Source organism: Sinohyriopsis cumingii, chromosome 15 (genome assembly GCF_028554795.1).
Source record: "Sinohyriopsis cumingii isolate HCF-2022 chromosome 15, ASM2855479v2, whole genome shotgun sequence".
NCBI lineage: Eukaryota > Metazoa > Mollusca > Bivalvia > Unionida > Unionidae > Sinohyriopsis > Sinohyriopsis cumingii.
Window position 1 is genome coordinate 53,735,760 of NC_142975.1, and position 129,335 is coordinate 53,865,094.

Here is a 129,335-nt window from a genome sequence, read left to right on the forward strand (position 1 = left end):
ACATGATAATCCTCGCTCGGTACACCCACGTGATATGTTCCTGTAAAGTTTTATTTGTTGGCTGTTGTTTTTAAATTTAATAACGATTTTATCGCCCGGGTTAAAATTAAAATTATCATTGATGTATTCGATTAGTTCTTCCATGTTGAATATATTTATTCAAGCGTTTAACAGTTGAACATTATTTATATATGTCTCTGCGGGATCTCAACGAGGAAATTAAATACTTGCGAGATGATCTACAGTCGCTGTGAGACCTCAAGCATAAATGTGGCAGTTTGGAATTCACCGTGCGGAAACTAATAAAGTTTATCAAACACAGATCAGACAAACCGGTCAGTCAAAATTTCAATCAGAGATCTCAACGAGTATAATGTTACCCGGCATGACTCTGCACGACAAAATAGCGCGGCAAAAACTTCATCGCGGTTACTTCCGTGATGTACCAATCGAAGATGGTGATCGTAAGTATTATATGTTGCCGTTAGATCTCATGATGATCTTTAAGTATCAACACGGTCGGATTATTCCGATCATCGGTACGGATTCATCTGGTTTGACGTATTATTCGCTGATTCCGATCGTGGTAGAATTTCGAAGAGAATTTCAACGCAGAATTGCTAAATCGGGAATCCCCGATGCAGCAAATCATATCAGTTGTGCATTTAAGATATTTAACAATCTTCATCGGGGAAATTTATACGTGAACGATAACAGCAGTGCGCGATAGCTAAAGATACTTATCTAATTCGGATATATTGATTGCGCTCAGTCGGAATTTTTGGGGGATTTTTAACAGTCTCGGATTGACAAATTTTACCCTCAGAATAACAATCTGAGACTTGTATTATTATCATAGAAACCTTCAGATCAGCAATCTGAGAGGAAAAAGTAGGGTAAGTAGCAGAATCATTAATAAAAATAAAATTATTAATGATTCACTTACCCCAAACAGATACAGGGTTTGAAATAACAATCTAAGACCTTTATTATTATTATTATTATTATAGGAACCTTCAGAATAACAATCTGAGAGAAAAAAGTGTGACAAGTGTCAAAATTGTTAATAAAAATATACAATTATGACAGTTGTCACAAACTGTACTCTCAAATTAACATTCTGAGATCTGTATTATTATTATTATTATTATAGGAACCTTCAGAATAACAATCTGAGACCTGTATTATTATTATCATAGAAAGTTTCAGAATAACAATCTGAGACCTGTATTATTATTATCATAGAAGGCCTTGGATCAACAATCTGAGAGAAAAAGTGTAACAAGTGTCAAAATTGTTAATAAAAATATACAATTATGACAGTTGTCACAAACTTTACCCTCAGAATAACAATCTGAGACCTGTATTATTATTATCATAGAAGGCCTTGGATCAACAATCTGAGAGAAAAAGTGTAACAAGTGTCAAAATTGTTAATAAAAATATACAATTATGACAGTTGTCACAAACTTTACCCTCAGAATAACAATCTGAGACCTGTATTATTATTATCATAAAAAGTCTTGGATCAACAGTCTGAGAGAGAAAAGTGTGACAGTTGTCACAACTCAGGATCTGACGATCCGATAATGACCCAGCGCGAGTGTGTTTATACCGTCAACACAATATCGTTTGTCATCAAAATTATTCAGCCCGGATTTGTAAATTTCGTCCGTGACCACTTTATGTCGATACGATCTAAAACCGAGTGTGATCACCGTGGGTAACTTCATTCCTGGTGTTCTGGACAGCGCTGTTAAATAATCCTTGAATTTCAGTTTATTTTTTACGTATCCGTTATTGATCCCTTTTGCTTTTTTAGTCTCTGTTGTTTTAGTTATCAACGAATACATCTTAGATCGAAGCCCAACAAATTCCTTCACGTGAACATAGGCGAATTCGTCTTTCATTTTTCCGATCACTTTCTTGTTAGTGTTGTCGTTGAATTTCCCTTTCACGTCGGATAAATCAAATAAATCTCTGTGGTCGTAAATGTCCTGGTAAAGATCATCTTGACAATCGCTACCAGGAATCTTATAAACGAGCGAATCCGTATCCGTAAATAACAATCTCGCATGAGACCATTTCGTTGCGGCAAACCCGTAATGAAACTGAAACATCATCCACTTTGATAAATCCAGCACAGACGCACCGATATCGATTGGCTTGCACAAATACAAGTTGGATTGTTTCATTGTTATTAACACGAGATTATCCGTGATTCTTTGGCCTCGCTCAAAACAATTTGATTTGATTAGTTTATTTCGTCTGCGTAGATCATTTACAATTCTCACATCAACGCGTTTTCGGATATTTCCCATGGTCTTGCCAAATACTGAATTGTTCATCAGCTTAAAAAAGTCTTTTTCGAAATCTGATTTTGCTGCTGCTCTTCTTGTTGTATTAGCGTCGACGTAGGGTTTCATCCACGTGGAGTGATTAAACTGTAACACTTTATGAACCCTAACCAAAACCAGTCCAGCATCAAGAGCTTGTTTTAGTATCGCGTAATGACATACATATCGTCGTTTGTTATAAAGATTCGGAACGAGTTTCTCAGCCGTGCAAGGATTAGTTGTTCGTAACGCTAATTGTTCCCGCGATAACATGTCGTCGTTGATGCGTATTCGCTCGGACAAAAATGGATAGTCGTTATGAAGATCGTGCAAATGGCTCGGATAATCAACATCTACCTCAACGAAGTAACTAACATTTAGATCCATTTCGTTAAATTTAACCCCGGACAGATCACCATTCCAATCTGATGTTGTTGTCAAAAACCCATCTACGGAGATCCATTTGAATCCGCTGTGAGGCATCAGCATACACATTGCGCCATCATAGAGATTATTCATGTCGAGGTAGGCAATATAATTGCTAGGTTGTGTTGAATCATAGTCGTTGAGGTATTTGTTATTCGCACGGGCGTATTTTTTCGTGATCACACTAATACCACCCCGTATTCCTTTCTCGATAAACAAATACATATCAGTATCGGTTAACAGTTCTAACTTGATTTTTGTTGTCTTCAGTAACGCATCCCATGATAATCCCGGTGCAGAAAAATAGTGTGCGGGATCTAAACCATAATACCCCACTGAAGTTTTTCGGAATTGTTCGAATACATTTGAAAGCAACAACACATGGACGCGCAAATAAAGATCGTGATAGTCTCCAAAATCCTTACAGTTAAATTTCTTCCAAACTTCAGTCGCGTGCTGATATTCTTTATCCGATATGTGTTTTTGTCGTGCAACGATGAGTAAAATTTATCTTTGCTGGGAAGTGTTGTCTCAGTAAACCTGTTAGTGTTATCAAAGTACTCGTAAGGAGAGATGCCTTTGGTTGTTAAATATTTCATCTGACTGTCATCGTAATATTTACTCATACAGGGAAAACTAGCACAATTTCGAGCCAGCGCATCCAGTGATGTATTCATGAACTGAATACTATCTATGAAACGAAGTCGACCGATGGAGATTGACATCAATCGCTCTGAGTTGTTTGGAATACAGATGATTTTTAGTTTATGCTCGTTGATGTATTTAACGATTTCAGGATGACTTAACGCGCGAATAATAAAATGACCGTCATACCCACGAAGGTTGTGGAAAACCACTGGAATAAACCTTTGAATCTGACAGCATTTTTTGTGTGCGGCACCTTTATATGTTTTTGTAATGAAATCATAAAATGGAGTTTTATCGTCCTTGAGAGCTTTTTTACAAACACAACATTTTACTGCTCGTTTAAAACAATCTAAATCAGCAAAGGTATCTCCAATATCTAATAGTTTTTGTATTCGAGTTTGTTCCTCATAGAGATACTTCAACATGATCCTCTGGTGGAAGATCGTTAATACCACTGACGCGATAAGCAGGTGATAACTTCGAATATTTATCGATGGTACAAACCGTGTTAAGACAATATGATGCTGGTTCATGTTTCTGAACTCGGATTGTTTTAAAACCACATTTGCAAGGTTGTTGTCTACATATACATTTCAAGTTCTCAGTCGGAACAATAAATGATTCAAAGTCTCTGTAAATCACAAAAGACATCTTAATGGTTCTTTCCCATTTCTTAAAAAATAGGATTTTTTTCCCTGCTCGGGTGTTGTTTGTTTTTTAGTTTCATAACAATAGTGATTGTGCTCAATAAGTTTTTCTTGTGTACGGAAGCCGCATAAACAACTATAACAGAAATACATTTTGTTTTTATGCGCTACTATACTTGATTTCGCAAACCTGCTAAAATCTTTTATCCAAGCGTAATGATTGTCAAACCAAAGTAGATTTATCACAGAGTTGTCTGTGACGTGCTTAGATGCTGGTGAGATTCTTATTGGAAAAAGCCTCAACGAATCATCTAACGAAAATATGTTAATACCGCTTGGAAACAATGTTGGATTTTGTTTTTCGATTTGTGACACTTGTTTTACCGGAGTTGGATAATCAATCCCGGTCATGTTGATGCGACTTTGATACGGTAAATAGTTACTAATACGATCTATGTGATCGCTCGCGGGAAACAACGCCGACAGCAGCGCCCAGAGCACACATTTTTCATCAGAGTTTTTCACGTTAATGCAGGATTTCGTGTTGATGATTTTTTGTGGTAGTTTTTTGTAAGATCCACCTTTTGATATTTCAAACGCGTGTGCGGATATCAAAAGTTGATTAATCTTATCTATGACCCAGCCAGATCCATACGATGTAAATTTATCAACGGTTGATGAAATGTCTTGATAAGCGCTATTAGCGATTTCATTCAAGTCTGTATCGCGATATACAATTTTAGTGTGTGATCTAAGATCAGTCATTTGTCTATCCGCGGGATTAGTCGCTTTGTACATATCGATGTTGTAGGCGACAGTTACTTTTATCGCTGGATGAACCAATAACACTTCCGGAATCGATTTATTTATTAATTTTGTTAAATCATGAAGCCTAAAATAGTTGTATTTGTTTGACCGCGGAATAAATTTTATAAACCTATCAAGGCCGCTAAATGATTCATCGATGGTGAATCCACTTTCTCTATCCTGCAGTTGTTTCATAACACTCTGATGTTTTTTAATCGTTTCGATTCTCGCGGATAGCTCAGCCAGTTGCTCGTTGGTTCGTGGCCACGGTGCATCTGACTTCGTTAGTTCACGGTATTCGTCCACTAGTTTGCGCGCGAATTGCTGTCTAGTCATTTTAGACTGCGTTAACATTTCTTGAACCTTAGATAAGTTCATTTTTAACAGTGACATTTAAATATATTTTAGTCATATGTTTAATTCATATTCAATTATATCTTTAAAGCAAAATACCACATTAGATTAAAAAGGAATTAAAAATAAGCATAAAACCTACTTATATAATGTATAATCTGACTTCATGTCGATGGTTGATCGCAGGAACCACAGATCGATGTGGCAAAAACTGCTTCGGAGAGTACTGCGGCGTTCATGCTTTCTTATTGCGAAAAAGTCCTAACGCGGGTACTCATCCCTGCATTAAATGTGGAGTTGGTATTCGCGGTAAAATGCCAATTTGTAATAATTGCGTGGAAAAGCTTACCGGTGCATTTTAACCTATTACCAAAACAGAAAAAATAAGCATCATTGTTTTTCGATAAATCCGCCGACTATCGAGGAGTTTCTTTCCAGGTATAAACCCTCAGTTGCCCAATCTGAGCCCTCCCAGGATACCTCCAAAAAAATTTCGTAGAGCTGTCCCCGGGACAAATCTCCAGTTAACTCAAATTTTCCTCCAAATTTAGTTTTTTAGTTTGATTGCGTGGAAAAGCTTACCGGTGCATTTTAACCTATTACCAAAACAGAAAAAATAAGCATCATTGTTTTTCGATAAATCCGCCGACTATCGAGGAGTTTCTTTCCAGGTATAAACCCTCAGTTGCCCAATCTGAGCCCTCCCAGGATACCTCCAAAAAAATTTCGTAGAGCTGTCCCCGGGACAAATCTCCAGTTAACTCAAATTTTCCTCCAAATTTAGTTTTTTAGTTTGATTGCCACGAATTAGCCTCTGTATAAAGTTGTTTTACTGATGCAGCTGGTTTTTTTTTCATTTTAGTACACTTTAGGTACCCCAAAATGTAAAATTGTATAGCCTTCCGTTTGGTTAACCAAGCCTTATAAAAAATGACAGCTGGTCCAGCTTTTTAACATTGGAATTTCTCATAGGGATTTTAGGCCCCGTTGTCGCAACGGAGGTTTTTATCAGGGTTTAAGGCCTGTAGTGGTAATAAAAATAAGAAAAAAGCCTTCTACGGGTTGGTGGTCCAGAAACTCCATTTTACTATACTACTCATGGTGGCCAGTATAACTGGTGGAGGAATAACCCGAGAAAACCCCCGTAAGAACCACTGATTCATGGAACGCTACTGCAGCTCTCTCATATACCCAAATTGGCCAAGTCCGAGACTCGAACGTGTGCGGACAGAGGTGAGATGACGAGCGCGCATGTGTGTGTGATTTGGACTTTTAATGTAGCTTTAACAATTTTATTCATATCACTTTGATGTCTGCGGTGTGGCAGTTTATAGCGACGTCTAGCACTGGGGCATCATGCCGCAGATATGTAGCATCATGTCCCACTCAATCACATTATTAAGCCGACAAGTCCTAAACACTAACCTCTTAATGCCGTGCGCCAGGCGAGGCAACAGCTAATATCATTCATATAAGTATTTGGTATGACTCTGCCGGGGTCTAACCCGAGACCTCCCCGCATTCGAGGCGGATGCTCTAACCACTTAGGCCATCAGAGGGGTGGTGAGATGGCAGTGATCGGTAAAGGCGAGCGCTTTAGACAACTCGGCAACCCGAGCAGTTGTTCTTGTAGCTAATTATTAAATTAACGTTATCGAAGACAAAATTTGACGAAACGTTCCTATCATGGTTGTATTTAACGGTGTTAAGTTATTAATTTAAGTAGTAGTCTTAATTCTCAAGATGTAAATATTCACAGAGAATATCTGTCAGTCAGTCCTTCCAACCATCCATCCGTCTGTCCATTTATTTATATACCTTTCTATTAGACAAATATTATCCAGTGTCTGGTATTATTTCACTTATAAATAACGATTTATAGTTTCTACCACATTGTCCAAAATTTGATAGAATTTTAAAATGTTGCGTTCATACTGTCGTACAGTGAATTAATATATGCAAATGAATATCAATTTACATGCACCTTTATAATGCCAAAATCTGAAATGAACTGCTAGTCTTTCTGAACTAACCAAGCGAGCTACCATGTCTACCACGGCGTTAAATGCTCTTATCGTTGGGGTCCTAGGCTATATTTTCTACAAAATCGTTGCTTTCATCGTCTGGTATAAAAACTTAAGACGTATATTTAAAGATTGTCCTGGACCAAAAGATGGACACTGGTTTCTGGGAAATATGAACAAGGTACTCTCTCTCTCTCTCTCTCATGCTCTTTTTCTAGTTCTTTAGTGCGGATAGGTTGTTCTGTCCTTGATCTTGAGTTGATATCCGGTAAGGGACCGATAATTCTTTTTGGTTTAGGGGTGAGGGCGTGAGGAAGGGCCTGGGATCATTCTTTCTGACAAGGATACATTTTTTTTTCTTTTACCCGAAGAAAATTAATTTGTTTTTTAATAAAAAATATAATGGGCATAATAAACCCCAAACTCCCCCATAAATAGAATATGGTCGGTCTCTTTCCTAAATGATTCACAGTGTTTTGTTTTCTTATTGTTATGTCCTGATAAGTAGTCACAACGAGTGTATACGGGTTTTTGAAGGTATCGTCTACCGTCCTCGCTTTGTGCCAGTCCTTGATTCACTGGGGCCCCGAGTGGCCGAGTGGTCTAAAGCGCTCTCTGTTACGGATCATTGCCATCTCACCTCTGTCTGCGCCGGTTTGAGTCTCTGATTCAGCCCATGTGGCTATGTGAGAAAGCTTGCCAGTAGCTTCTCGTGGGTCAGTGGTTCTTTCCGGGGTTTTCCCGGGTTCTTCCTCCACCATTATTACTGGCCGCCATGTATAGCCTATCGTGTGCTGAAAAATGGCGTTAAACCCTACAACAACAACATCCTTGATTCACTTCACGCGCTTTTTTGGGTCAGTACCTTTCGTTGACAATGAGAGTAAGTGTTGATTAAAAAAAATGTTTGATGAAATAAAATTTAAATAAATACTACGATCCAAATGAGAGAAAACAATGGAAATGTCCAGTTTTACTATATCCATATTTGCCACAAGTTTGTGGCCCTGGAGTGAGTGTTTACTTTTCAGTACAGGGCCGCTATTCACATCGTTGATTTTCTTAACCTACTTATTAGCGGGAAAACCCCACGACAGAAAGTTGAATGACCGCAAAGGCGATGCAAAATCTGGTTGCTGTACCATTCACTTCTTATATTTGAAATAATGAATATAATTAAAAACTATACATAATGAAATGTTTTATTAATATATTTTAATATCAGAGAAAATATCTCTGTAATTAAATAAACATGAAAAAGATATTACAAATTCACTACATCTTTTACTATTATAATTATTTCGAAGGTTTGAAAGAGAAAGTATTAAAAAATTAATAATATTTTTTCTTTGATATATTTGTCATCATTACTACAAATGTTTTATTGCGAATAAGCTAATATGCGTCTGAAAGAAATAAAGTATATTACAGATGCGACTATTAATGTTCCAGGGACATCATAAACGATTGCGTTATATACCTTGGCCTGATTGTCGCGTTCCCAATCTTAAGACCCTTGGTATTTATTTCAGGGGCACGAACCATGGACGTACATCCGGAATTAAACAAACTGACACGCTTGGAAGACATTTTTTTTTTTAAGCTGGCAAAGAATTTGGAGAGTTTTTAAACCGTTTTAAAATTTGGATCAATTAAACAGATATAGTTTAACACTTTCTTTGGCGTTAAAGGTACGAGCCATGGTAGGTCCACAGGGGCCCGTATCGTTGCTTACAGTTGACTTGTCATACATGTACTCTCCAATAGTATATATATGACAGGTCAATTGTAAGCAACGATACGAGCCCCTCTGGGCAGGTCGAGGATACTGCACAGAAATAAATAATTTTTTTTTAAAAAATGGACGAAAAGAATAAGAAAGAAAACATGAAAGAAATAGATGAAAAACGAATTCAGGAAGAAAGAAGAGATGCATAATTTTTTTTATCTCCGTCTATTTGTTATGTTTTTCATTTTTGTTTGTTTATTTTTCTTTTTATGAACGCATAATAAACCACGAAAAGGCAAGCAATAGCTGTTATGAGACTGGGGATCTTATAGTAATGTCCCAGCCCCCCCCCTTCTTTTTTTTTTACGCCTCCTTTTATTCTACACAACAAGAGTCGTAGCAGCAAGTCCCGATGTTCGAGCCGAGAAATAGGACGGACGGCACAAAGAAAACAGACGGTTTTTGAGGCACGAAAGGGACTAAGGAAAACAAATAAACAAACTTAAAGTACCGTAGAGGATTTACTGTATTAATTTTAAACGAAAAGCTGTCATTTAATGGTGATAATGCTGCTGCTGATGTTGTCTAGTGGCATCACTAGGGTTGGTGGCACCCGCATTAACCTCCTTCCTGTACAAAAATTCAAAAAATTGTATAGACAGTTATTTTGGTTTCACCGCCTCTGATGATGTCACCCGGTACGGCACGCACACCCCGCAACCCCCCCCCCCCCCCCGCAGTGACGCTACTGAATGTTGTCTTCATTTTAAGAGGCAGTTATACCTAAATCGTCCCAATAGCAATGTATGCAAACCATATATGTTCGTGTCTGTGTGTGTGTGTGATAGTGATAGGGGATATCATTAATTTAAAAGAAGAAGAAAATACGAGTGCACAGTAGAACTGGAAGATACATCTTTTAATATCATTAGTGGTGAGCCATTAAGTTAGTAATTATGTTAGGACCTGAATTTACAGTAATTAGTTGAATTTGTACTAAATAATTGAATTGACACTAAGTAGTTCAGTTTACACGAAAAAGTTGAATTTACACTAAGAAATTTACACAGAGTGGTTGAATTTTCATTAAGTAGATTTATTTACACTAACTTTCAAAATTTACACTAAGTAGTCGAGTTTACACTAAGCAGTTGAATTGACATTAAGTGGTTGTGTTTACGCTGAGTAGTTGAGTTTACAATCAGTAGTTGAGTTTACAATCAGTAGTTAAAGACACACTAAGTTGTTGAATTTACAGCATTAGTTGATTATACACTAAGTAGTTGAGTTTACACGATGTAACTGAGTTTATTTTAAGTAGTTGAATTTACACTTAGTAGTTGAATTTACATTAAGTAGTTGAATTTACACTTGGTAGTTGAATTTACACTTGGTAGTTGAATTTACACTTGATAGTTGAATTTACACTTAGTAGTTGAATTTACACTTGGTAGTTGAATTTACACTTGGTAATTTACACTTGGTAGTTGAATTTACACTTAGTAGTTGAATTTACATTAAGTAGTTGAATTTACATTAAGTAGTTGAATTTACACTTGGTAGTTGAATTGACACTTAGTAGTTGAATTTACACTTGGTAGTTGAATTGACACTTAGTAGTTGAATTTACACTTGGTAGTTGAATTTACACTTAGTAGTTGAATTTACACTTGGTAGTTGAATTGACACTTAGTAGTTGAATTTACACTTGGTAGTTGAATTGACACTTAGTAGTTGAATTTACACTTGGTAGTTGAATTTACACTTAGTAGTTGAATTTACACTTAGTAGTTGAATTTACATTAAGTAGTTGAATTTACACTTGGTAGTTGAATTGACACTTAGTAGTTGAATTTACACTTGGTAGTTGAATTGACACTTAGTAGTTGAATTTACACTTGGTAGTTGAATTGACACTTAGTAGTTGAATTTACAATAAGAATCTTAGTTTATGCTAAGTAGTTGAATTGATACTAATAGCTGAATCTACAATAAGTAGTCGAATTTTTAATTTCAATAGCAATAGTATTCCATAATTTTTAACCCGATACAACAAGACCTCTATTAAAAGAGGACGAGCGAGAACATGGAATAAAAATATACTCTTTGGAAAAAGAATGAAGGTCACGGTCATATATATTAGCCCTTTAGTGATATTAAATAGATAATCAGATAAAATGCAATTGTAAGCTTTGTACATCTTGCAACCTTCCTGCAATGCAACGCATTTGCAAAATGGCAGTCATTTTAATGACAGTTTTTGTAATTATTCGGGCTGTTCATTTTTGCTATTTAGTAATCTTATAACTTTTGTCCTGTTTGTTATATAAGATTCTAGCAAGGATTGTGTAGTAGTTGAAAATTGATAGACTGCTAATTTCTTCAAAGAACATCGTGATCAGCAATAGCTCAAGACTTTCTGAAATCTAGTAATACAACCCCAATGATCTTTCAATGATGTTATCTCTTACATTCATTGGTAAGGGATGATATACTCTTTCGCTAAGTGTTATAATTCTGCCACTCTTTGTTTTAATGATGAAAGTAACGCACAATACTAGGTGATGTTATCTGGGCAGTGTGCTATTCCGGTTAATATTATATGTGTGTGTGTGTGTGTGTGTGTGTGTGTGTGTGTGTGTGTAGCTTAATACTTTTGGCTTTTAATTGGAGCATATTTATTAAGCAAGAATACAATCCTATTAAACCCAACTTTCCACGCATTGTCCTAATATAGTCATACAAATGATGCGTTCTTGCACAATGAGGATAGTTCATAAAGAACAAATCGTTGTCCAAATGATTTAATGATCTGTGTACAAGATTTTTATGAGTATTTCCTTATAGTTTGATGAATTGATTTCGCGACACGCAAACGGGATAATGGTGAATTTGAACTAAGCAGGGCACATTGGTTTCGGATATGGACTGTTGGTGAGTAGGGTATAGGTGATGCTGACTCGTTACTTAAGCTGGTTTACTACCAAGCTGGGGAAGGTTACGAGAGAGATTGGTTTCGACCCATGTTGTATGATTTTGATTCCAAAGTCTATTTTAAAAACGTATACTATGATACATTGCATATTATGAGTGGAGAGAATGACATGTTCCTATTCGTAACAAAAATGTGGAGGCATTGTATATATTTCTGATAAGCTGTATTGCAAATGTCTGAATGATTCGAACTTTTTTATGACATTGAACTAATATAGACTGAGACTACGTTACACTCATATAAAGCATCCTAAGGGGTGGTGTATAGATCAAAGTACTCTCCTACCAATTTCTGGGACAGTTTTTGAATTTTAATTAATACCGTTAGTGACACGTATAAACATATTAATTATGGGCGACTATAACACTGATTTACTTAGACCTTCCAGTAGTGAATGGGGCCACCCTAGCGTCAAGGGGAATTAGCATTACAGAACCCCTTGGGCCACTCTAGCGTCAAGGGAAATTTAACATGGGGAAAACTCATGGGCCACTCTAGCGTCAAGGGAAATTGAACATGGGGAAAACTCATGGGCCACTCTAGCGTTAAGGGAAATTAACATGGGAATAAATCGTGGGTCTGTTGAGCGACAAGGGAAATTGAACATGGGAATAAATCGTGGGCTTGTTTAGCGACAAGGGGAATTGAACATGGGAATAGAGTTTGGGCTTGTCTAGGGACAAGGGGAATTGAACAAGGGAATAGAGTTTGGGCCTGTCTAGGGACAAGGGAAATTTAACATGGGGAATAGATCGTGGGACTGTCTAGGGACAATGGGAAATTTAACATTACGGAAACCCCTGGGGGATATAGCCTCAAGGGAATTTAACATGGGAAAAAGTCTTGGGCAACTCTAGCCTCAAGGGGAATTTAACATATGGAAATTGAACATGGTGGGTCTGTATAGCGTCAAGGGGAATTGAACATGGTGGGACTGTCTAGGGACAATGATGGTCGAGGGTCAAACACAACAGAGACAGAGACATACATACACTAGTACAAGCGTGAGATTTATATATAAAGCATTACCAAGACCTGAAATCTTGCTGGGATGTTCAAAAATTTGCATAATTGTAATGATGCTATAAATAGCTATAATCAAGGAAATGCTCAACGACAAAATGGATGTGACTAAAAGTAACTCTAAAATGACGAAATTGTCCCAGAATTTAAAGGAAAATAAACATAACCCTGAAAATTAAGTTACAATGGTTTAGACCAAAATGGATAAAATTAGTAACTACTTACAATATCAACTTGTGTGACGATCGTGGATAAACACCCATGTATCTATTTATAGCTATAATCAGCTAAAATTCCTATGAAATCCCACTATCTATTTATACTACAACTTGTGGGTTATTCCTTTGGAAAACCCCACTATCTTTTTATAGCCTCAGCTTGAGTGACGTTCCTGTTTATGAACTCTAGTACATATGTATAGCTACAACCTGTGGAAATCCCCAAGTCCATATTTATAGTCTCGAAATTTCCAGTGTCAGTGACGTCACTGTATTGAACACTAGGGGATAAATGTGAACAGTGTTGCAAGTGGCTGACCTGAATACACGCTACTGCAGGTAGGTAGGTAGAGTGTGTCTGATAGGAATAAAGTGAGTTTTATAGGGACAAACAGAGACCAATACACACACACACACACACACAACGTACGAGCGCAGACATACGCACACACACACACACACACACACACACACACACACAGAGGGAAGAGGAAAAAAACAAACCCCAAATATACTATTAACACAGAAGGGAGATAATACAAACCCCAAATAAACTATCCACACAAACCTACGCGAACGCATACAAACCCCAAATATACTATCCACACAAATGTACGCAAACGCATACAAACCCCAAATATACTATCCACACAAAGGTACGCGAACGCATACAAACCCCAAATATACTATCCATACAAACGTACGCGAACGCATACAAACCCCAAATATACTATCCACACAAACGTACGCGAAGGCATACAAACCCCAAATATACCATCCATACAAACGTACGCGAACGCAATACAAACCCCAAATATACTATCAACACAGAAGGGAGATAATAAAAACCACAAATATACTATCCACACAAACGTACGCAAACGCATACAAACCCCAAAATATACTATCCATACAAACGTACGCGAACGCATACAAACCCCAAATATACTATCCATACAAACGTACGCGAACGCATACAAACCCCAACTATACTATCGATACAAACGTACGCGAACGCATACAAGCCCCAAATATACTATCCATACAAACGTACGCGAACGCATACAAACCCCAAATATACTTTCCATACAAACGTACCCGAACTCATACAAACCCCAATTATACTTTCCATACAAACGTACCCGAATGCATACAATTCCCAAATATACTATCCACACAACGTCGCTAACGCATACAAACCCCAAATATACTATCCACACAACGTCGCTAACACGTACAAACCCGAAATATACTATCCACACAAACGTTCGCGAACGCATAAAAACCCCAAATATACTATCCACACAACGTCGCTAACGCATACAAGCCCCAAATGTACTATCCACACAACGTCGCTAACTCATACAAACCCCAAATATACTATCCACACTCAGGAGGAAGAAGAAAAAAAAAACAACCAAATATACGATCTACACAACGTACGCGAACACACACACACACACACACACACACACACACGCATACCACAGAGGGAAGAAGAAGAAAACCATTATACACTATCCACACGGAGTGAAGAAATAACCCTTTATATATACTATCAACAGAGAGTGAAGAAAATAACCCATTATATTCCATCAACACAGAGTGAAGAAGAAAAAGTTTTTTGAAATGACCTAAGCCCTCACCTGCAATGACCAACTCTGCCAAACACCTACACCCCCCCACTCCCAACACTACAAAACCCATTTAGCCCGTTATTTTATGGCATCAGTGTGTGATTTAGGAAACATCAAGACACAAAATGATGGATGAATAGACTGACTATTGTTTACCGACTTGCATGCCTAAAGAGCGTGCGTGAAGGAAAACATCCTTCCATTTCAATTCTAACTAAAACATGATCCAGAGGGATAGAGAGAGGTGAAAGAGCACAATTTCATAAAGTGTGAGTAAAAACAAAACACGCCATCCTTATTATACAATGTCAAGACCAAGAGACACTTACGTTTTCTTTCTGGTCTATTCTCTTTTAGAAGGTAGTATGAAATTTCACATCAGGGCCAGCGCATCGGCTCACATTGTCAATTTTTCCATTTCCATGTCTTTACTGGCACAAGTTCTTCCTCATCTTCAATTTCTTCTTCTTCTGAATCCCTCTTCTCTGTTTCGTCTTGTTTCTGTTTCTTCTCTTTTCTCGTAGGGCACTTTGAATTCCAGTGTCCTTTCTCCTGACAACGATATTAGGTATCTTGACTTTTGTCTCTCTTTCTTAGACGAAGCAGGTATTCTGGAGACAAATACCCATTTACCTTTGCAGATATAGCAAACTTCATTAGCACTTACACACTTTCGTATGACTCTCATCAAATTAACGACCAAAAGAGTAAGTTTTGTTGCCACTTTCGCATGTGAATTATGCTTTCGTATGACTTTTAGCAAATATTGGACCAGCAGGTCGATCTGTGCTGACTCTTCCATCTTCTTGATCGTTTGAGAGTGGAATGAATACTCTGACGCTAAGACACTCTCCTTATATACAGGGACCTGCTGCGTATGAAACCTAGTCAAATGTAATTTTGCAATAAGATGAAACGATTTCATTGAGGAAGTAAAAGGCAATGATGTACCGTATCGCCTCACACAAAACCTGAAGTGTTAGTTCAAATCCGTGTCAGCGATTTCGAAGACGGCATAACTGAGCTTTAATCAATGCTCTCCATTTATGCCACAAAACCACGAGTCCTGATTCACGCCAAAAGAAATTTCGTTCGGTCCATAAAAAATAGTATCACATCTGAGAGACGCTAAAACGAACTTCCAGAAAACTGAGAACGACGGCTTACACCTACAACGTAAATGTATGAGTTCAAGTAGTGCGTAAAACTTAGTCAAATTAAATTTTTATAGTCAAGACGAAACGATCTCTTTTCGAACAAGAAAGCAGACACCAAGCGACAATGGCGATCCGTGTCACACAACACTTTTCAAAATGTATATTATCAGAGGTTTGTTCTAGCGATCTGCACGGTTAAATTAAATGTTGATGTATTTTGCAATAAGACGGACACAATTTCCATGGGATCGCCCATGGTACGATTGTTCGTGCATTAGTTTAATTTTTAAAAATATTCCTTATATAAATCGCCTATAGGATAGACCCAGTAAAGCATGGCCATTCTCGTCACTGTCTGAATAGCTACTCAAGTCAATTCGAAGCGAACGCGGTAAGAAAATAAGTATAGCCAATGAAATGGCTTACAATGGGTGATGCATTGTTTTGTTCTAGGACTGCGTGGCATAATAATCCCTACGCTCTTGCGTTGTTACCATTACAGTGCAGACAGACTGGAATGTGAACTTACAAGCCCTCTTTGTGTATTGTACCATTTCTTCTTACCACATCAAAATACTGAGCGTCACAGTATTGGTTCGCGTTTTCAAGCTGACCATTTTTTTATATCTTACTTAAACATTTTAACATAAACACTCACACTCACATCGGTAGAGTCAGAACAGACGTGTTACAGTATTGAGGGGCATGTTATCTTTTTTTTCTTCAGACTAATAAATTTGGGGTTTGTATGAAGTAAAGAACCGAAAGTACAGTGAACCTCAAGGATGATGACCCAATCTGTCTGTCTATTGATGCGTGTATTTACTTAAGAAGAAATATGACCTCTAAAACACAAAGAGATACGGCAAGCAGAATTAGAATGAACACAACGATGTTTTCCTTCACGCCCGTGTAATTTAGAGTTTCAATCCTCTTTCAAGACAAACTTGGTCTCCTTTTGTAGGGCTTGAAATAAAAAAAAAAAACTGAAAAATCTTAAGCACTTTGCTACAGATAATTTCATCAACAGACTAAACAACATAAATACCGTTCCAACACCAGAAAGCCTGAAATCTTCTATCAAAAAGAAATGCATCAAAAAATTAAAGATTAACGATAACTAACCAATGAAACCGAATTTAACAAAGACAATGACATGTGAAGAAATGTCTCTCACTTTGGAAAGGTAGGCGAATGTAATCTGTCATGCACCATCAACTTGAAAAAATTATAAACAGAGAGAAATCTGAATTCAAAATTCATTTTTTTTAAAACAATTGTTTCGTTTCTTTTTTCTTTTTTGGAACAAATCTAAGCACTAATATAGAGTGGAAAAGGGAAAATGCACATACAAGCTTTGATATTTCTGAAAAAAAAGAGGGGATATTCCTAACGTTCATAATCACCTATATATGCTTGGACTTGTCTGTAACTTATCCACAAAACAAGATGTACATATTTCTGGTCAAGCTGCAAGTGTGTGCGTGTTTTGGAAAATGGTACAAATTGGATATACAATTTTCTCGTGACACTTATAAAGTGAAGAGTCTGTGCAAGTGTCAAAAGCCAAAGTCATATAAGTTTTGTATTTTGTACGGCTTGTAAAGATTTCCACTTTAGAAAATGTGAAGTATCACAAGTTATTATCACAAACAGAAGTGGAACATAGGGCTTGCAAGAAAGAAAATAACCCAGACAGTTGGTGTCATGAAGAGTGCTAGAGACGGTACCCGAACTTGCTTGCTTGCTTACTTGAATTAAAGTGATTTTCGCTCCAATGGAGCATGTATCACTGGTTTAATCACGCACCGCGTGATTTTTAATTACTGCTGGGGAAGGAAAGAGAGCCTCATCTCCCCCCCCCCCCAGGCTTTTATGTACTCACAGACTACTTTTAAATTTAGCCACTCAAGGTGTAGGACTAACTAGTTCTTAACAACCTGACGGAAAGGCTTTAAACATGAGTGGGAATAGTCTCACCACACACTCATTTTTCTTAGTTGGTTTGAAATGCCTCAGGTGTCAACCCAAGCAGTATGTAAAGCCCGCTACGATTGGTCGGTAGCGATGACGTCACATTAGGACACATGGGCGTGTGGCAGGTGGAAATCGTTCCACATTCTGCCACGTGTACGATGTCCGAGCGTGGTAAAGGAGGAAAAAAGGTGCTCAGCAAGCCAGCGATGGATGTTAAGTACTCCCCAAAACGCCAGCCCGTACTTATTTCAAATCAAGTCCCGTTTTTGCTAATGGACAATAAAAAGTACCAATAATGTGTTTTCCACCTATGCAATTACTTCAAATCTAACGAGTCTGTTAAACTTCCTACTTCCTAACGTATCTATCTAATATTAGTACTTAGTATACATAAAAATAACCATACTGGTCTTATTTAAATTAATATGTCTAAGCGACATATACAAGTTTTGTCACTGTTAGGTTTAACAAGTTAAATTTGTTGTGGTGTTCCAATGGGTCAAGTTTGTTTCGAGAATAGTTTAGTCAAGGAGGGATACCAAGCCAAATATGGTTCCCTATTTAATAAAAGGCAATCTTTTGGAGCCCTAAAAAGGGCTGTTTTTTTCTGCTAGAAGGTACCACGTCTCTCTTTCGCCTTTCCAGCACTCCTAGTCTCATGATTCTTGATATCAGGAAATGCATAGCCATGGTGGGCGACAATGTAAGCAGCGGCTTCTACAAGTTGACTGAGGGGGTATCCAGTGTAGGCTTGTCTGTAGAATTGGGGGAGAACTCTGACCCCAAATCCCCATTGAGAAGGTCTTGGTTTAAAGGTGTCTAGAGATTTGTAGGCAACGTATTGTATGGCTCTTATACACTGTCTTGCTTTGTTGACGTCATACAATGCTTGATCTAGCCCCATTTCGGTGTACTTCTCAACGAGGGTCAGTGTCCCCCTCCTCCTCCTCAACCGCCTCTATTTCCTCTTCTGGTTCTGATTCTAATTCTTCAGTTGAGGTAGATAGTTTCAAATCCGCTGCTATGGTGTCTGTCGCTGTTATTGTTGTTGTGGTTGTTATTTCAGCTGGGATTGCCTGTAGTATCGGAGTGAGAGAAGAACGTAGTGCCTCCGATAATTGAGTCTGAGTTTGCCATACCGTTTGTCTAACATAATTGACCCTTTGTTCTGCCACCACTCTTTCCGGGGTGGGTTGTTTGTTAGGTATAGTCGGCTGTTGACTAGATGTTATTTGTGGTCTCGAGGTGGGTGGAGTGCTAACTGGCTGGGTCTGCATTTCTTGCTCCCCCTGCTGTTGCGTATATTTCTTCCCTCCACACCGAGTTCTGGGTCTAATTATTTTAATTTCGTTGTACCCGAACTTACATTATTCATATTATCACCAAACAAAAAAAAAAAAACAAACAAAAAAAAAAACAAAAGCACAGACCTAAAAGAAACACTCACTCACTTTTTACTGACTATCACTATTTTAAACATTTTGATAGGCGACGGAAACGAAGGGCTTAGAGTCACACTTTCTAACCAAGATAAAGAAATCACGTGCTTATAGACTCACTTCTGTTTTTTTTTTCTAACTGACTAACATATCATAGGCAATGGAATGTTATTTCTTTTCGAGAGTATGGGGTAGCCCTGAAATTTTTTTTTTTGTTTTTATTTATTCATTTTTTTTTTTTGTGAACTTGAAGCTATGGCGATCTTTCAGGTTATAAGATGGCGGCCTCCTCTGACGACAGGCTTTCTCACAGGATAAGGTCTGCTTCTTCAGAAAGAGAAGAAGAACTCTTTGGTATCGATACGACAGTCGACAAAGCCTCTGTCAGGTTCATGCTGTTGCTGCTGTTGCTGCTCTCTCTGCTGTTTATGAAGTCTGTACTGCTCCGTCCATTCTTCTTTCTCCTTCTTGATTTCCTCCTTGAAGAGCTCTTCTTTTAGGTCTTCAGTGACTTTCAACATCCTCACATTGTCTATCTCTTCAGGTCGTGATATCAGACTTGTCATGACCCTATGCAAATTCACATAGGCTTCGTTCAACTTAGATAGTCTTGAGCACATCTTCGTAGGAAGATGAGTCGACAATGGATGGGCAGACTGGAGGCTATTCCGTTTTTATTGTCAAAGCGCGGACGCGAAGGAAAACATCACTACACGGTTTTCGAGTCGGAACGTTCAATGAGTGTCATGAGAGGGATAGTAAGAAGTCAAAGAGCATGAATCAGGATACCTATAGCCAAACAAATCACAAAGGCATTTTTTCTTTCTTCAAAAATATTGTGTAAAAACGTGATAGTCTCCAGTCTGCCCATCCATTGTCGACTCATCTTCCTACGAAGATGTGCACCAGCCTACACTTGACCCATTGGAACACCACAACAAATTTAACTTGTTAAACCTAACAGTGACAAAACTTGTATATGTCGCTTAGACATATTAATTTAAATAAGACCAGTATGGTTATTTTTATGTATACTAAGTACTAATATTAGATAGATACGTTAGGAAGTAGGAAGTTTAACAGACTCGTTAGATTTGAAGTAATTGCATAGGTGGAAAACACATTATTGGTACTTTTTATTGTCCATTAGCAAAAACGGGACTTGATTTGAAATAAGTACGGGCTGGCGTTTTGGGGAGTACTTAACATCCATCGCTGGCTTGCTGAGCACCTTTTTTCCTCCTTTACCACGCTCGGACATCGTACACGTGGCAGAATGTGGAACGATTTCCACCTGCCACACGCCCATGTGTCCTAATGTGACGTCATCGCTACCGACCAATCGTAGCGGGCTTTACATACTGCTTGGGTTGACACCTGAGGCATTTCAAACCAACTAAGAAAAATGAGTGTGTGGTGAGACTATTCCCACTCATGTTTAAAGCCTTTCCGTCAGGTTGTTAAGAACTAGTTAGTCCTACACCTTGAGTGGCTAAATTTAAAAGTAGTCTGTGAGTACATAAAAGCCTGGGGGGGGGGGAGATGAGGCTCTCTTTCCTTCCCCAGCAGTAATTAAAAATCACGCGGTGCGTGATTAAACCAGTGATACATGCTCCATTGGAGCGAAAATCACTTTAATTCAAGTAAGCAAGCAAGCAAGTTCGGGTACCGTCTCTAGCACTCTTCATGACACCAACTGTCTGGGTTATTTTCTTTCTTGCAAGCCCTATGTTCCACTTCTGTTTGTGATAATAACTTGTGATACTTCACATTTTCTAAAGTGGAAATCTTTACAAGCCGTACAAAATACAAAACTTATATGACTTTGGCTTTTGACACTTGCACAGACTCTTCACTTTATAAGTGTCACGAGAAAATTGTATATCCAATTTGTACCATTTTCCAAAACACGCACACACTTGCAGCTTGACCAGAAATATGTACATCTTGTTTTGTGGATAAGTTACAGACAAGTCCAAGCATATATAGGTGATTATGAACGTTAGGAATATCCCCTCTTTTTTTTCAGAAATATCAAAGCTTTTATGTGCATTTTCCCTTTTCCACTCTATATTAGTGCTTAGATTTGTTCCAAAAAAGAAAAAAGAAACGAAACAATTGTTTTAAAAAAATGAATTTTGAATTCAGATTTCTCTCTGTTTATAATTTTTTCAAGTTGATGGTGCATGACAGATTACATTCGCCTACCTTTCCAAAGTGAGAGACATTTCTTCACATGTCATTGTCTTTGTTAAATTCGGTTTCATTGGTTAGTTATCGTTAATCTTTAATTTTTTGATGCATTTCTTTTTGAAAGAAGATTTCAGGCTTTCTGGTGTTGGAACGGTATTTATGTTGTTTAGTCTGTTGATGAAATTATCTGTAGCAAAGTGCTTAAGACTTTTCATTTTTTTTTTTTTTATTTCAAGCCCTACAAAAGGAGACCAAGTTTGTCTTGAAAGAGGATTGAAACTCTAAATTACACGGGCGTGAAGGAAAACATCGTTGTGTTCATTCTAATTCTGCTTGCCGTATCTCTTTGTGTTTTAGAGGTCATATTTCTTCTTAAGTAAATACACGCATCAATAGACAGACAGATTGGGTCATCATCCTTGAGGTTCACTGTACTTTCGGTTCTTTACTTCATACAAACCCCAAATTTATTAGTTTGAAGAAAAAAAAGATAACATGCCCCTCAATACTGTAACACGTTTGTTCTGACTCTACCGATGTGAGTGTGAGTGTTTATGTTAAAATGTTTAAGTAAGATATAAAAAAATGGTCAGCTTGAAAACGCGAACCAATACTGTGACGCTCAGTATTTTGATGTGGTAAGAAGAAATGGTACAATACACAAAGAGGGCTTGTAAGTTCACATTCCAGTCTGTCTGCACTGTAATGGTAACAACGCAAGAGCGTAGGGATTATTATGCCACGCAGTCCTAGAACAAAACAATGCATCACCCGTTGTAAGCCATTTCATTGGCTATACTTATTTTCTTACCGCGTTCGCTTCGAATTGACTTGAGTAGCTATTCAGACAGTGACGAGAATGGCCATGCTTTACTGGGTCTATCCTATAGGCGATTTATATAAGAAATATTTTTAAAAATTAAACTAATGCACGAACAATCGTACCATGGGCGATCCCATGGAAATTGTGTCCGTCTTATTGCAAAATACATCAACATTTAATTTAACCGTGCAGATCGCTAGAACAAACCTCTGATAATATACATTTTGAAAAGTGTTGTGTGACACGGATCGCCATTGTCGCTTGGTGTCTGCTTTCTTGTTCGAAAAGAGATCGTTTCGTCTTGACTATAAAAATTTAATTTGACTAAGTTTTACGCACTACTTGAACTCATACATTTACGTTGTAGGTGTAAGCCGTCGTTCTCAGTTTTCTGGAAGTTCGTTTTAGCGTCTCTCAGATGTGATACTATTTTTTATGGACCGAACGAAATTTCTTTTGGCGTGAATCAGGACTCGTGGTTTTGTGGCATAAATGGAGAGCATTGATTAAAGCTCAGTTATGCCGTCTTCGAAATCGCTGACACGGATTTGAACTAACACTTCAGGTTTTGTGTGAGGCGATACGGTACATCATTGCCTTTTACTTCCTCAATGAAATCGTTTCATCTTATTGCAAAATTACATTTGACTAGGTTTCATACGCAGCAGGTCCCTGTATATAAGGAGAGTGTCTTAGCGTCAGAGTATTCATTCCACTCTCAAACGATCAAGAAGATGGAAGAGTCAGCACAGATCGACCTGCTGGTCCAATATTTGCTAAAAGTCATACGAAAGCATAATTCACATGCGAAAGTGGCAACAAAACTTACTCTTTTGGTCGTTAATTTGATGAGAGTCATACGAAAGTGTGTAAGTGCTAATGAAGTTTGCTATATCTGCAAAGGTAAATGGGTATTTGTCTCCAGAATACCTGCTTCGTCTAAGAAAGAGAGACAAAAGTCAAGATACCTAATATCGTTGTCAGGAGAAAGGACACTGGAATTCAAAGTGCCCTACGAGAAAAGAGAAGAAACAGAAACAAGACGAAACAGAGAAGAGGGATTCAGAAGAAGAAGAAATTGAAGATGAGGAAGAACTTGTGCCAGTAAAGACATGGAAATGGAAAAATTGACAATGTGAGCCGATGCGCTGGCCCTGATGTGAAATTTCATACTACCTTCTAAAAGAGAATAGACCAGAAAGAAAACGTAAGTGTCTCTTGGTCTTGACATTGTATAATAAGGATGGCGTGTTTTGTTTTTACTCACACTTTATGAAATTGTGCTCTTTCACCTCTCTCTATCCCTCTGGATCATGTTTTAGTTAGAATTGAAATGGAAGGATGTTTTCCTTCACGCACGCTCTTTAGGCATGCAAGTCGGTAAACAATAGTCAGTCTATTCATCCATCATTTTGTGTCTTGATGTTTCCTAAATCACACACTGATGCCATAAAATAACGGGCTAAATGGGTTTTGTAGTGTTGGGAGTGGGGGGGTGTAGGTGTTTGGCAGAGTTGGTCATTGCAGGTGAGGGCTTAGGTCATTTCAAAAAACTTTTTCTTCTTCACTCTGTGTTGATGGAATATAATGGGTTATTTTCTTCACTCTCTGTTGATAGTATATATAAAGGGTTATTTCTTCACTCCGTGTGGATAGTGTATAATGGTTTTCTTCTTCTTCCCTCTGTGGTATGCGTGTGTGTGTGTGTGTGTGTGTGTGTGTGTTCGCGTACGTTGTGTAGATCGTATATTTGGTTGTTTTTTTTTTCTTCTTCCTCCTGAGTGTGGATAGTATATTTGGGGTTTGTATGAGTTAGCGACGTTGTGTGGATAGTACATTTGGGGCTTGTATGCGTTAGCGACGTTGTGTGGATAGTATATTTGGGGTTTTTATGCGTTCGCGAACGTTTGTGTGGATAGTATATTTCGGGTTTGTACGTGTTAGCGACGTTGTGTGGATAATATATTTGGGGTTTGTATGCGTTAGCGACGTTGTGTGGATAGTATATTTGGGAATTGTATGCATTCGGGTACGTTTGTATGGAAAGTATAATTGGGGTTTGTATGCGTTCGGGTACGTTTGTATGGAAGGTATATTTGGGGCTTGTATGCGTTCGCGTAGGTTTGTATGGATAGTATATTTGGGGTTTGTATGCGTTCGCGTACGTTTGTATGGATAGTATATTTGGGGTTTGTATGCGTTCGCGTACGTTTGTATGGATAGTATATTTGGGGTTTGTATGCGTTCGCGTACGTTTGTATGGATAGTATATTTTGGGGTTTGTATGCGTTTGCGTACGTTTGTGTGGATAGTATATTTGTGGTTTTTATTATCTCCCTTCTGTGTTGATAGTATATTTGGGGTTTGTATTGCGTTCGCGTACGTTTGTATGGATGGTATATTTGGGGTTTGTATGCCTTCGCGTACGTTTGTGTGGATAGTATATTTGGGGTTTGTATGCGTTCGCGTACGTTTGTATGGATAGTATATTTGGGGTTTGTATGCGTTCGCGTACCTTTGTGTGGATAGTATATTTGGGGTTTGTATGCGTTTGCGTACATTTGTGTGGATAGTATATTTGGGGTTTGTATGCGTTCGCGTAGGTTTGTGTGGATAGTTTATTTGGGGTTTGTATTATCTCCCTTCTGTGTTAATAGTATATTTGGGGTTTGTTTTTTCCTCTTCCCTCTGTGTGTGTGTGTGTGTGTGTGTGTGTGTGCGCGCGTATGTCTGCGCGCGTACGTTGTGTGTGTGTGTGTGTATTGGTCTCTGTTTGTCCCTATAAAACTCACTTTATTCCTATCAGACACACTCTACCTACCTATCTGCAGTAGCGTGTATTCAGGTCAGCCACTTGCAACACTGTTGACATTTATCCCCTAGTGTTCAATACAGTGACGTCACTGACACTGGAAATTTCGAGACTATAAATATGGACTTGGGGATTTCCACAGGTTGTAGCTATACATATGTACTAGAGTTCATAAACAGGAACGTCACTCAAGCTGAGGCTATAAAAAGATAGTGGGGTTTTCCAAAGGAATAACCCACAAGTTGTAGTATAAATAGATAGTGGGATTTCATAGGAATTTTAGCTGATTATAGCTATAAATAGATACATGGGTGTTTATCCACGATCGTCACACAAGTTGATATTGTAAGTAGTTACTAATTTTATCCATTTTGGTCTAAACCATTTTAACTTAATTTTCGGGGTTATGTTCATTTTCCTTTAAATTCTGGGACAATTTCGTCATTTTAGAGTTACTTTTAGTCACATCCATTTTGTCGTTGAGCATTTCCTTGATTATAGCTATTTATAGCATCATTACAATTATGCAAATTTTTGAACATCCCAGCAAGATTTCAGGTCTTGGTAATGCTTTATATATAAATCTCACGCTTGTACTAGTGTATGTATGTCTCTGTCTCTGTTGTATTTGACCCTCGACCATCATTGTCCCTAGACAGTCCCATCATGTTCAATTCCCCTTGACGCTATACAGACCCACCATGTTCAATTTCCATATGTTAAATTCCCCTTGAGGTTAGAGTTGCCCAAGACTTTTTCCCATGTTAAATTCCCTTGAGGCTATATCCCCCAGGGGTTTCCGTAATGTTAAATTTCCCATTGTCCCTAGACAGTCCCACGATCTATTCCCCATGTTAAATTTCCCTTGTCCCTAGACAGGCCCAAACTCTATTCCCTTGTTCAATTCCCCTTGTCCCTAGACAAGCCCAAACTCTATTCCCATGTTCAATTCCCCTTGTCGCTAAACAAGCCCACGATTTATTCCCATGTTCAATTTCCCTTGTCGCTCAACAGACCCACGATTTATTCCCATGTTAATTTCCCTTAACGCTAGAGTGGCCCATGAGTTTTCCCCATGTTCAATTTCCCTTGACGCTAGAGTGGCCCATGAGTTTTCCCCATGTTAAATTTCCCTTGACGCTAGAGTGGCCCAAGGGGTTCTGTAATGCTAATTCCCCTTGACGCTAGGGTGGCCCCATTCACTACTCCTTCCATTACTGCGAAAATTTTCGATGTTATGTCAAGATACAGCCTGGGAAATGTAATAACAAATCCGACACGAATTACTTCTACAACCAAAACTTTGCTTGATCCAGTCTTTGTAAATTGTCTTACAACCATACTGCACACTGACATTTTAAAAATGATAGAGGATTTAGTGACCATGATGCTCCTTACATAGCAATCAGTGAAAAACTGTTAAAGCTACGTTAAAAATTCAAATCACACACACACACACACACACACACACACACACACACACACGCACACACTGTTAACGTGCACCTCCGTGCGTCCTGTAAGCGCTATGTCTGGACTTGCAGCAAGGATGATTTCAACAAATTCAACGCTCTGATAACAGGAACTATCTGGGCAGATCTTTTGCTCATACCGAGAGATGCTGATGTTGCAAATGCTATATTCAGAACTAGATTATTAGAAGTTTCAACTTTGTGTATTCCTTGTAAAACTATAACTGTTCGCCCAACTGATTAACCGTGGTTTGATTCTCTATTAAGAAAAATGATAAGGAAAAGGGACAGAACACGCCAGTTTGTCCTCAAATGTGGTATGCCAGTTGACTGGAATAATTTCAAACAAGTCAGGAATTAAGCAAACAACATGAAAAAATATGCTAAGGAGCAATATATGAATACTATTGATGCATATTTTTCAGATTCGAAGAAATATGCTCCGACAACGCTCAAATTTAATACAATCAATTGCAGTTATAAAAAATAATGCTTCGTTTGGCATTGATAATGACAAGAAAAAGCCAACTTATTAAATGCTCATTTTACTTCTATTTCAGCTATTGATGATACTAATTTTTCCCTCCATAGCTTATAAAACACAATCCGATACCCTAGACTAAATTATTATCTATGAAAAATGTATTAAAGCTATTATTAATTCCATTTCTGTCTATAAAGACACTGGGCTCGATGGCCTAAGTCATGGAATGTTTCAAGACGTCAAAAGGAGCACCACTAACAATTCCAGATAATTGGAAATTTTCGCACACTCTTCCCATTCATAAAAGGTGATCCACACAGGATTGCCAATTATAGACCAATGTCTCTACTTAACTGTGTCGCAAAAATCTTTGAAAAATGCATTTTTAAAGATATATATACTTATTGTCACAAAAACTGTCTTTTACATACGTATGGATATGGATTCCTACCTGGTCACGCTACTGTATTTCAATTTAACGAAATCATTGTATATGCAATTCACTTGATCAATCTCGAGATTTACACAGCACTGGTGTCACTACAGGACTTATATTGAAAACTGACGAGTCAAACTCGCGTGAGCTGACAATGTCGTGTTTGGATCAGGACAGAAAAGGTTTAGCATCCTTGGAAAGTTAAAGTGTCACATAAAATTAAGGCGTATGTGTACAATAAAAAATCTCAGGCAATCGCCGTTCAGAAGACCAGCAATAGAGATAGGAATAGCCACCATGGGTGTTGATGCCAGCAATAAGACCATAAATGCAAAAGAATGTACCCGAGTTATTCAGTGGATTGGAGAAAACTGAAAGGGAGTTGATTATAAGACTTAAACCTGTTGCAGTTCCGTTTGCATTTACTGTATCTAGAAAGGTTTTTATTCCGTTTGTGGATAAAGAGAAATCTGAATTACAAAGAATGGAGAAATTAGCCATTCATGCTCGTGTGGATCACCCAAATGAGTGGTGGACAGGTGTGGACCACGTGCTAAAAGATAATGGAAATGTTTGCATTTGCGTAGATCGAGCACTGATAAAAGCGTGTAGGCATAATAATAGTGCGGGTGTGTGTGATTTTGACTTTAAGTAAACTTCTCAAAATGTTCTCATAATAAACTCATTTTTAATAAGGAAGTCATCATCCCGTAAGTATAAGTGACGAATTTCTTCGTGAACAATTAGTCTGTTTCCCTGCTACGTATGCTCTCTGCATCGCACTCCACTATACGAAGCCAGGCGAACGCTGACGCCATATTGTCACGTGACCAAACCAAGTGGCCTCATTATATGGAGAGATCTAGATAATCTAACAGCGACACATTTATTCCTGTAATACTCTGTTTCTTTGTGACACAATTTGAACTTTGCTAATACTTTCAGTTTGAACTATAGCAGTCATTAACTTGTGTTCAAGCTTAAACATCAATTCGTCGTATAATTATTTTTACAAATATATTTACTAGTAGGCGAAGATGAAGGAAAAGGATACACACAACGATAGTTTGTTAATATCGCAGCATCAGCTCAAGCATTTCTTCTCCAATCAATTCCCTGATAAATTTTACGTCGAAATTGATGTGAAGTGATGTAAGACAGCCTAAATATAGCAAATATCACCCCTTTTTCCGAGGGGGTGAGGGAACCGATTGTTTTGCAAACTTCACACCACGTCATGTAAAATATTCTAATTGCAATAAATTTCTTGATAAATTTTACATCGATATAGATATCTCGTTGTACATGACGCGTCAGACTTTGTCAAATATTAGGATCGAAATAGCAACCCTATTCCACGAGGGGTGAATGTGATGATCTTTGATCAAATATTGTACATTCCGACTGCATCGTGTAATTTGTAAAAGATTCCATTTGCAATCAGTACCTTAAGTTCGCAATCATTTTCTGAAATTCATTCGAGTAGTTTGCATATTCTCTGTTGATCTCTAAGATCTACTCGAACTCCTCTGAATCTAGCTTGTCCGAACTTCATTTCTCCGGACTTTTGGTTTATCCGATATTTACCATGTTCTTTATTATAATTTTAGTAATAAGTCTCATCTTGCTGACATCTTAGAATGTTCTAGAAATGAAACGTTGACCCTCATCCTGGTTCTATTTTTTGTGTCTTAGTTTTAAAAATAATATAATATTGTTTACTTGAAAACTTACTCATTCTTGAAGCTGAATCAGCTTATTGTTGTTTTCCCTTTTTCGTTTTGGTGGAATTTTTTATTCAGAATATTATTCACTGGAAATACAGAGTGCTCATAAATAATATTCTTGGACTAGAACATTAGTTTGGAATTATAGTGATTTCAGACCAAAATAATTAAATTGTATTATTGTGATATACCAAAAGAATCTTAGTACATCATCACCCTTAAGGCCATTGACACATTACCACGTTCGAGACTACAGGTACATCAACACATTCAATATTGGAACTTATTGGAATAACAGTGGAGTTCAATTGTAACTTTGTACATTTGGTCTTGTAATAAACTTCTAGGACTACTTGTGATTTAATGAACAATACTATAATATTTTTTATAAAAAGTTTCACTTTGTATTATAGGGAAATAAATTATATGTTGAATTTTACAAAACTGATGGTTTTCAATTTTATTCTGTTACCTAGTTTAAGACCGTAGAGTCGTAACATATGAGTGAATATGAAGCTAGTCAATTAATTCAATGAAATGTGCACTCGCCAATGTGACCTTCATTTTTCAACGTCAGTTGTAAACATTTCGCTCTATCGTTTCTTGTTCTCTTTTGTTTCCTAAACCTCTTGATGGCTTTTCTTCACTCCTGAAATGAATCAGTTTGAAGATTAGACGATGCAGTATGTGGCACGCATGCTGCTCCTTTGACCTTGGGATCAAGGTTACAGTCATGGAAATTTTGCGTACAGGTTTTGGGTTTAAAAAAATTCGTTAGCTGTTATTTCCTAAACTCCTTGATGAATTTTCTTCCAACTTCGGACCTATAATTATGAAGCTAAGACAATTCCTTTTGCACAACTTCAGTATCGCCCATTTGACTTAGGGGTCAGTATCATAGTTATAGAAAATTTGCAACAATGGACTATTTCTTCATGGACAACTTTCAGTTTTGAGTATTTGTTGTGATTTTTAACTATTCAGTTTCCAAATGATGGACAGAAACTGGTAAATCGAATGCAAGAGCTTGGACGGCTGTATCGTCGATACTACGTGCTATGGTTTGGAGCTTTTCGGCCCGTTATCTTCGTCTGCCATCCCACGACCGTGAAAGAAGTTCTGAAGACATCAGGTGAGATTATGACCAATGCATATTTCTTTCTTCTATCTTTCTTTCCTTTTTCCTTTCTCTTTAGGGAGTTCATCGTCTTCTATCTGCCCCAATCGTAAACGATTGTATTTTCTTAATTTTCTTGTTTCATTTTGTCTCTTTTCGTATGGACCAGCCCTCTGCAATTCTCATATCTTCATGTTCTCATCCTTACCCTCCATGCTAAAACGTTTTTCTTTTCTTTTGTGTGCTTGTTATTCCTTCTTTTCTTGCCCAGTTTAGCACAGACTTGAAGATCATTCATTCCTCAGGCGGCATCGGCGGCGTTAAGAATGGTTAAATGTTCGTTGTTGTTTTTCTTAATAAATGACCTGTCACTGAATGGTCACAAGTATAAAACCCTGGAATGGATAGCTATCGTACTTACACTGTAGAAACTGAAAGCGCTGTCACATCATGTCATGTGCTATTAGACTAGAAACTGAAGCGCTGTCTCGCCATGTCATGTGCGATTAGACTGCAAAAACTGAAAGCGCTTGTCTCATCATGTCATGTGCTATTAGACTAGAAACTGAAGCGCTGTCTCGTCATGTCATGTACTATTAGACTGTATAAACTGAAAGCGCCTTATCATCATGCTATGTGCTGTTTGACTGTAGAAACTGAAAGCGCGGTCTCATCATCTCATGTGATATTAGACTGTAGAAACTGAAAGCGCTGTCACATCATGTCATGTGCTATTAGATTGTAGAAACTAAAAGCGCGGTCTCATCATCCCATGTGATATTAGACTGTAAAAACTGAAAGCGCTGTCTCATCATGTCATGTCCCATTAGACCGTAGAAACTGAAAGCGCAGTCTCGTCGTGTCATGTGATATTAGACTGTAGAAACTGAAAGCGCTGTCTCGTCATGTCATGTACTATTAGACTGTAGACACTGAAAGCGCTGTCTCATCATGTCATGTGCCATTAGACTGTAGAAACTGAAAGCGCTGTCTCATCATGTCACGTGCCATTAGACTGTAAAACCTGAAAGCTCTGTCTCATCATGACATGTGCTATTAGATTGACGAAACTGAAAGCGCTGTCTAATCATGTCATGTGCTGTTATCCTCCGTCAGATCCTCGGTAAGCTTAAAGCCAGTTTCCGAACCTCATTAAGAAGAGTTATCGCCAGTGGTCTGTAGTGTCTATTAGCAGTGCCTTTTGATACGGATCTACATATAACCTACATCTGGCCTTCAGGGACGGTCAAGGTAATTTTAAATTGAGAACATCTATGTCAGACTGGGGAGCGGCGAGACATACAATTCCTTGGAATTCTTGCTTCCTTCAGTATTCGTTGTAGCTTAACATTTGCATATTGAGAGGGTAGGTACGGGTAGACACAAATCAGTAAAAAAAAATATTATTTTAATTGTTTCTAGTTTTCTTTTCCTGTACTTTGTGTTACATGTTTTAAAGTTTCTACTTAACATCCACTATAACTGATCTATACGGAACACACCTCTTTATTTGATTACGGAGAGTGATAACAGAAATTTGGGTATCATCTGTAGAACTTAATGAAATGAAGCAATTTTATTCTTTTTTTATATAAATATTATTCTTCGTTTAAAGCAGGTGACAATTTTAGCAGCGAATGTAAAAATACTTAATGATATCTTTCAATTTTTGCAACAAAAAATAAAAAACCCACATACGTTGTCTTAGCGAACTTGGAACTCATCATTTCCTTGTCTAAAAGATCAGCTTGATTTCCTCCTCTCCGACTTTTAGGTTGTTTGAATTATTCATGTATGTTTCAAGTGGCACTACAGCACTCCCCGGCCGAGTCATACCAAGGACATATAAAAAATGGTACTAACAGCTGCCTCGCTTGGCGCTCAGAATTAAGAGGTTAGTATTAGGACTGGTCGGCCTTGTGTCAGGATAATGTGACTGGGTGGGATATCATGCTTCATGTCTGCGGCATGATGCCAGAGTGTTAGACATCACTATAAAGCTGTGACACTGCAGACATCGTAGCGATATGACTGAAAAATTGTTAAAGCTACGTTAAAAATCCAAAATCACACACACACCGCACTGTTTTGATATCAAAAGGAAAACGCCTATGTGATTACATAGCGATCATTTGACAAATTTATTTGAAATTAACATCTTGTAAGATGGTAATTTATTTCATTTTATTAATGAGATCACGCCTAACTAGTATGAAAAGGTGCACAAAACCAAAAGTGAGATGGTAAATCTGACACGTGATGATGAAATGCACAAAACCAAAAGCGAGATGCTAAAGCTGCCACTTGATGACGAAAATCCTTGAAATTTTGTATCAAAGAACCACAAAATTATCTTCGTTTCTTTGACGAAACCCAAAATATAATTTTAAAATAGTGACTTTCCACGAACTTCAATCAGATAACCTGGCAAAACCAAAACCTGCACAAAACCAAAAGTGTGATGGTAAAACTGACACGTGATGATGAAATGCACAAAAACCAAAAGTGAGATGGTAAATCTGACACGTGATGATGAAAATCCTTGAATTTTTTTTATGAAAGAACCACAAAATTATCTTCGTTTCTTTGACGAAACTCAAAATATAGTTTTCAAATAGTGACTTTCCATAAACTTTAATCTGATAACCTGGCAAATTACTTTTTGTCACCTCTCTGTTAACACCCATGTATTGACGCGATAAAGTGAACAAGAAACAAATTATCCAGTCTGGATGAAAGTGATTGTAGGTATTATTCAGCAAACACTAAATGTAAAATACACCGGCATTTAGTGCTATCTTTCTGCACGGAATTCAACACAATATTAAACCGGAAGCATGTCAAATACTGCGTATACTATTGGTATTTCAAATTGTGGTGGCGTAAGAATACTCGTATATAAATATTGTTTCAACACAAGGTTATGCTTCAACAGTGGGCAATTGCTACAGGTACTTGATTCACGGAGAAACCAATGATTACAAACTCACAGGTACATGGGACTTCGTAACGGTTAGTTGTACACGTTTAATGTGATTTCAATACAGTGTTCTCAATATTAATGATACAAAAGTTGCAATAGGCTGTCAAAATTATACGGTACATTTTGGGTTAGGAAGAAGAAATAAACTGTAATCTATATAATGTTGCTGTGTTTGCTTTTTACTTATTTATTCCTATTTTATAAAACCTATTAGTAAGGGTCTGAAACATTATTTAATATTAAAATGTCGGAAGGCCGCTTTACACCCCACCCACCCCAGCATTTTTCTCTCTATATGAGTTAGCTGGTAAGGCAGTAGACTAATTGAACAATAGACATATGAATGAGCTATGAATACATGCCTTCATGGTAAGACGTCCCAACTCCACTACCACATTTCTTTCTCTCTCTCTCTCTCTCTCTCTCTGCATCATCAGAGAAGGATACCAGCTAAAATCCGTGAAAAATAGTGCTTGGCGGATTTTTGCCTGTCATGTGATGATGCCTCTGGACCTATGAACGATGCTAAAACCAACGGAAAGGGGAAAGACAGAAATGGAGGATAGAAACGTCTGTATGTTCGGTTGTAATGTTAATTAAATCATAATAATGGCTTATATAAACTGTAATAAGCGTCATTTACTTTTAATGAAAATGTTATACATCTCGTTGTATACCAACATACATATACATGTATTAGACGATCTTTATTTCCAGATTACATAGAGTTGTCAGCATCAGGAAATCTGTATCATTACGAGATGTATAGCGTCTGAGACAGGATCGCAATTTTCTGATGCTGCCAACGAGACATTTTCTAGCAGTCAAAGTTTTGTTACTGTGATAATGACATATTTCCTATATACCTATCAATTTTCTTGTATTCTTATAATTGGTTTAGTGATGATGATTATCTTGAGAATTAGCCTGGTAATTCAATGCATCATTCTTTATAGTACGTGTCCTTTTCAGTACGAATAAAATCTCTTTTTCAACTTCTTTTCGGTAAAAAAAATGTTGTTCTTTGTACATAACTCACATTGCAGTACTGACGGGAGATAATTATCGCGTTAGTCACATAATTAAACAATTTGGATAGTTGCTAGTTCAACAATAACAACAGCAAACACATAACTACCTTAAGAGCGTTACAGTATATTAAAACGACTGCAAGAAAAATGATAATAATAGCAACAACAACAACAAAAAATTATGATAATAATAACAATAACAGCAACAGCAATATTATTATTAATAATAACAGCAACAACAACGGCAATAATAATAATAATAATAATGATAACCTGAAGGTTGAGGAAGACTACGCATGCATTTCTTTACCGAAAATTCACAGACCAATAATATATAGTGTATTCTATGTACATACACGACTCTCCTGGTTCGATATTTTTTCCCACAACGTAATGATGACTTATCACGCAGAAGGTGGTGAAAGAAAGATTACATTGCAACTGCCAAATTGGCTACACATCTCTCTATCTCTAAAAGTTTAGATTTTGCAACGTTACAGTCACCATCGCATGTAGTCGGAACATGTGGAATGGAAAGATTTTGTTGATTTTATTGTTAATATCAGTCGAAAGTATCTGTAAAAAATTGAACATCTTTCGCTTCTTGACCGAGGTTTTCCAAATAGAATCATAGTTCATAACTGTTGGAAAGCAAGTAAATAAAGCCAGTGAAAAATATTTTTCTTTTTCTCATGCCAACCATGCGGTAGTGCCTCTTGTTAAAGGCTTCCTAGTTGTATTTTTAAACTGACTCGAAGAGTAAAAAATCACTGATATTTATGAACATGTCTTGAATAAACACACTATTGTATTATTTCAACTGGATTGTGCAAAAGTTATATATAAATCTACCTGTGTATTTGTATAATTATCTTCGTAAGTATGTCACTGGATTCTCTCACTTTACTCCAGGTCCCTTCATTCGACTGAGTTTTACTCTATGCTTTTAGCGTTACTGCTTTTACCAAAATAAATGTCGTCTTTTATCGTCCCGAATAACTGAAAGCAATAAAGAAAATAAATAGAATTGTTACAGAGTGTAAAGTAATAACAAAAGAATGAGTGATAGATAAAGAAGTAGATTCTAAACTGAGTTAATTTTTATCTTTTTTTAAGGTGAATTAACTTAAATACTTGACATTACTCTGTCTGGAGTACCTAATTTAGAGTAAACTGATTCGATCAATCTGTCTGTCTAGCTATGTATGTAGATATATAGGTATGAATGTAGGTACATATGTATGTATGTATGTATGTACTATATACATGCAGTTCGATCTTTCTGTTTGTTTGACCATATCTGCTTTTGTTAATCTTTTAGGCTTTATTTTGGTAGGCATTAAAGCATGAAGGTAGATTGTTTGGTAAGTTGATGAGATATGATAACATCACTAAAAGCATTCTATTAGTAATCGTTGTTATTATAATTTAGTCCTTAAAATATAATTTTATTAGATCCCTTTGAACTCTACAGAACCCAAGCCAACTGGATTTGGCGGTGCATACAGACATGGAATACCTTGGTTAGGACGTGGTTTGCTGATAGCAGATGGCGCCCGCTGGGCTCGGGCAAGACGATTGCTCACTCCTGCCTTCCATTTTGACATCTTGAAACCATATGTGGCCATTTCGAATGAAGCAGCAAATATTTTGATTGTAAGTAGGTTTTGTCTTGCATGTGAATGACGAGACATAGATTATCACTCCATCGGCAAGATCTATGCAGTTTTGAGGTAATCATTAGAATAACTGAGCTTGTTACATCTCTGGCGACCAAATTCCGATTAAAATTTGATCAAGGTTGGTAAATACATTAATATCATAATTGCATGATCTTAGAGGCGGGTTCTGTATTAAGTGAGATCTGCGCTTAGTAATGAGGTAATCTGACATCTGAATGGCTGAGTTGCATCTATAGAGATAATGTTTCTAATCCGATTTTGAGGAAACTTGGTAAAAATAATTTAGATCTTGGTTTAGTTCGATTATGACTGAGACCTGAGCAGTAGTAATTATGTTTTTCATCTTTTCAAAGAATTTTTTTAATTGATAAAAGTGACACGATATCAGTGATGGAAGATAGTTTGCATAGGCTTGCGTTCTTACATTACTTCAAGGCCGCGGACAGGCTAGAACAGCTAGGTTAATATTCCGGGGGCCTACAACGATCAAGGGGCCCACGGCTGTCACAATTTATAATTCATAGGGGCCGACTGGAGAACTTTTCCTAGGGCCCATAAATCCTGTCCGCGGCCTTGCAGTACACAAGCCTGCTTTGCGAAATGGCCAGATTGTGATGCCATGCAGGACAGGTGAGTGATATAATGGTCCACTTTGGCCTCTTGTTAAAGGTGGAATAAAGAATATTCTCTATTTTGCTTATGAAGTTCATGATGTGCATCTGATGAACTAAATTACAACCAAAATCAGTGTTTAACTTTTTTCTGAAAGTAATCTATGTTCTGTGTGTTTGTTATAGTTTTTCACACTAACGCAAAACACTTTTATCTTGTAGGAAAAGCTGGAACCTTTTGTAAACACACCAAAATATTTTGAAGTTTTTGAGGTAATAAGTCTCTGTACCCTTGATATCATTTTAAGATGTGCATTCTCCTACCACACAAATTGCCAGAGAGGCCTGTAAGTATCCTGCGTGACTGGTATGTTTATACGATATATTTAATGGTAAAAATGTCATGTTTAAACTCTTCAATGGGCAAAGGTCGTTCAAAATATTTTATGAATCCATCCATGATTTAACCTCCACCAAACTTCAAAGGAGCATATCTTATACATCAGTTGTTGTTCTATGGTTTAACGCCATTTTTCAGCACAAGATAGGCTATACATGGCCGCCAGTATAACTGGTGGAGGAAGAACCCTGGAAAACCCAGGGAAAAACCACCGACCCACGAGAAGCTACTGGCGGGCTTTCCCACGTACCCACGCTAGCCGAGCCTTGGACTCGAACCCACGCAGACAGAGGTGAGATGGCAGTGATCCGGAACGGTGAGCGCTTTAGAACACTCGGCCACTCGGGCCCCTTATACATCAGTAAAATCTATCAATCTAACACGTCCTTCAGAATTCTTCCACTACTTATTGAAAAGCCCTTAACCATCATAGTATAATGTTCGTTACCACATGCTCAACCAGAACTGTGTCCAGGGTGGCTTCCTTAGCACTGATGTGGTTACTATAGCAACCAGGTATAAAAACAAAACAATTTCCTTTCCTTTCCAGGGAGAGAACGTTTCCTTGGATATGCTATACAAATATTCTGACTTGGGTAGTTTAATGACAATAGTCAAATTTTATTTAATATCAACATTTTCATTAATGTCCCTACCCCCTACCCCACCCTTAAAATTAAAAAAAAACAACAAAAAAAACAAAACAAAAAGCCATTAGCTTCTCAGAGGTAATCACTGATTACTACAATTAAAATAACAATAACTGTTAAAATATGTTGTTTGTAATCAAATTTTTTGTTCAGTTTATTGTTGAAAGTGACATAAAAATATAATTTTTATTCTCAATATACATGCAGAGGATATAAATGTACAAGAAAAAAATATAATCTAAAATTACATAGCATATGTAAGGTTTAAGGGTTTTGTAAACACAATATACATTATATACAGAGAAAACAAGATACTCTTATATAGGTCACATAAATGATGAGATTTTAATGACAGAAGTGCGTGTACATGAAAACACACTATAGAGACATAGGCTGATAATGACAGAAGTGCATGTACATGAAAACACACTATAGTGGCATAGGCTGATAATGACATAAGTGCATGTACATGAAAACACACTATAGTGACATAGGCTGATAATGACAGAAGTGCATGTACATGAAAACACACTATAGTGACAAAGGCTGATAATGACAGAAGTGCATGTACATGAAAACACACTATAGTGACATAGGCTGATAATGACAGAAGTGCATGTACATGAAAACACACGATAGTGACATATGCTGATATAATAAAAGTTAATGAAAACAAGTTATTTAAGGCAAGAAAAACTAATAGATGTAAATACCTGTATCCATACTCAAGACTCACATAAATAAACATAAGGTGCTGGGATTTAAAGAGAGTCAAAAGCACTAAGCATGCAGTGAAACTAAAAGCAGCTCATGTACACCTAAAACAATATGCATGCCAAAACTACAATTCAAGCAAGCTTAAATGCTAAATGCTGAAAATATGTTATAACGATAGAAGCAACAAGATCATTATTTGGGATTATAAATGAACAAAATTATCATCAGAAGATCCTTAAAATACATGGTAAAATCAGCTTACATTAAGAAATGAGATCCAGAGTTTTGTTGTTACATACTTACCACACCTAGTCGTTATTACACTTATCTCCAATGTGTTTACATACTCAAAAGCGAACCATACCTGGTTGTTCTTACATTTGTTATCTCCAGTGTATTTACATACCTGATTAAATAAGAAAAGATTCAAAATAAAAAATAATTTAAGTAGACGTGACATTGCTCATACAGAATCTTAAAAAACATCAAGGTTTTCAGCCTTCATATATAAAGATTTTAAACATTAGCTGAATCCATTAATTCAGACCATCACTTTTTGTTTTCACTGAAGATGAATCTTGGAGCGCTTTTAAGCAGTTTGTTCTGGTTTCCATAACAACAATGTGGGAAGCCTACTTTTCAATTTATCATCAGACTGGACAGGTCAATTTTGATCAAACCTCTGCAGGACTGCTACTTTGGAAGCAGCTAAATTGCTCTTGATATCAAGGTCATTGCAGTTCATGCAAACAGAGCTAATACCTAATATGGTTTCCATAACAACAAAGTGGTTGCCTTTAGTAAAAGAAGCTGAACTTTTTTGATTCATCATTAACTGCTTTTCAAATATAGATCAATGTTTGACCCTTGAAATGTGTGTTAATATTACCTCTGTTATTAAAGTGAAGAAGAAAAATATGCTTGACAAATTTTGTAAAATAATTTAAAATAATTTCAGAGGCAATATCTTTGGATTATGTTTTGGACCTTGGTCTACTAGATGACCAATGTTAGGCCTCTTGATTTATTTGTACCATATTTCTTCTTAAACAAAGTCATTATTATTATTATTATTATTATTATTATTGTCATGTTTATTTCTTCACATATTCCTGTATATATGTTCCAGGCTTGATACTTTGATTTTTTTAATCACTTAATTACTTAATGTCAAGCCAGATTTATCAAAGTATGTTTTACATACTGCATATATTGTACATAACAGCTTGAAGGCCTCAAGGTAGATTAGTTCTGTAACTTCTCTAAATAAAGTCATTATTATTATAACATGACTATTTGTGTTTGATGGACACATTTTTAAAAATATGTGATTGTATTTCCAGAACAACGCATCCATATATCACAGCCGTCCATGAAATCAGTGAGACCTGGGGTATTAGAAACAGGTGTGTACACTTAACACTGATTTTACTAAATTAGCAACGCTATTATGATTTATTACTAATTTATTTATCCTTCAATGAGAGACTACACAGGGTCAAAATATATATCTTACTTGCGCACCTTCAATTTCTACAATTAGAGGTGAAAAAATTATAGATAATACAGTAGAATAAGTCATAAAAAAAACATTACACCTTATAAGTTACAGCTGACTTGAAAAGTTTCAGTACACTAATTGAGCCAATGAGCTGTCATGTCACTTCACTGCAGTCCCTAATTAAATATTCCAGTTTTTCACTCATGTTTCCTGAGATTTGCTAACAGTAAAGAACATCACTTGCACTCAATAAAAAACAGCATTTAGAGTTAAAACAAAATTAAATATTTATTGAGTTGAAACTTGTGGCTTTTACATAGGTTGATAAAGCAAACAGCTTTGATTCATCCAATTTGGGAAAAAATATAGAAAATTCAAGTCATTTCTATCAAATTCAAATATTTCCATAAATGCAACATAATCTAGACTTGATTTTTGAGATGTTATTTCCAGTTAGTGCCTAACATTATGTATGATATACCGTATTTACCGCATATGTTGGGACACTATAAAATAATTATTTTTTTTCCTGTCCCAGAACTTATGGTGAAACATTTTGTCACTTTGGTCATATGTCTCAAGACTTAAGAAACGAAATAAACTTGTATTGCTATTGTGCTTCTACCCCCCCCCACTACACGTCGCAATAAAATAAATAAATTAAACGCTTAATTGATAATAAAAAGAAAGAAACTAACCTTGTGTTGTTATCATTTATTCCTTTTTTCAACATGAGCATTAAAGAATAAAATATTTCCACGAAATCCGTATAAGTAGCGTAGGCTTCCATACTGTAGCGTGTATCAATTATGTCCTTTTTTATATTTTATTTTGTGGGGGATTCTCTCTCCTTTTTGATCTTTCCAAACCGGTTAGGGAGGCCCTCCTGCCCTGCATGTTTTGGATTGCTATTTTGTATGTTTTGCTATCGTTTTAATGTTTTCATGAATAATAGTTTTATTGTTTAATATTTTGTATTTTTTTCGTTTTGTTAAATTTGTTTAATTTCATTTTTTTATATATATTTTTTTTCATTCTAAGTATTCATCTTTGTTAAACCAGCTTTCAACTTCCATCCTTCGTTCTTCATCCTCTTTTAATCTTCTTTTTTCCTTCCTTCTTTCCTTGTCTATTTCTTTGAGTGCTTTACGTGTTGGGCTTGTTGTTTTTATTTGACTTTTCTCCGCATTTGTTGGCGCTTCTTTGTTCTCTTTTTTTTATTGTTGTTGCAGTCTCATTTTTTCTTTTTCCTCTTCTTGTCGTATTCTCCTCAAATATGGGTGTATCTCGTCTGGTTTCGGTGACGGTTCTTGTTGGTCTTGCTGTTTTAATTTGGGGTCTGTACTTTCTTGCTGTATTGGCTTGGTGCCCTGCTGTTGTTGTAGTTGTATAGGTTCTTGTTGTTGCTGTTGTCTAATCCCTAGTGGTTGTTGTTGTTGTTGCTTTTGGTCCATTATTTGTGTCTGTATTTGTTGTCTTACTGGAATCTGTACTTGCATTTGTTGTGGTTGTTGTTGTTTTGGATCTTGTCGTTGTTGTAGAGTTTTCTGCAGTCGTTCAGGATTTGTGATTTCTTGTTGCTGTTGTAGTTTTATTTGTCTTTTTGGATTTTGTTGTTGTCGGTTCTATGCATCTTGTGGTTGTTGTTGTTGTATCTTACTGTTTTCTAATTCAGTCTGGACTTGTGATTGTTGCTGTTGCTGTTGTTGTTTTTGTTGTCCTGGTGGTTCATGTTGTTGTCGTTTTGGGTCCATCATTTGTGTCTGTACTTGTTGTCTGATTTCTACTGGGATCTGTACTTACATCTGGTGTGGATGTTGTTGCTTTAGGACTTCTTGTTGTTGTTGAGTTTCCTTTAATTGCTTTGAATTTGTAATTTCTTTTTGCTGTTGTTGTTGTATTTGTCCTTGTTGTCCTTGTGGGTTTTGTTGTTTTTGTTGGTTCTGTGGTTGTTGTTGCTTATGTTCTTGTTGTATATTCTCTGCTTCCATGCTTCCTAAGTTTATCTGCGGACTTTTTTCTTGTGATTGTTGTTGCCTATTTACTTCAGTCTGGACTTGTGACTGTTAATGTTGTTGTTTTGACTGAGTTTTCTGTAGTTGAAATCTTTTTTCAAACTTTTTAACTCTTTCCTTTATTGGAATTTCTAAAGGGATATCTGTCACATGCAGGTCTCCTGTCTGTTATTTTATTTTCCGTAGGATAGGTGTTGGTTTCTTTACTATGACTTTCTCTTTTCCAATGTACATTTCTCCTAATGGTAAAATCGGTGTTTTTCCGTTCGGTCATATGATGTAACCTTGATATCCGTTGGGGTTAATGGAGTATACTCTGTTTATGCACTCGGGATTTGATATCTTCATTGCAATCATTACACTTGTTATGGTTGGTATTTTCTCTCTTGGAATGTTTGTCATGTCTAGTTCTTGTGTCCCTTCTCTGTATTTGCATTCTATGTAACTCCCGTCGTGCGTATCAATTCTTCTTAGCTTGAAAAATTTACTCAGTTGATTCATTTTTCTCCTGTTTCCTCATGCTCTGGTTTCACCTAGTTGACCTTCAATTTCTTGATTTTCCATGGTATGTACATACCGTTTCTTTTTGTAGTTATTTGTGTGATTCTTATTCCTTCTCTTCGTTGCTGGCAGTCTGTAATGGACAGAAAAGATAGTCCTGTGGGGGTAGCAGAACCTCTAATCTGTTTGCTTTGTTCTTGCGGTTTGCTTTGTTCGCGACATTGCTAAAACAGACTGTCAATTATGTCTGATACCACACACCCCATTGTTCATTGACACGAACATTGAGAAACAATTGCTCAAAGGTTTGAACATGTTATCCGACTGAAAACTGGAGCCAACAAAATCGCAAATAAGAGGGAAATAGTCAACCAATATCTTGAAGACACCATTCACGCATGACACAGTGTTGGTGCAAAATAATCTAGATTGAATTATATCCAGGTCTACTGTATGACAGTATCTCGCAAATAAAAATCATCATCTGAAAACACATTCACTTGAGTGCAATTGACAATCTTTTCACCAGCTCGGGTTACATAATTATCGTTACTATACCAAGCGCATAGAGGCCCTAGTGGTGAATAAACACGAATGGCAGCTAGCAGTTAACTCCTTCTTTGAACTTACCAACAGGACATTAAAAACAAAATGTTATTTTTTTATTACAAAGCAGGCTGATCTCAGAAGCCGACTTTGGTTACATATTTTGTAAAGGATATCAGTACAAAGGTTATTTTATTGCAAAGCAAGCCGACATCGGAAGCTGACTATGGATTCTGTGAAGTGAGCTGAAGTGCCAGTTTCTCACAAATAAAAATCATTATTTGAAAACACATTCACTTGAGTGTAAGTGACAATCTTTTCGCCAGCACGGGTTACAAAAGTATCATTAATATTTACCCGCAGACATCAGTGCACCTTTGTAATAATTATTACTACAGATGCCAAGCACATATAAGCCCTGGTGGTAAATAAACACAACTGGCAGCCAGCAGTAAACTTCTTCTTTGACCTTACCGACCTTTCCTGGATGGACTGACGATAAGATGGCATCAAAAGTGTGAGAATTAGCAAGACTAGTGCAGATTTGAAAAAATCTTATTTTGTTCTTGCAGTTTCTGCTTCATGTGGTGTGTTGCCTCAAAAAAATTTCATGGTATGAGAAAGCTTAAAAAAGTATTCATGTACCAAATTAATAGATCATACGTGTGCAGGAGAAGGGTTGTATTGATGAGATGCTGCTGCAGTGGATTAAAGAGTTTTATCTCAAGTACACAGTTTTATATTTTTAAAAAATAAAATTTTAGTTGGAGTGCAATTCCGACATGTAATTTTAGAATGATTTAAAAGGTGTCCCACAACTTACGACTCGAAAAAAACAATGTGTTCCAGAACATACAGTGTACAAAAAATTACTTTTAATATTAATTTATGGTGTCCCGACAAATACAGTGTCCCAACATATACAGTAAATAGGGTAATCAGAATCGATTTTTGATATGTTATTTCCAGCTAGTACCTAACATTATGTATGATATAATCTAGACTCGATTTTTGAGATGTTATTTCTAGTTAGTGCCAAACATTAGGTATGATAAGTTTCGTACATCTGAACATATAGCTGTTCTGGATTTCATCAGACCTCTAAAAAATGAAGGAAATTTACAATGAACTTAATTAACATGGTGATGCCTTAATAAACTTCTGTAAAAAGAATTTTCATTATGTATAAAGATCTACCATATATCAGAAACCTGTATAACTCCAACAAAGTACAACACATATTTTATCCCAAATTTCATTTCACAATTAATGTAAGAGAGAGAAATTTTAAAGCTTAAAATTGCCATTTAAAATCATTCCAGTAGAACATCCATATACACTTGCAACCAAAAAAAGTAAGAGTTGCACCATCAATAGAGATCATGCTAATTTCAAATTAAATATATTAAACTTGTTAAATGATTTATGTCTTTTTGTAACCTTTGTTAGTAAAGAGTGATTTTATTAAAGAAAGTTATTTGAAAATCAGCACAAAATAAGTCTTAATACAGAGTTTTAAGAGAAAGATTTTTCTCTGTTGTATAAGATAATTTGAATTAAGACAGATTTCCCTCTTTTGCATAAAATAAGTCTTAATACAGAGTTTTAAGAAAGATTTCTCTCTATTGTATAAGATAATTTGAATTAAGAAAGATTTCCCTCTATTGCATAAAATAATTTGAAATAAGACAGATTTCTCTATTGTATAAGGTACTTTGAATTGAGACAGATTTCTCTCTATTGTATAATTTGAAATTGACAGATTTCTCTCTATTGTATAAGGTAGTTTGAATTAAGACAGATTTCTTTCTATTGTATAAGATACTTTGAATTAAGACAGATTTCCCTTTATTGTATAAGGTACAGTAATTTGAATTGAGACAGATTTCCCTCTATTGCATAAGGTAATTTTGAATTAAGACAGATTTCCCATATCCCATAAGATAATGCATTAAGATGTATTTCCCTCTATTGCATAAGGTAATTTGAATTAAGACAGATTTCCCATATCCCTTAAGATAGTTTGGATTAATACAGATTTCATGTGTCCCATAGGATAATTTGTATTAAGACAGATTTTTCAGTACCCCATAAGATAATTTGTATTAAACATATTTCATGTATCTCATGAGATAATTTGTATCAGATTTCCTGTATCTCAGAAGATAATTTATATCAAACATTTCTGTATCCCATAAGATAATTTGTATCAGACCGATTTCTGTATCCCATAAGATAATTTGTATCAGACAGATTTCCTGTACCCCATAAGGTAATTTATATCAGACAGATTTCTGTATCCCATAAGATAATTTGTATCAGATTTCCTGTATCCCATAAGATAATTTGTATCAGATTTCCTGTATCCAATAAGATAATTTGTATTAAACATATTTCCTGTATCCCACAAGGTAATTTATATCAGACAGATTTCTGTATCCCATAAGATAATTTGTATCAGATTTCCTGTATCCCACAAGGTAATTTTTATTAAGATAGATTTCCAGTATCCATAAGATAATTTTGATTAAGATATATTTCCAGTATCCTTTGAAATAATTTGGATTAAGACAGATGTCCTGTATTCCACAAGATAATTTGTACATGTAGTATGTCTTTTATTGATGTAAATTATGTGTTGCAAAATACAACTAAAAAGCCCCCCAACTAAATGGCAAAGTTTCTTTATCTTTAATTGAGATCAATAATTGATTAGTGATAGACCTACATTGGTTAAGTTCTTGGTTACTGGTAGATTTAATTGAGATCAAGAATTGATTAGTGATATACCTACATTGGTTAAGTTCTTGGTTACTGGTAGATTTAATTGAGATCAAGAATTGATTAGTGATATACCTACATTGGTTAAGTTCTTGGTTACTGGTAGATTTAATTGAGATCAAGAATTGATTAGTGATATACCTACATTGGTTAAGTTCTTGGTTACTGGTAGATTTAATTGAGATCAAGAATTGATTAATGCTATACCTTTCATAATTAAGTTCTTGGTCATAGATGCCACAAAATGAATGGGGAGACATACAGCTTTTTTGCATCCGTTATCTCCCCATAAATTGTTCTTGTTTCCTTTTATGTTTGCTTGCTATCCTTCTTTTTTTTAAATCTCATTTAATTTATCCTTAAGAATTTATCTTTCATGACCAGGACACCCTACTTGTTTCCTGACATCATCTTCTACTTGAGTTCAAGGGGAAGAAAGTTCCGAAAGAACTGCAAATATGTGCATGGAGTAGCTGAAGAAATAATTGACAAGCGAAGAGAAACACTGGTAGGTTCATCACTCAATAAGAAAAAAGTGCGTCTTTGTAATGTGATTTTTCAAATTTATAATTTTTGCATGTCTTGTCCTAAAATAAACAACATAAGCATTATGTCTGCTTGTTCACTAGACACCAAACTTTGAGCAACACTTGTGTGAATTAAGTAACACTGGATGAATTAAGTAACATTTGTGTGAATTAAGTAACACTGGATGAATTAAGTAACATTTGTGTGAATTAAGTAACACTGGATGAATTAAGTAACATTTGTGTGAATTAAGTAACACTGGATGAATTAAGTAACATTTGTGTGAATTAAGTAACACTGGATGAACTATGCATAATATTGCTTAAATGTTAAGCTCTTCATATGTACATTAACTTCTGCATTAGTGGGAGGTAATTCAACATCTGACCTTATTACAAGTGTACTGTGTAATTTTTCTTTGCATTTGGTTTTTAACCTTAATAGTCTCCCTCCAGTTTGTTAATTTTGTAATCACTAAGTCTTTATTTGCAAATTATATTTATTTTAATTGGCATTTTATAATTTTACATGGCCTATAAACCCATAAATTATGCTCCTGTAAAAAGAGACCACATCCTTCTCTGCATTTATACCGTTGCACTGAAATAATAATTATGCAATGTTTGTCTGCAATAAAGTGTAATATCCTGATATATATTTCATAGAACCAGCATAATTTATAAAAGATTAAACATATATATTATCAAATTATTGTTATTTCATGCCAACTTTTCCATATATTTATTAGAATTGAAGAAATCGTCAGGGTCATTTCAAGATTTCAAATGAAAAATATTTTAAATCACCGGGCTTGATAAATCAGCCAATCCAACATATGATGTCTAAATTATGAAATTTAATTTGAAGTGTGGGTGTTTCTTCCTGCCTTGGTACTCATAGGTTATTTTGTTTTCTTCTGTGTATAAAATACTGGGCTGATATAAAAACTCATTTTCTCAACATCTTTGTTTTGTTGCAAGACTAAATCATGCTGTAATCACTGGTATTGTATCTTGTGTCTGCAGAAGAAAGAGGATTTGTCCAGTAGGAAGTACCTGGACTTTTTGGATACCCTGTTGACTGCCAAAGATGAAAATGGGGTTGGTCTTACACAGGAGGAGATCCGGAATGAGGTGGATACATTCTTATTTGCAGGTATTTATTTTAGAGGATAACAGTATTCAATTTTAGGATGTAATTATACTGTATTTATGTAATTTCTTCTATAGCTTTTTATTTCTTAAACTGTTTTGTTGTTAAAATGGACATTAATACAAAATAATTGATAGTTCTAGTAAAATTTGAAAAATTGAAGAAAATATTTACCTAACTAGTAATATACATACATCTATATCAATAAGACCATTTGATTCAGATTTAACATTTTATAAAGCCCAGATACGTTTCTGAAAATTGTTTTCTTTGCTTCGCAATGTGATTAAAGATTAGATAGGCAATATTCCTACAAGGAATCACCAATAGCTTTGGTAGCTAACTGCCCATCAGAATTGGCATAATTAAATGCCTACCAGACTTCATCACATGTGATGAGTCAATCCATTTCCATTGTTAACTGTGCCTGGATTGGCATAATTAAATGCCTACCAGACTTCATCACATGTGATGAGACGATCCATTTCCATTGTTAACTGTGTCTGGATTGGCATAAATAAATGCCTACCAGACTTCATCATATATGATCAAATGATCCATTTTCATTGTTAACTATACCTGGATTGGCATAATTAAATGCCTACCCGACTTCATCACATGTGATGAGATGATCCATTTCCATTGTTAACTATGCCTGGATTGGCATAATTAAATGCCTACCAGATGTCATCACATGTGATGAGACGATCTATTTCCAATGTTAACTGTACCTGGATTGGCATAATTAAATGCCTACCAGACTTCATCACATGTGATGAAACGATCCATTTCTATTGTTAACTATACCTGGATTGACATAATTAAATGCCTACCAGACTTCATCATATGTGATGAGATGATCCATTTCCATTGTTAACTGTGCTTGGATTGGCATAATTAAATGCCTACCAGAATTCATCATATGTGATCAGATGATCCATTTCCATTAATAACTGTGCCTAGATTGTCTCATAATTTAATAAGAAGCAGTTATTTCATTATCTTGCACAACATACCACAGCAGCAGGAAAAAAACTTTATCAGTGCCATGTGATAGGAGATAGGAGAGTTTTGTTATTTTCATACTGAATCCTGCTGCAATCTTGCATTTGAACATTGCCTGGAAGTCTGCAGTATCATCACTGGCTTTGCTATCTGTCATTTGAACATTGTTTTGGAAGTCTATGCAGTACCATTACTGTCTCTGCTATCTGGCATTTGAACATTGCCTTGGAAGTCTATGCAATAACATCACTGTCTCTGCTATCTGGCATTTGAACTTTGCATTGGAAGTTAATGCAATACCATCACTGTCTATGTTGTCTGACATTTGAACATTGCCTTTGAAGTCTAAGCAATACCATCACTGTCTCTGCTATCTGGCATTTGAACATTGCCTTGGAAGTCAATGCAATAGCATCACTGTCTCTGTTGTCTGGCATTTGACCATTGCCTTGGAAGTCTAGGCAATACCATCACTGTCTCTGCTATCTGGCATTTGAACATTGCATTGGAAGTCAATGTAATACCATCACTGTCTCTGTTGTCTGACATTTGAACATTGCCTTGGAAGTCTAAGCAATAGCATCACTGTCTCTGCTATCTGGCATTTGAACATTGCCTTGGAAGTCTAAGCAATAGCATCATTGTCTCTGTTGTCTGGCATTTGAACATTGCCTTGGAAGTCAATGCAATACCATCACTGTCTCTGGTATCTGGCATTTGAACAATGCCTTGGAAGTCTATGCAATACCATCACTGGCTCTGCTATCATGGCATTTGAACAATGCCTTGGAAGTCTATGCAATACCATCACTAGCTCTGTATCATGGCATTTGAACATTGCATTGGAAGTCTATGTAATGCCATTACTGGCTCTGCTATCATGGCATTTGAACAATGCCTTGGAAGTCTATGCAATTCCATCACTATCTCTGCTATCTGGCATTTGAACATTGCCTTGGAAGTCTATGCAATACCATCACTGTCTCTGCTATCTGCCATTTGAACATTAACTTGGATGTCTTTTCAATACCATCACTGTCTCTGTTATCTGGCATTTGAACATTGCATTGGAAGTCAATGCAAAACCATCACTATCTCTGCTATCTGGTATTTGAACATTGCCTTGGAAGTCTATGCAATACCATCACTGTCTCTGCTATCTGCCATTTGAGCATTAACTTGGATGTCTCTGCAATGTCACCACTGGCTGGCTCTCTAACTGTTGATGGACGATGCATAGATGTTTAAGCATGCAAGACATCTGTTGCTGGTTAAGGGTAGATTAAAAATTGTAGGTCCTGTCATTTCTACTTAAAGTACTCACTCAATGTGGAAGGGGGGAGGGCAAGTGTGGGCATCCATATCCTATGTACACTTTTTCTATTTGTGCCCCAAAACAATAAAAATTAATTAAGAGCAAGTGTGTGCATGAAAAACTACATAAATTACCTTTATTTTGCTATTTCAGGCATTCGGTATGCCAGTTCTCTTAATGTTGCAAAAGTAAATTCTTCTTGCAGTGCCTTAGCAGACTAGGTATAGTAGAAGTTTGCAACAGCAGAAATCAAAATTCATACTTTTTTTATCCTCAAATATTGCAACATTAAAATAATACATGCATGAAAATTGATATATCCATTCTAGGGCATACAAAATATTTGTGTATATGTTGCAGACATCTACATAAGAAATAGAACACCATGGGATCATAGATGGAATGGCAGTTTTTGAACGTTCTATCATACATTTTACTGCCCAGGAGAGGACCTCCCTTCTCATGCCTCTGTGTGTGTCTTGTGTGTGTTTGTGATGTAGATTTTACGTTTGGAATTCAGCTTTGCAAAGGTGATTTCTTTCGCTAAAATATTACCAACTTGATCTATTTTTCACTGAATATTTTAACTGGAACAGGGTAACATCTCAATCCCTCATCTGGATCTGTCACTACTGTCCTAAATTTTGAAGTTCAGCCATTTTGGAAAGTGTGTTTGATTCACTGATATATTAGAATACAGGTGTAGTTTTATGTAGCTTAACAAGCATAATTAATCTATTGGAAAAAATTGAAAGAACTCCAAATTCACTTGAAAATTATAGATATTTAAATTAAAAAAATCCCAGGTAATACATATGAAAATTAGCTATCCTTAATTTCCCACTTGGTTTCCAAAAGTGTATAATGTTAACGTTCATTAAAATTTACATTACTGGTTCCACAGTTTTATTATTCATTTAATTTTTCTATGTCCCTAAATGACATAGCATTACAATGCAAAGAGTTTTGTGAATGCACATCAGGAGTAATATTTTCAGAGGATGAAAAAGGTTGCCCATGGTATTTGTAGACAAAGGTAGGATTCTATATTGACCAAATTTACCCTTGAAGAAGGAAGACAATCCACATTTAAAGGAAGTTAAGGTTTGAAATAAGAAAAATAGGTATTTGATATGGAGATACCAATGGCAGTGATGTTTAAAAATATTTCATCCCTCAGTTAGAAGTACTTTTATTAATCAGAGATTTTCTTTCAGAGTAATATAGGAAAACATTGCAGGAAGTCAAAAGAAACGGTAAACTTAATAATGTCATTTGGATCATTAAAAAATATATTTTTTTACAGCTGCAGCAAGAGCGAAAAATCTATGTTATATAGATAAAACTGTAAATAAGTTGGTCTACAGGGATGAACCATCTTCTCAAACTACAGGGAAATATGTTATACTTGTTTCACTCACTACTGTTTGCAATATAAGTTCCTCATTTGTTATAAATAACCAATCAAGCCCAAGTAAAATTTTCTTGGAAAGTTGACCCAATGTAACCTTTATATGCTGATGAGCCTGGAGTCAGATTTTATTGTCCAAAAACACTTCTATTCAGTGTATAAGAGATCACATCAATTGATTATTCTGTCATCTGTGATGACACAATTTCAGTTGATTCATTATCACAACACAGCATGAATACCGAATTTCAAAGGGAACCTTTAACAGCATTTGAGCCTTTCTCTATGGATTTCTTACACAGAATCTAGATGAAGAGCATCCTAAAGTCATACATGTTTTTATTTGATCTGATTCCAATGAGTGCTTAGATTCAACCTTGACCTCATTAACTGATATTCATAACACTTTTTTTTTAATCATTTTTCAAAACTGTCATTGTAAAGGCACTACTGAATAATCCAATTCTTGACCCTAACGATTAAAAACTTGCCTTGTATCTAACCTCCCATTCATGTAAAAATTCTTAGAAAAAGTTGTTCTGTCCCAAATGAATATAAATAGTGTTTTTAGCAATTTACAGTCTGTATACCTGGCCCTCAACATAGAACTGAAACTGTCCTTCAGAATGTAGTTAAAAACATTCTCTCTGCTTTGGATAGTGGTAAGACTACATCCATCACTTGCTTATCTAAAGCATTTGTCACAAAAGGCCATGATACATTATTTCACTGTCTTTAGCATGCATTTGACATTGATCATACAGACTAACTAAGGTCAGCTCATGAAGAAGAAGACAAATTGCATCTTTAAAGAAGTTCTGGGTTCTGTTCTTTAACATGTTCTTGTCATTCTGTACACTCAGCCCCTATTAAGTGTCATAAATTGTCATCTGTTGTCTCACTAGTTGTATGCTGATGACACCCAAATATGCAGATGTAGTCAATCAAATTATGTTCATGCCATCATTCAAGTTGCATGAATAATATCAGTAATATCAAGTCATGTAACAAGATGCAGGTGACCGATGGAAAAAAAATGCCATTCCAATTACCAAAGATTTTCTCAATCCTATAATTTACCTAAAACAATAAATATCAGTAACATCAACATTAATTTCACGCAATCAGTATGAAACCTACCTGTTGCTCTTGACAGTACTCTTTCATTACACCGACATCTCATGAACATATGCAAGGTTACATATTTGGAGCTGAATGCATCAGCCCATTCACAATTTTTTTCTGTTGGCACATTTACAATACTTGTGCGTTGCTTAGTACTTTCTAGATATCTAATACAGAAAATTCAAGAAGTTCAAAACACAGGTGCTTGGATCATCTATAGAGTACCAAGAACCAAGTACTGCTATGTTTGCTCTGTACTCTCCGCTGCCTGCTCATTTACTCCAGAATCGTATATAAAATTTGTTCTGTGTGATACATTTCACTGACTTTCTCCTGTCCAAAAACAAACAAACAACTAGACCTCAACTCATGTGTACCCTTTCTACATATTTGTGCTTCTCCTCTGACACTTATATTCTCATTATTCCTACTATTAAAACCAAGTACAATGCTCTTTTTCTTACTAAAGCCCAGCTACTTGGAACAAAATCTTGAACTTTGACACAATGACACCGATCTCATCCAGGAATGCTCAATAACTCATCTATTTCGTCTGCAAGAACAGACTTAACAGCAATGTTTCCTTACCTGTAATTATTTTCAGCATGCTTTTATATGCAATTTTATGGTGTTTTGTTATATATATATATATATATATATATATATATATATATATATATATATATATATATATATATAGTAAAGTGCTAAGATCTTTTAAGCATTGTGCTAACTCGTCATTATGATTGTTATTACTGTATATTCATGAGACATGAGTAAATCTTATCAGAAACAGTAACAGGTAAGAAGAGAATGCAGAGCATTTTTTGCCCATGGCTTCTGATGATGGGGTGAAACTTGAACCCATGATATTCTAGTCCAATATTCGTAGTGCCTATATTTGTCACTGGGTCATACTTTCTACTCTCTGGTTGCCCACTTTGTATGTTATCTAAATAACACTCCACAATAAAAATGGAGTGCAATGCATGGAGCATAATACAGCAAGTGACCAGCCTAAGTTTCAATGACAATGTGATTCAACATTAGTAGCATTTACATTTGCCATCAATCCTTCCTTTCTGTAACCTTCTGACTCAGAATGAAATGCCTACTTTTGTCAATAAGCCATACTTTCTATGAGCTTTGGCATTAGTAGCATTAAGCCATGTTTTCTCTGACCTTCATTATTTGTTATGCCTACATTAGCCTCTAAGACATAAACACTAAAGTCTTAAAGGGATACTTTACACAAAAGATAATAGGATCTGGGGTGGGAGTGAATTGTGTGTGAGTTTTGCTATATTTAAAATCAATTAGTTTTCTATAAAATTTAAGGTTGAATAATAACAGTAAATATTTAATATAAGAGATATAAATATCAGTATAAAAAAATATCAGATTGAAATGTTCAGAATAATCTGGTATACAGTTGTGATTGTTATTTATGCATTTGTTATTTTATTCAATTTCTTTTTTTTCAAAGGCCATGACACAACAGCCAGTGCTATATCCTGGACACTCTACTCCTTGGCTGAACATCCAGAGATCCAGAGTAAAGTTTATGAAGAGATAAACACTGTCCTGCATGACAGTGAATCCGATGATTTACAGTGGTAAAAATTATTTAATCTATTTGTAAGATAGTTCCAGTTCTTTATTCTCATTTACAGTTCTCATAAATGTTTCATCTTCACAAAATATATGGAAACAGGCCTACTTTTTCAGATTAGATTTTTATGTAAAACATTGTTCTGCTAGAGTTAAAACTATAGCTTTTCTTCACTCATAAATGTATGCTGGCAAGAGCTAAAAAGAAACTAAAATTTCATATTTGAATATTCATTGAATGTATTCAAAAATGATTTGAATAGTTGCCAATGTCAGTAAATGTGCCAGTTAATCCTCTTTTGTTTGTCTACTTCAGTATTAATATTGTCATGCCTAATTGCAGAAAAACTACATTGAAAACACTGAATGAATTTATCTAAAACTAATCAAATACTATTGTTGGAGTCTTAAATAAATTTCTGGATGATTCAAATGAAAAATCAAATTAATATTAATTGGAGTTTTATTCTCAGTTTCACATGGAACTCATTACATATTTTAACATTCCTTTAATGCTTAAAACCAATCATTATGTGCAGAAACCTGATTTTCTGTTCAATAAATGCAGGGACAATCTCAGAAATGTATCTAGGAAGTGATTTATTCACAATCTGTATCACACAGATACAAGTACATTTTAAATTAATTAAATTTGGATATATTGATTATGGGTCTCTAGAATTTCATATATTGGTATATGCCTGACAGCACTGACCTTTTAGTCATTTAAAGCTACTATAAAAGACTCAAATCTGACCTTGTGATTTTCTGCTAAGTCACAGGAGACTCAACCAAGTCTGAATTGACCATTCATTTGACACCTCTACCAAGGCCAGGTACCTGGGAAAGTAGTTCCCTGCCTCAACCAAGTCTGAATTGACCATTCATTTGACACCTCTACCAAGGCAAGGTACCTGGGAAAAGTAGTTCCCTGCCTCAACCAAGTCTGAATTGACCATTCATTTGACACCTCTACCAAGGCAAGGTACCTGGGAAAGTAGTTCCCTGCCTCAACCAAGTCTGAATTGACTATTCAGTAGACCATTCAATTGTAGCCTCTACCATGACCAAGTAACTGGGAAAACTAGTTCCCTGCTTCAAGCAAATCTGAGTGGACCATTCAGTTGTAATAAAATATTTGTAAAAAGAGTAGTCTAATTTGAATATTCATGCATCTCTAATGCTGACACTTCCTAAAACTGACTGTTTGATAAAATTGACATACACTGTAGTCTGCTCACATATTTGGGTCAAAAGGAAATATGTCACCCTCAACAACAGCTAGTGACTGATTATGCAGCAAGTTATTCGTGACAACAGATGGTGACTCATTATACAGTATGTCATGACTCATTATGTAATATGCCATTCACTACAATAACTTCAGACTCAGTATACATTATTTCTACAAGAACTAGTGACTTGTTATGTAATATGTCATTCACTACAATAACTAGAGACTCATTATGTAATACGTCATTCACTACAATACAAGAGCTAGTGACTGACTATGCAGTATGTTATTCATGACACCAGCTGGTGACTATTATACAGTATGTTATTCATGACATCAGCTGGTGACTATTATACAGTGTGTTATTCATGACACTAGCTGGTGACTATTATACAGTATGTCATTTTCTACAATAACTAGAGACTCATTATGTAATATGTCATTCACTACAACAGCTAGTGACCGACTATGCAGTATGCTATTCATGACACCAGCTGGTGACTATTATACAGTATGTTATTCATGACACCAGCTGGTGACTATTATACAGTATGTCATTTTCTACAATAACTAGAGACTCATTATGTAATATGTCATTCACTACAACAGCTAGTGACCGACTATGCAGTATGTTATTCATGACACCAGCTGGTGACTATTATACAGTATGTCATTCACTACAATAACTGGAGACTCATTCTGTAATATGTCATTCACTACAATAACTGGAGACTCATTATATAGTATCTGTACAAAAACTAGAGACTCAATATACAATACAATTGCTGGTGATATATGGAGGATATTTGCTTGTATCAAGCTATAATGGATATATTGCAGTATTCTCACAAGTATCAAATCCATGAGTGAAAATCCTTGAGGTTTTCCTAGAGTCATAAGATGAAATATATCCGTTATCCACTTGTAACAAGCGGATTTCCTTTTATTTTATGCTCAGACATGCTGGCTTGCTAAAGTGTATACCAGATTAAAGTCACAGATTTTTTACTGTAATATCAGCTGTTTACCATTTATGTATTGCTGTATTTGGTTCACATTCACAGGGAAATATAAGTAGTAACATGTCTCCTAGTTCAAGGTAAACAAGCATATAAAATTAAAAATCCAAATTAATTTCATAGTGGGCATCAAACAGACCTCTTTTCAACCTTCTTCCCTGTGCCATATGATTGGCAGTATGATGGATGAAATTCCTTGGTCATTGTGTTGATGTTTATAATGTGACAATGAGGATGTATGTTGAATCAAGTCAATAAAGAAAGTTATTTCTTTTTGGAAAATCCAATATTTCATCAACTAACATAAAATAAATCATATTATTCAACTCATGATTTCCTTATTTCTTTGAAAGCTGATACAGGATTCTTGGCAAATACATTTCAGGGAGGATCTGGCAAAGCTTGAGTACCTGGCATTGGTCATCAAAGAAGGAATTCGTTTTCACTGCCCAGTTTTTACTATACATCGACAATTTACTAAACAGTTTGAAATCGATGGACAAACTTTTCCTGCTGGTACTGTTGTATCTGTTCAAATCCTCAATCTCCACCATAACAAAGATGTATGGGACAATCCAGAAGAATTTATTCCAGAGAGGTTCTCCAAGGAGAATTCAGCAACAATGGATTCCTACCAGTATGTGCCATTCTCTGCTGGGCCAAGGTCAGATACTAAAACTTACATACCTACCATCTTTATAAACAATGGTGTTTCTTTAATAGCACTAATGGTTGTAGACCATAAGTATTTTTGAGATGGTCTTCTGTCTATTGACTGTCATCTGTTTATCCATTAGCATGGGCTTATTATCACTGTTCTTCCTGAACTACTTGAAGGATTGCCTTGAAACTTGTTGCACACACATTGATTTCATGGTCTAGTTGGTCTTAAATGAAAATGGTACTTCCCAAACATCCAATATGGGCCACAGTGGCAAATCTTGAAAATCTTGTTATTGTTAGATGTATGTATCAACATATCAACATTGAGTTTTCAATAAAAGACTTCTTATAATGTCTAGCTGGTCCTAAATGAAAGTAGCCCCCATCTGCTGTCTAATATGGCCATCATGGCAGCCATCTGTAACATCTTGTTATCACTACTAGTCCAGAATATCATATCATCATGGGATTTTCACCAGAAGATGTCAAGTTGATCCTAAATGAAAATGATGCCAATCTGAAGCCCATTAGGACTGCCATGGCAGCTGTCTTGAAAATCTTGTTATATCTATCATGATATCTGAATGGATAGTTGTATCAACATGGATTTTTCACTATTAGACTTCTTTTGATGTCTAGCTGGCCTGAAATAAAAGTTATGATGATCTGACATACAATATGGCCAACATGGCAGCCATCTAAGAAATTTTATTATCACACCTATAGTTCAACAGAAAGTCATATTGATGGGGGACTTTCACCAGAAAACTTTTTATGATGCTCAAATGAAAATGGTTCTGATCTAATGTACCATCATTTCAGCCATATTGATAATCCTTTTATTGCTACTTCTGAATAGAAAGCCATACCTTAAAAATATTGCTATCTCTACTCCTCTCCAAATGGATAGCTGCATCGACTATGGGTTTACACCAACAGATTTCTTATGATGCCTAGTTGGTCTCAATGAAAATGGTGCCAGTCATATATCCAAGTATGGCTACGGTGATGACCGTCTTAAGCATATTGTTGTCACTACTGTCTCTGAATGGATAATCATTATGATATTGGGTTTTCACCAAAAGACTTTTAACAATATCTACATTGTCCCACCTGGGAATGGTGCCAATCTCATATCCAATATATGTACTACAGCAGAAAATTAGAAAATCATCTTATCACTGAAGAATATACGATTTTTAAAACACTCAACAGTAAAATGGAAGAAATGGTCTAATCTTGAATTCTTTGAAATTTGTTTCACCCATTTGAGCATCAGTCCCTTTGAAGGGCTCTTGTTTCACTTTTAAATGAGATATTTTGTGGTCAAAAGGGAGAGTTTGTCTCATTCTTTAAAATTAATTATTAGAGTTATTTGGATTTTATAGCTTCTTTACTTTCAGTAACTTTCAAGTTCAGAGAAAAAAAAGGTAATAATTGTTATGAAAATTCATAAATAAAACTGTTTGACCTTTACACATTAATAAAGATTTCACAGCAAACCAGTTGATTTGGAATGCTAATTTATTTTTATGGCTGTGGTTCTATCATTGTCATTTTCTTTTTCTGGTTTATTTGAACTAATTCACATTTTTTACATTTATTTTTAAACATAATTTCCCAAATATAGGACAAATTTAAAAAAAATATATAATATAGCATTTATATCTTTTCTTTGATTTCATTTTCCATGTCAGTATTCCATACTGCTCATAAAAATAAAATAATGAACTATACGATTGCACTTTGAAACTAAATGCTTGGGATAAAATAATGAACTGTATGATTGCACTTTGAAACTAAATGCTTTGGATAAAATAATGAACTATACAATTGCACTTTGAAACTAAATGCTTGGGATAAAATAATGAATTATAGGATTACACTTTGAAACTAAATGCTTGGAATAAAATAATGAACTGTATGATTGCACTTTAAAACTAAATGCTTGGGATAAAATAATGAACTATACAATAATAATAATAATAATAATGACCTTATTTAAAGAGGGTAACACAATTAGCTGAAAACTAATCTTCCTTGGGGCCCTCATACAAAGGAATTTATTTATTTTAGCTGCATCTCTGAAGCCACTTGATATATTGGGTTTGGAAGAAAAAAATAGAGTGGGCATTTCTAATCTCAACTGGAATACTATTCCAGAGCAGAGTTCCAGAGTATTGGAAACATTTTTTAAATAACTCCTTATTTGGTTTGGGAATTTTATACTGTTTGGTAGACATGGATTGCAGGTGGGGAGTATTACCAGGTAGCCTATACTGGAATAGTGATTGTAAATATTCAGGAGCACTATTATGAGATATCCTGTACATTAATTTGGCTTTTCTCAAATGGATTCGGTCTTTAATAGGTAATATTTTTAACCTACCAGCTAAATTTTCCTTGCTTTCTTTCTGGATTGATATTAGCCCAAATGCTCTATTTTGAAGATGTTCCAGCTTTGCTATGTTTTTATCATTTGAATTACCCCATACTGAATTACAGTAGTCTAAATAGGGTTGTAGTTAACTGTTATAAAATAGTTTTCTGTGCCTTTCAGGGAGAAAATGTCTTATCCTACTGAGAAGCCATAAACTTGAATTGACCTTTTTACTGATATGTTTGATATGTTCAGTCCATGATAGGTTATTATCAACCAGAACACCAAGTAGTCTATCATGACAGATCATTTGCAAATTTTTATCCTTCCATGTCAGACATAGTTCATCACTATCAAGATTTGTCCTTCTTTGCCGTGTTTAGATAAGTAATATTTTAGTTTTACCAGTATTTACCACCATGCCATTGCATGTGCACCAGTTTTCCAGTTTGTTTAGGGCATTCTGTAAAGAAATTTCGAGTTCATGCTTTGTGTTTTGGATGTCTAACAATGTTGTGTCATCTGCATAGAGATCTGTAGATGATATTGAGTCTCTTAGTAAAAGTGGTAGGTCATTCATAAATAAAATGAATACTAATGGACCTAGAATTGAGCCTTGTTGTACTCCATATCTAATTGTTTCAGGTTCACACAGAACATTATTTAGGTAAAAATGTTGTGTTCTCTCACTTAAGTAAGAAGTAAACCATCTAATTGTTCTTTCATCACACTGGTAGATTTTCAGTTTCTTCAAAAGGATTTCATGATCCACCATGTCAAAAGCCTTCCTGAAATCTACAAATACAGATCCTATTATTCTACCTTGGTCAAGTGCTTGAAGCCATTTATCAGTTAGGGAAATCAAGGCAGTCTCACAGGAATGTTTCTGTCTAAAGCGTGATTGATTAGGGTGTAACAGCAAGTGTTTGATTAAATAAATTAATAAATTGCACTTTAAAACTAAATGCTTGGGATAAAATAATGAATTATAGGATTACACTTTGAAACTAAATGCTTGGGATAAAATAATGAATTATAGGATTACACTTTGAAACTAAATGCTTGGGATAAAATAATGAACTATACAATTGCACTTTATAACTAAATGCTTGGGATAAAATAATGAATTATAGGATTGCATTTTAAAACTAAATGCTTGGGATAAAATAATGAACTATACAATTGCACTTTAATGCTTGGGATAAAATAATGAACTATACAATTGCACTTTAAAAAGAAATGCTTGGGATAAAATAATGAATTATAGGATTGCATTTTAAAACTAAATGCTTGGGATAAAATAATAAACTATACGATTGCACTTTAAAACTAAATGCTTGGGATAAAATAATGAATTATAGGATTACACTCTGAAACTAAATGCTTGGGATAAAATAATGAACTATATGATTACACTTAAAAACTAAATGCTTGGGATAAAATAATGAACTATACGATTGCAGTTTAAAATTAAATGCTTGGGATAAAATAATGAATTATAGGATTACACTTTGAAACTAAATGCTTGTGATAAAATAATGAACTATACGATTGCACTTTAAAACTTAATGCTTGGGATAAAATAATGAATTATAGGATTACACTTTGAAACTAAATGCTTGTGATAAAATAATGAACTATACGATTGCACTTTAAAACTTAATGCTTGGGATAAAATAATGAATTATAGGATTACACTTTAAAACTAAATACTTGGGATAAAATAATGAACTATACGATTGCACTTTAAAACGAAATACTTGGGATAAAATAATGAACTATACGATTACACTTTAAAACTAAATGCTTGGGATAAAATAATGAATTATAGGATTACACTTTAAAACTAAATACTTGGGATAAAATAATGAATTATAGGATTACACTTTGAAACTAAATGCTTGGGATAAAATAATGGACTATATGATTGCACTTTAAAACTAAATGCTTGGGATAAAACAATGAATTATAGGATTACACTTTGAAACTAAATGCTTGGGATAAAATAATGGACTATATGATTACACTTTAAAACTAAATGCTTGGGATAAAATAATGAATTATAGGATTACACTTTGAAACTAAATGCTTGGGATAAAATAATGAACTATACAATTGCACTTTAAAACTAAATGCTTGGGATAAAATAATGAATTATAGGATTACACTTTGAAACTAAATGCTTGGGATAAAATAATGGACTATATGATTGCACTTTAAAACTAAATGCTTGGGATAAAACAATGAATTATAGGATTACACTTTGAAACTAAATACTTGGGATAAAATAATGAATTATAGGATTACACTTTGAAACTAAATGCTTGTGATAAAATAATGAACTATACGATTGCACTTTAAAACTTAATGCTTGGGATAAAATAATGAATTATAGGATTACACTTTGAAACTAAATGCTTGTGATAAAATAATGAACTATACGATTGCACTTTAAAACTTAATGCTTGGGATAAAATAATGAATTATAGGATTACACTTTAAAACTAAATACTTGGGATAAAATAATGAACTATACGATTGCACTTTAAAACGAAATACTTGGGATAAAATAATGAACTATACGATTACACTTTAAAACGAAATACTTGGGATAAAATAATGAACTATACGATTACACTTTAAAACTAAATGCTTGGGGTAAAATAATGAATTATAGGATTACACTTTAAAACTAAATACTTGGGATAAAATAATGAATTATAGGATTACACTTTGAAACTAAATGCTTGGGATAAAATAATGAACTATACAATTGCACTTTAAAACTAAATGCTTGGGATAAAATAATGAATTATAGGATTACACTTTGAAACTAAATGCTTGGGATAAAATAATGGACTATATGATTGCACTTTAAAACTAAATGCTTGGGATAAAACAATGAATTATAGGATTACACTTTGAAACTAAATGCTTGGGATAAAATAATGGACTATATGATTACACTTTAAAACTAAATGCTTGGGATAAAACAATGAATTATAGGATTACACTTTGAAACTAAATGCTTGGGATAAAATAATGAACTATACAATTGCACTTTAAAACTAAATGCTTGGGATAAAATAATGAATTATAGGATTACACTTTGAAACTAAATGCTTGGGATAAAATAATGGACTATATGATTGCACTTTAAAACTAAATGCTTGGGATAAAACAATGAATTATAGGATTACACTTTGAAACTAAATGCTTGGGATAAAATAATGGACTATATGATTACACTTTAAAACTAAATGCTTGGGATAAAATAATGAACTATACGGTTACACTTTAAAACTAAATGCTTGAGATAAAATAATGAATTATAGGATTACACTTTGAAACTAAATGCTTGAAATAAAATAATGGACTATATGATTGCACTTTAAAACTAAATGCTTGGGATAAAAAAATGAACTATACGATTGCACTTTAAAACTAAATGCTTGGGATAAAATAATTAATTATAGGATTACACTTTGAAACTAAATGCTTGGGATTAAATAATAAACTATACGATTGCTCTTTAAAACTAAATGCTTGGAATAAAACAATGAATTATAGGATTACACTTTGAAACTAAATGCTTGGGATAAAATAATGGACTATATGATTGCACTTTAAAACTAAATGCTTGTGATAAAATAATGAACTATACAATTGCAATTTAAAACTAAATGCTTGGGATAAAATAATGAATTATAGGATTACACTTTGAAACTAAATGCTTGGGATTAAATAATGAACTAAACGATTGCACTTTAAAACTAAATGCTTGGAATAAAACAATGAATTATAGGATTACACTTTGAAACTAAATGCTTGGGATAAAATAATGAACTATAAGATTACACTTTAAAACTAAATGCTTGGGATAAACCATAATTAATATAGAATTCTAACAAGGACCCATTTCATCTCCCTATACAATACATGGAGGATTTAAAGAGGTATTTACATTGTACAATAGATACCTCATTGGTAGCTATGTGTCATTAACAATAACACTCATTGTAATGGAACAGGGCAACATTATCACGGAAGGGTTCCCATGATAAAAGGAAAATCAGGAAAAGGTTACAAGAAATAATAAGTTTGTTCAGAACCAGGATAAGCACTTTGATTTTGCAAATTATGGTCAGAGCTGGGAGAAAAACAGGAATTTTCAGTGATCGCTTGATGACAAAAGATACATAATTGAGTCATAACTGAACTGATTGTGAGTTAAATTAATTGAGTTCTTGCTGACATTGTTAGAGGTTGCAGACCTTTCAGTCAGTCAAGATACAATTGCTGTATGGATCATTTGGGTGCATGACCTGAACATATATTAATTTTTATGGTCAATTCAAGCACACAGGTAATTGGGTTCAGAAAATAGATTGGTTACTCATTAACATCACTTATGATTCTGGTATTCATTTCACATATCATTTATAGCTAATTTTATTTCAGATATTTAGCAGACATGTTTGCACATGGTACCAGCATTTATAATCTTTATACAATTAGATTTATTATTACATGTATATAATTTTCCCCATAACTTATAATACAATATACATATTTTTCCCAACAGGAATTGTATAGGCCAGCATTTCGCAATGCATGAAATGAAGATCATTATCTCAAAACTGGTTCACAGGTAAGTACTTAGACAGGTGTAGACACTGATTCATAGGCATGTGCTTAGACAGGTGTAGACACTGGTTCACATGTATGCATTTAGACAGGTGTAGACACTGATTCACAGGTATGCACTTAGACAGGTGTAGACACTGATTCATAGGTATGTGCTTAGACAGGTGTGACACTGATTCATAGGTATGTGCTTAGACAGGTGTAGACACTGATTCATAGGTAAGTTAGACAGGTGTAGACACTGGTTCATAGGTATGTACTTAGGTGTAGACACTGTTTCACATGTATGCATTTAGGCAGGTGTAGACACTGATTCACAGGTATGCACTTAGATGTAGACACTCATTTATAGGTATGCACTTAGACAGGTGTAGACACTGATTCATAGGTATGTGCTTAGACAGGTGTAGACACTGATTCATAGGTATGTACTTAGACAGGCGTAGACACTGATTCATAGGTATGCACTTAGACAGGTGTAGACACTGATTCTGAGGTAAGTAATTGATGATGTAGACACAGATTCATAGGTAAGACAGACTAGTATAGACACTGATTCATAGGTAGGTATTAAAACAAGTGCATACATTGATTCATAGTTATGTACTTAGCTGTATAAACTGATTTGTAGTTATGTACTTAGCTGTATACACTGATTCATAGTTATATATTTCGTTGTATACACTGATTCATTGGTATGTACTTGTATACACTGATTCACAGGTATGTATTTAGCTGTATACACTGATTCATAGTTATGTACTTAGCTGTATAAACTGATTTGTAGTTATGTACTTAGCTGTATACACTGATTCATAGTTATATATTTAGTTGTATACACTGATTCATAGTTATGTACTTAGCTGTATACACTGATTCATAGTTATGTACTTAGCTGTATACACTGATTCATAGTTATGTGCTTAGTTGTATACACTGATTCATAGTTATGTACTTAGTTGTATACACTGATTCATAGTTATGTACTTAGCTGTATACACTGATTCATAGTTATGTACTTAGTTGTATACACTGATTCATTGGAATGTTCTTGGTAGTATACACTGATTCAGTTATGTACTTAATTGTATACACTGATTTATAGTTATGTACTTAGCTGTATACACTGATTCATAGTTATGTACTTGGTTGTATACACTGATTCGTAGTTATGTACTTGGTTGTATACACTGATTCATAGTTATGTACTTAGCTGTATGCACTGATTCATATTTATGTACTTAGCTGTATACACTGATTCACAGGTATGTACTTAGCTGTATACATTGATTCATAAGTATGTACTTAACTGTATACACTGATTCGTAGTTATGTACTTAACTGTATACACGGATTCATAGTTATGTACTTAGCTGTATACACTGATTCATAGTTATGTACTTGGTTGTATACACTGATTCGTAGTTATGTACTTCATTGTATACACTGATTCATTGGTATGTACTTGTATACACTGATTCATAGGTATGTACTTAGCTGTATACACTGATTCATAGTTATGTACTTAGCTGTATACACTGATTCATAGTTATGTACTTAGTTATATGCACTGATTCATAGTTATGTACTTAACTGTATACACTGATTCATAGTATGTACTTAGTTGTATACACTGATTCATTGGTATGTTCTTGGTTGTATACACTGATTCAGTTATGTACTTAGTGGTATACACTGATTTATAGTTATGTACTTAGCTGTATACACTGATTCATAGTTATGTACTTGGTTGTATAAACTGATTCGTAGTTATGTACTTAGTTGTATACACTGATTCATTGGTATGTACTTAGTTGGATACACTGATTCATTGGTATGTACTTAGCTGGATACACTGATTCATAGTTATGTACTTAGTTGTATACACTGATTCATAGTTATGTATTCAGTTGTATAGACTGATTCATTGGTATGTACTTAGTTGTATACACTGATTCGCAGGTATGTACTTAGTTGTATACACTGATTCATAGTTATGTACTTAGTTGTATACACTGATTCATAGTTATGTACTTAGTTGTATACACTGATTCATAGGTATGTGCCTAGTTGTATACACTGATTCATAGTTATGTGCTTAGTTGTATACACTGATTCATAGTTATGTACTTAGTTGCATACACTGATTCATAGTTATGTACTTAGCTGTATACACTGATTCATAGCTATATGCTTACTTGTATACACTGATTTGTAGTTATGTACTTAGTTGTATGCACTGATTCATTGGTATGTACTTAGTTGTATACACTGATTCATAGGTATGTGCTTAGTTGTATACACTGATTCATAGGTATGTGCTTAGTTGTATACACTGATTCATAGTTATGTACTTATTTGTATACACTGATTCATAGTTATTTACTTACATGTATACTCCGATTCTTAGGTATGTACTTAGTAGTATACACTAATTCTTAGGTATGCACTTAGTTGTATACACTGATTCATAGTTTAGGAATAAGACTGGTATACACACTTATTCATAGGTAGGTACTTACACTGGTGTATACATTGATTCATAGGTAAGTAGTTAGACTAGTGTATACACTGATTCATAGGTATGTACTTAGTTGTATACACTGATTCTTGGGTATGTACTAAGTTGTATACACTGATTCATAGTTTAGGAATAAGACTGGTATATACACTGAATCATAGGTAGGTACTTACACTGGTGTATACACTGATTCATAGGTAAGTAGTTAGACTAGTGTATACACTGATTCATAAATAAGTACTTGAAATGGTGTAGACCCTGATTCATAGGTAAGCATATAGTCTGGCATATACACTATTCATAGGTAAGTACTGAGGCAGGTGTATACACTGATAAATAGGTAAGGAATAAGACTGGTGTATACAATAATTCACAGGTAAGTACTTGACTGGTGTATGCTCTATTTGTCCAATGATACTGTCACAGAATATGTTTGTATATAACACATACTTAATTTTGAACAGTATAGATTCGGGCCTGCTGTTGGATAATGTGCTTGTGTGTAATATATGTTTAATTGTGAACAACATGGACTCAGACCTGCTGTGAAATGTATTTGTGTATACATGCTTAAATTGTGAACAGCATGTATATGTTTGTTTATAACACAGACTTAAATGTGAGCAGAATAGACTCAGACCTACTGTCACATAATGTGTACCATATATGTTTGTTTATCACACATGCTAAATTGTGATCAGCATAGACTCAGACCTACTGTCACATCATGTGTACCATATATGTTTGTTTATCACACATGCTAAATTGTGATCAGCATAGACTCAGACCTACTGTCACATCATGTGTACCATATATGTTTGTTTATCACACATGCTAAATTGTGATCAGCATAGACTCAGACCTATTGTCACAAATGTGTATCATATATGTTTGTCACACATGCTAAATTGTGATCAGCATAGACTCAGAACTACTGTCACAAATGTGTACCTTATATGTTTGTCACACATGCTAAATTGTGATCAGCATAGACTCAGACCTACTGTCACAAAATGTGTACCAGATGTTTGTTTATCACACAAGCTAAATTGTGATCAACATAGACTCAGACCTACTGTCACAAAATGTGTACCAGATATGTTTGTTTATCACACATGCTAAATTGTGATCAACATAGACTCAGACCTACTGTCACAAAATGTGTACCAGATATGTTTGTTTATCACACATGCTAAATTGTGATCAGCATAGACTCAGACCTACTGTCACATAATGTGTACCAGATATCTTTGTTTATCAAACATGCTAAATTGTGATCAACATAGATTCAGACCTACTGTTACATAATGTATACCATTTGTTTGTATATCACAAGTGCTTAATTTTGATCAGGATTGACTCAGACCTACTGTCACATATCAAAGCATCATCTTTCTGAGCCATGTTTAACAACTTTGACTCTCTGAAAGACACTGAGAGGTAATCATAGGGATACTTAACCAAATTATTATGGTTTTTGGAGAGTGAATGTCCAGCATGGTGAAGAATGGATCATCATAAAAAGATGGGCAATGAAAATAACATTAAATGCTTCAGCTATCAATGAAAAACCTGCATTGTTTTATGTTATTCCTGCTACCTGTGAATGAAGAAAAAGTGGAAGAAATCGTTCAGTTTTGTTTATCTCAAGCAATTGCTTACATTTCATTTTAGTGATGACATCACATAGAGTCCTTGTGACATCAGTAAAATTATTGTGTCCTTGTGACATCAGTAAAATTATTGTGACAAAAAAACAGCTATGGGCATAAGGGCTGTTCTAAATGTCCATCCAATATCTTTTTACAGCACATGAGCAAAATTGACAGGGATGTTCTGGTACACATAATGTGATGACAGGAGAGGGTTGACACTGTTATAATGTATCTACTTATGACCATAATCTGTTCACACATGATTTGATGGTAAGTTTGGGTCTACACTTTTAAATCTACTTATGATCATAATCTGCTGGCACATGATTTGATGGCACATGACTTGATGGTAAATTTGGATCTAAACTATTAGATCTACATATGACCATGATATGATGGCACATAATTTTATGGTACATTTGGGTCAACACTGTTGGATCTACCTGACAGTAATCTGCTGACACATGATTTTTGATGGTAAGTTTGGGTCTGTAGATGGCAACAAGATATACTGAAACCCTCTGCAGAGGAGTTGTCCTTAGCAGCTGGCATAAAGGCTACACAGTGCTGTGTAAACACCTGTTCTAAGTGTGGGCTCCAAATATGGATAGCTGCAGCCACCACCATCTCTGTGTTTTGCCTATGGACTGATGACCTCATAGTTATAATAAAGAATATTCTGCCAGAGCTTTAGCCTCATCCATTTGAGCTTCCCTCTAAGGTAAGAAACTGCTAGCAGGATGACTTTGAAGTTCCTGCATAACTTATGAAATCATTATCTAGCCTACCTTCATTGACTAATGACCCTCTCTATGGTGGATCCAGTCTGGGGGTGGTTATGGTTCCTCCTCTGCACTTCCGAATTGCAAGGAGCTGGATTCCATAGTTTTTGTAATGGACTGCATACACTATGCAATACATGTTCAAGCAGCTGGATTCCATAGTTTTGTAATGGGCTGCATACACTATGCAATACATGATCAAGCAGCTGGATACCACAGCTTTTGTAATGGGCTGCATATACTATGCAATACATGTTCAAGCAGCTGGATTCCACAGTTTTTGTAATGGGCTGCATACACTATGCAATACATGTTCAAGCAGCTGGATTCCACAGTTTTTGTAATGGGCTGCATACACTATGCAATACATGATCAAGCAGCTGGATTCCACAGTTTTTGTAATGGACTGCATACATGCAATACATGTACAATCAGCTGTGGCTCCATGGCATTGCTTTACCCAATGGTATGCATGGATACTTAGCTGTTCCTAGTTGGGCATGGGACATTGGTATATTTAACTGTGATCCTAAAGGTCTAATAGGGGCTGCAGATGTACATCAGTGTTTTACTATACTGGACCAGGGAAGCTTGCCCCATTGAATCAATGACTTGTAATGGCTGCAGGCGGCTTCATGGCTAACAATAATACTAGACATGGCGAGCTTTTGATGACTAACATGACTACTGGTCCCAAAGTTGCCATGTCTTTGTGTGGATACTATGTCCTGTGAGCTTTTGACCACTATCATTAATAGCAGACCCTAGCAGCTTTTGACTACTATCATTAATACTAGACCCTAGCAGCTTTTGACTACTAACATTAATACTACACCCTAGCAGCATTTGAAGATTATCTTGTCAAGAAGGTCACACTCGAATATAAACAATAAGTGTAGACTTTCACAAACAAGATGATGATGATTCACTTAATCCAAAAATCCCACTTCTGACATCATTGTTGCAGAATAGAAACTGAGTGGGTTTTTGGACTAAATGAATAAGACAAACACAATGTGAGAAAGATGGAAATTTATGAAATGAATGAATAAAGAAAAATATATGATGTCAAAATACAATGATTCTCTCACGCTCTCAACATACAATTGACTCAAATCACTCTACACAACATTCACACATTGAAAATAAACCAAAATATGAAATCAATATGAAGTACAGATCCAAGAAACCTCATGGACTGCAAATACACTTCAAACAGTATTATACCAACAAGAGAGATTCACATAATCTCAAAAATGAACTCCTATTAAGATTCAAAATAATCTTATGAACACAACTAAGATTCAAAATAATCTTATGAACACAACTAAGATTCAAAATAATCTTATGAACACAACTAAGATTCAAAATAATCTTATGAACACAAGGAAGATTTAAAACAATCTTATGAACACAAGGAAGATTCAAAACAATCTTATGAACACAAGGAAGATTTAAAACAATCTTATGAACACAAGGAAGATTCAAAACAATCTTATGAACACAAGGAAGATTCAAAACAATCTTACGAACACAAGGAAGATTTAAAACAATCTTATGAACACAAGGAAGATTCAAAACAATCTTAAGAACACAACTAAGATTCAAAACAATCTTATGAACATAAAAATGCAATTGGAACAATAATTGAACCAAACGTATGCTTCTAGACCCCCTTGTACAGTCGCACGATTCCTTGGGTTGGCCCACACTCTTATCAGCCGCTCGCACCCTTTATGGATCCACCACATGTACAGTCATACATATACATGTACAGACAGCATACAGCACTCTTTTGAATTTGCTATGTCTACGTCCGTGGCACAGATATGCGTACATACATACATACATACTTATCGACAGCACACAGCCTTAGATACTATGGAAACCCCAGACATCTCTAAACAACTTTAGACAGCTTCAGACAGCTCTAGACATCTCTAGCAAACTCTAGTCAACTCTAGTCTTAGTCACAGTCACAATCACAGCAACAGTCACAATCACAGCGACGGTCACAATCAGCCCTATGGCTGGAGAACAATGGAGAGCGTACACTCCTTGACGTGATCCAAAATGACCAGTGTGGGTTTAGAAATCGATCTTACTTAAATCCATAGGAGAGTGAGCAAAAGTCAGGGTAAAATACCCGTGTATATCATGTTATTAATGTCCCTTCGTTGCAAGTAATTTCCAGCAAGGTACTTGTTAATACAGTCGCTTACCTGGAAAAGCACTTATTCATCCTAGATAACGTTGTGCGCATGTGCAACGAGAAATAGTCAAATAGTTCTAAGGCAAAACCAAGTTATTTTTTGCCTAATTCTGTGACAACTACTATCATTAATACTAGACCCTAGCAGCTTTTGACCACTATCATTAATACTAGACCCTAGCAGCTTTTGACTACTAACATTAATACTAGACCCTTGCAGCTTTTGACCACTATCATTAATACTAGACCCTAGCAGCTTTTTGTTGAATAGGTGAGTGTTATGGTACTACATGAAGGTACCTGTTCCCAAAATGGCCAAAGAAATGTTGGTGTTTTGTGATGTAACAAAAAGACAAGGTGGTTCCAAACTCCTATTAAACTGCTCCATGATTTGATGGTAAATTTGGTAAACAAACATAATTCTACAAGATACTTGTAATGAAGGAGTTAATTGCAAAAATCTTTTGTAGTAAACATGAATAATGTATGGAAATGGCAAGTTTTTTTATGATATCAATACATAATGATTTACAGCAATATATTTCTCATTATCAGAAACATTATAAGAAACTTTTTTGGGGGGTCGTAAAATGTATATTAGTGATAAAATTTCAAATATTTAAAAGGTTTTGCATTGTACTAAAGCACATTGAGGGATGTGCCTAATCACCAGCTATTAGAAAAATTTGGGATGGGATAATAGAAAGTGTAATGAATCTGTTGGTCAAATTATATATGCATGCATATATGTATGTTTATATGTATGTTTATATGGATGCTTGTATGTATGTTTACATGTATGTTTATATGCATGTATTTATGGCATGTATCTGGTATCTACCCATTCAACTTTATATTCATCTAAATATCAAACTGCCACTATCTGATTGTATGAGTGTCTTTGCATCTGTCTGTCTTCTGTATAACCACAGCAATTCTTTGGACCTTGTAATTTTTTAAAATGAATTTTAAATGTAACAAGCACACTTTTAACTCCAAAAGATAGAAATATGAAGGGTGGTGGGGGGTGGGTGGGTGTTGAACACCTAATTAACATAACTGAGTATTTTAGACCAACATTTATTGCTCTAAAGTAGTTAATAATTTTCTGCAATGGCTCTGATTGTACTTTCTGTATATTTATCTTTTTTTCTACCTATTTATATTTGTACATCCATCCATCCATCAATCTATGTATGAGGACCCAAATAAGAAATGCATCACTTATACAACACTTTAATTTGTATTGAACCTTCATGATTTTAAACTTTTAATTGATACTTCATACTCTCAAAAACCTAACAAGCACAGGAAATTTATTGTTATGCAAAAATGTTGTGTGGACATCGGTGGTTTCAATCTTTGTTGTAAGCAGGTTATGTTGTGATATAATTAATTACAAGAAATTGATTTTAGAAGAAGAAATACATTTTTCAAAAATAAGGTGGTTTATTGTGGGGTCTGTCAACATATGTGTTACATGAGTGAGATAGAATTAGAGGCAGAACACAATAAAAAGACAACCATAGTGTTGGCATTTTAGACTGGTTACCTTTTTATATTTATTTAAAGGTACAAATTTGAGCCAGAGCCAAACCATGTCCCTGTGAAGAAACCAGCAACTGTTATGCGAACATCCAATGGCATCCGAATGAGAATTTCAAAACGGTAGACTTATCTTCATATGTAAATAAACAATCTGTACCAAGAATATTTCAGTTGCAGCCGGAATCTATATATCTCAGTTACATGGAGTGCCTATTAAATTCAGTGTTTATAAAAGAAAAAAAGAGAGAAAGAAAGAAAAATTGTATATATTTTGTTAATTATGACTTGTGGTTGTTTCCATGGGATTTACAGTGTGAAATATCATGGATAATATTACAGTAATTGTAACAATTGTATGATGCAAGTAATGAAATATTTGTATGCTAATTAAGACTTTATAATCATGTAAATAACTTTGATCAAAGTTCTTTTGGGAGAAAATATAGCTGATATATATGTGACTTAATATAATAAGATTATTGGTAGCTTCTGAAATACACAGTTGCTTTGAATACGACTGGATATACAGCAGGGTCTATTCAAGAACTGAATGTTGAGGGGAGAAAGGCCCCTCCCAGCCTCTCCCATTGCCTTTGTGAAAAACATGTTAATTTTCTGTATCATAAGGGAGATTTAATAAAGAAATAAAGTCTGGCCTAAAAATATTCTTTGTTTTCTAATACATGTATTTTCAAACTGGTTGATTTTTGGGTACAATTATTTTTTCCTATGCGCAAAATGCAACAATTGCATGTTGTAGAAGAGACCCTAGTACATGTGTTTTTATATCACCTGACCTTAAGGCATAGAGATGGCAGCTTTTATTTGTAAGCCATGCAGAATTTACATGTGGCACTTCAATCAACTTGAGATTGTTTAAGTTGCTACATGTCTTATTATGACATAATTCAGTTTGTAAGACCTGACATTGTTGAAGATGTCTGATAACTTAAGTAAAACATCCTTGGAACATCATATTATTGTTTCAAACTGCTACATATATGTACGTGATGAAAGAAGTAGATAACACAACCGGATCTTTTCAATGGACATGCGCATATAATGTTGTAGTAGTATCAGCAATTACTAGGAATCGTGCAGTGGCATAAGTACTTGTAGCAGTGTTTCTTTCAAATAAAATGTTATTCATCATCTGTTAAGGTACACTGTTTGAAAGGAAAATAGTGTAGTTTAATAAAATTGTTGTAAGTCAGATAAATGAAACTAATGTGTCATGTGTATTGTGTGGTACACAAATTCTCAATATCTTCCACTTTTTCAATGAGATGGAAGATTAAATGTGAAAATCATCGATACTTTTAAGAAAAGAAATAATATACAAATCACATTAGACTCTCTTAAGTGGAGATATGAAAATATGACACTTAATTGGAATGAGTTACTTAGAGTCATATGCTTGTTTGTTTACACGATTACCGATACTGTAAACATATTCTGGCACAAAACAAAATTAAGTCATTTATGCATGTAAAAATTACAGCCATACTGATCTGCCATCCATTATGGCTGTTATTACTAAAAACAGAAAAACCTTAGAATGTTTGTTTGTAAAATGACAGCAGAATTTGACCAAGTTTGACATCCTAACTTGTGAACTTTCAAATTTATAGAAATGAGACTGATTCAACAGCACATATGACAACAATTACAAAACAAAATTCCCCAAAAGTATTATATGCCATGAACCTCTCTAAATCATCTTTTAAAAAGTTTGTCAGGCAATCTATATACTTGAGTCTTTTCAAGATTCCTTTTTGTTTCAATAGAATTTGCTGCTGCAGTATGATTTTACGATATTTTACACACATTCTAGATTGCACAATTAATAAGTTATCGCTAAAATGTTAGTTCTGTGTGGAACATTTCTGAGGTTGATAGGTCATTTTCTACGTTAAAACAATCAAGTAACAAATCTGATTGTTTAGCTAGTTCTTTCCTTCAAATACCATATTTTTGTAATAAGGAATTTAAATTAAGTAAATTCCTTTGTATTTGTAAAAAAAAGTATTGACAACAAAGTAGCAAAAGCCATAAATCTCTATTTATCATTTAAAATCAAAGTTTGGAAACTGACAATGATTTTTCTTGATGAAGCCTCTCAATACGTTCTAAAAGTATTTTGTGTGATCATTCATGAAAAGATGGAGCCAGTAAAGGCTAATGTCAGATGGTAGAGAGTTTCATTGGTACTCCAATAGTTGCAGGTTCTATACCCACCAAGACTAGCCCACATTTCCTGACCCTATGTATCCTTGGTGGTGGTACTTACCTGTCATTTCCATGATGTATCCAATCAGTGATTCTAAGGTGATGTTAAAAGCACAATCAAATCAACAGATGCATCTTACAAAGATTTTCTCATCGCAGGAGTTCGAGAGATGCGCTATGCCGCCTGCATAATCTCTTTGATGTCTACCATCATTTCCATTTCTTATGTTATTAAGTCACCGGGTTTTAGGAAATCATCAGCAAATAAATCTAACCATTTCTGCACAAAAGTAAAAATATAAGCTTTTCACATCAAGCATCGCAGTCCGAATTTGATTTTGTTAATTCGTTAAGACTGTTTTAGAAGGAGATTACTAAAAATTAAGTACACTTGTAGCAGATTATTTTGGATTTTTGTAAAATTTTGTTTAGATACAGGTATCTTTAGCTTGATAAATATTTTATGTTCTTCTTTATTTCGTTCTTTGTAGACATTTTTAACAGAACACATGACAAGCGATAGTATAAGGCACCATTTTGCTCGAATTGTTCACTCTTTTCTTTGATCAATGGTCCAACTTAATTTTTTTTATGTCCGGTATTTTTTCAAGAGTGAAGAAAATAGTTTACCAATTTGTATCCCTTAGACCTCACAAGCTCTATATTTAATTAATGATGATGTTTTCAGATAGGACTGGATCCACTGGAACGACGATCACACCCGTGATGCGTTTACATATAATATTTGTATGGGGTATCACGGCAATGGGTATGACAATTACGGCTGAAACAATACGAATGCATGTTCTTGAAGGTCCAGCACGTGATCTAGAGAAAGTCCATCGGATAAGAATATTCATCACACAATTTCTCTCTCTTGAGAGAGAGAGAGAGAGAGAGAGAGAGAGAGAGAGAGATGGCCATCAATGAAATACTCAAATATACATGATTCATATATAGATGAATATTTACATAGGACTTGTGAGTAATCAATTTCAAGCATGTGAAGAAAATCGAGAAAGTCGTCTGGTTTCTTTGCACATATTTAAACACTTCATATTCTGGAACATAAGATAGCTGATATGATTTCGGAAGAAGCAGGCCAATATTCGCAGCCAAAAAAAGGTGACTGCAGATATATAGAAAGCTGTTGGTGACAGATATGACCGAGTTGAAAAATCTGGGACAACGATCACACCAGTGAAGCGCGTGTACATATAATGTTTCTTTGTTTCATATATTGTTTAATGTCTGGTATCTTGAGCAGGAATGCTGAAACTATGAAAATTGATGTTTCCGTTGTTGAGTCAAGAATGCACTAGGTGTGTGTGTGTGTGTGTGTGTGTGTGTGTGTGAGGGAGAGAGACAGACAGACAGAGATGTGCATGAGTGAAATATGTGTGATACATATAATAAAATACGTTTTGTAAGACTGCAAGCAAATGATGAAAATCGGAAAAGCCGTCTGGTATCCTTGATAAAACTTGCAATTTAAACACTAAAGAATTTAGATCATAAGATGGCTAATACCGACCTAGAAAGAAGCAGGCCAAGTATTTACAGTCAAGGTCGGTGATTAACCTTAGAAATAATATCCTGCGTTATTCAACATATCGGTTACACTTTAATGAGGTGCAGGTGCTTGTACACAGGTATAAAACGAGGATTGAATTACATACTTAGTTATTAGGTCATTATTTAGAGCACTGACTTTATTTATAATTCTTGCATGGAGGATAACGCCTCTTTCCATATGCGTAGTATCGGTGCGGTTCGTGTGTTTCACAGGGTGTAAGTTGTCCTAATTCACAATAGAACGAGACAGATCTTACATTACAGGAAAAGTCATCTACAATGGCATGCTTGATATTTCAAATTTAGAATTTTGAATTTTAAAATCATTTATAGTTTTTTTAGATTATAACTTCTTAATCAGGAGAGAGAGAGAGAGAGAGAGAGAGAACTTTCCTATTTATGTGATAGATCGTATCATCTGCTTGGCTGTCTCCTTTCTTGTGCCTCGAGATTGCAAAGCGTTTCCATGAGATGATTTAAGTTTAAATGTATTTTACAGCCATAGTAATGAAGCAATTGGGGTTGTGCAGCAAGTTCTCTAACTTGGGTACAACTTTTCCCTTTATATACAAACGCACTTACTATAAAATGTGTGTGTGTGTGTGTGTGTGTGTGTGTGTGTGAGAGAGAGAGAGAGAGAGAGATGTCCATGAGTGAAATACGCGTGATACATATAATAAAATTTACATAGTATTTGTAAGTAATGATCTACAGGTCTTGTTAAAAAAACAACCTCCCTGACAACGTCTACATGCCTTAAACAATTTAGTATAAATGAAGAGTATATTGTTTCAAAATATTCCTGGTTTAATTTTTAGTGCCTAGCAGCGCCGGATTAAACCCTGTGGAGGCCGTTAAGCAGTCGAAATCTTGGAGCCCCCATCGCAAATTATCTCCTGATACGTTTTATCAATATTATTTTGATCCGTTGTCACGGGACCCCTATGGCCGGTACCTACTCTGCCCACTTGGTAGTCCGGCACTGATGTCCAGATTGATCCTATCAATGTTGCTGCGACGAATTATATTTGGGAAGGAAACTGAAGAATATGGGGACGATCATTTCGTTTTAAGGGGGTGGGGGTGGAAGGGGGCTTAGGATTTTCTTTCAAACCAGATAATTATTTTTAGTTTACGTCAAGACGGTTGAATTCAATTTTGTTTCAACAAACATAATGGATATTATTTATATCTAGTCTATCATTTTTCAGCTATTTGTGGTCGCGAATTTGGTTTTTAAAACTCCGAGGCCAATCTCCCCCACCACCACGACGAGAAAACAGTAACTAAATGGTCGGTTCCTTTTAAGTTAACAGCAGCTCATCGATTTTGTTGGTTAGATAATGCCTTTATAGTTTAAAACAAGTGCTCAGAACATAGTTGGATTTACCAGGCTTCTTTGATGGATACACGAAAGATTACGAACAAGGTAATAACAAGCAAAGAATTTATACCACTTTCAGCGACATTCTCTCCTGTCGACCTTTTGGACCTGTTTGCAAATTTCTTCCATGACAAAGGTTAATAGATTAGAGAAAATTTTGACAATACTTTTTCAGTTTACTCATCGACACCATACAGTTGTGATACAGAACATACACGACATCCTTTAACAGCATTTCAATCGGTCTCTATGGATTTAGTGCATACATTTGTGATGAAGAGAATCCCAAAGTCACGTGAACTCTATCCGATTCCGATATCACTGTTTCCTGGGGGCTTAGGTTCAATATTGGCTTTACTAATCAATGGTATCAATCCTTCTCTCTCATCTGCGGATTTCCCATCATTTTTCAAAGCTGAATGTGTAAAGCCTCTGTTGAAGAAAGAGACACTGGACCTCAACGATTTAAAGAACTACCGCCCTGTTTCTTACCTATCATCCATTTAATAAAATCTTAAAATAAGTAATTTTATACCAACTTGTATCTCATCTGAGTTCTTATCTTTTTTAAGCAATGTGAGTCTGCGTACATCACATGTATATGGTATTGAAGCTGCTCTTCTGGGAGTAGCTAACGACCTTATTTTTGCTTTGGATAATGAACAGATTTACAGTCTCACCCTCCATGACTTGTCTTCAGCATTTCACATAATAGACTAAGATATATTACATCATCGTCTTCACCATGTATTTAGCATTTACGATACAGCCTCACTGATGACATTTAACAAGCTGCAGATTAATGGTTATAAAGCTGATTTCATACTGATCATCATTACCTCAAACATTATGCATCAACAATATCAACATTAAATTTACACAATCAGGACGAAACCTAGGTGCCTTTTTCTGCAGTACTCTCGCATTATGCCAATATAAAATGAACAGATGCAAGACTGCTTATATGGAGCGGCAACGCATCAGCTCCATTCACAATTTTCTTTCGATTGATATCACTAAAACACTTTTGTTTCTTCATACGTTCAATACTGGGCTATTGTAGTTCAATTCTGTCTGATTCGTCTCAATATCTACTGCAGAAGCTTCAAAAAGTTCAAAACACGATTGCTCCTATCATCCTTAGAGTACGCAGAACTGAGCACCCCTCCCCGTGCTCTGTAACATTCACTGACTACCCGTTCGATCCAGAATCAAACACAAAATCTGTTAATTATGCTATATTTACTTGACTGGCTGCAGTCCAATATATCTATCTGACCTCACCCAAGTGTAAACCCCATTTAGAAACTCACGCTCCACTTCCGAACCTTTATTCTCTTTAATATCGCTGTTAAAATGAAGTCATATGGACAATGTTCTTTTTGCGTACCAGGCCCAACTACGTGGAAGGAATTGTCCATGTAGCTTAGACTCAAGAAGACTGCGATCTCATTCAAGGAATGCTCTTAAAGCTTAAACACATACTTAAAAACTAAATAATTTTACCTCCTTGATTATTGTCAGCCGGTTTTGTTTTTGTGTTGTAATTTCATATTGCTTCGTTTGAAATTGTGTCGTTAGAAATATTTTAATGTTATCTTATATTGTACAGCGATTAGAGCTTCTAAAGTTTAGACGCCGTATTAAGTCCACATTTTTTATTACTGTTGTTATTAGTATTATTATTAGGATTATTATTATTAAGTAGGATAATTTCCGATTTATGTTGTTTGGCCGCAGACAATGTTTTCTGTCATGTAGATAACTTCTAAACGGTTCTAAATATGAAAGTCTAATTTCATGGGTTCTTAGTTTGTACCATGCTTCTCACAACTCATTCTTTCAGAATATGTTGGCGCCTGAAGCATGTTTTAACACCAGGGGCATCAAAGCCTTAGTACATCTACTTTACGCCTTAATTTACGAGTACGTTGACTGGATCCTTCCTTAGATCTCCTATCACAGATTGAAATCCGAAGAAAAACAAAGAAAAGGAAGCGGACTCTGTTTATAGACTTATAGGCGCTTCACTGTGACGCCATAGGTATATTGTGAAGGATGCCTTCGGCTACCTTGCAGCTTCATCAGCCTTGTACTCGATGACTGCAGGTAAATAATTCCTTACATTTCCCTTCAACGATGCAATCTGAGTTGAGTGTGATACATTTATCGAAGTGTACGGTTTTCTCAAAGTGGCAATTTATTTGCTAAATTTACAGCTTTTCGGCAGTGGTGCTGTCGTAATTAAGAAAGGTAACCAATTGTGAGGCGTATGAGTTTGTGCAAAAGCCGTGTATGTTTTGCTCTTGAAGTTGGCGGTTCCATTCAGTCACCAGCCATAGAGAAGAGAGGATCGCGGAGGAGTTCCGCGAAGCACAGCCGCTGTAGATGAGGAAGGAAAGGGACTGCAAACCAGTCCAGGTAAATTTGCAATGCGTTGAACCGGATTGTAACCAGTCGACCTACTTACCCATCGAAGCAACTCGAAAAACCTGGAGCAGCAAACAGCAAGAGGCACAGTGGCATGACATTAAATCAGTCGGAGTGTTGGATTGAAAAGCGGCAAACCTGACGGCGAAACATGAAAAGTGTAAGAAGGTGCTTACCTTTGAGGAGGGATGAGCCTTCATTCGCAACGAACACACTCGCAGGAGAAGTTACAAGAGACTTTGAATCGCTGACTGTATTGGGATTTCATTTGGTTTTTAAAAACGCCTTTCGAGCACGACTTTTACTTAAATTACAAATCTGAGGTTTCGCGAGCCATCGTCTACGAATGTGAAACAATAGTAAATAAGATTAATAAATTATTCAATGGCGACTTATAGCCCGAATTGGTTTTATATTTTGAACGGAATAAGTACACTGATTTCACAAAGGTCTAAATTTGAATCAAATAAGTCAATTCATAACAAGATAGATCATTAAAATTACAATATGTGGATAACTTATAATTGATCGATAGGGGCAGCATTTGATTACAATACATCATTAGCGTTTCGGTTTATGACACTGCCCGATTGAACTTCTGGATATATTATTTTCAAACTTGACCTTACCGACATTGTGAATTCAAATTTCGTACACAGTCAAATAGTGCGCACATGGGCCGAACGCGACTTAAATAAAGAGCAGTCAGCCATACACGTTGACTTTTGACTGGCGTTATCAGAAGTGCGTGCAAGATGCGCAAACCTTAATAACATCACTGGTATACAATGTGTGAAACTCGCCAAAAAGTTCCTGCAAGCGCACATGACCATTAAACGGGAAATATTACTGGTCCTGTCCACAAACAGTTTGTTCTATATTTCATCATAGAAGAAAAGAAAACGGAGTCACTGACGCGATTGCAAGTGCAGCTGGACATGTCCATCATCTTTGAGCATGATTAATTAGATGTTGAAATATGGAAAATAAGATATTTATATCAGTAATATTTATTAAATTTAGTAAATTCTGCTTAACATGGCCACAGCTTACAGGTCATGACACCCATGAGTACTATTCAGTGGATCCAGATCCAAACAACCCGTCTAGAGGCCAAACAACCGGTATAGAGGCCAAACAACCCGTCTAGAGGTTGGGCATCATACTGTGTTGCTGTCAATGATGACCATAATAAGAATCATCTTCTGACTTGCAATCAATGACCACGTCAGAACTAGACCGACCCTCCAAAGATGAGACCATGGTATCCAAAGTGCAGCTGTCCATGAAACTATGTCTGCGGAATGAGTTCCACAAGTGTATTTCTGGAACTGAATCAAATGCATTAGTATCAGCAGATTGTAGCTGTAGATCAAACAATATGGTGATGGCGTTAGCATATATTCTTGTTTTCATGATCCACTCGTATTTTGAATATTACAATCACTCGATATAACTAAAAATCCTTCTGGTCAGACTGAGTGGCAACTTAGTTTTTTTCTTCTGCTGACTGCCGTGGAATTAGCTAGCATCGGACCGACGGAACTTCGGCAAATTTCGCACGCTGCCGGTTTATAAGCAGGTATCGCAGAAAGATCATCAGTCAGCGCAGTAAATTATGATCTAGAAATAGGTCAAGCAAAACAACATGACATGACATAAATAATATTATTAGGAATTCACATAAAGTGATTCAAATCAACAATTTCATCAGCTCATTTAAGAGTCAAAGGCAGAGTCACTATCTCTTAGTGCGTAAATAGGGCAAAAACTATTTTGTACAATAAAAATGAAATGTTAATTTACCTGGATCTGTTTATTTTGGATTGTGCATCTAGTAGCATCGTTTACCCCCCCCCCCTTCGTATTGCTCTATGTTTACTCTTGTCACAATTATTTCCGTACCTGCGACGAATGTTTAATCTGAACGCAGTAAATATCCAGCTTTGCAATTTTAATTAGCGTTGGCGATCAAATATATTTCAATGTTCGTGAGATAAAATCATTAGCATAACACACAGGACCGGCAACTAAATTATTTTGACCTTTAGCTTCCATAATAAGTCTCCAGCGCTTGACAGTGAAACTGAATGCTGTTTGACGACCACGACGTTAAAATGTCCGTTTAAACTAAGCTATGCAATTTTGGGGAATTATCAAGAAACCGTGCCCAGTGTTTATCCTCGCAGTGAAGCAGCCAACTGATTCAGTATAATCCATGCAGTTGCTGAAGTTGAGGACTCATATTTATTGTTTTATGGCAGATATTTCATTACAATGCATGATAGAACGATATTTTGTTAAAACGCAAATTTAGCGATGCTTGGATTATCCCTGGAATTGAAATTTAATAACACGATATTGTATAGAGGTTATCAATAGGTGTATAATTTTCTTTGAAAGTCTCCGATACTTGAGTATGAAGCACAGGGGCTCGTATAGTTGCTTACAATTTACCTGTCATACATGTACTATATAGTAGTTATACTTTGTGGTATTAAGCAGCTTGTACTGCGAGAATGACCAACGGCGTTTTATTCACAATCCACGAACCAATCAGCTAGGCTCTAATACACGTGGATACACATTATTCCATGATGCCGTTCTTTAAAGAGCACAATTAGTCCCTAACATCAATATATATATCACATAGTTGATTATAAAAAGTTGCAACGTAACTACCTTCGAATTTACAAAGCTTGTTTTTATTGTTATTTTCAGATTTCTCTCAATACGAGTCGTTCGTTTCCAAATTATGACATTTTCATCCTGTGACTTTATTACAAGGTTTACAAGCCATGAAACTTGAGCCTGATGAGGGATATTTATCTCATTCAGTCCCAAGTAGACCAATACTTCTAACCTAGGTAGTAACTTCCTTCTCACCAGATTCTGTTCGGCTCCTTGGCAAAGCGGTGGGTTCAACGCAGTAGTACAATATCGTAACTGTTTTTTCTTAATATGTGGTGAAGAACTTTTTAGACAACGCATTACCTGCTCAACACCGGAACTATTACGTGCATTCCTCTATTGCATGCCTCTATTACGAAAGCTTGATTATAACACACATCTAAAACTGCAAATTCTTGAATGGCGCCGTGTAAATAATTTCTGCATACGGATTTCCCAGTAGTAATTTGACATTGTTATGTATAATTAATTTGCATTCTTTTTTTGTTTTTTTATATATAAAAATTTCATTATATGTTATGGTCGGCCCTAGGCCCCGCGTACTCCTAACGCCGCCTCTGTATATTACTATAATGTAATATTGTATATTGGACTTAACCTTGTCCAAAATCACTAAAAACTGCCACACTGCAGAAATCGTAGCGATATGACTGAAATTTTTTTTAAAGCTACGTTAAAAATCCAAATCACACACACATTCTCCAAAATCAAGTTTATTTACAACTTGACCCGAATTATTGATTTTGTATTTTCTGAAAGCAACTAATACATTGCTAAAATATTCTCTCTATGTATGGGTTCAATATCAGGATCATTATTAATAGAAATAAACATTTATTTGGGTCTGGATCTTGGTCTAGATTATTGGAATCCCCCCCACCTCAATTTATCTGGCGTACCTAACATAGTCCAGGGCATATATTATAATTTTAGTAATAGACTTTCTACTTATGACTAACATGTTATTTTGTAAACATTTAGAAGTTTCAACAAGGTCATTTTTTGTTAGGTTATAGTTTTTTTAATAGTAAATGCTAATTGTGACCTTAGGTTTGAGAACTTTATAATCTTGTCACTGGAAAGATTATTCATTCGTGCTTTAACAGCCAATCAAAATCAAGTTATTGTTGTGTACAGTATTTGATTTGGAATTATTCAAATTATTTCTTCTCTGGAAATACAAAAGTGTTATGATAACGTTCTTGGGAATAGAGACTTGAATTTATACTGAAATTTCAAGAGAAGAAACTGCTTTTGTGGTGTTTATTCTTGTTTTTGATGGTCTGTTTTCTATTGGCAATTTTGCTAGCAAAACCTCTCCCCATTCCAATATACATTCCCATTTTCTTGGAAAGAAGTGGCATGACACTTATCGTTTACTGTTGATCATATTATTTGCGTATACGACTTGTAAATTAAAGCAAAGGCTTTCTTGACTTCGGTTATAATTTGTTATATTGACAATAAATATTGATCGCTGTGAATTCCTGGAGTAGGTAATATCTGTTTCCATGATTACTTCTAGTTAATGGACGTCGATGAGAAGAAAACCAACATATTAACACACATACCCAACCACCGCAAAGAGAGAGAGAGAGAGAGAGAGAGAGAGAGCATGGAACTGACCAACGACAATTTCAGTGGTGCATGGTATTTGGAATTATTCAAATTATTTCTTCTCTGGAAACCCTAGCAGCTTTGACCACTATCATTAATACTTGACCCTAGCAGCTTTTGACTACTAACATTAATACTAGACCCTTGCAGCTTTTGACTACTATCATTAATACTAGACCCTAGCAGCTTTGACCACTATCATTTATACTAGACCCTAGCAGCTTTTGACAACTATCATTAATACTAGACCCTAGCAGCTTTTGACAACTATCATTAATACTAGACCCTAGCAGCTTTTGACAACTATCATTAATACTAGACCCTAGCAGCTTTTGACAACTATCATTAATACTAGACCCGAGCAGCTTTTGACAACTATCATTAATACTAGACCCGAGCAGCTTTTGACAACTATCATTAATACTTGACCCTAGCAGCTTTGACCACTATCATTAATACTAGACCCGAGCAGCTTTTGACAATTATCATTAATACTAGACCCTAGCAGCTCTTGACCACTATCATTAATACTAGACCCTAGCAGCTTTTGACAACTATCATTAATACTAGACCCTAGCAGCTTTGACCACTATCATTAATACTAGACCCGAGCAGCTTTTGACAACTATCATTAATACTAGACCCTAGCAGCTTTGACCACTGTCATTAATACTAGACCCTAGCAGCCTTTTGTTGAATAGGTGAGTGTTATGGTACTACATGAAGGTACCTGTTCCCAAAATGGCCAAAGAAATGTTGGTGTTCTGTGATGTAACAAATAGACAAGGTGGTTCCAAACTTCCAATAAACTGCTGCATGATTTGATGGTAAATTTGGTCTGCACCGTTAGATCTTTATATGACCCTAAACTGTTGGTACATGATTTGATGGTAAATTTGGGTCTACACTGTTACAAGTGGAGTTTAACTTATACCTGGTTAAATGAAAGTATTTTCACATTTGCACAACACTGATACAAAGTACTTTAAACATAAGTCACAAAGGTTTATAAAGATGCATTTGCATAGAAATTTATGTTAATTTTTCATATATGTGTATAATTGTATGAACAAAATTAACAAACATAGTTTTACAAGATGCATGTAATGAAGGAGTTAATTGCAAAAATCTTTTGTAGTAAATATGAATAATGTATGGAAATTGCAAGCTGTTTTATGACATCAATACATAATGATTTACAGCAATATATTCCTCATTATCAGAAACATTATAAGAAACTTATTTTTGAGGGTGTGGTCATAAAAATTAGTGATAAAATTTCAAATATTTAAAAAGGTTTCACATTATACTAAGGCACATTGATGGATGTGCCTGAATCACCAGCTATTAGAAAAATTTGGGATGGGATAATAGAAAGTGTAATGAATCTGTTGGTCAGATTATGTATGCATGTTTATATGGATGTTTGTATGCATGTTTACACATATGTTTATATGCATTTATTTATGGCATGTATCTAGTATCTACCCATTCAACTTTATATTCATCTAAATATCGAACTGCCACTATCTGATTGCATGAATGTCTTTGCATCTGTCTGTCTTCTGTATAACCACAGCAATTCTTTGGACCTTGTAATTTATTAAAATTAATTTTAAATGTAACAAGCACACACTTTTAACTCTCAATGATAGAAATACGAAGGGGGGGGGGGTTGAACACCTAATTAACATAACTTAGTATTTTAGACCAACATTTATTGCTCTAAAATAGTTAATAATTGTCTGCAATATCTCTGATTGTACTTTCTGTATATCTATCTTTTTATCTACCTATTTATCTACCTATTTATCTTTGTACACCCATCCATCTATCTGTATGAAGACCCAAATAAGAAATGCATCATTTATACAACAGTTAAATTTGTATTGAACCTTCATAATTTTAAACTTTTAACTGATACTTCATACTTTCAAAAACTTGACAAGCACAGGAAATTTCTTGTTATGCGAAAATGTTGTGTGGACATTTGTGGTTTCAATCCTTGTTGTAAGCAGGTTATGTTGTGACAATTAATTACAAGAAATTGATTTTTAGAAGAAGAAATACATTTTCCAAAAATAAGGTGGTTTATTGAAAAGCTTTTAGTATTTGAAAAGCGCACAGAAATAGTTAATTTTTATCAACGACCAGAATACTGACGTATTTTTCCTGGCAGAAACATGGCTAAAAACATCAGGCGATGAGCCCAAGTGTGCGGATCTAACACCCACTGGTTACTCCATTAAGTCGTTCCCCTGTAATTCTCGCGGAGGTGGAATTGTTTTCATCACAAAGAACTCCGTGATAAAATGTCTTAACCACACCACAACATTCAATTTCAACCACACATCATTTGAACTAGTCCAAGCCACACTCACAATGCCTATACACACTCACACTGGAGCAAAGTCAGTCCATTTTATTCTGCCTATATCGCCCTCCTCCTAGTAGAAAAAATAAGCTGTCTGACTCTCTCTTTTTGGAGCAGTTTCCAAATCTCCTGGACTATGGAAATTCAATAGGTGGCAACCTGATTATTCTTGGAGATTTCAACTTTAACTTTGACTGTCCCGGAAACTCAAATAAATCAAAACTCACAGATTCCATTAATGTTTTCAACCTCAAACAGTCAGTTAACCAACCCACCCATAAACATGGTCACATTTTAGACTGGATAACTCGATAACTGCCTGCGTTCATTGCTTGACAAACATGCCCCAGCTGCCAAGTGCAGAGTATCAATTCAAAAGTGTTCTCCATGGTATAGCAGTGTTACGGACCAGCTTCACACTGCTAAAAGAGACTGTGGTAAAGCTGAGAGGCTCTCTCTTTCCACCAGACTCACTATTCATAAGCAAATCTATGAAGCCTCTAAGAACAATGTCACAAATGTAGTCCATGCAGCGAAATCAGACCACTACACTACTAAGATCATGGAAAGTTTCAGCTGCAAAGAGCTCTTCGAGATTACTAACAAGCTAATGTCAAGGAACAAATCTACACCACTACCTTCTCTCCAGACGACCATCCGGACATGTTGCAAATTTCTTCCGTGACAAGTACAAACCATTAGAGATAAGCTTGACACAACAATTTCAATTGACTCTTCGTCACCATACGGTTGGGATACAGAATTTGAGCGGCAACCATTAGCAGCATTTGAACCTGTCTCCATGGATTTCGTACGTACAAGCCTGATGAAGAGTGCACCAAAGTCATGTGAACTTGATCCAATTCCAGCATCACTGCTGCTTGAGTGCTTAGATCCAGTATTGCCTTCACTAACTGATGTTATTAATACCTCATCAAGGGAATTCCCACCATTTTTCAAAACTGCCATTGTAAAGCCTCTTCTTAAGAAACCAACACTAGACCATAACGATTTAAAGAACTACCGCCCAGTTTCTAATCTCCCATTCATATCAAAAATCTTAGAAAAGGTTGTTCTATCCCAGCTTGTATCTCATCTAAATTCAAACAGTCTTTTTAGCAATGTACAATCTGCATATCGCCCTTGCCGCAGTACTGAAACTACTCTTCTAAAAGTAGTTAACGACATTCTCTCTGCGTTGGATAGCGGAAAGATTTTGGTCCTCACCCTCCTTGATTTGTCTTCAGCATTTGACAAAATAGGCTATGATATATTACTTCACCGTCTCCAGCATGTATTTGGCATTCATGATACAGCCTTACTGTGGTTCAAGTCCTACTTGGTCAACAGGACAGAAATTGTATCTGCAAATGGAATACACTCCAGCCCAGTTGATCTATGTTGTGGTGTTCCACAGGGGTCTGTTCTTGGACCTGTTCTCTTCATTATGTACACTCAGTCACTCTCAAGTGTCACAGATCATCATACAGTGTCTCATCAATTGTACGCTGATGACACCCAAATATACAAATCTAGCCACCCAACTGAAGTTGATGCTACCATCCAAGGTGTAGAGAGGTGCATTTCTGATGTGAAATCATGGATGACATGTAACAAGATGCAGATGAATGATGATGAAACTGAGGCCAGGCTAATCACAACACAAGGACTTTATCATTCAGATCCTTTACCTCAAACAATAAATATCAGCAACATCAACATTAAATTCACACAATCAGTACGAAACCTAGGTGTTACTCTGGACAGTACTCTCACATTGCACCAACATGTCACGAACATATGCATGGCTGCATATCTTGAGCTGAGACGCATCAGCTCAATTCGCAAATATCTTTCAGTTCATACCACTAAAACACTTGTGTGTTCATTAGTACTTTCAAGACTGGACTATTGTAACTCAATTCTGTCTGGTTCATCTCAATATCTGCTCCAGAAACTTCAAAAAGTTCAAAACACAGCTGCTCGGATCATACTTAGAGTACCACGATCAGAGCACACCTCGCCACTGCTCTATACCCTACACTGGCTATCCATTCAATCCAGAATGAAACACAAAATATGTTCTCTGTGCTACGTTTCACTGTCGGACTCTCGTCAAACATACCTATCCGACCTCACCCATGTGTACACACCAGCAAGATACTTACGCTCCTCTTCTGACAACCGTATGCTCATTATTCCCACTATGAAAACAAAGTCATATGGACAGCGTTCTTTTGCATACCAGGGCCCAGCAACGTGGAATGAATTGCCCACTGAAATTAGACACAAAGATACAGTGATCATATTCAAGAGGGCTCTCAAAACACACTTTTTCGACTGCAAGAACAAACTTAAAGACCTAATAATATTTCCTACCTGAAATATTTTCAGCATTTTTTAAAATTTTTTAAAGTGTTTTTCTAATTTTATGGTGTTTGATTTTGTAATAATATTGTTATATGCTTTTTATCTTATAGGTGTTGTCTAATGTGGTAAAGCGCTTAGAGCTTCTAAAGATTAGGCACTATACAAAGTCCTCATTATTATTGTGTGGGGTCTGTGGATATATATACACATGTGTTACATGAGTGAGATAGAATTAGAGGTACAGCACAATAAAAAGGTAGCCACAGTGTTGGCATTTTAGACTGGTTACCTTTTTATGTTTATTTATAGGTACAAATTTGAGCTAGAGCCAAATTATGTCCCTGAGAAGAAACCAGCAACTGTTATGCGAACATCCAATGGCATCCAAATGAGAATATCAAAACGGTAGACAAGCCTTTGTATGTAAATTCAATCGGCATGACATTGGAATGACAATTTCAAAACGGTAGACACGCCTTTGTATGTAAATTCAATCGGAATAAGATTAGAATGAGAATTTCATAAAGGTAGACTTATCTTCATATGTAAATACAATCTGTACCAAGAATATTTTAGTTGCAGCCAAAATCTATATATCTCAGTTACACTGATTGGTTGTTAAATTTAGTATTTTTAAAAGAAAGAAAGAAAGATAGAAAGAAAAAAAGAAAGAAAATTGTATATATTTTGTTAAGTATGACTTGTGGTTGTTTCAATGGGATTTACAGTGTGAAATATCATGCATAATATTACAGTAACTGGGGTTAATATTATAAGATTATTGGACATCATTAAACAGAATTCATTTATGAAATACATTCAGAAATTCAGCTTCTGAAATATATAGTTGCTTTGAATATGACTGGATATTACGCAGGGTCCATTCAAGAACTGAAAGTTAGGGGAGAAAGGCCCCTCCTAGCCTCTCCCATTGTCTTTGTGAAAAACATGTTAATTTTCTGTATCAAATAGGAGATCAATAAAGAAATAATGTGTGGCCTGAAAATATTATTTTCTAATATTTTCAAACTGGTTGATTTTTGTGTGCAATTTATTTTTACCTATGCGCAAAATGCAACAATTGCATGTCATAGAAGAGACCCTGATACATGTGTTTTTATCTCACCTGACCTCAAGGCATAGAAATGACAGCTATTTATTTGTAAGCCGTTCACAATTTACATATGGCACTTCAATCAATTTGAGATTGTTTAAGTTGCTATTCATCTTATTATGACATAATTCAGTTTGTAAGACCTGACGTTGTTGAATATGTCTGATAACTTAAGTAAAGCATCATTGGAACATCAAATTATTGTTTCAAACTGCTACATAAATGTATGTGATGAATGAAGTCGATAATGCAACCAGATCTTTTCAATTTACATGCTTTTGCATAATCAGCAATTACTAGGAATCGTGCAAGAGCATATGTACTTGTAACAGTGTTTCTTTCAAATAAAATGTTATTCATCATCTGTTAAGGTACACTGCTTCAAAGGAAAATAGTGTAGTTCAACAAAATTGTTGTAAGTCAGATAAATGAAACTAATGTGTCATGTGCATTGTGCGGTACCAAAATTCTCAATATCGTCCACTTTTTCAATGAGATGCAAGATTAAATGTGAAAATCATCGATACTTTTAAGAAAAGAAATAATATACAAATCAATTAGACTCTCTTAAGCGGAGATATGAAAATATAACACTTAATTGGAATGAGTTACTTAGAGTCATATGCCTGTTTGTTTACACGATTACCGATACTGTAAACATATTCTGGCACAAAACAAAATTAAGTCATTTATGCATGTAAAAATTACAGCCATACTGATCTGCCATCCATTATGGCTGTTATTACTAAAAACAGAAAAACCTTAGAATGTTTGTTTGTAAAATGACAGCAGAATTTGACCAAGTTTGACATCCTAACTTGTGAACTTTCAAATTTATAGAAATGAGAATGATTCAACAGCACATATGACAACAATTATAAAACAAAATTCCCCAAAAGTATTATATGCCATGAACCTCTCTAATTCATCTTTTAAAAAGTTTGTCAGGCAATCTATATACTGGAGTCTTTTCAAAATTCCTTTTTGTTTCAATAGAATTTGCTGCTGCAATGATTTTACGATATTTTACACACATTTTAGATTGCACAATTAATAAGTTATCGCTAAAAAGTTAGTTCTGTATGGAACATTTCTGAGGTTGATAGGTCATTTTCTACATTAAAACAATCAAGTAACAAATCTGATTATTTAGCTAGTTTTTTCCTTCAAATACCATATTTATGTAATAAGGAATTTAAATTAAGTAAATTTCTTTGTATTTGTAAAAAAAGTATTGACAACAAAGTAGCAAAAGCCATAAGTCTCTATTTATCATTTAAAATCAAAGTTTGGAAACTGACAATGATTTTTCTTGATGAAGCCTCTCAATATGTTCTAAAAGATTTTTGTGTGATCATTCATGAAAAGATGGAGCCAGTAAAGGCTAATGTCAGATGGTAGAGAGTTTCATTGGTACTCCAATAGTTGCAGGTTCTATACCCACCAAGACTAGCCCACATTTCCTGACCCTATGTATCCTTGGCGGTGGTACTTATCTGTCATTTCCACGATGTATCCAATCAGTGATTCTAAGGTGATGTTAAAAGCACAATCAAATCAACAGATGATCTTACAAAGATTTTCTCATCGCAGGACTTTGAGAGATGCGCTATGCCGCCTGCATAATCTCTTTGACGTCTACAATCATTTCCATTTCTTATGTTATTTAGTCACCTGGTTTTAGGAAATCATCAGCAAATAAATCTAACCATTTCTGCACAAAAGTAAAAATATAAGCTTTTTACATCAAGCATCGCAGTCCGAATTTGATTTTGTTAATTCGTTAAGACTGTTTTAGAAGGAGATTACTAAAAAATAAGTACACTTGTAGCAGATTATTTTGGATTTTTGTAAAATTTTGTTTAGATACAGGTATCTTTAGCTTGACTTTTGTTATATGTACATATTGGGTAGACTGCTCTTGTAATATTTTTGTTTCCTCCAAGAAAACTCAAGAGCACTATATATATATATATATATATATATATATATATATATATATATATATATATTCAACCAGTGGGCGGAACATAAATATAAAAAAGACTACATATTCAGTTGCTTTGGAATGGGATCTGGATTTCTCAGTGGCCAAATTATGGACGTTTAATTGGACATAAGCTATATCAGCATGAAATGAAACAGAGGCTGTATTTTTCAGTTGTTGATTGAATATGACCAATCGTTTAACGCTGTCATAACATTATCTTCAAATCTGTCAAAGAAAACGAAGACTTGAAGTAGTAGTTAAATAAATATTTTATGTTCTTCTTTATTTCGTTCTTTGTAGACATTTTTAACAGAACACATGGCAAGCGATAGTATAAGGCACCATTTTTCTCGACATGTTCACTCTTTTCTTTGATCAATGGTCCAACTTAATTTTTTTTATGTCCGGTATTTTTTCAAGAGTGAAGAAAATAGTTTACCAATTTGTATCCCTTAGACCTCACAAGCTCTATATTTAATTAATGATGATGTTTTCAGATAGGACTGGATCCACTGGAACGACGATCACACCCGTGATGCGTTTACATATGATATTTGTATGGGGTATCACGGCAATGGGTATGACAATTACGGCTGAAACAATACGAATGCATGTTATGAAAGGTCGAGTACGTGATCTAGAGAAAGTCCATCGGATAAGAATATTCATCACACAATTTCTCTCTCTCTCTCTCTCTCTCTCTCTCTCTCTCTCTCTCTCGATGGCCATCAATGAAATACTCGAATATACATGATTCATATATAGATGAATATTTACATAGGACTTGTGAGTAATCATATACAAGCATGTGAAGAAAATCGAGAAAGTCGTCTGGTTTCTTTGCACATATTTAAACACTTCATATTCTAGAAAATAAGATAGCTGATATGATTTTGGAAGAAGCAGGCCAATATTCGCAGCAAGAAAAGGTGACTGCAGATATGTAGAAAGCTGTTGGCGACAGATATGACCGAGTTGAAAATCTGGGACAACGATCACACCAGTGAAGCGTGGACATATAATGTTTCTTTGTTTCATATATTGTTTAATGTCTGGTATCTTGAGCAGGAATGCTTAAACTATGAAAATTGATGTTTCCGTTGTTGAGTCAAGAATGCACTAGGTGTGTGTGTGTGTGTGTGTGTGTGTGTGAGAGAGAGAGAGAGAGAGAGGGAGAGAGAAGACAGAGATTTGCATGAGTGAAATATGTGTGATACATATAATAAAAGACGTTTTTTAAGACTGCAAGCAAATGATGAAAATCGGAAAAGCCGTCTGGTATCCTTGATAAAACTTGCAATTTAAACACTAAAGAATTTAGATCATAAGATGGCTAATACCGACCTAGAAAGAAGCAGGCCAAGTATTTACAGTCAAGGTCGGTGATTAACCTTAGAAATAATATCCTGCGTTATTCAACATATCGGTTACACTTTAATGAGGTGCAGGTGCTTGTACACAGGTATAAAACGAGGATTGAATTATATACTTAGTTATTAGGTCATTATTTAGAGCACTGACTTTATTTATAATTCTTGTATGGAGGATAACGCTTCTTTCCATATGCGTAGTATCGGTGCGGTTCGTGTGTTTCACAGGGTGTAAGTTGTCCTAATTCACAATAGAACGAGACAGATCTTACATTACAGGAAAAGTCATTTACAATGGCATGCTTGATATTTCAAATTTAGAATTTTGAATTTTAAAATCATTTATATTTTTTTTTAGATTATAACGTCTTAATCAGGAGAGAGAGAGAGAGAGAGAGAGAGAGAGAACTTTCCTATTTATGTGATAGATCGTATCGTCTGCTTGGCTGTCTCCTTTCTTGTGCCTCGATATTGCAAAGCGTTTCCATGAGATGATTTAAGTTTAAATATATTTTACAGCCATAGTAATGAAGCAATTGGGGTTGTGCAGCAAGTTCTCCAACTTGGGTACAACTTTTCCCTATATAAGTTGTAAGCAGTCGAAATCTTGGAGCCCCCCTCGCAAATTATCTCCTGATACGGTTTATCAATATTATTTTGATCCGTTGTCGCGGGACCCCTAGGCCGGTACCTACTCTGCCTACTTGGTAATCCGGCACTGATGTCCAGATTGATCCTATCAATGTTGCTGCGACGAATTATATTTGGGAAGGAAACTGAAGAATATGGGGACGATCATTTCGTTTTAAGACGGGGGTGGAAGGGGGCTTAGGATTTTCTTTCAAGCCAGATAATTATTTTTAGTTTACGTCAAGACGGTTGAATTCAATTTTGTTTCAACAAACATAATGGATATTATTTATATCTAGTCTATCATTTTTCAGCTATTTGTGGTCGCGAATTTGGTTTTTAAAACTCCGAGACCAGTCTCTCCCACCACCACGACGAAAAAACAGTAACTAAATGGTCGGTTCCTTTTAAGTTAACAGCAGCTCATCGATTTTGTTGGTTAGATAATGCCTTTATAGTTTAAAACAAGTGTTCAGAACTTAGTCGGATTTAACAGGCTTTTTTGATGGATACACCAAAGATTACGAACAAGGTAATAACAAACAAAGAATTTATACCACTTTCAGCGACATTCTCTCCTGTCGACCTTTTGGACCTGTTTGCAAATTTCTTCCATGACAAAGGTTAATAGATTAGAGAAAATTTTGACAATACTTTTTCAGTTTACTCATCGACACCATACAGTTGTGATACAGAACATACACGACATCCTTTAACAGCATTTCAATCGGTCTCTATGGATTTAGTGCATACATTGGTGATGAAGAGAATCCCAAAGTCACGTGAACTCTATCCGATTCCGATATGACTGTTTCCTGGGGGCTTAGATTTAATATTGGCTTTACTAATCAATGGTATCAATCCTTCTCTCTCATCTGCGGATTTCCCATCATTTTTCAAAGCTGAATGTGTAAAGCCTCTGTTGAACAAAGAGACACTGGACCTCAACGATTTAAAGAACTACCGCCCTGTTTCTTACCTATCATCCATTTAATAAAATCTTAAAATAAGTCATTTTATACCAACTTGTATCTCATCTGAGTTCAAAGTCTTTTTTAAGCAATGTAAGTCTGCGTATATCACATGTATATGGTATTGAAGCTGCTCTTCTGGGAGTAGTTAACGAACTTATTTTTGCTTTGGATAATGGAAAGATTTACAGCCTCACCCTCCTTGACTTCTCTTCAGCATTTCACATAATAGACTAAGATATATTACATCATCGTCTTCACCATGTATTTAGCATTTACGATACAGCCTCACTGATGACATCTAACAAGCTGCAGATTAATGGTTATAAAGCTGATTTCATATTGATCATCATGCCAAAAGTTTCTTAATTACCTCAAACATTATGCGTCAACAATATTCAACATTAAATTTGCACAGTTGGGACGAAACCGAGGTGTCTTTTTCTGCTGTACTCTCGCATTATGCCAATATAAAATGAACAGATGCAAGACTGCTTATATGGAGCGGCAACGCATCAGCTCCATTCACAATTTTCTTTCGATTGATATCACTAAAACACTTTTGTTTCTTCATACGTTCAATACTGGGCTATTGTAGTTCAATTCTGTCTGATTCGTCTCAATATCTACTGCAGAAGCTTCAAAAAGTTCAAACACGGTTGCTCCTATCATCCTTAGAGTACGCAGAACTGAGCACACCTCCCCGTGCTCTGTAACATTCACTGACTACCCGTTTGATCCAGAATCAAACACAAAATCTGTTCATTATGCTATATTTACTTGACTGGCTGCAGTCCAATATATCTATCTGACCTCACCCAAGTGTAAACCCCATTTAGAAACTCACGCTCCACTTCCGAACCTTTATTCTCTTTAATATCGCTATTAAAATGAAGTCATAAGGACAATGCTCTTTTTGCGTACCAGGCCCAACAACGTGGAAGGAATTGTCCATGTAGCTTAGACTCAAGAAGACTATGATCTCATTCGAGGAATGCTCTTAAAGCTTAAACACATACTTAAAGACTAAATAATTTTACCTCCTTGATTATTGTCAGCCGGTTTTGTTTTTGTGTTGTAATTTCATATTGCTTCGTTTGAAATTGTGTCGTTAGAAATATTTTAATGTTATCTTATATTGTACAGCGATTAGAGCTTCTAAAGTTTAGACGCTGTATTAAGTCCACATTTTTTATTACTGTTGTTATTAGTATTATTATTAGGATTATTATTATTAAGTAGGATAATTTCCGATTTATGTTGTTTGACCGCAGACAATGTTTTCTGTCATGTAGATAACTTCTAAACGGTTCTAAATATGAAGGTCTAATTTCATGGGTTCTTAGTTTGTACCATGCTTCTCACGACTCATTCTTTCAGAATATGTTGTTGCCTGAAGCATGTTTTTACACCAGGGGCATCAAAGCCTTAGTACATCTACTTTACGCCTTAATTTACGAGTACGTTGACTGGATCCTTCCTTAGATCTCCTATCACAGATTGAAATCCGAACAAAAACAAAGAAAAGGAAGCGGACTCTGTTTATAGACTTATAGGCGCTTCACTGTGACGCCATAGGTATATTGTGAAGTATGCCTTCGGCTACCTTGCAGCTTCATCAGCCTTGTACTCGATGACTGCAGGTAAATAATTCCTTACATTTCCCTTCAACGATGCAATCTGAGTTGAATGTGATGCATTTATCGAAGTTTACGGTTTTCTCAAAGTGGCAATTTATTTGTTAAATTTACAGCTTTTCGGCAGTGGTGCTGTCGTAATTAAGAAAGGTAACCAATTGTGAGGCGTATGAGTTTGTGCAAAAGCCGTGTATGTTTTGCTCTTGAAGTTGGCGGTTCCATTCAGTCACCAGCCATGGAGAAATGAGGATCGCGGAGGAGATCCGCGAAGCACAGCCGCTGTAGATGAGGAAGGAAAGGGACTGCAAACCAGTCCAGGTAAATTTGCAATGCGTTGAACCGGATTGTAGCCAGTCAACTAGTACTAATATTAGTACCCTTACTCATACCTCGTGGACAGGGTACTAACATGAGCATATACGTGTTAATGGAGCAAGCCGGTTGTGATTCACACCCGGCGTTCCTTTAGCCTAATAATAAAACTTTAAACAAATTCCTTGCATGTAATCCAATAAATTGAGTAGTCCTCTTATTTAATACCAGAAGTATCTAAAATCATTGTAGAAATAGTTGTACAATCTCGTTTACCTTTTTAGCCGATATTTTCGTTTAGATCGTCCACCATATTATTTCAAATAAGGATTACTTCCGTTCTCAGCCTCGTTTGTTTGTGTGCCATATAAGGACATTGGCGCCTTTTTTGGAAATGTAAACAAATCGTAGTAAAATTTTGGCGCCGTTTGGGTCAGAAATTCTGCGCATTAAAAGTAAATACGGTTTATCGGCAACTTTGAAATTCCACCAAGAAGCGATTATTCGCACTTAATAGATAATTATATAGCGTAGAAAATCCAAAATATGGTCTGGCAAGACTTACGTAAAAAAGGGGTCACGGCGAGAGTCTCGCGTTATCTGTCATGGCGGACAGGATAAGGTTAGAGTAACCATGCCAATTTATTTTATCGCGTAAGGGCTTAATAAATTCAAAATAAGCCAAATTTCTTCCACAATATGATTATACTTATGTATTTGATTTCTACAATGTTTGTTTTTCTGACTTTAATGACGAATTTTTTTGCTCCATTACATGATATGGGATCAGTTCGTAGCCTCAACCACAACAAATCAAGTTGAGGCTACGACATCGTAGCTACCAGTCAACCTACTTACCGATCGAAGCAACTCGAAAAACCTGGAGCAGCAAACAGCAAGAGGCACAGTGACATGCCATTAAGTCAGTCGGAGTGTTGCATTGAACAGCAGCAAACCTGACGACGAAACATGAAAAGTGTAAGAAGGTGCTTACCTTTGAGGAGGGATGAGCCTTCATTCGCACCGAACACACTCGCAGGAGAAGTTACAAGAGACTTTGAATCGCTGACTGTATTGGGATTTCATTTGGTTTTTTAAAAGCCTTTCGAGCACGACTTTTGCTTAAATTACAAATCTGAGGTTTTGCGAGCCATCGTCTACGAATGTGAAACAATAGTAAATAAGATTAATAAATTATTCAGTGGCGACTTATAGCTCGAATTGGTTTTAGATTTTGAACGGAATAAGTACACCGATTTCACAAAGGTCTAAATTTGAATGAAATAAGTCAATTCATAACAAGATAGATCATTAAAATTAAAATATGTGGATAACTTATAATTGATCGATAGGGGCAGCATTTGATTACAATACATCATTAGCGTTTCGATTTATGACACTGCCCGTTTGAACTTCTGGATATATTATTTTCAAACTTGACCTTACCGACATTGTGAATTCAAATTTCGTACACAGTCAAATAGTGCGCACATGGGCCGAACGCGACTTAAATAAAGAGCAGTCAGCCATACACGTTGACTTTTGACTGGCGTTATCAGAAGTGCGTGCAAGATGCGCAAACCTTAATAACTTCACTGGTATACAATGTGTGAAACTCGCCAAAAAGTTCCTGCAAGCGCACATGACCATTAAACGGGAAATATTACTGGTCCTGTCCACAAACAGCTTGTTCTATATTTCATCATACAAGAAAAGAAAACGGAGTCACTGACGCGATTGCAAGTGCAGCTGAGACATGTCCATCATCTTTGAGCATGATTAATTAGATGTTGAAATATGGAAAATAAGATATTTATATCAGTAATATTTATTAAATTTAGTAAATTCTGCTTAACATGGCCACAGCTTACAGGTCATGACACCCATGAGTACTATTCAGTGGATCCAGATCCAAACAACCCGCCTAGAGGCCAAACAACCGGTATAGAGGCCAAACAACCCCTCGAGAGGATGGGCATCATACTGTGTTGCTGTCAATGATGACCATAATAAAAATCATCCTCTGACTTGCAATCAATGACCACGTCAGAACTAGACCGACCCTCCAAAGATGAGACCATGGTATCCAAAGTGCAGCTGTCCATGAAACTATGTCTTCGGAATGAGTTACACATGTGTATTTCTGGAACTGGATCAAATGCATTAGTATCAGCAGATTGTAGCTGTAGATCAAACATCATCGTGATGGCGTTAACATATATTGTTGTTTTCATGATCCACTCAGATTGCGAATATTACAATTACTCGATATAACTAAAAGTCCTTCTGGTCAGACTGAGTGGCAACTTAGTTTTTTTTTCTTCTGCCGACCGCCGTGGAATTAGCTAGCATCGGATCGCTGCCGATTTATAAGCAGGTATCGCAGAAAGATCATCAGTCAGCGCAGTAAATTGTGATCTAGAAATAGTTCAAGCAAAACAACATGACATGACATAAATACTTTTATTAGGAATTCGCATAAAGTGATTCAAATCAACAATTTCATCTGCTCACTTAAGAGTCAAAGGCAGCGTCACTAGCTCTTTTTACGTAAATAGTGGCAAAAACTATTTTGTACAATAAAAATGAAATGTTAATTTACCTGGATCTGTTTATTTTGGATTATGCATCTAGTATCATCGTATATCCCCTCCTCCTTCTCTCTCTCTTCGTATTGCTCTATGTTTACTCTTGTCACAATTATTTCCGTACCTACGAATGTATAATCTGCACGCAGATGTGAACAGTAAATATCCAGCTTTGCAATTGTAATTAGCGTTGGCGGTCAAATATATTTCAATGTTCGTGAGATAAAATCATTAGCATAACACACAGGACCGGCAACTAAATTATTTTGACCTTTAGCTTCCATAATAAGTCTCCAGCGCTTGACAGTGAAACTGAATGCTGTTTGACGACCACGCCGTTAAAATGTCCGTTTAAACTAAGCTATGCAATTTTGGGGAATTATCAAGAAACCGTGCCTACTGTCCATCCTCGCAGTGAAGGAGCCAACTGATTCAGTATAATCCATGCAGTTGCTGAAGTTGAGGACTCATATTTATTGTTTTATGACAGATATTTCATTACAACGCATGATAGAACGATATTTTGTTAAAACGCAAATTTAACGATGTTTGGATTATCCCTGGAATTGAATTTTAATAACACGACATTGTACAGAGGTTATCAATAGGTGTAAAATTTTCTTTGAAAGTCTCCGATACTTGAGTATTAAGCACAGGGGCTCGTATAGTTGCTTACAATTTACCTGTCATACATGTACTATATAGTAGTTATACTTTGTGGTATTAAGCAGATTGCACTACGAGAATGACCAAAGGTGTTTTATTCACAATCCCCGAACCAATCAGCTAGGTTCTAATACACGTGGATACACATTATTCCATGATGCTGTTCTTTAAAGAGCACAATTACTCACCTAACATCAATATATATCGCATAGTTGATTATAAAAAGTTGCAACGTAACTACCTTCGAATTTACAAAGCTTGTTTTTATTGTTATTTTCAGATTTCTCTCAACACGAGTCATTCGTCTCCAAATTATGACATTTTCATCCTGTGACTTTATTACAAGGTTTACAAGCCATGAAACTTGAGCCTGATGAGAGATATTTATCTCATTCAATCCCAAGTAGACTAATACTTCTAACCTAGGTAGTAACTTCCTTCTCACCAGATTATGTTCGGCTCCTTGGCAAAGCGGTGGGTTTAAGTAGGCAGTGCAGTAATACAATATCGTAACTGTTTTTTCTTAATATGCGGTGAAGAACTTTTTAGACAACGCATTACCTGCTCAACACCGGAACTATTACGTGCATTCCTCTATTGCATGCCTCTATTACGAAAGCTTGATTATAACACACATCTATAACTGCAAATTCTTGAATGGCGCCGTGTAAATAATTTCTGCATACGGATTTCCCAGTAGTAATTTGACATTGTTATGTATAATTAATTTGCATTGTTTTTTTTTTTAATGAAATTTCATTATATGTTATGGTCGGCCCTAGGCCCCGCGTACTCCTAACGCCGCCTCTGTATGTTATTATAATGTAATATTGTATATTGGACTTAACCTTGTCCAAAATCACTAAAAACTGCCACACTGCAGACATCGTAGCGATATGACTGAAAAATTGTTAAAGCTACGTTAAAAATCCAAAGCACACACACACACATTGTCCAAAATCAAGTTTATTTTATACTTGACCCAAATTATTGATTTTGTGTTATTTTCTGAAAGCAACAAATACATTGCTAAAATATTCTCTCTCTGCATGGATTTAATATCAGGATCATTATTAATAGAAATAAACATTTATTTGGGTCTGGATCTGGGTCTAGATTATTGGATTAGATTATTGATTTTGTGTTATTTTCTGAAAGCAACTAATACATTGCTAAAATATTCACTGTATGTATGGTTTAATATCACGATCATTATTAAAAGAAGTAAACATTTATTTGGGTCTGGATCTGGGTCTATATGATTGGAATCCCCCCTCAATTTACCTGGCGTACCTAACATAGTCCAGGTCATATATAATAATCTTAGTAACAGACATTCTACTTAAGACTAACATGTTATAGGACAGAATTTTTTAGTACAAGTAACAAGATTGAAATTTTCTCTAAATTGTATTAAGAGTAAGTTTTGATTAAATTATATTCAAAGTAATTTTCTATTAAAATATATTGAAATTGAATCTATTTATTTCGGTATTATGATTGTGTACTATTTAACAATGATCGCGCTCTAATGATCAAGTACGAACCGTCTTATACATACATACATACATTGCCCTGTATCTCAAGTCAGAAAAAAGTACATTCGCTAGGTTACGTAAATAGATGAACTAGACAGATTCCATAGATTTTTCTAGAGGGCAAATGCGCTGATCTTGCAGAAGTACCTACGTAATAATGTACATAGACCCAGACGATAATCTGTAGAGACTACGAAGCCTCATTTTGAGATTCTGGCCAACGCAAAAGAACTAAGACTCATACCCATATTTGGCTTTGTCTTAAGAAACTGGTATATAAAGCCCCAGTCACGGGCCCACCTCAGTTTGCTAGCCAGAGAACTCAAAGAGCTTCTGTCTTTGTAGGTAAGACTATGGTCTATGTACAATTTTTCATAGTATAAGACTTTTTAGTGTTATAAGAATTTCTAGTGTTAAGATGTTAATCTAACATCAGTATGTTTAAACATTAGATTATTTTAATATTTCTTTACTATTCTTTAATATATTGTATCGGAAAGTTTAATTGTTTGAAGAACTTATATTAACTTATAATTATATTATTGACTATAGTAAAAGCAACGTTCGCTACCAACTTCATACTCAGTAATAGTTAATTTAGGAATAAAATACTCTTTAAATCATAGAGTTTAATATTTTGACATTTTAGAATATATTCAGTAACATATATTTCAGTTACGATATTGATCTGAAATATTGAATTTTAGATTCTTTTGCTATCGTGAATTTATTTGATATTTAATTATCTGTATTACATTCTAAACGGCAGATATTTACAATGTGTGATGTTAGTAAGTGAAAGAATATCGTAGTTTTATATGTATTTCTTATATTCGCAATTTAAGCTTATGTAGTTTGATATTGGAATGTAATTTTAGATGTTGAGTATTTCAATAAAGTTTTGCTGGCCAGAGAACTCAAAGTGCTTCTGTCTTTGCAGTCGACCCGAGTACCTTCAATTCCCCAGATGTAGCCACATCTTCATCATCAAGTCACACCTCTTTCAAAAGGATTGAACTTCCCTCCTTCTCTCTCTCTCTCTCTCTCTCTCTCTCTCTCCGTTGGGTTTTGGAAACAGCCTGACTTAGAGTTTATGAGGCAAATCACATCGTAAAATGTTATTTTGTAAACATTAAGAAGTTTCGACAAGGTTATTTTCCATTAAGTTATAGTTCTGAAATAGTAAATGCTAATTTTGCCCTGAGGTTGGAGAACTATATAATCTTGTCACTGGAAAGATTATTCATTCGTGCTTTAACAGCCAAGCAGAATCAAGTTATTGTTGTGTACAGTATTTGATTTGGAATTATTCAAATTATTTCTTCTCTGGAAATATAAAAGTGCTATGACAACGTTCTTGGGAATAGAGACTTGAATTTATACTGAAATTTCAAGAGACGAAAATGTTTTTGTGGTATATATTCTTGTTTCTGATGGTCTGTTTTCTATTGGCAATTTTGCTAGCAAAACCCCTCCCCTTTCCAATATATATTTTCATTTGCTAATTTGCTAGAAAAGAACAGTGATGACACTTATCGTTTACTGTTGATCATATTATTTGCGTATACGAGTTGTAAATTAAAGCAAAGGCTATCTTGACTTCGGTTATAATTTTTTATGTTGACAATACATATTGATCGCTGTGAATTCCTGGAGTAGGTAATATCTGTTTCCATTATTACTTCTAGTTAAAGGACTTGCATAGTAGAATGGCAAAGCAATACGTCGATGAGAAGAAATCCAACATATTAGCACACATACCCAACCACCGCAGAGAGAGAGAGAGAGAGAGAGAGAGAGCATGGACTGACCAATGGCAATTTTGGTGGTGCATGTTATAAATATGAAAAAGTTTTTGGGAAATGGGCGTTACCCTGTCGAAAGAAAGGAGATAAAAGATTGATGTGGTCAGATATTAGTTCAGTGTTAGAATTGTATATTATCTATGGCAGACGGGATCATATCCGAGTCCCGCCGGATACTCATCGTGGTTAACGGTGGGGAAAGAAAAAAAATTTAATTAAGTTAAACACAATATACTTGCATATTGTATTATTGTGTAAAGCCAACATATTGGGATTGCTATTCTCAGATTCATATGATCTCCCCTTCGTAGTTAGGTAATTTCATAGTATGATGCAGATTTTCCAAGAAAATGGAACTGATCGTATGTGCCAGTCTGCTTGAAGCCTAGCTATTTGATATTCTAGATGCTTCTCAGCATCGTATATGCTTCCTCAACAACTTTGGATCAAAGCTGAATTATCCTAGCCACATGAATAAATGACAAAATACACATATTTGGGACTTTTGAGGAAAGCGCATCACTGTACAGATTCGATGTATCATGCTGTTTCATTGAAGACTGATAAAAATACATCATATAAAAAGGAATTTATACCAAATAATGTATATGACGACAAGTCCATAACTGGTACATCTGAAAGAAAAAAGATATACGTTATGTTAATGAACGAATGAAAAGTATATGATAAAAAGCTATGTAATCTCAACTGGCCGCCATGTATAGTCTATCATATGCTGAAATATGGCGCTAAACCCACAACAACAAAACAATATTGTTAGGGTAGAATCAGTTAGGAACCTTTTATGTGGCTACTGCTTCCATAATATTCGTCGTTGCCAGTACATTGAAAATCGCTGCTGGTGCAATCATATCGTTGCTGTCGAGTTACGATTAACCAGTGTATCGAACAGTAGGTATCCATGAAGCTTGATTCCTTTGGTAAGACTTATAGCACGAGAAATTTATTATTTTTACACGAATCACCATATTTAATGTTAAAGGGGTAGATGTATAAGCAATACAAATAAAACCAAGGTACATTATATTAAAGTTCTAGGTTCAAAGGTTCTTTAACATAAGAAAGAAGAATTCCAGACTCAAGGCCAAAACTAACGGTGTTCCAACTCTTGCCCGACAATGGAGTTTGTAACCTGTGCATGGCCGCTGACCTTACATAATTAAATAACATGCAGCGATTTGAATAAAGTACAGACAAAACAGTCAACATTTACGAATGCGCTATTTGCATGACCTGAAAATCGATAGCAGGCGATTAATGATAAGTCTCGACGACTAGTTTTATTTGAAATTGGAAGCTGCTTTTCGGCGTAGAATATGCATACGCACAGCAAAGACACCAACATGATTGACTTACTATTTCAAATGCCAGCTTTCATATATTACTTACTTACTACCGGGCCGCTTTCCTTACTACTGCATAAAACAAGGAAAACAGAAACGTTGCTGGATCACAACAACTGTATAACACACTTCTGTATCAATCCGTACTTTTCTTCATTGCAATATCTAAACCATATGGCAAATGGGTTTATATCATCAAAATCGTGGATGACTTTGATTATCAGCAACGGCCTGTGTTTAATATACCTTTACCATTAAGAAGAACTTTTATCAGGGTATAGTAAAATAGGTAAAATAAACATGGTAGAAACTTTTAGAAATATTTTACAATGGATGTGTTTTTGCAATATTGCATATACACTTGCTTAAGGAAATGGTCAGCTGTTAAGTTACATTAATCACGTGAGCAATATCAGGTCTAGTTAGGTCACTTGTTGTGACTTCAAAACTATGGACTATTGTGGTATTTTTAATAGCTAGTGCGTGCATCTATTTAAAAAAACGTGTGGATTATGTGCAATAACGTTTGCCATGTTTTCTTTGACAAATCATTAGCTACTATCAGCTGAATGATGTTGGTGAAAACTGCATAATTAAACTTAATTGCACGAAGTATGCATCAAATTGTTTACCTTACGGCAGTTTTACAAGATAAATAAAACCTTTAAATAAAAACGACGCTTTGTTCATTGCAGGTTTTTATTTAAGACACGCAATAAAGACCATACATGTTGTCTTGTCAAGAACGATTGAAAAGTATTTGAAATATTTGAACATCTTTTTGGTTCCATGTTCTCTTTATAACAAATTTCGAACTTGCATTTGTTAACTATCTTTCTTATCTTATAAGGCAATCTTTACAGATTCAAAATTCTGCGTGCTGATTCAGTTGCATTGGATTGAGTTGTCTTTAAAAATCTACCAGTACATCAGTTTTTACCTGGTCCTGATGATATATGAAGATATAAAGAATATTCAAATGATTAAGCTCTGTGCCATTGTTAAATTGTATCTACACCTTAATTTTAATGACAGTAACTTTCAAAACAGGCATCCACATTTATTTTCTGCGTACGGGGATAATTGTGTACTAACATCTCGTGTTTCACCTGCATATGCTAGAAAGATCATTATTATCATGTCGCCCACCTCAGGGATACTGCGATGAATGAAATCAGATATTTTATTAGTGATGACTTGAAGTTACTTAGATAATTATTTCCTCCAGCCTCATACATGACCCTTTCTTGGGGAGAGGACATAACGTATTGACCTTGAATGTTCAAAGTTCATGGTCACAGAGCCTAAATTCTGATTTTGGTTCTTTTTTGTATCATGGATAGTTTCCTGCATCAAGGTTTCATCACCGTTCAAAGATTTGGCAAACTTTAGCTACCTATTTATTTCATAAGATCTAAGTCACTATAGCGAAAATTAAGACTGTGTTGCTTTCACATAAAAGTAAAGCTTACTGGAGTTTGCGAACTGTTCTCAGATAGTTGAGTAGCGAAAATAATTGTAGATGTATTCCATTCATTCTGGAATAATATATACGACATCCATGGACACAGCAACACTTTGGAAAAGACGAAGAAAGAGCATTTTCAATGTTTATAAAATGCATCAAGATCTTCTGGGAAGTTTGAATAACAGTACCATCTGGTCTCTAATGCGTGCAAAGATGAACAGTAATGATACTTGCTAAGTCTATCAACTATTTATTGTAGTTCTACTTATCTTATCACTTCTCCTCCTGAATGAATGGTCATATCTCCTTTCCTCCTGAATGGATGGTCATATCACTACCCCCCTCCTGAATGGATGGTCGTATCACTATTCTCTCATGAAGGGATCGTCATATCGCTACTCCTCCTGAATGGATGGTCATATCACTACCCCCTCCTGAATGGATGGTCGTATCACTATTCTCTCATGAAGGGATCGTCATATCGCTACTCCTCCTGAATGAATGGTCTTACCATCCCAGGGCTCACATTAAAACACTTGTTATGGTTTCTAGTTGGTCCCAAACGAAAGTGGCGTCGATCTGATGCCCAATAAGACTACAACAACGGCTGTCTTGAAATTCTTATAAACGTTACTTAAACGGAAAGTCATATTGACGTGGAGTTTTCACCAGAAAAGTTCTTACCATATCTACTTGGTCCTGAATGAAATTGGAGCTGACCTAACGGCCATAATGGTTGCTAAAGTGACCATCTTAAAGTTTTCCAGTCGCTACTCTAGAATAAAAAGTAATGATGCCATACGTTTGTCCTGACGACTAATTATAATGTCTAGTTGGAAGTAAATGAAAATGGTGCCAATCTAATGTACAATAAGGCCACCACATCGGTCATCTTGAAAATATTGTTATTGTGAAAGGATGGTCGTATCGACGTGGAATTTTACAAAGCAACGTCTTATAATGTCTAGTTGGTTCTCACTGAAAACCATGCAATTAAGACATTCAGTGTTTCTGTCACAGTGGCTATTTTGAAAATAACTAACTCACTTGAATGAATGATCATATTGGCAACAGGTTTTCACTGAAAGTCTTCTGGTGGTGTCTAGTTGGTCGCAAATTAAAATGGTTCAAATCGTACTTCTAATAATGCTGCCGTAATGACCGTCTGAAAAACCGTATCACTACTTTTCCTAGATGTCTGGTCATATAGACATCGTAGTTTCTCAAAATACACCATTTTGGTGTATAGCTGGTCCTTAGTAGAATGGGTGCCAAACTGATATCCAGAAGGGCCACCATAGCACCCATCTTAAGAATCAGAGGACTTTGCATAGTGACCTTTGGTCCTAGATGAAAAGGGTTCACAGAAGAATAATGATGGACTAGTACATTACTAATTACGTTTTAATTTTTGGAGGGTATGTTTTCTTTCAAATCAAATTTTATGTAATATGAACATTCAAAACAGGTAATTATTATAAAAAGAACTGGTAACTACATACACAGGAAATAACATTCAGCCACTTTGAAAAACTTATAGGAGTTAGCTTATGACCATGCAATCAAATTCTTTCATTGATTCAAAAATTAGTCCGTGCGTACCCTCCTTCTCGTCATTCCATTACTTGACATTGCTCAGTCGAGACCAATTATTTTTGTGCGTCAGTTAGAGTCAAATTTTAAAATGAAAAAGGATGAAGAGTGGGGCCTGTGCCCACGACTAATGAATATGCGTAGATCCGTATACAGATTTTCATGATACCTTCAGTTTTCCCTAAAACCCTATAGAAAGACACTGCATATTTGCTCAGGAAGTTTCTTATGCAGCTTGTTTGTTAAAAACGTATGATTATGTTGTTAAAACACGGTTTCCTCTCTCTCTCTCTCTCTCTGTGTTTAAGAGAGAGAAGGTACACAAAGCAATTCTAGATATCAGAGTCGAACTTTTAAGTTTGTGATTGCAGACTCGAAAAGTGAAAATTAGTTGACTTGCGTTTGGTTTGGTTTGGGGTTGTACGGCATAGCAACACGTAAACTGAAGACATGGTAAGACTGATGGTCTAGCCCCTGATCGGAATATCGCTCATGTAATAACCTCAGCATTTGTTACTGGATAACACTTGGATAGAACTACGGTTGGCACATACCGATCACCTATCTCATAATCAGGTAATCTTGCATCTGAGTGACTGAGCTTGTTACCATTCTACCAACTGTATTTACTCTCATCTAGTTTTGATTTAACTTGGTAGGTACACTTAAATCAACGTGATGAGTTTAATTATGGATCCGCCAATCATATAGAGGTGATGTTTGATAAACAGGTTTATGTCATCAAGACATTGGATGGGTAATTATGAATAAGATCAGGGAATATTCATGAGGTGATGTTTGGTAAATAGTCCTATGGCATTAAGATCTTGGTAACGTATGATTACGTCTGAAATTCAGGCATATTAATGAGGTGAATCTGCACCTGATTGGTGAGTTTTGTCATTGTTAACGACTATATTTTTATATAAAAATAATCAGATTTTGATCAGACTTGTTAAAAGTCAATATTTTATTAAGATGTTAGACGAGTTTTAGAGAACTAAATTTATTTTGCGAATACAAAATATGGAACAAATAGACTGATATACAGTGAACATAATAAGATAGTTTCTGCCTTATGGAAGGCAAATAAAAAGTATATATGTACATGTTCTAACGGCAAAACATCACAAGGCCAGAAACATAGTGCAGAGTATGTTTTCGTATTCAAAAAAAAGCACGCAAAAGAAAGACAAGGAGGACAGAATAAGGTAAACTCCTTAAAACACAAATTAATTTATTTACAAAATTGCAGTGAACTTCATCTTCTTAAAAATCTAACATCACCACTTGAACATAATCACAGACGAGTGCAGAAAGGTTGTCTCGATTAGTTGCCTTTTATAATATGCATAAGGTGCATCAGGCCATCTTCTATATCCCTGAGCCCAAAGTGGCCCTTCAGAAAGTCTTTTAATAAAATTACTCTTCCACCAAATCTTCAACACTGAGCTTCTGTATGACATTTATGGCCAGATCACTTACAGAACAAGTATCCCAAGAAGGCCGCTCTCCAGGCTCTGTACCATGCCACCAAGCGGGCCTATGTAGTATTATAGGAACACAGCCTATATAAAGTATCTTTCACACATTATAACATGTTGACTTTGCCTATTATATCCTGATGAAAATTATTTCCAAACATATAGACACAATTAATATGACCATTCATTTACTCAAAATCGAAGTCGCCCAAAATCTTGACGATGTGTTATAAACCAATTAAAACCAAGTTTGATATAAATAATATAATATAACGTATTATCAAACCTGTCCACGCAAGTGATACTATACCTGTATGGTGTATCAAATCTGATTGGAATTCAGTCTTCAGAGTGGCAACAAGCTCTGCCAATAATTAGCCCATTAATAAGCACAGATCTTACGCATAATGAAACTCATCCAGCATCTTGATAATATAAAACTATTTCACAAGTTTGATCAAATCTGATGAATAACATGGTTGCTAGAATTCTGACTAGCTCAGCCTCCTCATTTCAAGACTTATCACACACAGAGTATCAGACTTGATATTTGGATGCACCTTCCCATCAAGACTTAACATACACAGAGAATCAGACTTGGTATTTGGATGCACCTTCCCTACAAGACTAATCACACAGAGTATCAGACTTGGTATTTGGATACACCTTCCCTACAAGACTTATCATACACAGAGTATCAGACTTGGTATTTGGATGCTCCATCCCTACAAGACTTATCATACACAGAGTATCAGACTTGGTATTTGCAACCCCCCTCCCAGCGAGACATGTCACATTAATATGCCGCTGCCTACACGGCATATCATATACAGAGTATCAATCAGTATATTCAGATGTCCTCTTCCAACAAGACATATCACATACAAAGTATCATACTTGGAATACCAGGCATATCACGCGCTAAGTATCATAAACTGAATTTGAACGTCCAATCGACATATCAAATAGAGAGTGTCAAACACGTTATTTGGATCTCCTCCATAAAAGGTGTAGTAATATACAGTGTTTGGATGTCTTCTCCCAGCAAGTCATATCATATGCAGGTTAACATGCAGGGCGATGCTGGGTCTAACGGGAATTAACATTGAGCCTTTAATTGAAATTGAAAACTGAGGCTACATTGCTACATCGTTAGAAGTTGTTGTCAGATTAATATGGGGTATAGCGAGATTTAATATTACGCCATAGATTTACAGGTGGGGGCGAGATGGGTTTAATCTTGTTTGATGTAAATAATACTAGCGTGAAATTAACGTAAGATACGAGTATTGGATTATACTCGAATCTGACATTGCGATGGTAATAATAGGTTAAACTGGAATTCAATGTGGGTGCTGAATTATAGAATAAAAATTTATAGTGTCTAACATTCACATTTTCGATACAATACTGAACACACTAATTTCTCATTACTAACGAACACACATTTTAGAATTACTATCCATATATACATAATATCTCATACGCAATATATGCTGACTAAAATACCAGGCTGAATATCTAACGAAAAGGGCAGAATGTTAAAGAAGAAGGATGCGATCACACAAACATAATATCACAACACACCAAGGGGGCCCCGAGTGGCCGAGTGGTCTAAAGCGCTCACCGTTACGGATCACTGCCATCTCACCTCTGTCTGTGTGGGTTCGAGTCAAAGACTCGGCTAGCGTGGGTACGTGGGAAAGCCTGCCAGTAGCTTCTCGTGGGTCGGTGATTCCCTGGGTTTTCCAGGGTTCTTCCTCCACCAGTTATACTGGCCTCCATGTATAGCCTATCTTGTCCTGAAAATAGTGTCAAACCATATAACAACAACAACAACACACCAAAGCTTACATTCACTGCCTGAATGTGAGCAAAAACAACAACCAATCATTTTAAAATAAAAATAGAACTTATTTACGTGGTTGCTACTAATTTTGAATCAAGGTCAGGATCTAGGTCAATACCACGTGTTCACTAAAACGAACACTCAAGGTCAAACTATTTTCTGGAAAAGTATCATCTCTAGTGAATAAATTTACATTACAATAGCATGTAATGAAAAATTATATAAAAAATTAAAACTGACAAATAATTAAATTGAAAGAAATATATTAGATCAGATATAATTAAATCAAATATACATAGCAACGTGTAAGCCTGGTTCAACATTTTCTGGAAGTCACGTGTTGGGTCTCAGATGAGAAAATTATCTTCTGGAGCTACTGAAAAACTTCTTTTATGGATGGATCTTTGTCTTGTGGCTGATGAGGCAGAGCTTGTTGGTTCAGGCTGACTAAAGTCGTCTTCGAAATCACTGGCATGCAAATATGCTAACACGTCAGTTAGGGCATGAGGCGAGATTGAATTTGTCATTGTCGTCTCTTAGTTTTCTTATTCTGGCTTCTTCTCATCAAAGTGTGATCGTTTTTTCTTGATTCCAAAACTTGATTTGATCAGGTTTTATAACACTCGCTCGCTATATATACATAGGTTCTCACTCCAAGAGCATATATGTATTCAGCTTTCAGACTGTGAAGAAGATGGAAGAGTAAATAAAATCACCCTTCTAGACAGAGATTTACAAAGAATCATTAGACAGTATACTACTGATAAAACTATGAACTACTCCTTTCAAGAAAAAGGTCAAGACACTTCCTATAAATGTCAAGAGAAAGGACATTGGGGCCTACTACGTACACAACGTCAAAGCAAATGAAGGACAGAAGAGAAGAGGAACAAAGGTACAGATGGCTGTAGTCATTGTCAGAAAAAGGACATTCCTCTTCATAATGTCCTAAGAGAAACAAACAGAACAAGCCAGATGATAAGCAATAGCAGAAGAAAAGGAACCCGTTTTCGCCAAGAAATTCCAGATTTCAAGAAAACTAGAAGACAGCGAAGAGGAAGAACCCATACCTGTCACGAAATACAAGACGGCAAGACAACTAGAAGAAAGTAAAGAAGAATAACCCATAACAGTAAAGAATTTCAAAGAAAGAGACCGATAGTGAAAGAAATCAAGAAGAACTAAATTGACATTTGTGATATATTTTGAAATTTCATTGTGATTCTGACTCGAAGAGAATATACATAAGAAAAAGAATAAAATAAGATGGATAAGACATTTAAACACAATCACACACGCACACGTTTTAATCATGGGGAAAGGATTCATATTTCTTGATTCAGTAGTACATCGTTTCTAATAGATATAGACAGGGACGTCATTTCAACTTTTTTCTTGGGGTGGGGACAAACCTTGATGGTGGGGGGGGGGGCTTGATTCACGCAAATATGAACCCGCTCGCACTGGCTGAATAACAGATTAGAGAGATAGTAATAGCAGGGACGACATTTCAATTTTTTGGGGGTGGGGGGACTTGACGGATTTGTTAATTTTCGTATATAGGCTACATCAATTTTACAGCACAAGCAAATTATGGGAGGGGGAATCCCCCCCAATGACGTGCCCGGTTATAGGTGGCCCTGAAAAGGACCGTTGGCATTCTTGAATTAAGAAACAAACATTAAAAGACCTGGACTTGACAACATTCGCGTTAACTGTCCTAATCCTTTTTCACTGTCAAGTCCTACTCCTCCACTAGTTGCTGTTCCTGTTTTGTTAGTGATAGTAGTAACTGGGATCTTAGTGGTCGTGAGAGTGAATGCAGTGATGGAAGGTCCATCAACTTTGGCACGAGAAGGTATCGTTTCACTGACTTCAGCTAATGATGTTTGATTAATTTGTCTCAGATACTTTAACTCCATCAAAATATCTTGTAGCACACACATAATTTTTTTTGTATTCACTATCTTCCTTCTTCTGTCCATCAAAATTAAAGTCTTTTCTTCCTCTTATTGTTTTCTATTTGCCTCTATATTACCTCATTTTCCTGTTGTTGACTATTGCTTCGAGTTTGTGGTTTGAAAAAATTCTACGATACTTCCTTCTGCCTCTTTCTGAAATCATCTGCTAATGGTAATGATAAAGAAGGAGGCGACGATAGTACTACTGTCACAGGCAAACACAGATGAGAGGTAATCTGTCAAAGTTTAATTTAAGTCATCCTCTTCCGGAGGAAGAATACTGGTTACAGTTGTCGTCGTTGTGCTATTACTTAGAGCGTATGAGGTATATGCAGCAGGTGCAGCCGAATAAATTGTCTTCATTAATTTAGCTATAGGCACGCAATGGTAAACCGTAGGGATGGTTGTGTTCTTATTTATTAATAGCGTACGCGTTCTTCTGACTGTTATGTCAGCAAGGCTGAGGTTGATGTAAAAGATGTCTGGGGAGGTGTTTATTGAGGCTGGTAAAATCAGCCCTAGCCATTCGTATACTCGTACGGGTAGCAGCAGAGGGGGTGAACAGACCTTTGCCTGAAAAGCGTCGAAACGTCGAAAATAAACCTTCCTACGAACGATTGAAAAATAAAAAGCGTCGACAGATTTTTTAAAAAGCGTCGACACTTTACTGAGAAAAATCTCTGGAATTTTTCTAATTAATATTACTCCATTGTCGTTGGTGATTTTTTCTAGTTTATTATGCATGCTGCTTACGCAATTACGCCTTCACTGAAGTCATCACCCCCTCTGCTGCTATAATTAAATCATTATGTTATAATAAAATGGTACATCCGGAATCTCATACTGCAAGAATAGCTCGAGAACGATTAGAAGCAATCAAAAAATTTCTTCCTGTTAGAGATTCATTTAGAAAATATCTACAAGCGCAGCAAGAAGCACAAATTGAGTACGAAGAAGACACTAAAAAACTGTTTAAGCCCGTTACTGCAGCTACTGAGAAAGTTACAACAGTCATCAAGGAAGATCTTCTTCCGGTATCAAAACAAACAGCAGAACAAACCGAAAAAATAGCAGCGAGAACTAAAAAAAACAAAGAAGATTTTACGAGATCTTCCACCTGATATAGCCAGGGAAATAGCTGCAGCTCAACCTCCACATGTCGGTGAAGAAATACTTGAAGGTATTGGAAAACTTCGTACTGAAGTCGCCGACGTGAGAAAAGAACTTGCATCTGAACCCAAACCAGTAGAAGAAAACTTAGAATTGATTGCAAGATTTAACGAAGGAATTGTTGAAGATATCAGAAATATTGAAGAAAAAATTTTACCTGAAATGATATTATCTGGTATATTTAATAAATCTAGTATTTTAAAAACTGGCCATGAAAAAATAAATGATGATAATTTTATTAAATGGATATATCGCGTATATTACAACAAAAAACAAGCTAGAGGTTCAGAATACGAAAGTCTTCATGAAGAAGTAAAAAGACTTTATAGAAAGAGGCTGAAACGACGAGAACAACTCGCCCAGTATCAACTTCCTCCACCTCTGCAACAGATGGAACAACAACAGTCTTCTTTGCCGAAACTTAAAGAGAAGTATCTTAAAAGAGCAAAACGATCCTTATCTAAAGACACAGAGACAACAGAGGAAAGAGATCCTGACGATGATCCTCCTGGCGCTGTAGGAAGTGGTTTTTTGACTGCATCAGGAGAAAATAATTTTGTTTGTCCTGATAATATCCTCAATGATGTATCACGGTTAGAAGTTCTTATAGGGGGGAAACGTGCCGGAAATAATTCACCAGAAATAACCAATGAAGCAGCTGATATTTGTCGGCAATTATTTCAAGGTGGTATCATGGATATTGGCGTTTACTGAGAGCTTACTGATGAGCTCGTTGATGATTAGTCACCGCGATTAGATAAATGGTAAATAAAATAAGATGATCATACACAATAATCATCGTAAATCCGTATCGGTCAGAGCGGTGAACTCACGATTACCAATCTACAGAGCTACTTACGGAGATGGACTTGGTGATGTTGTGCGGAGATTATTTACAAGGATAGCTCCAAAAGCAGCACCTATTGCAAAACAATTATCGATGAAAGCTATCGATATTGTTCGTGATAAAGCTCCTGGAGCAATTGTCAATGTTGCTGGTAAGGCATTCTCGGCGATCAAAGAAAGACTAGCACGATTATTGCGACGAAAACAACAACCACCGGTGAAACTGGCAAGTACTGAGGTGATGCCTGCAGATGTCAGTAAAATAATAAATCAAGCTGCAAATCAAAAACTAGCGGAATTATCTGAAGAAGCAGAAAAAAATATAACAGCAAATTTAATAGCAGGAAGTGGTCTTCGTCGACGATGATCACCATTTGGAAAAATGGTAATTATAATAAAAATGTTCAAGCGCGAATCAGGCCCAGCATTTGATATGGAGGCACCTGTCCTTAAGTATGAATCTATACGTGATTATCAGTTTTATTCTTATGACGCAATACAACCAAATCAGCGGGGGAGAATCGAATTACAGGTTCATGATACAAGTAGATATTTCTTGGCCGCTGAGGCGTTTATTGAAGTAGAAGGTAGACTTGTAACGAATATTGTAGCTAATACGCCATATGCTGCTAATTTACGTGTTGGTTTTGTCAACAACGGGATTATGGCGTTGTTTGATAGCGCCACATACATGATTGATGGAAAAAATATTGAATCAGTTCAGAAGGATGTTGATGTTGCCACAACAATAACTGGTCTAGCGAGATATTCTGACGACTTTACAAGATCAGCCGGTCCAACAATGATGTTTGCCAAGGATATTACCAACAACGCTGATCATGTTCAGTATACCAAAATACGAACACCAGTAGGTACTGCAGTTGATCCACAACCAGTTGATTTTGAACACGCAGACAGACCAGGTGCTGCTTTTGATATTGTAGGAAGCGTTAATGCGACTTACAACCTAGGATTTGCAACACGCCGAGCAGCGCTGTTAGGAAATGATAGAAATTTTTCGTGTGCAATTCCATTATCTCACATCTTTGGATTTTGCAGAAATGTTAGAAAGGTCATCTTTGGAGCTAAACACACAATTGTGCTCGTAAGAAAAGGTGATGATAATGATGCAATCTGGCGAGGTGCTGGTGTTGCTGATGGTAAAGTTAATGTATCAAAACTTTCACTGTGGGTGCCAGTAATGACTCCATCTATTACTGAGGAACAAAAATTACTTTCTTTTATGGATCAAGGCGGTAAATCATTGCTATCATGGTTAACAGTAACCACAGATGCTATTCAAAGTAATGTTAATGGTTTATTTACATGGCATATAGCATCACAACAGGGTGTTTCTTCACCACGACATATTTTTATTGCGCTGCAAAATAATAACCGGACGAATAATCAAGAACATTCACATATGATATTTGACAATCTTGGAGTTAATGAAGTTTTCTTACGGATAAATGGACATCAAGAACCAGCCGAGGATATATTGTTAAATTTTGATCAAAATCATGTAGCGCGCGCATATCATCGTTTAATGTCATTCATGGGACGTGATCAAAATATAGATACTGGTTTGCAAATATCACAATTAGATTTTACAAGTCTATATCCGATTTATTATTTTTCGCTAGAACATCTTGATTTATCCAAACAATCTGTCGTTGATATATACTTTCGAGCTCGTGTTACTAACCCACCAGGTGCTGGTGCCTTCTACAGAGCAATCGCGGTCATACTTAGCGATAAAGCCATGTTACTTGAAGGTGGTAGTGGTCGAATGAGGGTCGTTGATGCACCGGTGGAAAATATTTAATCGTGTTATTTAGAAAAATATATTTTATATAAAAATGTCGTATGGTCATGTTAATGTTACTCTGACTCCTGGTCAGGTAAAAAAGCTTCAATCAAAAACCACCAACAAATGTGGAACTAAAATATCACTAAAACGAGATCAAATTGGTGGTGGTCCAAACAAATTATCGTTGACAATAATCAGATTAAACATTTCAATAAAGCCCTGGAATCAAAAACTGGAGTTCAATTTCATCTTTCTCCGAGCGCCATCAAAGAAATGGTTAAAACAGGTGGTATATTTCCACTTCTTGCGGCTATTCCAGCGTTAATAGCTGCTGCTGCTCCAGCCGTAGCGAAAGCAGCCGCGTTAGGTGCTGTTGAAACAGCTGCTGGAATGGCTCTAAAGAAAGCAACAGGGCAAGGATACAAAAAAAAGGGACGCGGCTTAAGATTGCCAGGATCTCGTTGGGGAAAGGGTCTGAGGCTTCCACGTTAGACGCTCCAGCATCAAATTTTGATTTACTTGATGCTGCTAAACGATTAAAAATAAAAATCTTCAGAGGTGTTTTCATGCGAGATCAATTACCAAAACAACCAAACAAACTAGAAACAGGTATTATTAATCTCGATGAACGTTCTGGACCTGGTACTCATTGGGTATCATACGCGGTTGATCCACGTGGAATCGTTTATTTTGATTCATACGGGTTAGCTCCACCTGTTGAATTTATCAAGTATGTCGCACCACTCCACGCAACAACCAGAGTTTGGTATTCAACGTTACCCACACAAACAATGACAGATCCGCCAATATGTGGCCGTGAGGTAATTAACGTACTTAACGCTATATCAAAATCATCCAAACCACCACATAAAGTCGTGCATGATTATACAAGCAACCGATTCGTTGCGCGTAAAGCGTTTTAAACAACAGGTCTTATTATAATGGTTGATATTTATGGAAGATCTTCTTCACGCGTTAAGAGAAAATCCGGCGATGTTGATTTCTCAAAGTACGCGACTAAGGATGACCTCGCTGACGTTATAAACCTGGCTGGAGTTGACCCAGATGAGGTTGTTATTTTTCAAGATCGACATGGTAAACTAAAAACAAGCAATATCAAATGGAATGATATAATTCGACGAGTACTTGGTGCAGTTACGGATAATATTCCTGTGTTTACTGACAGCGGCAAAATCAGGGATTCAAGTATGTCACTTAAAACCATCAGAGATGAAATTGCAAAAAGTGTTGCTAATCGCGTAAAAAACACCGGTGACACAATGACAGGTGAACTTAGCATGAACGGAAATAAAATAGTAGTTTTAAGAGATCCAACATCCGACGAAGACGCAGCAACAAAAAAATACGTCGACACCGTAGACGGTAAATTATCCACGTTACGGGCCGAGTATATGTTCACGCAGGCGCTTTTGGAAGATTTCGAAGAAATTTTCAAAAAACCGATGATGCCATAGATAAATTCTTCGGCACTCCGCACGCCATTGACATGAAACTCGTTGATATCAAAACTAACCTAGACACGATTAAACAAACACAGCAAGACATCGTAGCGGGGATTCCTGAGATCGTCAATAAAACCAGTCTGATTAAAATCTCAGCCGGAATAACTCCCGGACGTATCACAAACATCGTATGCACGGTATCATCGGGATTTGCAACATGGTCGCAGCAAAATAATACAATCAAATATACCGCAACAGTCACTGGCATGTACAGGCTGTCTGTGTTTAGTGCTGCAAAATTTGAAATATTCACAACGTATCCATGGTGTCATTCCACCGACAGGTTTTCCGGGGTTGCATCTGTTATATTAAATAACGGAACTGAAGAAATATTTATTCTGGAAGCAGCTGACAAGAAATTAACCGCAACATCTTACTGGTGGTGTTTGGAATTTGTAGCTGAAACACCTCAATTGGTTACTGCATAAAAATATATGGACGGTGCACAATACAGGTACAATCAAGCGCGTGAATGGCAGGCGGCGCTAAAAGATCAAGTCGAACAATATACAGTAAAAGTAAAAAAATATCGACGACGATTAGTTATCGTCGACGTGATTGTTTATTCAGTATCCGCTGTTGTTGCTGGAGCTGGAATAATATTATCCACGGTAACAATGATGGCACCAGTAGCTGCGACTATTTCTGTTTGTGCAGCAACAACGATTGCAGGTGTACTTAATATCATTGCAAAAAAAATATGTACTTGCACGAACGAAAAATTATCCTACTACATAATAAAATTACACACAGCGACGGTAGCATACTCGAAATTATCCTCGTTGTTATCAGCAAGTCTCAGTGATGGAATTATATCTGATTTCGAGTTTTCAATGATAACTAAAATATACGACGAAGGTATCGGTATTAAAGATACAAGTATTAATAATGACGGAATTACTTCAGCAGATCGTGACTAACACAACCCCGCACAAGACAACGATGATCTCGGTAAGCTCGATTAATCCTGAATTTAATATCAATTTTCCAACTGCAATTCACGCTAATGAAATTGCACTAGCGCAATTACGGGTATATTACAGCTGGCCAAATATCAAATCAAAATCATTTAATGGTACACCAGCAAATAATTCGCTCGTATTTGCTAATAAAAACAAACCCGATGGAACACCTGACTGGGTTGTTGTTGGAATACCTACTGGTAGTTATGAGATCGAGGAGATCAATGATGAATTTCAACGTAGAATAAAATCAATAACAGGAAAGGAAGCAAAAATATCGATTAATATTCATGAGCCGACGTTGTCCTCGACGGTAGAGATATATTCTCCTGATTATGCCGTTGATATTCATCAATCTTCAATCAGATCCGTACTAGGTTGGCCTGATGTTTCCCCGGTACATGAAGGACCACCAGAACCAAAATTAATTGAATTTCTTATTGACGAAGCCAGTTTTATAACAACTCCAGAATACCGAGATTCGTATCCATGGGGGTGGGTGGGTAATTATTACATTTTGAAAGATGGTAAAAGATATCCTTTACCACCGTTTTCTATCTATGATTTTGATGCAAAAACTGCAACTAATATCGTTTATGAAGGATATCTCAGATTACATGCTAACAGAATTAGAATTGAATACACAACTACATTAACGACACTAGCACAGTTGTTTAAAAACTATATCCTGGAGTATCCTAATGACGATCTAAAACATCAGATCATTGTAACGATACAACATTTAAATCAAATTGTATTAGATCTTAAATATTTTAATCAGAGCATTACTGAGATAGTAAATGCTAATGATTATATAGATACAGGAGAAAGAAATAGTATCAAACAAGCATATATTGATCATTATAAAATAACTGAAGCAGAGTTATTAAAATTTACACTACCAGTATTTGAAACCGGCGAATTAAGAAAAACGCTCAAGGATCTTATCACGAAAAGTTTTTCTGAAATACTCGATGCGTGGAGAAAACTAGCCCCATCTCCAACTGTTCTTAGATATAATAATGATCCACTCGGCGGTGGAAGACACGTATCTCCGGGAATCGTTAATATAACATCGACAATCGCGGTTAATCTAGTTTGTGACGTAATAGAAGGCAGTTATCAAATAGATCTTGGAAAATCAAATCAAGCTCAACAAGGATATATTTTATATACATTTACACCACAAGTTCCCCCTGGGGATTTGATCGTGCAAGTACCAACCAATCCTGTTTATTTACGCACGCATAATCAGTATTTGTCACGAATAAATTTCAAACTCACAGACCACCTTGATCGCTTAATTGACCTACGTGGAGAAGAGCTTGTGATAAATTTATATGTAAAGTCTTAGATCTTTGATCAAGAATCTTCGATTCTAAATTAATCCAATAAATATTATATAATGTACCAGCACGTGAGGGTTTTTATACATGACAAAGAAGCACTTGAAAACGCCATCAGAACATGGTTTTCACAAAACACAGAACAATTTAACGTTAATTTAGTTATTGATGAATACGGAAGCGAGGATTTCTTATTAACACAAGAACAGTTAGATGAACTCCGTCGAGAACATATTATCGAGATCATTTGTGACAGAGATCAGATTCTAAATTATGCACACTCCTCTATTAAAGTCGATCAACTTAAAAAAATAATAAATAAATAAAAATATTGGTGCAAAATATATCTGATGAGGTAACTGTGTTGAAAAATTCATCTTTTTGGAATATTTTATTTTTTTTTTCTGAAAATTTGATCATTTCACATAAATCTGAGTCATCAACTAACACATCAAATTCAGAATAAATAATAAATCTAAGTACCAACTAGCCCATCAGAGTTATAAATTTGATCATTTTACATAAATAAGAATCTTCGATTCTAAGTACCAACTAACCCATCAGAATTACAAATTTGATTGATTTGCATAAATCTAAGTACCAACTAACCCATCAGAATTATAAATAAATAATAATAATTCAGAAATAAATAATAATTCAGAAATAAATAATAATAATTCAGAAATAAATAATAATAATTCAGAAATAAATCTAAGTACCAACTAACCCATCAGAGTTATAAATTTGATCATTTTACATAAATAAGAATCTTCGATTCTAAGTACCAACTAGCCCATCAGAGTTATAAATAAATAATAAATCTGAGTACCAACTAGTCCATCAATTTCAGAAATAAATAATAGTTCAAAATAAATAATAATAAATAATAAATCTGAGTCATCAACTAACACATCAAATTCAGAATAAATAATAAATCTGAGTACCAACTAACCCATCAAAATTACAAATTTGATTGATTTGCATAAATCTGAGTACCAACTAACCCATCAAAATTACAAATTTGATTGATTTGCATAAATCTGAGTACCAACTAACCTATCAGAGTTATAAATTTGATTGATTTGCATAAATCTGAGTACCAACTAACCCATCAGAGTTATAAATTTGATTGATTTGCATAAATCTAAGTACCAACTAGCCCATCAGAGTTATACATTTGATCATTTTACGTAAATAAATAATAATTCAGAATAAATAAATAATAATTCAGAAATAAATAATAATTCAGAAATAAATAATAATTCAGAAATAAATAATGATTCAGAAATAAATAATTCAGAAATAAATAATAATTCAGAATAAATAAATAATAATTCAGAAATAAATAATAATTCAGAAATAAATAATAATTCAGAAATAAATAATAATTCAGAATAAATAAATAATAATTCAGAAAAAATAATAAATCTAAGTACCAACTAACCCATCAAAATTACAAATTTGATTGATTTGCATAAATCTAAGTACCAACTAACCTATCAAAATTACAAATTTGATTGATTTGCATAAATCTAAGTACCAACTAACCCATCAAAATTACAAATTTGATCATTTCACATAAATCTAAGTACCAACTAACCCATCAAAATTTCAGAAATAAATATAATTTCAGAAATAAATATAATTTCAGAAATAAATATAATTTCAGAAAAAATATAATTTCAGAAATAAATATAATTTCAGAAAAAATATAATTTCAGAAATAAATATAATTTCAGAAATAAATATAATTTCAGAAAAAAAAATAATTTCAGAAATAAATATAATTTCAGAAATAAATATAATCTCAGAAATAAATATAATCTGCACGTGGTCAGAGCGAGTTATTTTCACCAGAATTATTCCTTTTTGCAAGATTTATTACAACGAGTTAGTGAACCCACCATGAACCATTTGCATTGAGACATTGTATACATATATTCTTTATTTAAATATTTGTTTGAAATATATGAACGAATTCGATAGATTATCCCGAATAAAACCCTTAAGTGGAAATAGATTTAATCTTGACAGAATATCTCCTGGCCTACCGATGAAATATTTGGTTGATCCGAAAAACAGAGGTTTGATTAATAAAATTCACGACGCCAAGAAAGAATTTCACACAGATGGTGCATCTCATGTCTGGTCAACGTTCAAGATTATACGCAACAAAAATATCATTAACGCTATGATGAACGACAAACGAGCAGCAATTATCATTAACTATCTTGATAATCGCAAGTATCTTTTCAGAATAAAATTCGTCGTGTTGACAGAAACAGATGATTGGATTGTCCGTGACAAATATGATCCTGTCCACGGTAATAAAAAAACTGTCGTACTAAGTAGAAATTCCAAACCAGGTCTATTGACTGGCATTGACAAACCGTATTATGAACGAGCATATCCTGTGACCGCGGTTATTTATGGAATCTATGTGATAAATGAAAACCCCAGCGTTGATAAACTATCACCGATGAAACTTTCAAAAATAAATTGTGTGGCTGAACGAGTAACAGAACATTTTACAAACGCGGCCCGTGGAAACGGTCTAACGGATAAAAGGCGTAAAATAATAAACACGTGGGGAGATATGGTTAAAGATACCAGTGCGTCTATCAAAGATGTAGCTGGGTTAGGAAAAATATTAAAATTTCCAATAACCGTAGCGACGATAACAGGGGAGATTTTGTATGAATCAAAATATAAATCAAAAGGAGCCTCAATTACAATTATTGATCATAACGCACACGCGTGGACTAACGCAGTAACAGTGTTTCCACGAAATCGAACTGTTAAATGTTATCCCATAGATAATTCTGATGGAGGTATGTTTGATTTTATTAACGAAATAAGTAAAAACGATCCTGTGTCAGTATGGTTATTTCAGAGTTCTAACGACGAATCAGATATGAAATTTGATCAGTTTGTGAGACCAAATGGCGTTATTTATCGAACAAATCCTCTTCACGAAAAAATGAAAAATCTTGCACTGCAATATACTGATGACGCTGACGAATTATTGAGCAGCTGCTTTACTGTTCCGTCAGTTGCGGCTCATTTTGCTAGAAAGAAAAATTCGTGGAAACCAACTCGGTTTGATTTTCTCAATGACATAGTATCTAGTTGTGTCGAATATGGACACGGCGGATTGTGGAATACTAAATACGATCACAGAGATGTTATTTCAGTTGATATGGTTGCGTGTTATCCCGGAAGTTTTCTTGGATACGGAGATTGTTCTGTGTATTTTGAGCGATTCGGTCATCCGACGCACGAAATGACGCGAGTATCGATAAATGGACTATTACCGGATTTTGACCTAACTGGATTTGCTCGTATCGAGTCATTCGAAATGTGTAAAGGACTTCATCCAATTTGTTATGTTTGGTTTGGAAAACATTTTTCAGAAAAAATGTGGACACCAATAGTACTATTACGGTATATGCTTGATTATACGATATTAACATGGTTGATTGTAAGTGAAGCAATTATATCATATCGAAAACAAACCGAGGTTTGGTTACCACATTCGGACGAAACCGATTCGAAGGATCTTGGTAGAAAAATAATTGGCAAGTTTACACAAGGAGCAGCATGTGATCACAGACGACATTGTGCAAGATTGATCATGGACGATACTGAGTTAGATTTTATAATCGTTGATACAACGAACAAGAACACGTTTATAAGTCGAGAAACAGTTTTCTTGTCAAATGGAAATAAACTAGGTACAATTGTGAGCTACATGGACGGTGAGTCACCTCAGTATACTCATTCAAGATCATCGATGCTCGCGTATGTTTCAATAAATCTATTATCGATGATAAATAAGGTTTCTACGCATGCCGTCAGAGTTGCTACTGATTCGTTTTATATAAATAAAAAACATTCAACACTGTTAGAAGGATTAAACATAGGCACTCATACATCGTGGGGTTCGTGGAGAATAAAAAATGAATATACGCTCGATTATTCCGAATCCGCTGATGTTGCGGTTAAAGATATTTACTGTAAAAAAATGTCAAACGTTGACAACTTCGTTGTTACCATCGGTATACGATCCAATAACTAGACACAAAACGGTTTATCTAAATGGACCTGGCGGTTCTGGTAAAACAACTCGAGCTATCGAACTATTTCAGAATTCAGATATGATTGTACTAACACCGACACATAGACTAGCGAGAGAGATGAAACAACGCGGTGTTAATTCCTGTACTTATCACAGCTTTTTCCGATGGAAGGGTGATAGATGGACATCTTTAAGGATGGGAGAGAAATACATTCCAAGGATCATAATATGGGATGAGATATGCACTGTACCACTAGAAACATTAAAAACATTTCTTGATTGGTTGTTAACAAGAAATACTGCCGTGATAATGTGCGGCGATCATGGTCAACCACCACCCGTAGCTGGACCATCTCCACATGATTGGCTGAAAAATTTCGTTGACCACGCTGAAGAAGTATCTGATGATCATAGAGCACTTGATGCAGCGTTGAAGGAATTTAAAAAATTAATCAGACTACAACGGAATAAAATTCAATGTGAAATAATGCGTGAAATAATTTCAGAAACACCCATGAAAAACTTTCTGCAAACGTGGCGACCAAACGATTTGATAGTTGCAAGCAGAAAGATAGTTCGTGATAAACTTCAACGGGAATTGTTTCAGTTACAACGAGAAAAGTTTCCAACGTTGTCAGTTCCGTTATGTTATCGACCAGCAGATACGCGACGGCAAAATATCGACGTTGATATACCAGGAAAGTCAAAGAGGAAACAGAATCTTGTATTGAATGATATTGTTGCAGTTGATGTTGATGTTGTTGAAGATGCTCTACGTGCTGATAAATCCCCGTGGACGCTTGGATATGCGATGACAATTCATTCATCTCAGGGATTAACTATTACTGATACAGTTGTTTGGATCGTTGATGATCACATCGAATGGTCGAACTTGGTTTATCTCGCAGTGTCTCGAGTTAGAAAAATATCTCAATTGAGACGAATCGTCATGGACTCGTCAGTGATTAGTGATGATGTTGTTGACGATGATATAATAAGAAAAAAATTATCTGGTTATGAACAGTGTGATAAAAAAAAATAAACGCAATTTTGATCTTGATGTTGATTTTATTAATGCGCTAAAACAACAACAGAATAATCATTGTGCAAGTTGTAATTGTATAATGCTATGGCGGTATCTGAAAAATGATCCAAGACAATTTACCGTAGATAGAAAAAATAACAATCTTGGTCATACACGAGAAAATATAATGTTGACCTGTCTTGAATGTAATCGACGTAGAGGCGCCAGCGCCTTGGGTGCTAGTTAAGTGATCGAAATCACCGAAGTGATTTTGGTGGTAATTGTGTGTTATCGGGAATTATCTGTAATTGTTCACGCACAAATCCACGTTGAGGAGCAGCCGAATCCAGTCTGTAGATTGCGGGTCTACCTGAGGATCTTGTCACGGTGGATATCTTATGTGTGGTAACGCTCCAAATAGGATCAGTTGCTCTTTTTTTACCGCCTTCAAGTTCACCGGGCTCGTATAAATACCTAACAGTGATATTACCTAATAATGGTTGTGCTGAAAAATCACGTTGTTGTGTAGGTATGTGCGAGCTTGTAATTGCTTTAATAGGTTTCATGTTGGTCGTTCGAGTAATCTCATTATTTAATGCAGCTATCACATTTGGTAATCTTGCCACCCATTCACGAGATCTCGTATCCTGAATAAATTCCTTCGCGTACTGATATCCAAATAACCGCTCAGCAAGTGTTCGATTAAATCGCTCAACAATTGCCTGATCACGATGAATTGCAGTATGTCCTCGTCGTATTTTGGTATTATGTTGTTTCATCAACGATGATACTGGACCAAGAAATTCGTTGCCAGGATCAACCTGTAGTAGCTGTGGCCATCGTAGACTACCTTGTGATCCACCACCTCGTTGATAAATTCGTTTAAACGCGTCGGCTACCTCAGTTGCTGTTTTAGTCGTTAACGGTTCTGCATCTTTATATCTACTTGCAACATCAACAACAGTTAGCGCGTATTTGTACGTTTTTCTACGTACAGTATCATGTGGTAAAAACAGAATATCAGCTTGATGAACCTCATTAGGAACACTGACACTAAAATGAGCAAATCGAATTTGCTTAGGACGTGGTAGATAAATTTGCCATATTGCCTGCCTGGATAACCACGCTTTAGCAGTAGAATGTTTAACCGCTGCTGCATCAGCGAGTTTACTAATTGCTGCTTTACCCTTCCAGTATCCAACTGGTGAATAATAAATCGATTCCATTTATATATTACCAGCCCCCAGCGCTAATTTACCTTTCATCGCGGATTTTACTAACCAATTAGCTAATTTTTCTTTGATATTATTATTTTTTATAGCATTTAACGCATGAATTAATTTCACATCTGCAATATGCCTATTTTGTAGATTTTTACTCTTATAAGCTACATCATGAACATGACAAGCTCGATCAATAGCGTTTATTGGTTCCTCGCCTGGTTTTGGTTGATCCTGATTATCAAGCCTGATATCGAGTCGAGTACCAGGACCGCAATAATTATATCCTGGTAGATGTTTTTCTCCGCTGTATTTAGCCCATGGAGCACCTGGAAACTTTGACATCAAATTAGCAATATCACCACCGCGCCTATTAGGTAAAAACGAAAATTTCTTTCTACCGCATATAGAACATTTTCCACCATATGCTATTTTTTTATTTTTTGTTATAACCGTAGCTAAATCAGTGGTTGGAGTTTTAACTTTACAGCGCAAGCAATATAAATCCATAGATATTTTATACAACATGGATATAATTGATTTCTCAGCGACAAGAAAACAAGAACCTGTCAAGCACCATCCTGCGTTACCAAATTCCATCAGAATGATAATAATAGGACCATCTGGAAGTGGAAAGACACAGTTGTTACTTAATCTTATAATGAGATGGTTAAAATGGGATAAATTATATTTGGTAGCCCCGTCAGTTGATGATCAGCGATGTTATAATGTACTTAAGGATTTTAATGAAAACGCTAACGACGTTATCGAGTTTATAACCGATATTGATGAAGCACCATCAGTTGATTCCATAGACGGACTTATTAATAATTTAGTTGTATACGACGATGTGATGCTGGACAAACAATCAAACCCAGCCAGGATTTTTTCTCGAGGTAGACATAAAAATACCGACGTTATTTATGTTACTCAACGATACACACAAATACCAAAAGTGATCAGAGATAACTGTAATATTTTAGTTGTGTTTAATGGCGTAGACACACATACGTTGCGAAATATTCATCAAACCTGGTGCAGCGGTGACATGGATATAATTAAATTCAGAAATTTCTTTTCACGAGCACAAGCTACTCCGCATGGGTTTATAACAATAAATTTACACGATCCTAGAACAAGATATCGTATTGGACTTGATAAAATATTTGGATAAATTAATAGCAGCAGAGGGGGTGATGACCTCAGTGAAGGCGTAATTGCGTAAGCAGCATGCATAATAAACTAGAAAAAATCACCAACGACAATGGAGTAATATTAATTAGAAAAATTCCAGAGATTTTTCTCAGTAAAGTGTCGACGCTTTTTTAAAATCTGTCGACGCTTTTTATTTTTCAATCGTTCGTAGGAAGGTTTATTTTCGACGTTTCGACGCTTTTCAGGCAAAGGTCTGTTCACCCCCTCTGCTGCTCGGGTAGACGACCTTGAGTTCAAGAGTTGGAGGTAGCTGGTTGTGTGGCGGCTGGTTATGCGAAAAACCTACTATTTTATAAGGATGTTGATAAACGTGATGAGTTTAATTATGGATCCGCGCATCATAAAGAGGTGATGTTTAATAAACAGGTTTATGTCATCAAGACCTTGGATGGGTAAACTGTATATGGCCGAGCGAAAAAGTAAT

General features: G+C 35.6%; 1 protein-coding gene across 1 annotated transcript; it reads left to right on the top strand.

Moving 5' to 3' along the window:
• The first annotated feature begins 7,214 nt into the window (after nt 1–7,214).
• LOC149781813 (cytochrome P450 4F5-like) lies at nt 7,215–73,372 on the top strand. Its single transcript, XM_089935985.1, has 11 exons — nt 7,215–7,423; nt 30,349–30,496; nt 35,970–36,151; nt 37,011–37,135; nt 39,899–39,961; nt 46,284–46,407; nt 47,453–47,582; nt 53,922–54,051; nt 56,685–56,963; nt 63,928–63,993; nt 72,732–73,372. The coding sequence occupies exons 1-11, from the start codon at nt 7,265–7,267 to the stop codon at nt 72,829–72,831; spliced, it is 1,506 nt and encodes a 501-aa protein (XP_089792111.1). The 5' UTR covers nt 7,215–7,264; the 3' UTR covers nt 72,832–73,372.
• The last annotated feature ends 55,963 nt before the right edge of the window (nt 73,373–129,335 follow it).

Bases quoted from the DNA above. Each gene is read 5' to 3' on its own strand.
- LOC149781813 (XM_089935985.1), top strand. From the start codon at position 7,265: ATGTCTACCACGGCGTTAAATGCTCTTATCGTTGGGGTCCTAGGCTAT. The intron at 37,136-39,898 runs GTAAGTATCCTG...TTGTATTTCCAG, and splicing joins ACAAATTGCCAGAGAGGCCT to AACAACGCATCCATATATCA. The intron at 39,962-46,283 runs GTGTGTACACTT...TTTCATGACCAG, and splicing joins ACCTGGGGTATTAGAAACAG to GACACCCTACTTGTTTCCTG.